Consider the following 121,896-nt stretch of genomic DNA (forward strand, 5'->3'; position numbering starts at 1 on the left):
CTCGCAGTTCCTTGCAGAAGCAATCTCCTCCGTCCTTTCTTCCCGCCTCCTGGCCTCTGGATGACATCACACTCGGCCGGGACTAGAAAGCATCTGTCGGGTGGAGATCACTCCGCCTGACAGGGAAGTGACTGGACTCACCAGTCAAAAAGGCCACTCGCTCCGCACCGATTCCACCCCTGCAGACAGGCATGACACCCGCCAGCCACCGCTACATTATAGTATACTTGCAGAGTTGCAGCAGAGCAGTGATGCTCCGCAAGTATAACACAATGTAGCGGCGGCCGGCGGGTGTCATGCCTGTCTGCAGGGGTGGAATCGGTGCGGAGCGAGTGGCCTTTTTAGGAAGCATCAGAGCGGCCTGGAGGGCAATCGCCTCCCTGCCTCCCGGCCCAGTCCGCCTCTGCTCCTCACTCCCCCCTCCCCCTGTGTACAACCCCCTGCTCCCACTGGCAGCACATCCCACATACAGTATATCACAAAAGTACACCCCTCACAATTATGTAAATTTTTTATTATATCTTTTCATGTGACAACACTGAAGAAATGGCACTTTGCTACAATGTAAAGTAGTGAGTGTACAGCTTGTATAACAGTGTAAATTTGCTGTCCACTCAAAATAACTGAAGACACAGAAATTAACCACTTACAATACAGGGCACTTTCACCCCCTTCCTGCCCAGGCCAATTTTCAGCTTTTAGCGCTGCCACATTTTGAATGATAATTGCGCGGTCATGCAACGCTGTACCCAAACAAAATTTTTATAATTTTTTTCCTACAAATAGAGTTTTCTTTTGGTGGTATTTGATCACCTCTGGGTTTTTTCTTTTTTGCTAAACAAATAAAAAAAGACCGAAAATTTTTTGTTTATGTTAAAATTTTTGTAAACAAGTAAGGTTTCTCATGCACTGACGAGCACTGATGAGGCTGCACTGACGAGCACTGATGAGGCTGCACTCAGAGGCACTGATGAGGCAGCTCTGATGGGCACTGATGATGAGGCACTAATATGCAGTACTGATGGGCACTGATAGGTGGCACCAATATGCAACATTGATGGGCACTGATAGGCGGCACTGATGTGCAAATTATAGGCAGCACTAATAGGCACTGTTGGTGGCACTGATAGGCAGCACTGATGGGCACTTATAGGTGACACTGATGGGCACTGATAGACAGCACTGATGGGCAGTGATAGGCGAAACTGATGAGAGGCACTGATGGGCGGCACTGATAGATGGCACTAATAGGCAGCACTAATGAGGAGGCACTGACAGGCATTACTAATGGGCACTGATTGAAATCCCAATAGGCGCTGATTGGCATCTTCAATTAACACTGATTGACATCCCTGGTGGCCATGGGTTGGCTTTCCTAGTGGCATGGGTTGGCATCCCTGGTGGGCTCTAATGGGCATCCCTGGGGGGATCTAGTGGGTATACCTGATGGGTCTGCACAGATAATTAATGCACTGATTATCAGTGCAGACCCTCCCCTGTCAGGAGAGCCCCCGATCGGCTCTCCTCTACTCGCGCCTTCTCAGCACAAATGGAATAAAGCTGATAAACGGCACTTCCTGGTTACAATGGGACCAGCTGTGATTGGTCACAGCTGATCACATGGTAAAGAGCCTATGTCATAGGCTCTTTACTGGGATTGGAGATGCGGTGTGTCAAAGTGACACACCGCACCACCGATCGGCGCTCTGCCCGCCCTTGCGGGTGCGCACGAGCGGCTTATCCCACTGGACTTCATATGTCACCCAGTCAGGATAACTTAACTATTTTTCGGCCATCATTCTGTTATATGACAGGCGGGAAGTGGTTAATATCTTAACCGCTGGCAACAAAAGTGAGTACACCCCTAAATTAAAATCTCCAAATTGGGCGCAATTAGCCATTTTCCCTCTCCGGTGTCATGTGACTCGTTAAGGTCTCAGGTGTGAAAAAGGAGTAGGTGTGTTAAATTTGGTGTTTTCACTCTCACTCTCTCATACTGGTTACTGGAAATACAACATGGCACCTCATGGCAAAGAACTCTGAGGATCGGAAAAAAAGAATTGTTGCTCTACATAAAGATGGCCTAGGCTATAAGAAGATTGCCAAGACCCTGAAACTGAGCTGCAGCATGGTGGCCAAGACCATACAGAGGTTTAACAGGACAGGTTCCACTCAACAGGCCTCACCATGGTCGACCAAAGAAGTTGAGTGCACGTGCTCAGCGTCATATCCAGAGGTTGTCTTTGGGAAATAGATGTATGAGTGCTGCCAGCATTGCTGCAGAGGTTGAAGGGGTGGGGGGGGGGGGGCTCTGCCTGTCAGTGCTCAGACCATACGCCGAACACTGCATCAAATTGGTCTGCATGGCTGTCGCCCCAGAAGGAACCCTCCTCTAAAGATGATGCACAAGAAAGCCGCAAATAGTTTGCTAAAGACAAGCAGACTAAGGACATGGATTACTGGAACCATGTCCTGTGGTCTGATGAGACTAGGATAAACTTATTTGGTTCAGATGGTGTCATACTTGTGTGGCGGCAACCAGGTGAGGAGTACAAAGACAAGTGTGTCTTGCCTACAGTCAAGCATGGTGGTGGAAGTGTCATGGTCTGGGGCGGCATGAGTGCTGCCGGCACTGGGGAATGCAAACATGTACTGTGCCATGACATACTGAAGCAGAGCATGACCCCCTCCCTTCAGAGACTGGGCTGCAGGGCAGTATTCCAACATCATAATGACCCCAAACACACCTCCAAGATGACCACTGCCTTGCTGAAGAAGTTGGGGGTAAAGGTGATGGACTGGCCAAGCATGTCTCCAGACCTAAACCCTATTGAGCATCTGTGGGCATCCTGAAATGGAAGCTGGAGGAGCACCAGCTTCGTGATGTCTTCATGGAGGAGTGGAAATGGACTCCAGTGGCAACCTGTGAGGCTCTGGTGAACTCCATGTCTAAGAGGGTTAAGGCAGTGCTGGAAAATAATGGTGGCCACACAAAATATTGACACTTTGGGCCCAATTTGAACATTGTCACTTAGGGGTGTACTCACTTTTGTTGCCAGTGGTTTAGACATTAATTGCGTGGAGTTATTTTGAGGGGACAGCAAATTTACACTGTTAAATAAGCTGTACACTCACTACTTTACATTGTAGCAAAGTGTCATTTCTTCAGTGCTGTCACATGAAAAGATATAATAAAATATTTACAAAAATGTGAGATACTGTATATTTAAAAAAAATCATACTATTTTTGTGTGTGTCTTTAGTCATGTGATATCACAAGTCATCTTTCTCCATATCTTTCCCTGGAGGTGGGCAGGTCCTAAATACTGCAAAGGGCAGCACTATGTCTCTACACCATTCTCCTGTGAGCCCAGGGTGGTGTGGGTCCATGACAGTCTGGACTCACAAGAAGTGGGTTGAATGATGCTGGCTGGCAGCATTTGTGGAAAAGAAATACTGTAGAGGACAGATCCAGATTCAAGGTGATTATTGCAGCAAAGGTTTGTTTTAACATGACCTAGCCTCTTCATTTTTTTATAACCAAACTGCAGCTTTAAATTATATGTTCACCTTTTTGAAAAAAATAAATAAAATAAATGCACATATTTTTGTTATTAACCACTTGCCAAGCGCCAGCAGTACATAAACTGTGGCAAGTCGGCTCTGTCCCGCGAAATGACAGAACTGTCTGTCATTTCGCAGGACCGCTAGTGGGGGAGCGCGCACACAAGGGGAGCCAATAAGCTTGTCCGGCGGCTGCGATTGCCACCGGGCAACCGCAATCGCTCCCCATGGAACAAGAATGACGGTCTGCCGTTGTAAAGACGACAGACTGCTGTTTTGTCAGTAATGGACCCAGGGATCCTGTGTTCCTCCTATTTTATAAAAACGCCAGTATCGTTAGCTGTAGAAAGCTGTAGCTGTAGAATGAGTTTTTCAGTGTTTTTTATCAAAACTATGCTCAAAAACACTGATAAATAGCAGCGTTTTCAGGATTTCTTTTTTTGTTTTTCAGTGTTTTTAAGCTTTTATCGCAGTTAGAGCGTTTTTACAGCTGAAAAACGCCTCTTAAAATCCACTAGATCTGGGGGTTTTTTTCCAGCGAAAAACTGCCCTGCCAAAAAACTCTGATAACAGACTTTGTGTGCTTGGACACATAGGATAACATAGAAAAAAAGTTACAGTGTATCACTCTAACAGATAGCGCTCTGATAATGCAAACAAAAATGCAAAAACTTAAAAACAATAAAAAATATTAGTGAATAAAAGTTCATATGATGTAAAACACCTGGTGCTGTTCTTCATGCTGATATAATAATGTGCCAATGCTCTATATACATATAATAGGTGAAATACTCCTTTTTCCAAGTCTCCACTTCCACCCACCACCTCGCATGCATTTGGTGATCCCTCTCCCGTTGGATGAAAAACTTCACCAGCTACAAATGCCTTCCACTCTCATGGTCGGCAAACCAGCTTTTTAGTTGGTATCACCAACTCAAGGGCAGGTGTCACTCACTCCGCACAATGTAACATCTCAGATATCATGTGGAAACAAAAGGGGAAACCTTCAATGGCATAGTAACCCAAACCACCAAAATGTATTAAAAAGATAAAAAGAGCTGCTCACATTGTTTAAAAACAGTTTAGGCATTTACAGTTTGGATCACATGAAATACTGCTACCGTATCCTATCTCACCACCAATGGACGCTAACAATATACATCCCAATGTCTACTCTGGTTGCTGTGTAACCAACCCCTGTGACGAAGTTGGAGGTGACGAAATGCGTCGGGCGTGGGTACATGGCCACAGTGACAGTGCATATTATTTAGCACTGATCACTGCATTAGTGTCACTGGTCCCCAAAAAATGTCAAAAGTGTAAGTTAGTGTCCAAACTGCTGCAATATCGCAGTCCCAATATAAGTCGATGATTGCCACCAATTCTAGTAAAAATAAATAAATAAAAATACCCCATAGTTTGTAGACGCTATAACTTTTGAGAAAACCAATCAATATAAGCCTATTGGGATCTCTTTTTTTACCAAAAATATGTGGCAGACTACAAATTGGCCTAAATGTATGAAGAAATTTGAAATTTTTTTTATCGGATATGTTTTATAGCAGAAAGTAAGAAATATTATTTTGTTTTTTTGTTTTTTTTTAAATTATGATCTCTTTTTGTTTATAAAGCAAGAAAAATTGCAGAGGTGATAAAATACCAGTAAAAGAAAGCTCTATTTGTTAGAAACAAAGGACATATAGTTTATTTGGGTACAGCGTTGCATGACCGCGGAATTGTCAGTTAAAATAACGCAGTGCCGTGTCACAAATAATGGCCTGGTCATAAAGGGGGGTAAATCTTCTGGAGGTCAAGTGGTTAAGAACAAAGATATATCACAACAAATTTTCACTTTTATGAGCTCAGGTCCACTTTAAAGCGGTAGTAAAAAAAAGATGCAAGGTAAAGGCATAATGTGCATTATGAAAGACTTACCTTCAAACTAAGCCCTTCAGCAGCACGCTGTCACCGCTGCAGAGGCTTCCATTTTCGCCCGGTCTTTCTTCTGGGTGAAGATGGAAGCCTTTACTATTTTGTATTTTCTTTTTTTTAGGATTTTCCCCTAAAAAATCTCATAAGTGCATTCGATAATACCATCAGGCACTTGATGAATGTGCTTTGAAAGTACTTTAAAATGTGGTTTGTTTTTACCATCGGTTTTGGAATGATTGGAATTTTCTGAAAAAAAAAAAAACATTCACTGTGAGAATTTTGTTTATTAGAGAAAATGTTCTATCCTGTTCCTTTAATTTTTTTTACTCAATATGGTCAGAAACGATCATTGATTCAACCCCATTACCTAAGCATAGCGTTGCAGTCATTGCATTTTCGCAAAAATATCATTTGATATTTTCAGAGGAGGGGGACCCTGCCAGGTAGGCTGTACGGGGCCCGAGTGATTTCTATCAGCAGCACTGGGAACATGTTAAATGTTATAACCTAAAATCAGGCGGAACATGTAACACGTTCCCAAAGGCAAACTCATCCTTTAACCACTTCAATACCGGGCACTTTCACCCCCTTCCTGCCCAAGCCAATTTTCAGCTTTTAGCGCTGTTGCATTTTGAATGACAATTGCGCGGTCATGTAACACTGTACCTAAACCAAATTTATGTCATTTTCCCCCCACAAATAGAGCTTTCTTTTGGTGCTATTTGATCACCGCAAGGTTTTTTCTTTTTTGCTAAACAAATAAAAAAAAGACCGAAAAGTTTGAAAAAAAAAAAAGTTTTTTTGTTTATGTTATACAATTTTGTAAATAAATATGTTTTTTCCTGCACTGATGAGGCTGCACTGACAGGCACTGATGAGGAGGCACTGATGGGGTGGCACTGATAGGTGGCACTGATAGGCGGCACTGATAAGCACTGATATGTGGCACTGATAGGTAGCACTGATATTCAACATTGGTGGGCACTGATAGGCGGCACTTCTGGGCACTGATAGGCGGCATTGATGGGCACTGATAGTTGGCACTGATGGGCACTCATAGGTGGCACTGATGGGCACTGATAGGCGGCACTGGTGGGCACTGATGGGCACTGATAGGTGGAACTGATTGGCACTGACGGGCGGCACTGATGGGCACTGATAGGCGGCACTGGTGGGCAATAATGGGCACTGGTGGGCGGCACTGATAGATGGCAATGATGGGCACTGGTGGGCAGCACTGATGGGGAGGGCACTGGCGGGCAGCACTGATGGGGAGGGCAATGGGGGGCTCCCTGAGCCCTGAGATTGCCATCCCTGGTGGCCATAGTGGGCATCCCTGGGGTCATGGGTGGGCATTCCTGGGGTCATGGGTGGGCATCCCTGGTGGTTCTAGTGGCACCCCCCCGAGGGTCTGCACTGGTAATCAATGATCTGCGCTCCTTTACTCGTGCCTGTCAGGCACATACTGAGGAAAGCCGATCAAGGGCTCTTCCTGTTTACTATGTGACCAGCCGTGATTGGACATAGCTGGTCACATGGTAAAGAGCCTACGTCAGTAGGCTCTTTACCGAGATCGGAGATGCAGGGAGTCAGTGTGACACCTCGCATCACCAATCGCCGCTCTGCATGCCACCAGGGGGGCGCGCAGAGCGCATTATCCTGCCGCCGTCATATGACGTCCGGTCAGGATAATGCAACCACATTCCCGCCGTCATTCTGCTATAGGGCGGGCGGGATGTGGTTAAAGAGGTTGTAAACCCCCCCCTGTAAGTTGTACCTATAGGTAAGCCTATAATAAGGCTTACCTATAGGTACTATAAATATCTCCTGAACGTGCACTGTTTACTTTTCTTGCAGCCAATGACGTCATCGGCACATGCGCTCTGAAGGAACGGCCACCCGTGCCGTTCCTTCAGAGCCCTGTGCCTTGAACGGCAGCGGGAGTGAAGTCATCACGCCTCCGGCCAATCAGATGGCCGGAGGACGCGAACCAGGAAGTAGGACCCCGAAAATGTCAGCTGTGTCACTGCTGAGTGGGTGGCACTGCGGGGGCTTCTTTCTAAGGTAAGTATTTCATAATGAGCTAGTATGTGATGCATACTAGCTCATTATGCCTTTGTCTTACAGGTTTTTTTTTTTCCGTTTTGTTTTTTTAGTTTACAACCGCTTTAAAGCGGAGTTCCGGCCACAGAATCGTTTTTTTTTTTTTTTTTAAATACTTCCCAAATAGTGATCCACCGCCCTTCATACATCCGCTAATCTGGTTTTACACAGTTTAATGAGTGATTTGCAATCATAAAATCTTACTTTAGAAATCATCTGCTGAGTGCCGCCATCTTTGTTGTGGTCACCCGAAGCCGCAGTATGAAAATGTATGCCCTGCTTCCTGGTTCTTGCTGGATGGGGCAGATGAATGCAGCACAAAATCTCGCGCATGCCCAGTACTATGCGATCGCAATAGTAAGGGTTTCCATAGGGACGCCTATCATCGTGTTATTTCCTGTTTGCAAATAACGCGATGAGAGAAGCGGCCGGCTGCCTATGTCACTGCCCATTGCCTCCTGAGAGTGATGAGTAAGAGCTCCCAGGACGCATTGCAGGACAGGAAGTGACGGCACTGGCCACGCCTGCAGAGGGAGGAAGTGGAAGGAAGGTAAGTATATTTTCTTCTGAAACAAGGTAAGTAAAAAAAAAAAAAAATTGTGAATATCCAATTGTTTTTCAGGTGACACTAAGGAAGTGGATGGCACAAAATCTATTGTGACGATTTTGTGACCGGAACTCCGCTTTAAGAAAGTTATTAATCAAGAACCCCCCCCCCAATCGTAAAAACACTCATCCCTGGCATCCAGAGCTTTACAGGAGATATGAGTGCTTGAAATCCCGAGAAAATGCACTCCTACACTGAGTTTGAATTCGGGCCAAGGTATTTTTTTTTAAATAGGGGAATGATTTTTAATCAATGGCTAAGGGGATATCAAAAAGCAGATCTTCCATTTTTATGGATAATACATGCAAAATTGTCATGACACAGTGCAGGTAAGGCTAAATTTTGATTAGCATCTAAACAGCTGTGTCTCAGAAAAGCGATCTATATTAGGATCTCTTTTCAGAGGCATTTAAAAGGCCATGCCTTCTCATAGCCTGTTTTAACCTCATAATTGCCACACCAACGTGCTTGTGGGCCGTTTGCGGTGCTTCTCCATTCGCATCAAGTAGCCATAGTTTTTGCTGTGCAAGCATCTCAACTGTGACATGTGAACACCCCTGTCTGTTGCCTTTGCAGCTTAAGGGGGGGGGGGGGGGTTAGCGGGTGCTAAAAATGCTGCTCAACCACACAGTTTTTTTTAATGCCCCCCAAATCACAAGTCTAAACAAGCCCTTCGAATAGAATAGTATGATTTTACTGGTTTTCGAAGCATCCTTAAACTGTACATATTTGGCCATCTTGTTGTTAAGACATGTGTTTAAAGCATAATGTTGCCTAATTTAATACACCACTTGGAGCGTATTACTGGAAACTCTAAGGAATAAACAGCTAAATAAACGTATCAGTAAAATCTGCTTGTCAGTGCCAGAGCGAACGTCATTCACATCCAGGCCAAATGAGACGGAAGAAAACACCCAGCGATATTGTTAAGACTTTGCTAAGTTAATGACATCTCATTGTGAAAATACATAAATAACCACATAAGAGGAGCTCAACGTGTATCACATCCTTCTTTTTCTGACCACCTTTTGGCATCTCTCCTGAAACCACAAACACTGACCCTGTGTTACCGCTGTTTACAAATAAAAAATTGGACAGCATTAACATATTTCCTTTCTTTTAAAGGGCAAATTTACTTTTAGCTAAAATACCCCCAACCCTCCCTCCCTAGCCCTCAATACTATTGTAAGCTAACCCCCTTCTCTACGCAGACACTTCCTTCTGATAATTTTCCTGGAAAGTTCTGTTTAGAATCCATTCACACGGCGATGTGTGCGCTGAGCGCACATAAAGGGGCGCACGTTATATAAGGGAATGTCCACTTATTCAGGATTTCTGGAGGGATATTGTAAGGGATATCAATGTGGTGTCAGCCTTGTCTGTGCCATTAGATCCCAGGGTGCTCCTATTGGTCATGGGTGATCTGGTGACACAGGCCACACATGCAAGGTTACTATTATTTTATTTATGTTTTTACGCTAAAAAGGCTCTTCTGCAGAATTGGAGGAAGGCTGCTCCCCCCACAGTTGTGCAATGGCGCATGTTGGTTGACTCGGTTCTTTCCCTTTACAAGCTAACATACATGGGACGACAATGCCCCCAAAAGTTTGGGAAGATCTGGAATGTATGGATTGAGACCAGATCCCTGCATCTTTAGATTATCAGATGTTGAGCGGCTCACCTGATATGCCTCAGTGGTTGTTTTTGCTATTCGAATCAACCCCAGCCCCCCCCCCCGAGGAGTGGAGAAGGAGGGAGCTATATTTTGGTCCCCCCCTTGTTGGCCTTCCGGTGCTCCTCGCCCACTCCTTCCTTAGAGACCCCTGTACCCGGTATTTCGGGGCTCAAGGCAATGTGTTTACTGTTATCTTGTACCTTTGTGTTGGTTACTCCCTTATGCAATTTTGCCTATATGCAGTTGATGTTTGTATGCACGTGACTTTACATTTTTTTTTTTTGTACTGTACCTCATTGGTTGTATTTTCACTCTGTCAATGCTTGATTTGTCAATAAAACTTTTCTGTTAAAAAAAAAAAAAAGGGGCGCATGTTGACATGCAAAAATGTGCTGAAGTACTTTTTATTTTTTTAAACTTCCCCTGTAAAGATACTTCAACTAACCATTTTGGCTTTTACGTTAAACATATTGGGGTGCACTTACATGCGTCACGTGTTGCACTAAAAAAAACTTAAGAATTTTCTACTTTTTTTCAGAGCAAGGCAGCGCACATCAGCACAATGCACTGGTGTGAACTGCTCATCTTAATATGCATTGCTTTTACATTCCATTGATCATCACATGCCAATGCATCTAGTGTAATTGTACCATTAAACCATATCTACCTTTAACACATAGTACTTGAATCTGTGGACAGAGCTAGTCAGGTGGCAGAAATTTAAAGGAAATAAGCGGCACAACTTCTCCTTTCTTAGATGTGTTGAGTAAAAAGCAGTTATACCAATGTGTTATTCTTCCTTTAAAGTTCAACTCAGTACACCAAAGCAATTATATCTACATATCAGTACAAGGCAGTTTTAGAATGCAGGGCTTACATACAGGAGGATGCTGAAGGCAAGCAGAGGTGGCTCCCCTGTCCTAGCCACTGTGGTTCACATGGCTGCACCAGATAAGAAATTTGGAAAGGCTTATAGTGACCTTCTGCCTATGCAGAGCCAACTCTGTGAGCATCTCTATGCTGTCTCTACTCAACAGGAACATGTCCCTAATTCTAGGCCTACCTCTCCCTCACAAGCCGGTCTATGCCCATGCCAGTAACTTCCCACACTGCAGGCTCCTCTCACGCTATATATAACCCTTTATGAGTAGAAGATGGCAACCCAAATCTCACAAGAACTCTGAGTGCCCAGTGAGACACATGCTCTCTGAAGATGGCGCCTGGAGTCCATGGTAGAGGACATATTGGTGCTATGCCAGGATTTAGCGCTCGATAGTAAACATCAGTGGTCAAAAACATTTACATAAGCTGACCTATATTGACCATTGTCTTTAGGATTGAGTAAAAGCTTGAGTAAAAGTAAACGCTTCGATAAAAATAGCAGTAAAGTATGAGGCCTGGAGCTGTATGCGCAGCATAGGTGGAAGGCCTACATGACTGGGTTTGCAAGTCCAGGCTGTGGTAGGGATTCGGGAGAGGGTTAACCTATTCTGTTGTTTCAAAGAAAATTAGCCTTACCTTATTGGTTGAGTATAGGGTGGGTCAGGGTGTGGCTCTAGTGGTCTGGTAGGGGGAGGCTTAGCTTCTAAGTTCAGTTGGAGAGTTGACAGCCCCAGGCCCTCCCTGAGGGCTTTATGTTCTCCTCTCATGCCAAGGTGGTTTTCGGTTAGTAGTGGTGGGGTTTGATTTTGATCGAAAGTTTCTTGTTATTTTTGTTTTTAGGGTAGGTTGGTGATGTCATAGCAGCGGGCAGAGGTCTCAGGGTTTTTGAAGGCAGGAATGTTTAAAACTTTTGAGAACAATGGGTTGGGTCTAAGTATGGGTGTACCCTTCCCTACTCATTGGCACCAGTAATATGTTATTGGACTGTAACTTGGTAAGCAGTTGTCCCCGAGGAGGTGTAATTGTGGCTGGGGTCTTGATATGCAAGCTGGTGGCAGATACAGTCAGTAGTTAGATCACATGCCTTCAAGAACCCAAGACCTATTATTAAGGCAGTTAGTTACAGTATTGTTATTTTGTTTACATCGAATGTAATATTAAAATGTTTTTTTGTTATTTAATAAAAGCATGCTATGGGCATTCCAATCTAAATAAAGAAGGTCTTGTTTGATTTATTTCTGTGGTGGTATGTTGGGTTTAACCGTGGGTCATGACAGCCGCAACTTTGGCAATACCCCAGTCAAGCTTTGTTTAAAGTAGTTTATCGTGCTCTAAGGAGCCTGTAAATGCTCAGTCACTGCTGGATTATTTTTTACCAATAGTAACCAAAGGGGGGATCTACTTTCACAAATCAGGTGGCATATCATGGTAAGCATCAAGAGGTTGTCCCTTCTCCTCCAGTCAACGTATTCTGCTAACATGCTGCTGGAACACTTGGAACTCCTCTTCCATTCCTGAAGTCTACAAGCCCATTGCCCACTGCTGGAGGTAAACTGCTGAATGCCCTCTACATTGTTAGATCAGACACTGAAAGACACAAAGGAAGCAAAACACAAGTTTATTGCAAGGTTTCTCAAACTTTTTACCTCGGAGGAACCCTTAACAAAAAGTTAAGGGTCTATGGATTTCTGGAAACCCCTGAAATAACTTTCACATTTACAGCTCACAGAACATTGGTGGGATCAGCAAGCTGTTAAAATACTGACAATTCTTTTTAGAAATGGCATTAAAAAATGGAATATTAAAATGTACCTATTTAATGTCAAACTGTGCTTGATTGTGCATACAAGTAAATGATACAGCAGGCACATATCAGGAATATGAATTGTTGAGGGTAACAAACGCTTGAATGCCTATATTGGCAAAGACCTGAACATGCTGCCTATGAAATACCAGTAAGGCTGGGTTAACACATATACAATGCAAATTGAAGCTTCCTTTTCACAGATAATTGACAAAGTAATTTTTCAGGATCAGGTCAGGTTTACATGAGGATCAGGTCTGGATTTTATCCAGCTCACAACTGAATGACATGTGCGATTCAGAAGCGTTCCCGTAAAAGTCAATGGGCCTGAATTCGCACCTGAGCCGGACCGCACTGCTCAGAAAACTGACAGGACTCTTTTTCAATTTGCACTGAATCCGCACTCTGGCTGCACCAGACATATGTGAACAGGCACAATAAAAAGCAATGTTCTTTCACATGTCATGCAAATTGGATGCGGACCAAAACCCATCCAATTTGCATATGTGTGAACCGAGCCTAATTAAGGTAGACATGATAGAAAATGTGACATTTTACTTGTTTGGTTTTATTGACAAGCATGAAAACAAACATTTTCACCAGAAAATTAGAGGTCTGTTTTACCTGTAGTTGGGACATACCCTCTGGGCCCTTTCCTTAAAAATTGGGAGATCTTTTCCAGTTTTTCCAGTTTGTCTCTCTGAAGTATTATGGGTTTTGTATGGAATATTGCAGAGGTTAACTGATCATGCTATAAAACATTAATAAATGCCAATGTTTCTGGACAGATATCTTTCCCCCAGGGGAGGACTGGGCCAGGGGGCAGGGGGGCAATTGCCCCCTGGGCCGCTCTGATGTCCTGTAAAAAGGCTGCACCGCTTCTTCCACAGACATGCCCAAAGGATTCCTGGTGAAGAGAAGTAAAAAGTCCTCGTCACTGACCTACTGAGTCCGGGTTGAAGACAAGGACAGTGCAGACCTTTAGATAATTTGCTGTCTGAGCAGAGGCCGGTTCCGTGCCCCACTGGAGACTCTCCTCCCCTGGCCAGCCCCAACTTAACTGTCCCAGCTCCCCCCAACCACCCTCAGCTGGCCAGGTTGGGAACTTGGATTCAGGATTGAGTAAAGAGTACCTGGAGCAGGGCTTCAGCCTGGAATAGGGGGGGGGGGTCAGGAGGAGGGAGGAGGACGTGAAGAGGGAGAGTGGGAGGGGGAGCGAGATGCTGCACCATGGGCCTTTGGTTTGTACTTTCCCCTTGGGCTGAAAGTTGCCAGTCTGCCCCTGCTTTCCCCCATAAAGCTTTGTCATAATGGAGACATCCAACCTCTGTCCATCAAGCCTAAAATATGACTTTTACTCTTTCCATGTTTTTCTGCACTGCCTCCAGCTGGGAGGGAGTACAGACTAGATTCACACCTTACCCACTTTGTGAGAACATCTTTGAGACCACCAGACAATCTTTTAGAATGGCCTTTCCAAGTAATACTAATGTTAAAGCGTTTCCTACATGTCTTCTCTTCTTTTCTTGGAATGCCAACTCCTCTCTGCTGAATCAGGAGAACATGTGAGCAAGGCCTGTTTCTTGTTCAGTAGTTTCCCCCTGCTGTCCACCAGCTGATCCTCAGGTTACTATCATGACAAGTTCAAACTGTCCTCCAAGTGTGCCCCTCATTCCACACTTTAGTCTTGAAAGTTTCACATTAGGATTATTGAGTCAATGGACCATACTTCTTTACTCACTTGAGTTGGGTACATCAACCATTTTCTCTTACAAGGCTAGGTACTCCAGACTGCTGTGTGCATACACACAGCTGAAGAGTTTTCCCCTCCATTAGCTGTAGCTATTTAGAAGCAACCCTCTTGTTCACTGGGCAAATCAAACACCAACTATACTCCCTTAGTCAGTTAAGGCATTTATTCTTAAAAATGTCTCTTAAAATGTTTAGTTCCAATGTCCTCACTGCTTGTGGAGGCAGGGAGTGCAATTTCTCAGATACTTTTTCACTGCTCTCATGAGTTCTGTGATTCCACCTGCTAGCAAAGTATCATTACATACATTACATATTTCAATAGTCATTGTCCATAGCTCAGACTTCATCCAACTTAAATTGTGCCACCTCTGATAGAGTATGGCACATTATATCCACAACTCACTATACAGATGGTAGGGCTACAAGGCAGCTCCACAGCTCCTAGAGCAGCCATTAACAACCAGGGTTCTGTCAAACCTTAGTGTTCTTCTAGAGGTTAAGAGATGTGTATCAGGTGCGCTAAACTATTAAATAATATAGTCAAATATGTAATCATATAGTGACAGATCAACAAAAATGATGAATTAAGTGAAATAGGAGGACAGACCTTTACACAATAAGTGAGTCCAGATAATAAACAAAAAGGATGACAATCAATAAGAGGAATACAATCCAAGGTAATAAACAATCATACAAATATATATCCAAAAGGTGAGTCCATAAATAAATAGTGAATGTCCAAAATCATGTTCATCCAACATGCATGTGAAAAAAATCCAAAGGTGCAAAATTCAATATAGTAGATGTGGGCAGTGAAGACCTCCACCGTGATTGAATAAGCCCCTTACCAGATGAGATAACACAAGGGCGTAAGTATTATCGGATCCAATATTGGTACCCAGGAAAGGTAAGAAAACCCCCAAATCCCTCTCTCCAAGAGGGATGAGCAGGTCAGCCTCTTACCAGATGGTTCTTAATTCTAGGCAAAGGGATGGAATTCCGCCTGTATTGGGTGCCTGTCCTGTTCCCTGGGATGACTGAATCTATTGGCTCTGGTCATTAGGTATGATTCCCCCGGTAGCCAAAAAAAGAAAACCACTGATAGTGTGATATCTTCTATGAATTTGAAGGTTGTGATCATGGAACTCCTTCAAGAAACAGCCAAGTACCACTCTTTGGAAACAGTTCTTCAGAAATCAAAGAACTCTGGTATTTGGAAGGTACATAATTCACAAAGTTCTTGAGAACTGGCTCAACTGACCCTCTACTTTGTCCACCTAAGCAACGCAGAAGAGTTAGCGGCACTTCGTGGTTAAGGCACTACTGATCATACATCTTTACAACTGCGGGAGAAAAGGTTTTTTCCAAGGTTGCAGCTTTTCTATTTTCCAGCGCACTTTTTTTACACATCACATTCTTCTAGAGGTTGCTAGGGGTTCCTTGAGCTGAGCTAATAGACCCTTCAATTGATGGTGCTTGCATAGTTCTGGATCTAAAGCCACTGTGCACAGTCAGCTGCCGGACGCCAATGATCATTTCAGCTGTTTTTAAGGGTGGCATTCTGATCAACACTGTAAGGGGGCTTGCTTTCTACTGGCAAACAATGGCTTGGTTTTAGAAGGGATTCTTAAGATCTGAAAATATTTAAAGAGTTCCTCTTAGTTAAAAAGATTGAAAAGGGCTGTCCTTATGTAAGTAGCACAGCCACCAGATCCTTGTCTGCAAACCCTGTCTCAGGGGATGTACCAAAAACTAAATTTTGGCAGGGTTCCCTTATCTTTTTTTTACTGTTTCATTGGGATATTATTCCAGGGTCATCTTTTTTTTATATCTTCTTCCCAAGGAGGCTCTCCCAGGAGTAATAAATACCTATGAGATTCTATGGCATACAACCCCTCTCTACCAAGACATTGCAGCACTCAATCATCTTAAGTTAAAGTGGTTGTAAATCTACCTCTACTGATTGTACCCATATAATAAGGCTTACCTATAGGTACTGTAAATATCTCCTAAACTTGCACCGTTCAGGAGGTATTTACTGTATACTGCACCGATGACGTCATTGACGCATGCGCTCTGAAAGAACGGCCGCCCGTGCCGTTTCTTAAGAGCCCTTTGCTGCGCCTATGAGCGGAAGTGACGTCACGTGGCTCCAGCCAGTAGCACAGCCGAAGTCCACGGACCCAGAAGGAAGATGGGCGAAGATGGATGCGGGCTCCAGTGGGGACAACGAGGGCTTTGTTGATGCATACTAGCACATTATGCCCATCGCTTTGCAGGTAAAAAAAAAAAAGAAAACAAAATAGCAGACTATACTTTCTGTTAAAGTGATACTTGCAGGTCTTGTCATTCCCCTAGGCTGGGACTGGACAGTGAACATAGAAATAGAAGACTGGTGAGCTCATATCATTTTTTCTCTGCTGTCTCCTCCTATTAGCATGCTCCTTGCATATCTGATTGGCTATTTGTGTTGCGTCTGCTCCACCCAGTTTAAGCTCTGCTGCACAGTGACTCAGGTACTTTTAGTGCTCTCATTAAAAAATACATTTATTGATGTCTTAATAAATACATAGCTGTAGTAATTTGTGTTTTTTTTTTTTTCATAGCTTCCTGGAGTTCATCTTTAATCATGTACCATGTATGGTATCCAGTCTATATAGGAAGGTTCTTCAAAAAGTTTCTTCACTTTTTAAGTAAGATATATATATATATATATATATATATATATGTATATACAGTATATATATATATATATATATATATATATATCGTGCGGAAGCTTTTTGAAGACCCCTCATATATGTATCTTTACATACAGTATGCAGTAATAAAGCACTACTTATTTGCTTAGCATCTGTAGATGACCAGGTTGATTTATTCATGTGACCCTTTTACCTCCCATTTATTAAAAATATCACTTCATTTTACGTTCCCAGCTTATAGCGCATCGACATGTCAATTTTCCATGCTGGCAGCAAACAAGGCAGAATTATATACAAAATCTAGTCTGGATTTATAAGGGAGCTAATGGAGTTTTAGCCCCAGGCCCCTTTGGTGAAATGGGCCCTTGGCTGCCCCTCCAATCAACCATTGTTCAGTAATTTTATCATGTGATAAGCCTCATTAGCTTAAGTGCAAGCCAGGGATATGAGAGGAGGATTTCGTCTCTCATTACAGCCATACTCTTTATCTACCTAGATTTTGTGAGTCTCCGGAGAATATTATCCATTTCTAAGTACTACTGTCCTTGAATTGGACCGTGCTTTAAAGATTTACGGTGCCCAAAAGCATATATATCGCAGCAGATGTTTTACTGCTTTGTGTGGGTACCAGACTGGTGCCTAATAAATAACGTTTAGCATTTTGCATGACTTTTTCAGGATTTTGTTATTATTAAATCTCTAAGAAAAAGCCTAAAGCTTATCCTAACCAAGTTTTTTTAATCATTTTTCTTTGTGTAAGCATCGTGCTGACTTGCTCAAATTTCAAAAGACCCTTGTCCTTGTCAACTGTGCACATGCCATTGTCTTAGGTCCACGGGCCATGACACTGTGACATTGTGTGCGCACACGTCCTGTTTCTCCATCTCTTTCATCAGACAATCAGTGCCAGTTCATTAGTGATTGGGGCAGTGCCAGCTCCTGACTTATGTGCTGTCTGCTCCCATCTTCCCTCTCAGTGTTACATTGGGGAGTCCAGCCACTCCAGACTTCTAATCAGGAAGGAAATGAATGTTATTCTGAGACAGCTGCAGGGATTCTCTGGCAGGAAAAGGAAAAGCTCAGCTGGGAGAATAGTGAGCGCTTATCAGAGACAGTGCAAAGAACAAGGCTTAGACACACAAGGATGATGACTGCTTTGTCACTCTGGGTACAGTGGATAAATCTCTGTTTGTACAGTGCGGCTTCAGACACACGCAGCTTTTTGTTGATTGCCAACAGAGAGCTCCCGCCAAGGCACAATGAAGCTGCACAAACCACCAACAATATTCAATGCATCTGAGTGTGCGCGAGATGAAACACTATTGCATGTGATACCCAGCACAGCCGCGCATATTCATCCCTTTATAATTAGGGCTCAGTCAGTGCTGGGTACCAAGTTATCTTTATTTACGCTGCAGGCTTCATAAACTGCCAAGACTTCTGTTCTTTCACTGAAAGAGTTTTGAGATCAGGAATACGCAGGTTGTTCTCAGAGAATGTTTAAAGTAGTGATCGACCGATATCGTTTTTTTATTGCCGATACCGATATTTTGGTCATCGCATAACGGTATCGGCCGATATTTTTGGACATTTCAAATTTTTTTTTTTTTTACACAGGTACTCTTGTGGAGGGATCTGGGGGCCCCGAAACCCCTCCTCTGCACCTAAAAGCATTAAAAACGCCAAGTTTGGCTGTTTTGAATGCTGTCATTTTTTTTAATTTGGTGCCGAGTACCCAGGAGTGATGTCATGACATCACTTTTGGGTTTTTACATGGAGACCCGATCAGAGCCGAATGCGCCTTTGATCGGGTCTTCTCTTTGGCGGCCGTGCAGGCTGGTTGCTCGGGTCTCCCGGTGGGACGGGCGAGCCGCGGAAGGCGGCAGGAGGGGGGGGGGGATGTACCCTCCCGCTCCTTGTAATGACAGCCGAGCTTCTCAGCCACATCGGTTGTCATTACAAAACAGCCGACCGTCGGCTATGGACGCTGGTACCGGGGTGATGCCTCTAGCTGCAGGCATCACTCCGGTACAAGCACTTTCCCGAAATATCAACAATATCAATAACCTCAGGGGCCGATTCCGATATATCGTGGAAAGTGCATATCGGCCCCCGATATATCGGCTTTGCCGATAATCGTCGATCCCTAATACTTACCTTCTCTGTGCAGTGGTTTTGCACAGAGCAGCCTGCATCCTCCTTTTCTCAGTTCCTCTTTGGCGCTCATGGCCCCTCCCTTCCGTCGAGTGCCCCCACAGCATCCAGCTTGCTATGGGGGCAAATCCAAGCACAAGAAAAGTATTGACCGCACTCCGACATGAAAGACAATCAGTTTCCTTGATTGAATATAATATCCAAGTATAAGTATCCTGTACATAACAGGCAAGCTAAAGAAGCGGTGGGGGGGGGGGGGGGGGTGGCTTCCCACAAAAAGAGCTTTCTTTTGGTAGTATTTGATTGCCTCTGCATTTATAAACAAAAAAAAATAGCGACAATTCTGAAAAAAAAAAAATCCCAATAAACGTATTTTCATTGGTTTGCGCAAAAGTTATCACATCTACAAACTAGGGGAAATATTTATGTAATTTCTATTTATTTATAAAACAAAATGCAGCGCTTCAAACTAGATAAGATGGAACATCAAATAAATAAAAGAAGTCCCAAAGTATTAGTTGTGCCAAAATCTTCCACCATAGTGTATCATTCATATAAAGGTGTAAACACAATCCTCCACCATCACTGATAAATACACTGACTCTTACCACATACCGTGGACCATTATTTCCAAAAACGCTCATCAACATCCAAGTTTGGGCACATAAGAATCAGGAGAAATGAGCGGGAGAGTCTCATAGCGTAGTAGATTGGACTCAAGCTTATTAAAGATAGAATAACACTCGGCAAACAGAGAACAAATATCGCCTGTATGTTGTAATGTAGTGGTGTTGTTTCAAACCAGCAAAATGGCCAACCTCCGTTCGTGACAACGTATGTGCATCTCCTGCTGATTTCTCCTGAGTCTTATGTGCCCAAACTTGGATGTTGATGAGCAGTAAGGATTCATCCAGATTAGAGGCTATGTGATCCTCTTGAATCACTCAATGTGCATTTGACCATTGTGCAAATAATGGTCCACAGTATGCGGTAAGAGTCAGTGTTATTATCGGTGATGGTGGAGTTTCGTGTTTACACCTTTATATGAATGATACACCATGGTGGAAGATTTTGGCACAGCTACTATTTTGGGACTTCTTTCATTTATTTGATGTTCCATCTCATCTAGTTTGATAATGGATTAATCTATTCCTTTAATCTATGTCACCATGTGAATAGCCTTTACCTACACTCCTCCCATACCAAATCAAATGACCCACTTAGCCCTGGGTCAACTTGTGCTCACAATACTAGCCGGGGGTTTCTACCACTCCTTGACTCCGTATCCGCCAGTCTCCTTATTCAGCAATGGATTAATTAAATGTTCTTTTTGTCACCTAGCCCAACCCAAAGAAAATGACACCCACTGTCAGGGCCCCCACACCTTACCCAGCCTTGTGCTGGTGCTTACTCAGCCCCCATTTACCCCCAACTGCCTCTTTTACTGCCCACTCCTGCTGCTTGTAAAGGAGTTGTGCCTGTCACAGTTCATGGGTTGAGTTGTGGGCGGCCAGCAGCATACAGGGACATGCAGGAGGAGTGGTGGTGGTACCATGCTCCCTGCAGGCAGTGACTGCATTCCCTTAGCATTAAATGTTCACTATCATGCATTCAGGCAGGCAAAGTCTCAGCAACATCTTTGCATTGTACTGTATTAGCACTGCCATTTGTTGTGCCACTGATCAATGACTCACTCAAATACTTTACCGGCCAGGCAGGCCAGCTAGGAGAGAGTGACTGCTGTTTAGGAAGGGAGTTGTAATTTGCTGGACCCATCCAGCATGTGGGGGGCCCTTAGGGACTTTGGGGGCCATGGGCTTTTGCCCAGTTTGCCAACGCCAACCTCGGCCCTGCCTGCATGTAAATGTGGTGAAGAATATAAATAAAAGTGTGTGCAATACAAATAGAAATTTGCATTTGGAAAACAAACATTACATGTATTATTCCCATGCAGTTATCAAACTACAATATTAGTTAGCTATAATGGTCCTTTAAGGCCCACTGGAAGACAGCTAAATCTAGAAATATATTGGAATTTTAATCCAGGGATCCAGAGACAGGAACTAGGATGTTTGTCTTATAGTCTTATTTTCATCGTTGTGCAAGGGTTGTGGGTGATGAGATGTCTTCTCAGCATTGTCACGGACAGCAAAAGGTCTTTGTGGGGAACAAGCGCTTTACTCTACATAAAATAAATGTAATCTTGATTTAATACATTTAATCTTGATGAATTGAGGTTTTTTTTAATGCTGTCTACTTTCAGTAATCTTCAATCCATCATATAGAAGTTGTATAATAATGGGTTAAAGGCTGCGTAATTCATTATTTATGTGTATGTAATCCCTAAGGGCCATTCACACCATTGTGTTGGAAAATGCCCATGTATTTCCTTAAAGTGTATAATCCGTTTTTAGTGCTTTTTGTAAAACAACATAAGACACATTCTACATGCTTTTTGCATCTGTATAAAATGCATTTTCTTCCTTTTTGTTTCCTCTCTCCATTTTGTGGGTTGTATCTATTGGAAATATGGGCATGCGACCTAATGCATATTGCAACACATATTGTGTTTCTAGTGCAATTTATATGTGTTGACTTTGACATGCTTTTTTCCAAAATACACAAAAATTACAGCAACAGGGTTTTTTTAAAATGCAGTGCACTGCCCTCTATCGCAACATACTGTGAAGAGCTCACAGAATATAGTGGCAACTATTTTTCAATGTGCTGTGAATCTGTGCTATAAAACTTTTATTTTTTTAATTTTCTCTTAGAAATTATCTTAGACATCCTGGGTCACTGCCTGTTCTTTACCCACTTCAGCTCTGGAAGATTTAACCCCCTTCATGACCAGGCCATTTTTTTTGCGATATATAGCACTGCATTACTTTACCTGACAATTGCACGATCGTGCAATGCTGTATCCAAATAAAACGTATGCCCTTTTTTCCCCACAAATAGAGCCTTCTTTCGGTGGTATTTGATCACCTCTGCAGTTTTTAGTTTTTGCGTCATAAACAAGATCGACAATTAAAAAAAAAAAAAAATATATATATATATATATATATATATATATATATATACAAACCCAATTCCAAAAAAGTTGGGACACTGTACAAATTGTGTGTAAAAAAGGAATGGACTAATTTACAAATCTTATAAACTTATATTTTATTCACAATATAATATAGATAACATATCAAATGTTGAAAGTAAGACATTGTCAAATGTCATTTTGGATTTCATGAGAGCTACACATTCCAAAAAAAGTTGGGACAGGTGGCAATAAGAGGCTGGAAAAGTTAAATGTACATATCAGGAACAGCTGGAGGACCAATTTACAACTTATTAGGTCAATTGGCAACATGATTGGGTATAAAAAGAGCCTCTCAGAGTGGCAGTGTCTCTCAGAAGTCAAGATGGGCAGAGGATCACCAATTCCCCCAATGCTGCGGTGAAAAATAGTGTAGCAATATCAGAAAGGAGTTTCTCAGAGAAAAATTGCAAAGAGTTTGAAGTTATCATCATCATCTACAGTGCATAATATCATCCAAAGATTCAGAGAATCTGGAACAATCTCTGTGCGTAAGGGTCAAGGCCAGAAAACCATACTGGATGCCCGTGATCTTCAGGCCCTTAGACGGCCCTGCATCACATACAGGAATGCTACTGTAATGGAAATCACAACATGGGCATAGGAATACTTCCAGAAAACATTGTCGGTGAACACAATCCACCGTGCCATTCGCCATTGCCGGCTAAAACTCTATAGGCCAAAAAATAAGTCATATCTAAACATGATCCAGAAGCGCAGGCGTTTTCTCTTGGCCAAGGCTCATTCAAAATGGACTGTGGCAAAGTGTAAAACTGTTCTGTGGTCAGACGAATCAAAATTTGAAGTTCTTTATGGAAAACTGGGACGTCATTTCATCCGGACTAAAGAGGACAAGGACAACCCAAGTGTTATCGGCCCTCACTAACCTGCATCTCTGATGGTACTGGGTTGCATGAGTGCGGGTGGCATGGGCAGCTTACACATCTGGAAAGGCACCATCAATGCTGAAAGGTATATCCAAGTTCTAGAACAACATATGCTGTTGATCCCCCGTTTATCTCAGCGGGGGATCGATCCGCTGATCGCCCACTGAGCAGGAGGATGACAGCTGTTCTCTGCTCTGTGTGCGGAGACACAGCTGTCAGTTCCCCATGCATCTCTATGGGGGAATCGGATGGGAATGGACCGTCGATCCCATCCAATCCGCTGGACGGATGGAAAATAGGGTCTCCATCTGTCCAGATTTGACGGATCGGGTTGGGATGTCAGGGGACCGATGTCCCATTGGGATGCATGGGGGGACCATTCAGATCCGCCAAAAAAACTGACAGGCGGGTCCGCGTGTGTGAAAGAGCCCTTACATCGGTTTCCTCCCACACTCCAAAGACATGCTGGTAGGTTAATTGGCTTCTATCCAAATTGGCCCTAGTATGTGTATGGATGTGAAGTAGGCAGCTTAGATTGTATGTTTCTTGAGAGCAGGGACTGATGTGAATGTACAATATATTTAACCACTTGCCGACCTCTGCACGACTAAATACTGCGGCGGTCAGCCCCTCCTGGGCAAAGTGACGTACCGGTACGTCATTCGCCCACGAGCCTCTAGGGGGCGAGCGCTCACTGCCGGAGGCGCGCTCCCGCTTGTTCCCTGAAATCCCCGCGCGAGTGACCGGCTGCTCCGATATCCGCCAGCCACTCGCGATCTCCCGCTGGAGAGGGAGAAAGGCAGACGGCTAATGTAAACAAAGCCGCCTGTCATTCTCCCTGGTGTAACTGCAGAGATCATACGGTCCTGCTATGTAGGATTGTATGTCTTTGTGGTTACATCACAAGCCACGCCCCCCCACAGTTAGAATCACGCCCCTAGGGATACATTTAACCCACTGATCACCAATAAATTTAACCCCTTCCCTGCCAGCGTCATTTTTACAGTAACAGTGCATATGTATAGCACTGATTACTGTAGTAATGTCACTGGTACCCCCAAAAGTGTCACAAATGTCAGTCAAGGGTCCGATCTGTCCGCCGCAATGTCGCAGTCCCACAAAAAAAATCGCAGATTGCCGCCATTACTAGTTAAAAAAAAAACAATAAAAATTACATAAATCTTTCCCGTAGTTAGTAAACGTAATAACTTTTGCGCAAACCAATCCAAAAACGCCTTTTGCGATTTCTTTTACCAAAAATATGTAGCAGAAAACAAATTGGCCTAAAATGTTAAAAAATTTTGATTTTTACATTTTTTTGGGGGGGAATTTCATTTAAAAAAATGTGAAAAATATTGTTATTTTTTCAAAATTGTCGCTCTTTTTTTGTTTATAGCGCAAAAAATAAAAATCGCACAGGTGATCAAATACCACCAAAAATAAGCTCTGTTTGTGGGAAAAAAAGGACGTCAATTTCATTTTGCCTGTTAAAATCACGCAGTGCCGAATCGCAAAATAGGCCCTGGTCTTTGTTTGCACTATATAAAAACCTGTAAAAAATAAACCTATTTGATAAGTGGAAAAAAACCAGTTGATTTTGTTAGAAATTCAGAGCTGTCCTGTGTCCTCTCCACACTTCCTGTTTCTTCCCAAAGAACTCAATAATCAGCCTTTATATTTCAGGAAGATTTTAGAGGCATGCATAGGTGTGCGCACAGGGTGTGCTAGATGTGCCTGGGTACACCCTAATCACACAGTGTGGCGCACATTCCCCCTGTTTAAACCCCTGATATTTCACCAAAGCCCCCTGACAGGGGCTCCTAAAAAAATTGTAAAATTGAATAAATTGAACAAAAAAATAAAATTGTAAGAAATAATAAAAATAAAAATTACTGACACCAAGCCCTGCCCAACTCACGTGTTTGAGCTTTGAGGTGCACGCCCTAATGCAGTAGGCTGTGCACACCTATGAAGGCATGGTTAAGCACCTTAGCAAAATACACTGTACTGGGCTGACAACATACAGTATCTCACAAAAGTGAGTACACCCCTCACATTTTTGTAAATATTTTATTATATCTTTTCATGTGACAACACTGAATAAAAATACACTTTGCTACAATGTAAAATAGTGAGTGTACAGCTTGTATAACAGTGTACATTTGTTGTCCCCTCAAAATAACTCAACACACAGCCAATAATGTCTAAACTGCTGGCAACAAAAGTGAGTACACCCCTAAATGAAAATGTCCAAATTGGGCCCAAAGTGTCAATATTTTGTGTGGCCACCATTATTTTCCAGCACTGCCTTAACCCTCTTGGGCATGGAGTTCACCAGAGCTTCACAGGTTACCACTGGAGTCCTATTCCACTCCTCCATGACGACATCAAGGAGCTGGTGGATGTTAGAGACCTTTCACTCCTCAACCTTCTGTTTTGGGATGCCCCACAGATGCTCTAATGGGGTTCAGGTCTGGAGACATGCTTGGCTAGTCCATTACCTTTACCCTCAGCTTCTTTAGCAGGGCAGTGGTCGTCTTGGAGGTGTGTTTGGGGTCGTTATCATGTTGGAATACTGCCCTGCGGCCCAGTCTCCGAAGGGAGGGATCATGCTCTGCTTCAGTATGTCACAGTACATGTTGGCATTCATAGTTCCCTCAATGAACTGTAGCTCCCTAGTGCCGGCAGCACTCATGCAGCCCCAGACCATGACAATCCCACCACCATGCTTGACTGTAGGCAAGACACACTTGTCTTTGTACTCCTCACATGGTTGCCACCACACTCGCTTGACACCATCTGAACCAAATAGGTTTATCTTGGCCTCATCAGACCACGGGACATAATTCCAGTAATCCATGTCCTTAGTCTGCTTGTCTTCAGCAAACTGTTTGCGGGCTTTCTTGTGCATCATCTTTAGAAGAGGTTTCCTTCTGGGAGAACAGCCATGCAGACCATCTTGATGCAGTGTGCGGCGTATGGTCTGAGCACTGACAGGCTGAGCCGCCACCCCTTCAACCTCTGCAGCAATGCTGGAAGCACTCATAAGTCTATTTCCAAAGGACATCCTCTGGATATGATGCTGAGCACGTGCACTCAACTTCTTTGGTGGACCATGGCGAGGCCTTTTCTGAGTGGAACCTGTCCCGTTAAACCACTGTATGGTCTTGGCCACCGTGCTGCAGCTCAGTTTCAGGGTCTTGGCAATCTTCTTATAGCCTAGGCCATCTTTATGTAGAGCAGCAATTCTTTTTTTCAGATCCTCAGAGAGTTCTTTGACAAGAGGTGCCATGTTGAACGTCCAGTGACCAGTATGAGAGAGTGAGATAACAACAAATTTAACACACTTGCTCCCCCCCCATTCACACCAGAGACCTTGTAACACTAACAAGTCACATAACACCGGGGAGGGGAAATGGCTAATTAGGCCCAATTTGGACATTTTCACTTAGGGGTGTACTCACTTTTGTTGGCAGTGGTTTAGACATTAATGGCTGTGTGTTGAGTTATTTTGAGGGGACAGCAAATTTACAGGGTTATACAAGCTGTAGACTCATTACTTTACGTTGTAGCAAATTGTAATTTCTTCAGTGTTGTCATATGAAAAGACATAATAAAATATTTACAAAATTGTGAGGGGTGTACTCACTTTTGTGAGATACTGTACATGTCATACATGTTTAAATTTATTTTGCTAAAAATTGGGGACATGTGTTGCAGAGATGTATTTTTTTTATTTTTATTTTGCCTTGACATACACTTAGGCTTAGTTCATACTGCTGCGACCCCAAAGTTGTGTGACTTCCTTGCGACTTTTGTGATTTAAAATTGCAGTTTAAGGCACTCAAGTCCAATCAAAGTCGCAGAAAATGAGTGTAGCAGGGTTTCCAGGCCTGTGGCCTGATGTGGGTCTGCCATTAGAACCGGTACTCTCTCCAGCCCATGTGAGCTGTGGCCTTGGTTGTGACAACTGAAGCAGCGACAACTCCGGCATCTTTGTTTGTAGTTTTTATTTGATTTAAAGGGGATGGGAGAAGGGAATGAGTGGGATACTCGTTGCGGCTCAAACGAATTACACGTGGGACTTTGTTACTGAAAAATGCCCGTTGGCGCTTCCTTGACGCCAGCCGGCGCCAGCCAACGCTCACTGACTGAGAACTCTCTGTGTAGCCGAAAAAGTGTTGAATCCCTGACATAGTGCTGTAGATCCAAGACTGAGCTGTAGAACTCCTGACACTGCTGTGCTGTGGAAGTCACTAAACACTGTCCCCCACTAGGTACAGCTTGAGGTAGTATCTTGTAGGACTTTGTGTAACTGTGGCTTCACTGACACTCTCTGTACAATTCAGGGCCCAAACTACCGGTACCCCCTTTATAACTTCAGGGTCCTCTACCCAGTGGTGTATTTAGGTTTTGTGCTGCCCTAGGCCTGACTAAACTTGTGCACCCCCTAATTTAAATATGAGCCACCTCTTCCTGTAAAGGCCAGACCCCTTCCTGTTTATGACCCGCCCTGTCATCTGTAAACCACAGACCACAACCAGTATATCAGTGCCCATCAGTCCAGCCTCATCAGTTCCAATAGGTTCAGCCTCATCAGTGCCCATCAGTGCAGCATATCAGTGCGGCCTCATCAGTACAGCCCAATCAGTGGCCATCAGTGCAGCCTATCAGTGCATCATATCAGTGCCCATCAGTGTAGCCATCAGTGAAGCCTATCAGTGCCCATCAGTACTGGCAGGTAGCAGTGTGACCACTTTATGGGGGTGCCAGACTGATTTGCCCTATAGGACTGGCGTTATACTAAAAGTGTAGTGCAAGCCGGTGGGGACCTTTTTCGTGTGGGAGCCAGAAGAAGGCTGTTTTTTTTCCATGCGGGGTGCAGCTTTTTTGCTGCCCCCCCTGCAAAGTGCTGCCCTAGGCCTGGGCCTTGTTGGCCTAGGCCAAGATGCAGCACTGCCTCTACCTAGGCACCCCCTTTACAGCTAGCTGACACTGGATCCCAGAACCTCTTGCAGAGTTGTTCCCTCTAACACTTCAGGCGTCGAACCCCCAGGGGCAATTCTCAGTACTCACTACCTGTGTAGGCTTTCCTGGTACTGGGCCCCTCTCTCTCCGCAGGCTCTCGGCACACCGGATCCCCTCAACTCAGCACTCTCTGGATACTCAGGCGACACCCCGAGACATCCACTTTCCTGAGACAGGAGGAGAGACAGCCGCACTCTCCTTTCTGGGACTCTGCTCCCGCCAAAGACAACCTGTCACGCACTTCCCCCCAAACTTATACCCCCTCCCAGAATCCTTTGCAGCATAATCTGCCTTCTGGGGTAGTTACAAGCTGGGATGTGTCCCCTGATTGGGCTTCCCACACTGCCCTATGAGAATCCTCTCACAGGAGCCAGTGGGGAGACTTCTCCCCTCAGCAGGCACATCTGGAAGTCCTGACACCCTACCTAACAAAACACAGCCCTGCTGTTAGGCAGACAAGGCCCACTATATATTTTACCTAGCACCTACCTGTAGGGTGCTACATTAGTGAGGGAACTTTTTTTGTTACTGCAACTTGAGTCACATTGATTAGGATGGCATCCATTAAAATTAATGTGTTTGGACTTGTAATGTATCGTAAGTGGCATGATAAGTCACAGCAGTGTGAACTGTGGCTAAGTATGAAGTACAGAAGAGCCTTTGAAAGCAGAAGGTATCTGCACTAGGACTGAGCTACAGATCGAGCCAAAATGAGTTTGGCTCGAACCCAGTGGAAATTGCACATGACAGCAGGCCACTGTCCTAATCAGCTGTTGCCATGGAATTCCCCCACCCTGCAGCCACATGGAACAAATGGACAGAATGTCAGCGACACCATTGACCTAATGTTATCACATGGCAATATTAGTCACATTTTGTCCCCAGCATCCCCGTCCTGCAGCTGCATGTAAGGGAGTGGTGGCTGCAATGGATTGGGATGGTGGCTTGGTGTCATGTGACAGTTTCCCACGGGTTTAAACTTTAGCTTATCTCTAATCTGCATGTTTAATCTGCAGATTAGGACAATGGGAATAACATGAGGAATAAATACTTTATATTAGCTTGGTTATACTTCATAATCTATTATTAACATGGTTTATGAGAGTGGTCTCCAAACTGCGGCCCAGGGGCCAGATGTGGCCCTTGCTTTTGCATATGTCTTGGGACACTATTTCTCCAACTTATGAGGAACTATTCCTCCTACTAAAAACCAACAATTGGAAATAATTACTACCACTGACATCCATGATAAAAGTAATTATTCCTCCCAGTGACACCAATAATGGGGCATAATTTATATCACTGACGCCAGTAAAGGGGCACTATTCTTGCCACTGACAGCAGTGATAGGGCACTATTCCTCCCACTGACACCAATAATAGGGCACTTTTCCTCCCACTGACACCAATAAAAGGGCACTTTTCCTCCCACTGACACCAATGATAGGGCACTTCTGCTCCCACTGACACCAGTGATGGGGCACTATTCCTCCCACTGGCACCAGTGATGGGGCACTATTCCTCCCACTGATACCAATGATGGGGCACTATTGCTCTCATTGACACCAATAATGGGGCATAATTCTTGCTATTGACACCAATTATGGGGTTCTATTCCTCCCACTGACACCAATGATGGGACACTATTCCTCCCGCTGACACCTGTGATGGGGCTTTATTTCTCCCACTGACACCAATGATAGGGCACCATTCCTCTCACTGATAACAATAATGGGGCATAATTCTTGCCACTGACACCAGTGATGGGGTACTATTCATCCCACTGACACCAATGATAGGTCCCTATTCCTCCCACTGACACCAGTGATGGGGCACTATTTCTCCCACTGACACCAATAATGGGACATACTTCTTGCCACTGATACCAGTGATGGGGCACTATTCCTCCCACTGACACCAATAATGGGACATACTTCTTGCCACTGACACCAGTGATGGGGCACTATTTCTCCCACTGACACCAATAATGGGACATACTTCTTGCCACTGATACCAGTGATGGGGCACTATTCCTCCCACTGACACCAATAATGGGACATACTTCTTGCCACTGACACCAGTGATGGGGCCCTATTTCTCCCACTGACACCAATAATGGGGCATACTTCTTGCCACTGATACCAGTGATGGGGCACTATTCCTCCCACTGACACCAATGATGGGGCACTATTCTTTCCACTGATACCAGTGATGGGGCAGTATTCCTCCCACTGACACCAATGATGGGGCATTATTCTTCCCACTGACACCAATGACGAGGTTTTGTTTAATCCCACACTAGGAGATTTTTTACTCCCACTGACCACAGTTCAGCCCCCCTAAAGCCTGAAGGGCAGTAAACTGGCCCTATGTTTAGAAAGTTTGGAGACCTCTGGATTATGATATAGGACAAGGACACTGAAGAAAAGATCAGATTCAGCAAACATGTTGTGCAATGATATTCCCCTGGGAAATAAATCTGAGCTTTGTCCATGGGATTTTGCTCCTGATATTTTCACTATTCTGCTGGAATAATTTCTACAGTTAAAAAATATGTCTAAAACAAACATGTCAGGATAAAAATAGTTTGTAAAGCTCTTTTCCCATAAGAACTGTGAGTAATATTCTCTGCACGGCACAGTTACAACTATGAATGGTATCTCTATGCGTCATAGCTGGGGTGAGTACTGATAGATTATCAAGAAGAATTGCAATTGATAATCACATTTATAGACTATTTATATATGATTGTATAATATAAATGGAAAGAAAATAAGCTTTTTGTATTATTTACAGATAAAAATATCAATGTTTTAAAAGCTTGTGAAAACTGGAGTTGAATAAATGTGGTTTTGTGGGAAAAGGCATTTTTCTATACACTGTCATACTTCATGTGGATTATTAGGAAATACACTGCTCAAAAAAATTAAAGGAACACTTTTTAATCCAAGTATAGCATCAGGTCAATTAAACTTCTGGGATATTGATCTGGTCAGCTGAGTAGCACAAGGGGTTGTTAATCAGTTTCAGCTGCTTTGGTGTTAATGAAATTAACAACATGTGCACTAGATGGGCAACAATGAGATGACCTCCAAAACAGAAATGGTTTTACACGTGAAAGCCTTTTTCCCTACTCATCTTTTCTGACTGTTTTTCACTAGTTTTGCAATTGGCTAGGGTCAGTGTCACTGCCGGTAGCGAGCGATACCTGGACCCTATAGAGGTTGCACAGGCAGTCCAACTCTTCCAGGATGGCACATCAATACGTGCCATTCCCAGAAGGTTTGCTGTGTCTCCCACCACAGTCTCAAGAGCATAGAAGAGATTCCAGGAGACAGGCAGTTACTCTACCAGAGCTGGACAGGGCCTTAGAAGGTCCTTAATCTATCAGCAGGAAGGGTATCTGCTCCTTTGTGCAAGGAGGAACAGAATGAGCACTGCCAGAGCCCTACAAAATGACCTCCAGCAGTCCACTAGTGTGAATGTCTCTGATCAAACAATCAGAAACAGACTTCATGAGGGTGGCCTGAGAGCCCGACATCCTCTAGTGGGCCCTGTGCTCACTGCCCGGCACTGTGGAGCTCGATTGGCGTTTGCCATTGAACACCAGAATCGGCAGGTCCACCACTGGCACCCTGTGCTTTTCACAGTTAAAAGCAGGTTCACTCTGGGTACAGACAGACGTGAAAGGGTCTGGAGAAGCCATGGAGAACTTTCTGCTGCCTTTACCATCGTTCAGCAAGACCGATTTGGTGGTGGGTCAGTGATGGTCTGGCAAGACATATCCATGGAGGGACGCACAGGCCTCTACAGGCTAGACAATGGCACCCTGACTGTTATTAGGTATCTGGATGAAATCCTTGGACCCATTGTCAGTCCCTACGCTGGTGCTGTGGTTCTGGGTTCCTCCTGGTGCATGACAATGCCCGGCCTCATCTGGAGAGAGTATGCCACTAGTTCCTGGAGGATGAAGAAATTTGATACCATTGAATGGCCCCCACGCTCGCCTGACCTAAATACAATAGAACACCTCTGGGACATTATGTTTCGGTCCATCAGACGCTGCCAGGTTGCACCTCAGTCTGTTCAGGAGCTCAGTGATGCCCTGGTCAAGATCTGGGAGGAAAAACCCCCAGGACACCATCCGTCGTCTCATTAGGAGCATGCCCCAATGTTGTCAGGCATGCATACAAGCACATGGGGGCCATACAAACTACTGAGTGCCATTTTGAGTTGCTGCAATGAAATTTCAACAAAATGAATTAGCCTGCTGCATAATTTTTTTTCACTTTGATTATTGGGGGGTCTTTGTATTCCGCCTTCTGTAGGTTGATCATTTTCATTCCCATCAAACAATGTGGCATCCTTTCATTCAAAATACATTACCCAGTCCATATCAGTTTAGATATCCAGCATATTTTTCCCCATTTAGATCTGATGTTTTTTCAAAGTGGTCCTTAAATTTATTTGAGCAGTGTATATCTGCATTAAAGTAGCTGTCCAGCAAATAAATAAAAAATAAAAAAGATGAATTACCTATTAAACGGTAAAATAATAAAAACAGATTTTACTACAATATTTAGCTCCAAACCAGAGATTTCTGTTATAGTACTTTTTTCTGTTATTAGATGTCCTCAGCCTAGTCACTCAACCCCCTTTCTCCAGGTCTGTGACTGGACAGTGGAAGGAGAAGCAGCATAGTGATGAGCTCATTTCTCTGTCACTCTGCTTTCTCTTCTTATCTCCATGCTTCTTGTCAGCACAGGAACGTATTGGCCCTTTGTACTCACAATTAGTGATGGGCTGAATGCCCCTCTGTTCAGTTTTCACCAGAACTCCCGAAAATGTAAAAAGTTCGGACCCAAGCCACAACTCTATTACAGTCTATGGGACCCCAACTTGAAAAATCAAAAAGTTATTGGGCATAAAAAGGATATAGGGGCCCGGGTACTGCCCTGGGGGACATGTATCAATGCAAAAATTATTTTTAAAAAAGATAGTTTTTACAGGAGCAGTGATTTTAATGATGCTTAAAGTGAGACAATAAAAATCCTTTAAATATAGTGCCGGGGGGGTTCCCTTTGTCTGCTTGTCAATTAGCGCTTCTGTACCATGTATAGAACCTGCTGCAGCAAAACATACATTTTTTTTTTTATAACAGAAGATTGTATTGAACAAATCCACATTACAAAACAAATGCATAAAGGCTTGCAACAAATTGCAAGACAATTTATACAACAACAAAAAATTATCCTGATTTGGCGGATTAACACCGCCAACCCCCCCCCCCCCCCCCGGTTACACACCATACAGAGTAAAATTCTTCATCATTAGAAACCCCAAAGGAAAGTGTGTTATACCATCCAGCCTTATTCCCCACACTGTATCCCCTTTAACTATCAGCAGAAGTCTGAGGATAGGAGACAAAGGTTGGGAGGGGAGCAAGGAGGGGGAAAGCATAGGTGACAAGAGGGGGGGGGGGGGGGAGGGGGGTGGAATATAGGGTGAGAAGGTTAGGTACACACGACCCCAGAGGGACCCATCTGGACACTGGGATTCAACCACACGCATCTATCCATCTTGACCAAACTTTATCATATTTCCTTGGACATTGTCTGCTCTCATACGTGATTCTATATAGAGGTAAGACTGAGTTAACTGTTTTCAGCCAGGAAGTGCGAGTAGGGGACTCCCCAGATTTCCATCTCAAAAGGATTTCTCTTCTGGCGTGAAAGTGAGGCAGAGCTTGGTATATCTATCCCCTTCTATGTCGTCCAAGTGACTCAGCAGCAAAACGAGAGGGTTTAAGTATCAGTATCACATAGATCGCTTAACATAGCAGCTCTTGCTTCCCAGTATGAGTGGAGTTTCCAGACCATATGGCAAAAAGGTCCAGTCTCAAGATTACATCTAGTGCATCAAGGATCTAGCTGGGGATAAATGTGGGACAGTCTCTGTGGGGTGAAGTATCGGCTATGGAGAAACTTGAGTTGCATAAACCTGTCTTTTGCCTGTATCATGGAAGGAATAAAAGAGGAGACACAATCTTCCCACTCTTCCTCGCTGAAAGTAGGAATGTCTGCCTTCCACTTGTCAAATGAGCTGGTTGGTTTAATGTCATGGGCTACAGTCAGATACAAGTAAAGGGAGGATAAAGGTTTCTCCATCACACTGGAGGTCAGAAGGTGCTCCACAGAGTCTGATTCAAGAACAACAGGCTCCGGAATGGCATGCCGCAATTGCCAATATCTAAATTCAAAGGATTTAGGCACCGAATATAAGCACCTGATCTAATGAAAAGGCATAACTTTGCCATCTTCCATCACATGTTTAAATGTGGTAAACCCCCTCCTGGCTCAAATCGAGAGTCTGGGACAGTGTATAAGTGAGGGAGCAGAGGGTTTCCCCACAAAGGGGTATGCAGGGAGACATGAGAGGGTTTCTTATATATCGCCCCAGCACACTGCTATACCCGTATCATAGTTTTCATAAGAATTGTCACTGCGGGATGAGCTCTAGCTCCCCGAAACACCAAATCACTCAATGCTGCATAGGAGCCCAGTATAGCCGCCTCCAAGGCCACAGCTGGGTTCTGTCTGGGCTGGGAGAACCACCATCGTACAGAGACAAGGACAGCCGCCCAGTAGTAGAAATGGAAATTTGGGAGCACCAAGCCTCCGCCTGATAGTGGAAGGTACAATATACGTTTCACCACCCTCGGGGGTCTCCCAGCCCAGACAAAGGACACCACCATTCCCTCCAGCCCTCCTGTAGTATGGTAAGCAATGGGTTAAGTTGCTGTCTGCAAAATGTTACAATTATGTATATGTCTGGGAGCTGGGTGTGGCTGAAGTTCAGTTTATGCGTGGTGTTCAGTGAATAAAGAAGCAACCTGTACAGCCTGGTCTGTGTTAATACACTACACCTCCAAAGAAGGCCTTAGGGATACATGATGGGGTATTTAGAAAGAAATATAAAAATTTGGGTAAGTATATAATTTTCAGTAGAATAACCCTACCTACCGGTGTCAATGGAAGGGAGCGCCAGGCCACACAACATTTGTGAGTAAGTTGTGCTAGTAGGGGATTCACATTCTTTTCAAAATAATTGTCGGTATTGCCACTCACCTGGATGCCCAGATAGATGAATTCAGCCACCCACTGGGGAAGTGTGTGCATGTCAAGACGAGGGACAGAGGGATGTAGCAGGAACAAAAACTGATTTGTCCTAATTGATACGAATGCCAGAGTATCTGCTAAACTGATCAAACAAGGCCAATGCAGAACGAAGGGACACAGAAGCATCCTCTAGGTAGAGCAAGGTGTCATCTGCATAAAGGGACAGTTTTTCTTATAGGGGGTCACACCACTATACCTCTCAACACGGGTCCGCCCTCAGAAGGAAATCGAGAGGTTCTAAGGCCAGGGCAAACAAGCCTGGTGAAAGGGGACAACCCTGACGCGTCCTATGTCCCAGGGAAAAGCAGCCCGATAGGCTACTATTAGTTCGGACTCACACTTTCAGGGTGGCATAGAGCATTCATAGGCAGGATAAAAATGGGGGCAAAATCCAAATTTGGATAGGACTGCCCACAAGTAACCCCACTTGACAGAATAGAAGGCCTTCTCCGCATCAAGAGAGGCCACCAATCCCGCACTATCAGAGCTTGCCATGGCTTTGTGGTTATGGAGTCTTCTAATGTTAATGTCTGTCTCAAGCCTCGGCATAGACCCCATCTGATCAGGGGGGGATCAGCGCAGTCATAACTGTGTTTAGTCTGGTGGCAAGGATCTTAGGGAGCAGCCTTGCATCTACGTTCAGGAGTAAGATGGGGCGGTAAGAAGAACATAGAGAGAGGGGCCTTTCCCTGGTTTGGGAATCACCACTATCACCACTTCCCCCATGGAATTCGGTAGTGACCCATCCTCCTTTTGTAAAACTCTACTGGAATGCCATCGGGCCCAGGGGTTTTGCCAGATTGGAGCATCTTTAGGGCCTTCAGTATTTCCTCCACTGAGATAGGTGCGTCTAGTTTGTCACGGTATGTTGAAGTAAGAACAGGAATATCTATGGTCTCAAGGTAGGAAGTCAGCTCATAGGTCCTTTAGGTCACCCGAGAAATATGCAGGGTTTAGTAAAATGGAACAAGGCACTTGTTTATCTCATCAGGGTCAGAAAGAAGAATGCTGTTAGGGCCCCCGGACATGGAGCACGCTAATCCCTACTGTCTGCTCCCTAGCAAGCCAAGCTAGTAGTCACCCTGCTCTCTCCCCTTGTTCAAAGATACATTGAGACTGATAAAGTAACTTGTTTTGTGTGAGGGATTTACAGAGGCAATGTACCTCCCCAGTCAGGGACTGTAATCAGGCATACTGCTGAGGGTCCTGGGTCCTGATGTATAAAGCTTCTTGAATACCTGCCTCGTCCTCAGCCCTGGTTAAGTCAACCCTTCTCTCCCTACTGATCTGAGCAATAAGGGTCTGGTATTGTCCCCGGGTAAATGCCTTAAAAGCGTCCGAGACGGTCGCCACTTCTGCCAAATCAGGGTTTACAGCCCAGTAGCCATTCATCACCTCCCTGAACTGCGACTCTATCACTGTGTCTGAGATCGAAAATCTAGAAAGCCTCCAGAGTTTGTCTGAAGGGGTAGCAGAGTGTGCAAGGTTCAAGAGCAGCGGAGCGTGGTCTGAGATACCCCTCGGTAAAATCCTAATGTCCCTGACTTTAGGCAGAACAGACCTCCCAGCGTAGACCAGATCTATATAGGAGAAGGTCTTATAGGAGGCAGAGTGGCATGTGTAGGCACACATAGACCCACAATAATCCATTTTAGACACTGGATCTGTGAATAATAACATATCTTCCATCTGGGTCCAGGGCCAGGCCCAGGAGCTTAAATGGAAGTGTCTTGAGCACCAGAACACTTACACCCCCCCCCATCCCCCTAAAACTAAGGAGGGTTTCCAACCCCCAAACCAAAATCAGCACACAAGCTGCAAAAGGGGGCTAGTGTGCTACAGGCGAGCCTCACCCCACAAACAGTCCTTAGGGGGTGCAGAACTAGCAGATCAGCTCACTGCATCATAGGCTTCCGCTGAGCTGATAGAGGTGCTGGGAAATCATGAAGTATGGAAATGAGGAAGGATGTCTCCTGAGTTTTTCCACCAGCATACAGGGTGATCCAGAATGTCAAAGGATGTACCAAAATGTCCTCTGTACCACCACTCAGAGAGGAAAAAAGAAGAGCTCTTGAAGAATACTCCGGACTGAGCCTGGGGCATGATCTTGGGTTACAGTAAATAGGCAAATGAGGCACAACGGGTGCAATGCAGTCATCCACTTTACCAGAGGTAGGCACTGCCAATAGGGATTACTCACAAAGTGAGTACTGCGGCTTACGCTCACAAAACAGATAGAAGCTAAAAAGCTTGTAAGCTAAGACCGAGAACTCACGGATCTGCAAGTCAACGGTTAGGTGGTAGGGGTTCAAGCCAGGTCGAAGCTTCTCTCAGAGAGGTGAAGAAGCGGGTCGTCTCCCCATCCTGGACCCTCAAACATGCCAGAAACAAGACGCTGTAGCAGATATTGTGGGCCCGCATTGCCATCTTCACCTGGTTAAATTATTTCCTGAGCTTCTGTGTCTCCACCAAATTATCCGGGAATATTAACAGCTTGTTATTTTGGAAGTGCAGCTCTCCATGAACCCTGAAAGCTCTGAGTATTTAATTCCTATCCTAGAAATTATGCAATCGCAGGATAAAGGTTCGAGGGGGAGCACCAGGGGGTCCAGGTTTAGGCGGGACATGGTGTGCCCTTTAAACAGTGTAGTAGGAAGAGAAATGTGCATCAGGTAGCAGGTTACGCAACATGTCTTCCATGAAACCCGTTGGAGTCGATCCCTCTGAGTCTGTACCCTCTGCTAGGCCTACAATACGGAGGTTATTCCTCCTATTCCTGTTCTCTGCATCTTCAGCCCTGTACTCCAGGGCCCTCACCCTGTTCTGTAGGGAACGAATGGTTGTATTGTGCTCTGCGACTGTGTCCTCTGTCTGACTCACTCTCTCTCTCACTCCAGAGCAGAGTTTGTCTATGCCCACGGCTTGACAGGAGGTTATGGCTGTCATCACATCGGCCAGTCCGGGTTGCTGGGAGTCAGTTGACTCCATAGGGTCAGTCTGGAAGGCCATGTAGACGGGGCGCGAGGCGTGGGTCTCCACGCGAGTACCAGAGACTGGTGGCTATTCCTCCGCAGTCGGAGGGAAGCCTGACTTTTTCCCCTTACCGATAGTCGAGCCCAAGGATCTGGTGTCTGGGAGGCAGGTAGAGAGGAATTACACCCCTAGGATCAGGATAGAAGCCAGTGGCTAAGCGAAGCTCAAGCAGAAGCAGCTGCTCACGTCACCATCTTGGACATGCTCAAAACTTTTATATAACATTTATAAAGAAAAAAAAAATGACGTTTAATTTGCCGGCAATACAAAAATGTAAAATAAAACAGCGTAGGGTCCCCCACAAAATCCCAACTAGACCCTTATTCGAGCATGCAGTCCAGGTCAGGGAAGGGGGAGGACGAGTGAGCACCCCCCCCTCCTGAAACATGTGAAACATACCAGGACCTCTTCCAGACAACCCTGGGCTGTGGTTGTCTACGAGGTGGGGGCTTATCTTAAGCTGGAAGCCCCCTTCAACAAGGGGCCTCCAGATCCCAGCCCCCCCCCCCCCCCCCCGTGAATAAGTATAGGGTACATAGTTCCCTACCCATTCACCAAAAAAGTGTCAAAAAGAAACACACACACACAGTTTTTGACAAATCCTTTATGAAATAAATATATATATTAAAAAAAAAAAAAAACAATGTCACCTGATGTAGATCCATCGTCAATCACAATGCCCGCCGCGACCGGCAGATAGGAAAAAAAAAGCTCCGCCCACGATGAAGGCTAACTGCCGTCTGCTTGCTCCGCCATCAGACAGTTCTTAAATAGGTAAGGGGCAGAGCCACCTAGCAACGTCACTTGGTGGCACAACCCACGTGTGACTCCACCAATCGGTGCATGCTGGATCAGTGATGTCACATGGGGCAGTTCCAACAGGTGACATTGCCAGGTGGCCCCGCTCCTCCCTATTTAAGAAATGTCAGACAGAGGAGTAGGTATTTGGTCGTTAGCCTTCATCGCGTGCAGAGCCTTCTTATTTTTTTTTCGGGTCCTGCGGTGGCGTTTGTTGGTGAATAGGTAGAGGTACTATGTACCCCATGTTCATTCACATGGGGGGGTGTCGTGGGATCTGGGGGCCCCCTTGTTAAACATGGAGCATGGAGACAATGTGCTTTGGGGTGGGGGGCAGAGTCCCCCCACCCCAAAACACCCCCAAATGTTGAGGGCATGTGGCCTGGTATGAATCAGGAGGAGGGGGGGCGTTCGTTTTTTCTTTTTACATTTTTCTATTGCTAGCAATGTTATATTTTTTAATTCAGCTGTCAGTGGGGAAGCCCTTTGACAGCTAATGACTCATTGATTGTTAAGGACTCCGTGATTGGTGGCTTGCTGGCCCACTTCTTAACAACCACCTATTCAATGTGCCCTGATTAGGCAAAGCTTTGAATGCACTGTGCAGCGGGCAGTGCATTGTGGGGCGCTTGGCGGGCAAACATACCCCCCCCCCCCCCCCCCCCCGAGCGCCCTGCAAATTTGGGTGTTTGCGGAACGGGTAATATTTAGGCCGAACTTATGCTCGGCCGAACTGCTCGGCCAACACTACTCACAATTAGGCTCTGCTATACCGGGACTGCCAGAAGCTGAGACCAGGACAAATGTAGGTACTTGCACAGCTTGTATTTAAAATATTTTTTAATAATGTATTATTGAGAAAGAAAATGCATTAAAGTGTAACTCAAGTACGAAAACAGTGGAAATCCTCCGTCCCCCTTTTCCTGCTTCCAGCACAAATTTCTCCTCCTCAATGCATATTCTCTCCCCCCTCTCTCTCTTTTGCTTTCTTCTCCAGAATCGCCCCTTCAATCCTGGAAATAATCCTCTCCAACACAAATACACTTATACCTCCTCCTCAAATCCCCTATTCCAGCACAACCCCGGCATCACAGACCAATTGCTTTTCCCTCCAATCCTCTCTTGCACAAACCTTCTTACACACCCACTCCCATCTAGGCAAAAATCCTCCCTTCCCCCAATTCACTCCAGTACAAACCCTCCCTCCAACACAAATCCTCTCCCCCCCCCTTCCTGTACAAATTCATACCTCTCAACCATCCATTTTGCAGGATCTTCCCAAAATTTGTACAAACTCCCAGAGTCCTGGAGTCCAGTGCCAGAAAAAAATGTCAGCACTTGGCTCAATTAAGTCGATTAACAGGGGTGCGCTAGCGTAGGCACCCAGGGCACTTATCCTGCATTTCTTGCCTGGTGCTTAGAGTCCCAGACACTGCAATGGGCCTATCTGTGGCAGCCAGAATATCTTTATTTTTGAGGGGGCGGGGGAGGGTAAGAGGACATGTGTTGGGAGGCACTTTAGGAGGGAAGAGGACAAATCTAATCCTCCTATCTAGCAGAACTCCTCTCCCCTCTAAAAGCACCCCCCTCGGTGCAAGTGAGGAGTGATGAGTGAAATAACACATCCCTAGCAACGCTTTAGACCAGCATGTTCCCCCCTGATGTCCACTGGATGGTGCAGAGTTTATCTGTGCTCATCAGTTGCTTAATTACTATTCCAGAAGTAGGTTTGAGAATGTAATCAAGCAACTGATAGGCAGACATCTTAGCTGGAGTCTACACTATGCAGTCTCCAGTTCCCTGCCTGGAACATACATATCTAAAGCGTGCCTGGGATCTGTTCTTTCACTTTTCCAATCAGCAAGAGACTGATGTATCAATCTCTCCGGCAGCTGCACCTACACTGATGGACTGAGGATATGCACATATTTTCAAAGTAAGGCCTCATGCACACAGGACGTTTTGCTAACTCTCCTAGACCTTTTTCCTCCTGGAAGCAGCATTTTGGCAAAAAATATGCTTGATGCTTGGGCGTTAATTCATTTAATTAACCAGAATAATAATTTATTCTGGCCATTAAAATGATTTCACGCTCAAACTTTAAATCCACCTAGCTTTAATAGGAGTTCAGATGTGTTTGCACTTGTCAAGCATTTTTCCTGACGCCAACTTGACAGCATACACATGATATAGCTCCGCCCCTATATCCACCCACAGGACCTGTTTAAATCTATAAAAGCATGACTGAGAGCAATCTCCCCATTCTCCTTTTTGTCCTCAAAAGATCAACACCTACAGACCGTCATATTGAAGTGGAATGCTCTTACCTGCTGACTGCGTCGGAGTCCGTTGGGTTCAGCCTCTCCAAGATCGCAGTCCCACATCTTAGGCTGCTAAAGGCTCCGATAAGGGGGGGAATCCCCTTTTGGTGTTTTTTTGGGGTGAGGAGTTCTCTTTGTAGAGTCAGTTTCCCTCTTGTGAGTCCCATGTTGTGAGATCCGTTTACAGCATCAGGGGCAGCATGTGTGTTCTATCTCTTCTCATGGTTTGATTGTTCGCACGTTTCCTAGGTACTGTGGACAGTGTTTTTCTCCCCTTGTATTTTCTCCTGGTGTATTAAAAACATTGCCTGGTGGTCTAATGGCTCCCCTTCCCATCCGGGACCGGTGAGGAGGCTCGGAGATCACGGACGGCTTGAGTTTCTGCTGTGGTGGTGTGGTGTCCCCACGTGATCCGGCGGCTCGTGCATGCGCAGTGGCCTCTGTCTCCGCCGTGGACATGTTTTCGGAGTACAATTGACTCTGGCGCATGCGCAGTGCGCCTAGGAAGCCGGCGGCCGTCTTGGATAAGGGAAAGAAGGCTTTTTCCCTTATCCAAGCATGAATTACAATTAATTTCAGCAGGGCAACAGGGTGAAGCCTAATTGGGGGCCCTATTTAAACACCCTAGGGAGTCTGAAGACCTGTGGCCAACAGAAGGAAAGTAGCTGTAGCCACAAAGCATAGCAGGAGCTACAACTAAGGTAAGTGAATTTTATGTTTAAAAAAAAAAAAAATATTGTAGTGGTATGGGGTTGGGGGTGAGTGCATTAGAGGGTACAGGCATTACCAATTACTATGTATATGTGTGTATGTAGGGGTGTGAAGGACAGGGTATGTATATATATATATATATATACAGTATATATTTATGTGGGCGGGTGTGTACGCATAAGGATGCGCCTATGTGTATAGATGTGTGTGAGCATGGAAGTTTTTGGGTCAAGAGAACCGTTTAGTGGTATGTTTATCTAGGTGTATAGATGTTTATATGCATATGAGTATATATGTGTATATATATATATATATATGTATGTGAATGTCGAATGTGATTTTTTAGTTCTCCTTTCCCCTTCCTTTACTTCCTCTTTATATACATGCAGCCCCTCTTGCACCTTTCGGTATTTCATATCAACATGAGCTTTCCACCACACACACAAGACCACAGGTAAGAGCCACCATCTGGTAAGTAAGAAGATGCAGGGAAAAAGAGTGCCCTATGCCCTGATGAGCATGCCTTCTTATCTATTTCAGCCCCAGCCGCCCCCTATCCTGCTTTAGGAGATATAGACCTTCTCTGGATCATCAAGATCTCCCCAGGGCAGAGAGCGATTCTTCAAGTCCTGGCAGACCTCAACCTAGAGGGCGTAAATGTTCTCTAAAGAGAAAACGCACAGCATCGCCACAAAGGGCGCATCGCCCAAAAGGAAAATGCTGGTCATGTGGAGATGACCCAATGGCAGGGAAACTTGTCTGCAGTCACTGCTTCAGGCAGCTAGCCAGGGACCAAGAGTTTGAAAACCAGCAAGTGTCGACACTACTTAAAAAAGTGGTTCACGACACCCTGTCGGAATTCTCTGGTCGACTGGAACAACAGGCTGTGATTCCCGGACAGTCCCATGACCCAGCCACCCAGACATCCCTTTATGTAGATGCGCCAGGCGTTTCGGGGACAGCACCAGCTCAGCGGTCTTTGCGAGCTGAATCCCCAGGCTCAGCGACACAGCTGAACATGCGGGAAGAAGGAGAAGACATATCCTCCTCTTCAGCGGAAGATCTAGAAAACTCAGGATTCAAGTTTTCTATGGTGCCCCCTTTTATCAAGGCCATTAAAGTGGCACTGGAATGGGTGGAGCCAGAACCCCCACAAAAAAAGAGGAAGACCTACTACCCTAGGTTACATAAACAGGTGACCACCTTCCCTCTTATGACTGAAACAAGAGCCCTGTTTCAGGAGGAATGGGAGAAGGGAGAAAGGAAATCTCTTCTTCAAATAGGCTCCACAAATTATACCCCCTCACAGAGGAGGATGGGGCATCATTGTCCAACCCACCAGTGGTGGACGCTGCCGTGACAAGGTTGGCTAAAAACGTCACTCTGCCAATGGAGGATTCTTCCTCCTTCCGGGATATCCTGGATAGGCGGATAGACACGGACCTAAAGAAAGCCCATCTTGCAGCAGGCAGCGCCTGCAAACTGGCAGTGGCATTGACGTCAGTGGCAAGCGTCCTACGAGTATGGACGCAGAACTTGGAATGCGCCATTAAGGGCCAAGTGCCAAAGGAACAAATCATCAAAGCTTTAGAGGAAATTAAGCTCTCGTCAGATTTTGTCGGTGAGGCAGCCATTGATGTCATCAGGTGGTCCTCCCGAGCAATGCTGAATTCTGTAATGGCAAAAAGAGCATTATGGCTGAAGCCTTGGGCAGCAGATCCGTCATTAAAGCAGAACTGCTTGAAACTCCCCTTTGACGGGAAAGCCCTATTTGGCCAGAAGTTGAAGCATCCATCTCCAGGCTTACGGGCGGAATATCTGGTCTTCTTCCCCAAGACAAGAGAGCCAGGAGGCAAAGGGGACATCCCTCTAGAGCCATACCGGATAGTTTTCGAGATTTCGGGAACAACCGCTATAATAGGGGCCCCAGGAGAAATTGGAGAGATACTCAATCCACCTTCCTCAGAACACAAAGAAAAAAGGTCCCTACGGCTCCCCTGGCCACCCAAAAGCCCTTTTGACGCCACACCAGTCCAAGGGGAAATGGTGGGAGCAAGACTGCTGGGGTTCGCCGAGGTCTGGCAGGACAATTGCAAAGACCGGTGGGTTCAGTCCACGATACAGCTAGGCCACTATTGGTCATTCAAGAGACAACCCCCCCGAGTATTCGTTTGTTCCCACCAAAACATCCCAGTCCTCCCTGAAACTGGCGGGTTTGCAGGAATAAATAGATATCCTGCTACACCAAATGGCAATTATAACAGTTCCTACCTGTCAAAGGTTTACGGGGTTATACTCTCCTCTGTTTCTGGTCCAGAAGAAGACAGGAGGTTTCAGACCAGTAATAGACCTCAGGAGGCTGAACAAATTAATAAAATTAGAGAGGTTCAAGATGGAATCTCTCAAAACCATTATCCAGATCATTCAACCAGGAGATTGGATGATATCAGTGGATTTACAGGAGGCATACCTACACAGGAGGCATCCAGATACACCAGAATTATCAAAAATTCCTCAGGTTCGCGTTAGGTGACAGTCATTTCCAGTTTGTCTGCCTTCCCTTCGGGCTATCACCATCCCCGCAAACCTTTACCAAGGTGCTGATTGCAGTTCTGGCACCCCTCATAGAGAAGGGGCTCAGAGTCCATCACTTTCTGGACGACATTATTCTGGTAGCCAAAAATCTAGATCTCTCGCAGCAACAAAGAGATCTGCTCCTGTCAACCTTAAGGGCATTCGGCTGGATTATAAACCTGCAGAAGAGCCAACTGCAACCTACGTGGAACATGGTCTCCCTGGGGGCCCAATTCAACACCTACGCAGAACATGGTCTACCTGGGGGCCCAATTTAAAACCCAGGATGCCACAGTTTCCTTGCCTAAACAAAAGATCCTAAAATAAGGGAGAAAGTACAGCAGGCGCTAGCAGCATCAGTGATGTCAGCAGCCCAATGCATGAGCCTATTGGGGACCATGTCATTGTGTATTCCGATGTGCCCATGGGCTCATTGGAGACTCAGAGTCTTTCAATTGGGGTTTCTAGCTCAGTGGAGGAAACTGCGACTAGCTCAACCCATCCGAGTCAGCGCCCAGATGAGCCAAAGTCTCTGGTGGTGGACACACGAAGAAACGCTATTGAGACATCGTCCGTTAGGTCCACAAAACTGGATCATTATTACCATGGACGCCAGCGCAGCAGGGTGGCGCGCCACCTGCGGTCTACACAAGATCCAGGGAAGATGGGAATTCCCAATGCAGTGTTTGGTTTCCAACATCTTGGAGCTCTGGGTGGCCCTCATGGCATTGACCACCCTGCTACCCTACATACAAGGACGTCCAGTCCTACTACGTATGGACAATACGGCAGCAGTGTTGTACGTCCAAAGGCAAGGAGGAACACACAGTTATTCCCTCCTAGCAGAGGTAGGCCCCATAATGACTTTGGCACAACAGCACCTGGCGGATCTGAAGGCAGAATATCTGCCAGGCAGGCAGAATACGGAAGAAGATCTTCTCTCCAGGCACTTCAAGCACCCCAACGAATGGGCCCTTCACCCGGAGGTTTTTAAACAGATTGTCCTCTGGTGGGGGCTCCCACAGCTGGATCTGTTTGCTTCCTCGACCAACTACAAAGTAACCCGCTTCCTCTCTCAGTACCCTCACCCAAGGGCGGAGGGGACAGATGCACTGACTCATGTCTGGATGGCACATCTGGCTTCCCTCCGATCTCCCTGATATTGAAGTTTCTGAGGAGGTTATTGGCAGAGACTTTGATAGTAATCGAGGTGCTTCCATACTGGCCGAGCAGACCATGGTTCTCTCTCGCAGTGGACCTGAGCATATGTCCTCCAATCATGCTGTCAGTAACTCCTCTTCTCCTGATGCAGGAAGGCATCCTACATCCAAATCCATCCCGGCTGGCCCTAGCGGCCTGGAGGTTGAAAGGCAAGGGTTACGGAACTTAGGATGTACCCCAGAAGTAAAAAAAAACTTTTCAAAGCTCCAGAAAGGGCTCTACAAATGCCATATACACCAGGATATGGAATAGGTTCGCAAATTTCGTGACCGGTCGTCAAATCAACCCTAGCAGCCCTAGCGTTGCACAGATACTGTCATTCCTACAAATGGGACTAGATCTGGGTCTCGGCCTGAGTTCTTTAAAAGTCCAAGTCTTGGCCATCTCGGCCTTTACACAAACAAAATGGGCAGCAAATCCATTGGTGGAGAGCTTCATGAGAGCAGTAATTAGATTGCGCCCTCCTAGGAAAAATAGATTTCCTCAGTGGGATCTGACGTTGGTGCTAAATTTTCTGGCAAACCCTCCTTGTGCCCCTATGCAGAACTGTTCACTATGGAACATCACCTTGAAGACTGCCTTCTTGATTTCCATAACCTCAGGCGGGAGGGTGTCAGAGCTTCAGGCCTTAGGAGCTACGGACCCCTATACTACGTTCTTTCCAGACAGAGTGGTGTTGAGGCCACTCGATTACTTTGTATCTAAAGTAGCCTCAATGTTTCATCTCACCAATGAATGGGTGCTTCCAGCATTCCCAGAGGAATCAGAGGCCAACTTGCAAGAATTAGACATTCCTAAGATCCTGAAGTCCTATCTTCAAGCCACTGCCTCCTTCAGACAGTCGGAAAAGGCTTTTTGTCCTACCTTCTGGAAGACTAAAGGGAAAAGAAGCCTCAGCCAGAATGATATCCTCATGGATAGTTAAGACTATTCATAATGCATACAGAGCGGCTGGAAAGTCTCCTCCGGAGGTGGTAAGAGCTCCCTCAACCAGAGCAGTATCTTCTTCCTGGGCAGCGCGTGCAGGGGTATCTCTAGAGACTGTGTGCAGGGCAGCAAACTGGTCTTCCCACCACACGTTCCTGAGGCACTACAGGGTGGATCCGGCAGCTCTCACTACCTTAGAATTTGGGAGAAGGACTATTCAGGCGTCCATGTCTAACTGTTAAATAAAGACTGGATTATCTCAAAAAACCCTCCCTCTCAAAGTTCATCATTTATCATGTGTATGCTGCCATGTTGGCGTCAGGAAAATGGAAAATTGTATCAAATACTTACCGTAATTTTCCTTTCCTGACGCCAATACATGGCAGCATACGGACCCTCCCTCTGATCTTTATGCTTAATACAAAGAATGGGGAGATTGCTCTCAGTCATGCTTTTATAGATTTAAACAGGTCCTGTGGCTGGATATAGGGACGGAGCTATATCATGTGTATGCTGCCATGTATTGGCATCAGGAAAGGAAAATTACGGTAGGTAATTGATACAATTTTCCATTTTTCTGCCAAAATGCGCTGCTCCTGGACACGCTGGTAGTATTTTCTTCCTCTAATTGCCTGTGTGTGCATGAATACATAAGCTAACATGCAGGGGTGTTTGGAGGCAAATAAAGATACCCCTAACAGCCATGTTAAAAATGTCCACTGCGCACGAGGCCCAAGATAAAATATTTAAACATTACTAAGGCTCAGTTCACATTGGTGCGATGCGGGAACCCTGCGATTCCACGGCGGGTTCCCGCATCGCACCCGACTCGCAGACAAATTACACCACTGGGAGTGTCAATATAAAGTAAATAACACCTCCAGATCAGTTTCCATATCGCAGTGTGAACTGTTCACTCGGACAGGAATCGGATCGCATGGATGTGAACACCCATGCGATCCGATTCTGGGGGAGAACCAAAAAAAGGGTCCTGCACGAGCTTGGTCCGAATGCAATGCAAATTCAGACATACAATTAGTAAGGCTGAGTTTGCATCGCACAGACATCACATGTGATTTGCACTGCAGTGCGGTGCGAATCACATGCGATGCCTGGCATCAGTACAGGGTGAACCTGCCCCAATACAGAATTTTGAAACTGAATGATGATCTTTATTAATACTTAATGTAATGAATGTGACATAATCACTCCTTTAAAATGTGCTTTTTACATCTGCCTAGATTTTAGCTTTACCAATGCACATATTATTTTAGAATAAAAGTGTACTGCTTTCTTGGCATGATTACAAAACTACTTTCAGACTCCTTCATGTCAATAAATTGTAGGCAAAAGTCGCATGGTCTCTTGCATTTGTAACGTTACAAGAATTGTACATCATTTGAGATTGCAGGAAAATGTATGATTTTCAGTTAAGCCTATAAAACAACCACTGTGCAGCACTAAGCAGAATCACAGCGTGCATATGTAATAAGCACATATCGCTGCCTTGATGTAAGGTATGTAACTACAAACTGTGAAACATTAGCATGCATTAACCACTTGTGGACCACCCACCGCAGATTTACTGCGGCAAGGTGGCTCGGCTGCGCAAATCAACGTACCTGTACGTCACTCGTGCCCACAAGTAGGGGGTGCGTGCACTCACCCACCGACCCGGCGGTGACCAGATTAGTTCCTGAACCGATTACTCGTCAGGTCCAGGCCAATGATTTATGGCCTGGATCTGCTGATCGATTCTGGCAAATCACAGAACGTCCTGTGCCCTGTGTAATGTAAACACAGGTACAGGAAATTATACAATCTCCCCTCCTGGAGCCCTTTTTGGTTCCAGGAGAGAGCATCTACTGTGGGTACACAAGCACTACACTGACACCAGTACACATAGGCACATATTTCCCCCCTTGATCACCCCCCCAGTTAACCCTTTCACTCTCTGTCACAGTATCACTATACAGTATACAGTGTACAGATGTTTTACTGATCACTGTATTAGTGTCGCTGGTGACGCCAGTTAGTATGAGCAGCATTTAGCGTCAGTCTCAGATAAGTTTAGGGTAACCGCCATATATTCCCTAATAAAATTTTTAACCCTCTGATCACCCCCAGTTAACCCCTTCACTGGACTTTCACTGTGTCATTATTACAGTGTACAGACCTTTTTTCTGATCACTGTATTAGTGTCACGGGTGACGTTAATTAGCGTCTAACCAGGATAGCATCAGATTGCCCGACACATATTCAGTAATTAATGTTACCCCTTTGATTGCCAGTGACACACACACTAAACATCTCCATTACTAGTGTAGTGTCGGAACGGATCAATATATATGATAAGATCAGATACTAGTGTCCCAAATAGTTTAGTATAGTGTTCCCAAAATGCAGGGTTAGCAGGATCAGCCATGACACCTGCCAGCACCTGTGTTTATTTCTCCGCCCAGCCCCCAAGAAGTGCAGTATCAGCAGATCATTGTCACTTCCGATATACAGCACACAAAACCACAGCATTAGCAGAATCAGGCCTGATCTCTGCTAGCACTAGCAGTTACATTTCTTGGTAGTGGTCCTTGACAACCAGGTGGTTTTTTTAGCTGTGAGTCACACAAGATACTTATAAATTTAGAGGCCAAAATGTTATACGAAAGGTACAATAGTAAAGAGGCCTACAGTATACTGAGCATGACAGATGAGAGCGATGGGGAAGCCTCACTGTCAGAATCAGGCTCATTATTCGAATCTATAGGGAGCAGCGGCACCCTGACAGATAGCTCTGATAACGGAGTAGTGGTCCCTGCTAAGGTCAGGCATAAGGTTAAGGTTACCCGACCCCGTTCCCAGATTGCTGGGGTGCAACAATTTAATGGTTCTCGTATGCAGCAGAGTGTCAGTACTAGTGCCTCTCAACCTTCTGATGAACTGGCAAGCACCAGCGGCCTAGTACATCCTGTCCATAGACAAACCAGCTCTGCAGTAACACTTGGTGGCGTGGCGAGTCCCATAAATGCAGTTCAAGGTGGTGCAGTGGCTAGCACAAGTAGTGTCCCCCAGTCACCAAGAATTCAAAGACAGGTCCGAAGAGCCCATAGTGTCCTTTATGATGAGCTTGCAAATCCTGATTGGAAGTGTCAGAATATTTATACTGCTCTGAATATAACAGTGTCTATTTATGTCAATAACCAATGATCTGTGAGGTAGGAGAATCTCAACTTATTTCCACAAATCAATATGTAACAAGTTTGTTTTGATTGATTAATTTATTTTTAAAAGCATATACCGATCTTAGTGAGTACAGTCTACAGTATGGAATATATATAAGAATATTTATTCACAAGACATGTATTCACAATAAATGATCAAACTGGAAATGACACAAAAAGATAACTTTACATACAATACAAACTTCAAACAATAAATGCAATGTGATATGTAGCTCAATGATGAAAGTAAAAATGAAGCAAGATTACCTTTTCTCAGGTATAGCATAAACCATAGGTAAGTATTCTATACAAACAGACCACAATTGTCTGCGAATTGCACAGCCGACAGTCATTCCACTGCAGATGGAGCGAGAATAAGCCATGCAAAATGGAAGACTAAAATCGCAAATAATGCGCTAAATCTGATATTAATAAAAATGTATAAAAAAAAATCAGCTTTTAAGAGAAAAATCTACTATGGTTTATATGGCTGGGATTGTAATCTTATTACCCTTAAATATGCAATATAAAACATATAAGGAAAGAAATAAACAATTGTTAATAATGTCAAATAACACAAGGTATATTTACCACACTTACGATGGCTGCTAGCTTCAAATGGTCATTACCAGAGTCCTAAGATGGATGCCTTCTTAAAATGGTGGCTAGTTAGGGAGGAGTTTCGTTTGGCGTCCCTCAAAGTTTCAGATAAATGATGGAGCAAGATGGAGTATGTTTAGATGAGTATATAGATGGAGGTGAGTAGCGTGTGTGTTGCAAGTGTAATGGGTGTTGTCAGTAATGTGTCCTATTACATCTGGGTTCTCCTTTTTATATTGTATTGAACAAAGGACTATTCAAATTACCATAAGTTAAACCCAGAGAGAGGAACATTATCCCCATTGGTTGGGATATTCTATACATTAACTGGTGAGGTCATAGTCACACCTCTTTAATTAACCCAATACTTTGAATAATAAAATTAAATGATAATTTCTTTATATTTAAGAGTAATCATAAAACACAACATAAAACTTTGTCTATACTCTCAGTACATACCTAAATGTCCATCTAATCTCCATCATGTACCCTGGCAATTATTGGATCTGGTAATGCCATTTCAATAATAATTATTTTTAATACAATATATATATATTTATATTGGAAAATACTGAGTTACCCCAAGACTGCATTTAGTAGCATCTCCAAAGGGGGCAGCATTGTATTGCTTATTAAATTCAGTGTATATTAACAATAATGCTATCATTATCTGATGACCTCTTTGACCTCTGGCTAGTGAAGATCCATTAATTATTTGGATGTGTCAAACACTTCAGACATTGTGTCTAGCTTGTAAGATCTATATGGCCATATAAACTTAAACACAAACTTCTCTAAAATGAGGTAATTAGTATTCACTCTTTGTCTAAGTAAGATTACTATGTGCAAGAATATAAAACCAAAATATGATAAACATTCCTAAATATATATGTATACATATACGTATAATTATTACTCATATTTTCTTACATACGATATAATATATCTTTAAAACTTATAGTTTAAATGAACCTAATGAATACACTATTGTCCATTGTTGCAATACTTACAGACAGACTGGCACTACCATTATGTCTTATCTGATGAGATGTCCATGTACCACTTATTTATGACTACATAGATACACAGAATTTTCTGTTGAAACCATAGACCCTCTGTAAGAGACATCTTGTAAAAGAACATATATGAACTTTCATTCACCTCCAAAACAAGATGGAAGCTGTGCTGTTCACAATCTCTATAGTCTACATGGCTTTTAAATATTTCCATTTTCTTTTTTTCTTTATTTAATCCCCCAATAATCCTGACAGAAGCCCACCACTTCTGCAGTGCCCGTAATTCACCCATTCACTGGCCAACCCAGAAACAGTCAATTTTACTCCCCTTGGTTTTTATGAGCTGTTTTTCATGGAAGATCTGTGCAGCTCTATTGTACACCAAAGTGATTTATATGCCGATTAATTTATCGCCGCAAATCCAAATTTGACTCTTGCCAGAGAATTTGCATAGAAACGTAATACAGTTTCTGAATTTAGAACCTTTCTGGGCCTATCCCTCATCATGGGCAAAAAAAGAGAGAGTTGCTGACATATTGGTGCACTGACCCAATTCATCATATGCCCATGTTCTCTGCTGCCATGGCCAGAGCTAAATATGAGCAAATCTTGCGGTGTCCTCCTCGGGGTGACCCTGGATATGACCGGCTCCACAAACTTTGGCCCCTCATAAATCACTTCAACCAAAAACTTGCAGCCTTATATACGCCCCAACAAGCTGTCTGCGTTGATGAGTCTCTGACTACATTTTCTGACTGCCTTGTTTTCAAACAGTTTCTCCCCACCAAGCATGCCAGATATGGGGTCAAGATGTATAAGCTCTGTGACAGAGCAACAGACTATACATGTAGTTTCCAGATTTACGAGGGAAAAGATAGCACTATGGAGCCCCCCGGCTGCCCAGACTACATAGGAAGCAGCGGCAAGATTGTTTGGGGCTTGGTGCCACCCTTTTTCGGAAAAGGTGTTGTTGAGAAGCCCCTCTGTGTCCACGAATACAACCTTAACATGGGAGGGGTGGACTTTAATGACCAGATGATGGCGCCGTACTTATTTGCCCATAAGGCCAGATGCTGGAACAAAAAAATAACCTGTAAACATTTTCCAATTGGCGCTGCTGAAGGCTTATGTGCGTTCAGCTGCTGAACACTTAACGTATACGAAGCATCAAGAAGCAGTGGATCCTTTCTAAAATTCCAGGAAGAAATCATCACAGCCCTTCTGTATCCAGAGGTGTTGTGGGCTAAATTCACAATCTAGATGCAGTGAGCCGGCTGCATGAGAGGCATTTTCCGGGTGTCCTCCCTGGTACCTCTACCAAACGACCACCCCAAAGAAGATGCCATGTCTGTAGATAACGCAGGACACCTGCTTTTTTTGTCCCTCCTGTCCTTTCCAACCTGGTCTCTGCATTGGGGACTGTTTCGGTCGCTACCACACCCTAGTGGAGTATTAGTATAGGGTACAGCACAGCACAGTCTAGGGCACACTTTCACACAGGGTCTCGAAAGATGTCAGATGGTTATCACATTTTGAGAGACCCTGGGCAATATATTGTGTTTTTGTGCATTCAATTGCAAGTGTTTTTTTCCCCAAAAAAATTGCGTTTGGAAAATTACTTATTACTGTGTGACAAAAAAAATTTGCAACACTCACCATTTTAGTCTGTAGGGCCTCTGCTTTAAAAAAATATAAAATGTTTGGGGGTTCAAAGTAATTTTCTAGTAACAAAATAAAAAATGTTTTCATGTAAACAAAAAGTGTCAGAAAAGGCTTGGTCTTCAAGTGGTTAGAAGTAGGGATCGATCGATTATTGGCAAAGCCGATATATCGGGGGCCGATATGCACTTTCCCCGATATATCGGAATCGGCCCCTGAGGTTACAGATATTGCTGATATTTCGGGAAAGTACATGTACCGGAGTGATGCCGACGGTCCGCTGTCTTGTATTGACAACCAATGCGGGTGAGAAGCCGCTCGGCTGTCATTACCAGGAGCGGGAGGACGTCCCCCTCCTCCCGCCGCCTTCTGCGGCTCGCCCGGGTCTCCCGTCCCACTGGGAGACCAGGGCAACTAGCCTGCACAGCCGCCGAAGACCCGATCAAAGCCGCATTGGGCTCTGATTGGGTCTCCATGTAAAACCCGGAAGTGATGTCATGACATCACTTCCGAGTACTCGGCGACAGATTAAAAAAAAATTACAGCATTCAAAACAGCCAAACTTGGCGTTTTGAATGCTTTTAAGTGCAGAGGAGGGGTTTAGGGTCTTTTAGACCCCCAGATCCCTCCACAACAGTACCTGTCAAGTGCTAAAAATAAAAAATATTTTTTTTTTAAAATGTACGAAAATATCGGCCAATATCGGCCAATACTGATATGCATTGGCCAAAATATCGGTATCGGCAACGAAAAACTGATATCGGTCGATCACTAGTTAGAAGTGTGGATGATGTGTGACATAATCTTCTAATATTGGTTGGTATAAGTTTCGGGAAAATTACAATTTTTTTAAATGATATACAATATTGCGCACACATGCCATGAGTATATGTGGAATTACACCCCAAAATACATTCCTATGCTTCTCCTGAGTACAGGGATACCACGTGTGAGATTTTGTTGGCAGTCTAGCTGTGTATAGGACCCCGAAAACCAATCACCGCCTTCAGGCTTTCTAAGGGCGTAAATTGCTCATTTTACTTCCACACTACCTATCACAGTTTTGGAGGCCATGAAATGCCAAGATAACACAAATAACCCCTTTTCAGAAGGTAGACACCCCAAGGTATTTGCTAAGAGGTATTTTGCAGCTCTCAATTGTTTTGGAAAATAAAGAAAGAAAAGGATTTTTTTTTTCAATTTCTAAAACTTTTTGACAAAGAGTCAGATCTACAAAATACTCAACATGCCTCTCAACAAATAGCTTGGGGTGTCTACTTTCCGAAAAGGGTTCATTTGGGGGGGGTTTGCAATCTTGGCATCTCATGGCCTCAGAAACTGTGACAGGTAGTCAGTAGTAAAATCAACAATTTACGCCCTTATAAAGCATAAAAGAGTTGATTGGTTTTTGGGTTCTTGTCAGTGGGGTACCAACAGGAGGTGCGGGGGTGTGGCCCGCGCCGGATTTCACGCACTGGGGGAAGTGTCAGGCGGGGGTGCTGTCCAGCCCCCCTCCTTTCCAGCTCCCCCCCAGTGCTCTTCAGCCTCCCCCCTCTCCAGCCCCCCAGTGCTCTTTAGCCCCCACCAGGGCTCTTCAGCTCCCCACAGTGCTTTTCAGCTCCCCCCATGCTCTCTGGCTCCCTCAGTGCTCTCCACCCCCCTGTGCTCCCTGGCTCCCCCCTCAGTGATCTCCAGTTCCCCCCTAGTGCTCTCCAGTCCACCCCTCCCCCCCCATGCTCTCAGTCCATCCCCCTGTTCTCTTCATCCCCCTGGTTTTCCCTGCCCCCCCCAGGACTCCCTGCCCCCCTCCCCACCAGTGCTCTCCACCCCCTCTCCAATGCTTTCTAAGCCTCCCCTTAATTCTCTCTAGTCCCCCCCTAATGCTCTCCAGTTCACCCCCCCCCCCCACTGTACCCTTCAGCTCCTCCAGTGCTCTCTGCTTCTCCTGTGCTCTCAGGCCCCCCTAGTGCTCTTCTATCTTCTATCATGTCTGCAGTCTCTGACCATCTCTTCTATCGTGTCTGCAGTCTCTGACCATCTCTTCTATCGTGTCTGCAGTCTCTGACCATCTCTTGTATCATGTCCGCAGTCTCTGACCATCTCTTGCATCATGTTCGCCGTCTCTGACCATCTCTTGTATCATGTCCGCAGTTGCTGACCATCTCTTGTATCATGTCCACAGTCTCTGACCATCTCTTGTATCATGTCCGCAGTCTCTGACCATCTTTTGTACCATGTCCTCAGTCTCTGACCATCTCCTCTATCACTTCCGTAGTCTCTGACCATCTCTTGTATCATGTCTGCAGTCTCTGACCATCTCATTTATCATTTTAATGTCAACTTTGTGTAAAGTAAATATTAGAGGGGCTACTGCACACAGAAGGCTTTTTTTCTGCCTTTAGAATAACTTTAGGGAATTTTTTTTTTCATTTAGGGTAGAATAAGGGTAAGTTTTAACCCTGTCGGCTTTTTTTGTCATCTTTGTCCCAATGGGGAGATTCCCCTTCACTGGTCCCATAGCCAAAATAGAAAGGGAGAGGAAATCCCTCCAAAGTAAAAGAAATTCTGATTTTCACCAGAACTGGTGTCCCCATTGGAAGATTTCCCCTCTATTCCTGTTCTAAGGACAACCCAAAATTTGGGATTTTCCTTCACATTCATTCTTAGTGATAACAGTAAACAGGACAAGCAGAGAGAGTAAATCTTACTTACAGGGGCACACACAATGATAAAAAACCTTTTCAAGAAAAAGCCAGCACCAAAAACCCTCAACATTTTAATGAGGTCATATTGCAATAACAATGTGCAAATATGCAAAGTAAATCATACCACACTGATGTTTCAGGGCCACGGTGGACCCCTTTTTTAAGGTGACAGACAACAAGAAGTAAAATAAACCACAAACATATACTATATACACTAGCTTTTATGGAAAATCCATCTCACCTGTGCAGACACAACCTCTAGAGCCACATACCTTAAGGCATGGCATGTCAGACCATGAATAACCATTATACAATCATATACATTCCATAATGAGGAGCATACTTTTCTGGCAAATCCCTGCATGCATTGCAGGAACTGGAACCGGAAGTCATCCTGCGCTCCAAATATCAGAAGTAATCATCAAGCACTGCTCAATTATGTGATCCAGCGAATGAATGAGGGCAAATCTCTGTGAACAGGTCCTATAGGCACAGTTCAGTGTACATTTTAAAGGAGGCTGTAAGCAGGCAGGTAGGTTTATTTTGGAATTTGGGTCAGTACCTAATAAACTGGCAAAACTTCAGTCAGCGAAAGGCCACGTTTGCACCAGCCTGCCCAACATCCTTCAACTGGATAATCAAAGGAGCCAGATAGAAATTTGTCACCTGAACATTGCCTGCAACCATTCAGATGCAAGCACTGTTTGGGTATTCTGACAGCTGGTGGTGCTGGCTGTCAGAATACTATAGCCACAGCTGGAGACTTGTCCATTCGCTCTGTTTAGTAGAGATGAAGGAATCTGTTGCATTGCTACTAGTGTATGGCCATCTTTAGTGTCAAAGTTTTGAGAACGATAGACCGCCAAGGTGAAATAAAAAATCAGAATATTGAAAGAAAATGAAAAACACAATGTCTTTTGCCAAAATCCCAAAATACCACTGTCCAAGAAGGATTTAGGGAGTAAAGTGAAATACCGGGGATGCCTTTGGACATCATTGGCCCTGGGAGATCACCACCAGCCAGCACGTGTCTAGTGGCAGGGATAAATATTTTGACCAAATATTATACTGTATATCTCTAGGCTCCATTCACACTTGTACAACTCCAAAGTTGCACAGAGTTTGGATTGTAACTTTGGTGTAACTCACGCAACCTTGGACGGGTGCAACTTGGATAAGACTTTGGCTTTGACCATTGATAATGGACAACTGTTGCACACAGGTTGCATTGTATAACATTCAGATATGACTTTCATGCAACTTCTGAGAGTTACCATTGAAGTCTATGGCCCTCAAATTGCATGAAAGTCAGACCAAAGTATGAACTGCTTTGCAGTTACTGCAATTTTAAGTTGTGCATATATAAATGGGTATCATTGGAAAGCATGGGGAACAACTTGTCATGCGACTTTGATGTCCAAAGTTGCATGACAAGTCGCACAAGTGTGAATGGAGCCTTAGATAACAAATGTGTTAGGGGTGTCTGTCTTTATTCTATCAATTAATATCTGTTAATAAATATGGACATATGCAACGCTGGAAGGAAAAACTGTTTTGGTGAGTAGATCATTAGCAAATGTTTGCTTTGGTCTAATCAAATCATAATTCAAATTATTTGTTTATCAGACAACCTAAAGAACCACAAATATTCATCCTGATATTTTTGTGATACAATGGAAAGTTTTCTATTCTCCTAAAATATGGACTATCCTTTAAACCCTCAGATCTCTGATTGCTCTGGTATTGAAAATTGAACAGTAAATGGACTGTATTGCATCAATCACTCATTAACCAGTTCTGGACCGGAAGATTTCCCCCCTTAATGACCAGGCAGTTTGTTGTGATTCGGCACTGCTTTACTTTAACTGACAATTGCGTGGTCATGCGACGCTGTACCCAAATAAAATTGATTTCCTTTTTTTCCCACAAATAGAGCTTTCTTTTGGTGGTATTTGATCACTTCTGAGATTTTTATTTTTTGCGCTATAAACAAAAAAAGAGCGACAGTTCTAAAAGAAAAACAAAAACAATATTTTTTACTTTCTGCTATATAACATTCCCAATAAAAAGAATTAAAAAATCAAATTTTTTCATCATTTTAGGCCAATTTGTATTCTGCTACATATTTTTGGTAAAAAAATCCCAATAAGCGTTTTTTGATTGGTTTGCGCAAAAGTTATTGCATCTACAAACCAGGGGAAAGACTTATGTCATTTTCTTTTTTTACTAGTAATGGCGGCGATCAGCAATTTTTAGCGTGACTGCGGCATTACGGCGGACAGATCGGACCCCTAACTGACATTTTTGACACTTTTGGGGGGACCAGTGACATTACTACAGTAATCAGTGCTAAAAATATGCACTGTTACCGTACTAATGACACTGGCAAGGAAGGGGTTAACACCAAGAGCGCTCAAAGGTTAAAATGTGTGCCTAGGGGTATTTTCTAACTGTGGGGGAGATGGGCTTATCGAATGAACACAGGGACCAGTGTTCCTAAATAGGAGGAACACAGAAGCCCTGTGTTGATTGCTGACAGAACAACGGTCTGCTGTGTTTACAATGGCAGACCGGCGTTCTGCCTCCATGGGGAGCAATCGCGGGTGCCTGGCAATCGTTGCCATCGGCCCCGGAGATCAGTTTTCCCGCTGGCGTATGGGTGCACCGTACAGGTACGGCGATTAGCGGGAACTTGTCAACCTGCCGCCGTATATTTGTGGTGGCTGGTCGGCAAGTGGTTAATGTGGAACTTAACTGTATCTGAGCATCACAAACTGTAAACACTATTTAGGTCACTTTTAATATTCAAAGCAATCTCACCCATCCATCCATCACTTTAAACACCCTTTCCCCGTAGATTTTCTAGCCACAGTCATCTGGAGTAAGGGCAGATGATTCATGTAGCATTTACTTCCTGGAATCCATCTGCCTTTAGGAGGGGAGGAGGGTGTTTAGCTGAGAAAGCCCCTCCTTCTCTTTTTCAGGTGAAATTAAAAAAAAAAAAATGACCATGAAGACTCCTCGGATATAGGACATCATTTTTAGAAATCAGGAAGTAACTGAAGAAAGGTAAAAAAATAAAATAAATTGTTAGTAAACCCAGGAGCCTGCATTCATTATATCTGGTCTCCCAATGTACACAGAACATAGAAATGCAATTAATTTAGTAAATATAAACTGCTAAATACCTTTTCTCATCAGCAGTATATAGCAGTCTTGTAACTTCTATCAGTGTCTGGTTAAAGCTTGTAGAAGGAGTTTTCATTCTACTCTGACTGTCCTTTGAGGCTTCAGAACCCCTGACCCTTTGTCTGGACAGCTTCCCCTCAAAGCTCTGCTCTATCAAGATGGATTGGGGACAGTGGAAGAAGGGGGGGGGATCAGAGAAGACAGAATAAAACAGCCTTTTTTTTTACACAATGCAGAGGATTAACCCCTTATGTTCCACAGTGAGTATAAAAAGCATGATTTGCTGCGTATACACACTGATTTTACTGTTGTTGATTTAGTAACACTTTAAAATGAGTAATATCCCTTTGTATCTATTTACTAATTCTACCAGCCTAATGGTTAAAAATAGTCAATGTGGATTGAGAGGGTAAATTTCTGCTTTAGGATCAGAATTACCTCTAATAGGATCACTTGTCTATACAACAAGGGAAGACAAAAACTAAAATCTAACCAGAATGATGGTAACTCTGGAAGATCCCTTTCTAGCTGGATGTGTGCATCCACTGTGTAGTGTGGGGTGTAAACCATGAATCTTGGAGCACTGCAATTATTGGCTCACCATAGGCTGACTATCTTTGTTGGAGTACTGTGAAGAACATTCTTTGATCAGAATTCAGGTTTAATAAGTAATTTTATTATGCCAGATTTTTTTTTTTACAGCTCTCAGGACTGATTTTCTTTTGAAAGGCTGAGAATACATATGTTGGATAATCTGACTTGGTAACTGCATGTAATGGGAGAGCATACCAGAGCTCCATTCATGCAAGATGATGGCCTCGTCATGCTGTGCCCCATTCTGATGTCTCCTAGCTGCAGTAAGAGTTTGGACACATGTTCCTATAAGTAGGAAGGCTCCCAGTGATCCCTGCACTTTCTGTGGGTCATTGGAAACCTCTATAAGCACAGGATTTATGTATGAATGCCTACAGCAGATGGTGGATGGTACCCCCCTTATATGATATAGTACACTATAAATAGTGTAATGGAACGCATGGCCATTTTACACCAGTCTGTTTTGTAATGAAGTTGTATTGTATTAGGAACCTTTGGAGATCATAGTTTAACCACTTAAAGACCAGGCCTATTTCCGACACATGTTTACAAGTTAAAACCAGTATTCTTTTGCTAGAAAATGACTTAGAATCCCCAAACATTTAATATATATATATATATATATATATATATATATATATAGTATCTCACAAAAGTGACTACAGAACTCACATTTTTGTAAATATTTTATTATATCTTTTCATGTGACAACACTGAAGAAATGACACTTTGCTACAATGTAAAGTGGTGAGTGTACAGCTTGTATAACAGTGTCAATTTGCTGTCCCCTCAAAATAACTCAACACAGGTACAGCAGGTTTTTGCTGTAGAAGTTTGGATCAACTTCTTCAGCCTTCTCAAGACAAAGAGGTCCACAAAGATGCCACTGATCTTCTGAAGACGTTAGGAGAAAAAGTCTGATACTGGATGTATCTGCTAAATAGGATGATTCCACTTTATGAACGGAAACCAACTTACAGGAGTCACATTGCCATGGCATAGAGGGGTGCCGTAATGTATTCTGAGCGGTACATGCTCTGTTCTGTGTACATTACCATTTGACAGGCAGGAATAAACTTTTATAGTACAAGAGACCAAAAAAACACAGCCATTAATGTCTAAACCGCTGGCAACAAAAGTGAGTACACCCCTAAGTGAATATGTCCAAATTGGGCCCAACGTGTCAATATTTTGTGTGGCCACCATTATTTTCCTGCACTGCTTTAACCCTCTTGGGCATGGAGTTCACCAGAGCTTCGCAGGTTGCCACTGGAGTCCTCTTCCACTCCTCCATGATGACATCACAGAGCTGGTGGATGTTAGAGACCTTGCGCACCACCTTCCGTTTGAGGATGCCCCACAGATGCTCCATAGGGTTTAGGTCTGGAGACATGCTTGACCAGTCCATCACCTTTACCCTCAGCTTCTTTAGCAAGGCAGTGGTCATCTTGGAGCTGTGTTTGGGGTCGTTATCGTGTTGGAATACTGCACTGCGGCTCAGTCTCCGAAGGGAGGGGGATCATGCTCTGCTTCAGTATGTCACAGGACATGTTGGCATTCATGGTTCCCTCAATGAGCTGTAGCTTCCCAGTGCCGGCAGCACTCATGCAGCCCCAGACCATGACATTCACACCACCATGCTTGACTGTAGGTAAGACACACTTGTCTTTGTACTCCTCACCTATTTGCTGCCGCACACGCTTGACATCTGAACCAAATATGTTTATCTTGGTCTCATCAGACCACAGGACATGGTTACACTAATCCAAAGGCTTCCTTCTGGAATAACACCCATGCAGACCAATTTGATGCAGTGTGCAGGGTATGGTCTGAGCACTGACAGGCTGACTTCCCCTCGTCCCCCCCCCTCCCTTTTAACCTCTGCAGCAATGCTGGCAGCACTCATGCATCTATTTTCCAGAGACATACTCTGTATATGATGCTGGTATCTGCACATTTCTGATACTCACCCATCCAGTGGATCCAGCACTGTCCTGCTGAGATCCCCTCACCCCCAGCCACAGCTCCATCCCACGCCACCATGTTCAGTCTGACGTCATCGAGAGGCCCACCGACTCTTCCAGGTTCAGCAGACGGGCCTCTCAATGACATGCCGATAGGCCCGCCCCGTCCTCCTTTCTTTGAATGGACGGCTAAGATATGTGACAAGTATATCCTGAGAGGCACAGTGGACAGGATGTGCGTCAATCGCCTGAGGCGAATGATGCACATGGGGAGGAGGGGCCGGTCTTTTTTTCGAAAAAAAAAAGGTAAACAAAGAAGAAAAAATGCCCGAGGGTGAAGGTCTTTAAAGTTTTTATTTATTTCTTTTTTTTTTTAAATACCAAACATGTTAAACCTACATGTTCTCTGTAGTGGTTTTGGAGGAGCCTGGATCCTCTTCTGGGATACCTTGCAGGTGCTCTAGGTCCCTCCCTCTTGCCAAGTGCCCCCAGAGCAAGCAGCTTGCAATAAGGGCACCCAAGCAGGCTCACTCCTGAGCCACAGCTCTGCACGTCTATTCACATACAGAGCCATGGCTCAGCCCCACCCTCTCTGTCTCCTGATTGGCTCACTGACTGTGATTGACAGCAGCGCAAGCCAATGAGAAAGGGGAGTCCCCAGAGATCCGAGGCTCTCGTGCACATCGCTGCATCGAGAGGGGGGTCAGGTAAGTATGTCGGGGGGCTGAAGGTTTTTTGCAGAAGGTGCAGAAGGTTTTTTTACCTTCATGCATAGAATGCATAAAGGCAATAGCTTTAAGGTCACACAGGGTGTGAGTATGGCCGTGGAGGACAGTTCCATTAATGTCAGTTAGGGACACAGCGGCTGCTCCCAATTTGAAATAGCTGTGGGTACATGTCCCCAAACTCACGCAATGTGCATTCGGGGACACACACCTGGGTGTCAGATTGGGAGAAACATACTCACACACATAAGAAGATCAAAAGCATATCAAATCACAAGTCCGGCATGGTGGATATCCAAATCACTGTAGTTGGAAAGCTGACGCATTTCGGGAGACGAGTCCCTTTTCTCAGGCCCTAGTGTGCCCCATGTGAAGGAACCCTTCAGTTACTAGTGAGCTTATGCCAGCTCCCAACCAAACCATCAAGCCATCAAATGGCTGGTGTCATAGCTGGTCACATGTACAAACAGAAGCTAACATAACAGCTTCCTTGGCTGTAAGGATAGCAGGGTTTAGTTCTGCTTTAAAACATGTTAGCTGGACTTTGGCTTTAATTTGTTAGTCAAGTGCATCTAAATCTGCTAGCACATCACTACCATTTCCCCAGATTGACAATGATGCTGTCCAAAGGTGTCTACCTTGCTCCTCCATTTAGAGTGGAGACATCCTAAGACAGGAAGTTTGTTACTGGCTGGATCACCAGGTGAAAATAAAATGAAAAAAGGCTAAAAAAAAAAAAAAAAAGAAAATTAATGCAGCCACCACATTTAAGAATTAGTAGGCTGCATTACATTACATTTTTGTTTTTGGGTTTAATACTGCCTTAAAGTTACACCTGATTTTGTGTTTATTAAAAGTCACCAGATACAAAAAGTGTAGCTGCTGACTTTTAATAAACACACACTCACCTGTCCCATGGTCCAGTGATGAGGCCGGCAGGAGCCTCGGTTCTCTCCCTCTTCTCCCTGTGCTGCGGGCATTACTAGTGTGGGCACCTGGCTGTGACAGCTTGCAGCTTCACAGCCGGGCGTGCACTGCGCATGCGTGAGTTGCGCTGCGCCTACTGAGTGGATGGGCAATCTTCTGGGACCTGTGACGTGTCCCAGAAGATTGCAGGGAAGGAGGGGGAGGAAAACTTCTGCTTGAACCGCCTAGGTGACCCGAGTGGAAGTGGGAGCGGGTACCTGTCAAATCTAGGGACCCCCTCCAAAAAAAAAATGACATGCCAAATGTGGCATGCCCGGGGGCCAGGTGCACTTAAAGCGGAAGTTCCATTTTTGGGTGGACCTCTGCTTTAAGTAGTCCTCTGCATTAAACCTAGCTTTTTCATGGCAGTTAGGAAAGCTATCCGTGATACATCCTGGATGTCTGGAAAGTCTAGTAAGGGAGTGAGTCAAAGTGTATTATAGCCAGAATATTTTTGTACACATCAATTACAGCAGATTTCTTTTTAAACATAGCCAAAATATTTCTTTGCGCACAATAAAAAAAATAAGGCTGACCAACCATTTGATCTTTGGCCACTATAAAACCTGTTTGGAAATGCTAAGCATCAATTATTGTGAGTCATGATCAATTATCAGACTTGACTCAATGGGAGTTTAATACAACAGCACATTACAAGGCTTCCCTTTAGTTGTGGTGAATGAGTGCCATCTAGTGTTCACAATAGCTAAAGGCATGTCCTATTCCCAAGCCAGCAATTTTAGGACAGTACTAACCATAAGCCAGATTTTTGTACTACAATTTTAACGTAACTCTCCTCTTATGTTACCCATACACAAAGGCAGTGATCTAAACCAATGCATATTACAATCTGATTGTAAATTTTCCTTTAAATTTATATCAACAGCTACTGTATTTAGTAAGAGTTACTAGATATAAATAAACAGATTGGTTAGGTTTTCCCTTGCACTGCATAGTTGATAAATGTAAAAGAGAATGTACAGAGGATGTTCATATGTGTGTGGGCAGGTTAAGAGTGATCATGTAAAGATGATATATATATAAAGGATATTTTAAAGCCTAGCAATGCCAGAAAAAATCTGTAATGCTGGCATTTTACATACACTCACCACCCACTTTATTAGGTACATCTGTTCAATTGCTTGGTAACACAAATTGCTAATCAGCCAATCACATGGCAGCAATTCATTGCATTTAGGTATCTACGTAGATGTGGTGAAGACGACTTGCTAAAGTTCAAACCAAGCATCAGAATAGGGAAGAAAGGGAATTTAAGTGACTTTGAATGTGGCATGGTTGTTGATGCTGGACAGCCAAAAAATCTGCATATTGCGTGATGCTATCATGTCAATATGGACCAAAATCTCTGAGGAGGTGTACCCCATAAATTGACCAGTCAGTGTAAATAAAATCTTTACCAATAAACATTTATGCACAACACTGACTGTTGCAGGACATTCTGGGCTTTCTAAAAGGAAAGCCCAGCACAAGCTGCTGAGTTTCTATCTCAGTCTAACTGAATATTGAAATGGGGCTCTATGTGTGGAGCAGAGATAGAAGGTTGTGTCCCTTCTTTGACCCTTAAGCTGTATGCGTAATTTGTACTTCTGGTATTAGGGTCAGATAATGACATAAGATTTTGTCACTAGAGAAAATCATGACTGTCTATGGGATGATATTTTATATATAAGATTGTGTTAAAGTTCATCCACAAGCCTGGGGAGCACTGGCTTTTTCTGAATAGTCTTAGACCTGGTTTGCAGGTCTAGGAAATGATGGTTGCAATCTATGCAGTGCTTCGTCTCACCACCAGGGAGCAATATTACTGAAGCCCACTCTGTGCTGTTCAGTGCTCAGTATCTTCTTGGTGAAGGGAATACCGCATGCCCCTTTAAGACTAAAAAACTCACAAGATAGCTAAGACCCTTTACCATATAATGAGTCAGTAATCTCCCCACATCCACCTCACGGCTCCATTGCAATTATATATGGGAAAGGATCACTCACTGTGTTCATCCGCGACTGAAGCATAGTAAACTAAGTTTACTATGGTTCCGTTTGTAAATAAATAGGAAGCTCTGTGCAGAGTTCTTCCTGTTCATTAATTCTGTGCAGCTGAGGCTGCAGTAATAAATAGATATTGAGGGCTGTATCCTCAAACACTTTCTCTGTCTCAAAAGTGAGATATCAGGGGTCTGTTTAGCCAAAGCTCCCCAACAGGGCTGTTAACAAACATTGTGAAAAATAATGAAAAATAAAATTGTAAAGAATAATAAAAAAATAAAATTGTTAAAAATAAAAAACACATAATTAAGGCTCATTCACATGGGTTCTCTGGCCCGTACAATGTGAATAAGCAGTTTGTGTGATTAGAGCCACTCTATATACGAACACAGCCACAGGCCCTAACTTGACAGGTGTGTGGGTGAGTGGCCCCAAATGCACACTATCTGTGTTTGGTGCCATAGACCTGCACCCACTCACTTGTCATATTAGAGCTTGCGGCTGTGTTCATACAGCTGCTTCATTCCCATAGTGTAACATAGGTTTCCTGCACACAGCTTCACCTTCAGAAAAAACCGCTGATTCACTGTACAGGACCAGAGTTGTATAAAGTACTCGAAACCCATACTTGAGTAGAAGTGGAAGTGCTCAATCAAAAAGTGACTTGAGTAGAAGTACTAAATTATTCAACATTTTTTGTTCTTAACCACTTAAGCCCCGGAAGATTTTACCCCCATTCCGACCAGGGGGTATTTTGCGATTCGGCACTGCGTGACTTTAACGGACAATTGCGCGGTCGTGCGACGCTGTACCTAAACGAATTTGGTGTCCTTTTTTTTCCACAAACAGAGCTTTCTTTTGGTGGTATTTGATCACCTGTGCGATTTTTTGATCACGCGCTATAAACAAAAAAAGAGCGACAATTTTACAAAAATAGCAATATTTTTCACATTTTTTTATATCAAATTCCCCCCCCCAAAAAATGTAAAAATCTAAATTTTTTAACATTTTCGGCCAATTTGTTTTATGCTACCTATGTTTGGTAAAAAAAATCGCAAAAAGCGTATTTTGATTGGTTTGCGCAAAAGTTATCGCGTTTACTAACAAAGGGAAAGATTTTTGTTGTTTTTTTTTTTAACGCGTAATGGCGGCGATCTGCGATTTTTTTTGCGGTACTGCGACATTGCGGCGGACAGATCGGACCCTTGACTGACATTTTTGACACTTTTGGGGTTACCAGTGACATTTCTACAGTAATCAGTGCTATATATATGCACTGTTACTGTAAAAATACACTGGTAGTGAAGGGGTTAACTTTATTTGGGAGGGAGGGGCTGTGTGTGTCCCTAGGGGCGTGCTTTCTACTGTGATTGGCTGTGGCTTGAGCTGTAAGGACACTGATCAACGGATCTACATAGTAGATCCATGTGATCAGCGTCTTTACAGCGAGGAGAATGACAGGTGGCTTGTTTACACAAGCTGCCTGACATTCTCCCTCTCCCCCGCCGATCGCCGAGTGGCCGGCGGACATCGGGTCCGCTGGTCACACGCGCGGGGGGGTCCGTGACCACGCGGGAGCGGGAGCGCGCCTCCGGCGGCGCGCGCTCGCTCCCTAGACCCTCACAAGCAAGCAACGTAGCCCTACGTTAGTTTGCCTGTGAGGGGCTGACCGCCGACGTAGATAGTCGTGCGGCGGTCGGCAAGTGGTTAAGTATTGCAAGTAGTTTTTTTTTTAATTTTGCTACTCAAGTACTGAAAGTAAAAGTACCAGTAGTTTTGAAAAAGAATTGCTACTCAAGTGCTGAAAGTAAAAGTACAAGTACTGTGTTATGTAGTTATTAAAGAAAGAAGTCAAACGTTTGAACATCATATTGTTTTTTATTATTTCAAATGCAGCTTTTATTTATACATACAGTAGCTTTTATTTTCGTATGCGCTGATAATACACATGTTTTGAACTTCATGAAACCTGCCATCTACTGTTCTGGCAGTGGTAATTTTTATAATTGTAACGAGTAACTATGCAGCACAAAAAAAAACATATCGGAGTAGAAGTATTGAAATCATCGAAAAAATGCAGTGAAGTAAAAGTGGAAGTAGGAGAAAAAAATTCTACTCTAGGAAAGTACAGATACCGCCTTTCGGTACTTAAGTACAGTAGTGAAGTAGTTCTACTTAGTTACTATACATCTCTGTACAGGACACAGCACCTATGTGCATAAGCCCCAATCATTCACACATGGAGCTTTGTTTATTAACCCAATACAGCTTTATCTTTTAGATTTAGCATGCATTTTGTAAGTTATGGTGTGTTTGTGTCTTCTAATATTCCTTTTTGTGTATTTTTTTGCGAAAATGTCATTTTGATATTTTCGGGAGGGGGTTGGGGGGCCCTGTCAATTAGGCTGTACAGGGCCCTATGATTTCTAATAGTAGCCCTGCTAATCATTATACCTTATAGATAACCTTATATTCCACTTGGATCTGTATCCCCTGCAGCCCCCTCAGGGGGGATCTGTCCGTCCTCATGTGGTAGCGCATCACAATAATATGATCAAATTATTGTAAGTAATAAATACATGTGAATGTAATAATGAACATATATGTGATGTATTTGCTTACTATAATAATGTATTTGTATGATTATGGACACTCCCATATGGTCTGATGCACACTGTGGCTGTGAAACGCATAATAACAACCACTGTGCAGCTAGAACCTTGATTGGAAATTATGTTGTAATTGGTAAAGGATGATTATACGGGAACACTGTATGATGGGCCTTTTCATGAAAATAAATCAAATGAAAGCACAAACAGTTTTTAAATGTTTTTTTAACAATCTGTAATATTTTAAACAAACCACTTATTCACAGTGTATGTGTAAGAGAACCCATGTGAATGAGCCCTTGGTTTTTTTTTTTATTATGTATTACATTTTTTATGATCTTTTTAGATTTTTTTATTATTTGTTGCAATTCTTTATATATTTTTTTTCCATAATGCAGCTTATGGTGTCAGTAGGGCATACACAGGGGGGCCAAGAGAGCAGGGGGAATCTAATGGACAGTCGGGGGTGATTGGTGGGAAGGGGGGGCAGTTACAGGCACTGATCTATCTCTATGGCACTCCATGAAAGCCGCAGGAGGGAGAGGAGGAGAAGCGGCTTTCAGCTGGAGTGATAAAGGGAGATCAGTGCTTGTATTTGCCCCCCTCCCATCACACCGATCACCCCTGACTTTCCGATTCCCCCTGCTGCAGGAGGTACCAGGAGCTTCTCATGTAGTGCAGTGCCCGAATGGTTGGTCTGTCCCTGCTGGGCCTATATTTAGGTAGGGGCCTGGACCTGCAGCACCAAAAGCTCCTTTGTTAATCCAGCCCCGTGTGTTGTAATTTATTGAATGGTGATACTATCAGTGATGCTATCACAAATACGCCATCATAAATATCACCAAACACCTGACAAACACTTTTCATCCAGATTATTTTACTGTTGCTGTTGTCTGCTTTCTAATATCCTTTTCTGTAAGTTTTCTTCTTGTACTGTTTTTTATTTTCTTTCATACATACAATATTTAACCACTTCACCTGTGGAGTATTTTATTAATGTAACAGGTTTTTCAGGCATTGGGCCTGATGTGGGTCTGCCATGGTTACCGGTGACAATGACAATGACCAATCCAGCATCTTTGGTTTGTTTTGTTTATTTGATAATGGGGATGGGAGAAGGGAATGAGTGGGATACTCCTCTGGCGCAACTAGGTACAATTGGGAGACTTTGTAGAAAAATGTTTTTCAGCGCTGTCTTGACGCTGGCTGGATGCCGACCAACGATTGTTGCCGCTTGAAAAGACACTGACTTGGTGAACTGTACTTGAACTTGACTTCTGACACTCTGATCAGCTCAAAAGTCCTGGACTGTATTTTAGGCTTGACTTCTGACGCTCTGGGTAGTTCAAAAGTCCTGCATACAGCTCCCTCCGGTCCTTCCTGACTGAGGTAGCTCCTGTAACTGCTTGTGCTGCTGCAACTCTCAACACTGTACACTGTACACTTCAGGGCCCAACCGCTGGCGCCCCCTTTGCACTTCAGGGTCCTCTCACTAGGCACCCCCTCTACACTTCAGGGTCCTCTCACTAGGCACCCCCTCTACACTTCAGGGTCCTCTCACTAGGCACCCCCTCTACACTTCAGGGCCCTCTCACTAGGCACCCCCTCTACACTTCAGGGCCCACACTCTGGCACCCTCTCTGCACTTCAGGGTCCACACATTGGCACCCTCTCTGCTTCTCTTCAGGGTCAACACTGGCACCCCCTTTTACTTTTATTCCTGCACCGGCTAGCTAGCTCCTGGATACCTTCTCCAGAGTGGTCCCCTCTTTCTCTAGGCAGACCCCCAGGGGGCAGTTTGCAGTACTCACAAACTGGGAATGCTTTCCTGAAACTGGACCCCTCTCAACTCCGCTGGTTCTCAGCACACCGGATCCTCTCTACAGCTCAGCTCAGCCCTCTGTTACCTCAAGCAAGCCGTCTGGGACACCCGATCCTGCTGACAGGAGGAGAGACAGCCGTACTCTCCCTCTTGGGACTCTGCTTGCCGCCAAATATGCTGCGTCATGCATTCCCCTCAAACTTATACCACCCCCAGAATGCTGTGCAGCAGAATCTGCCTTTCTGGGTAGATACAGGCCTGAGTGCACCATTGGCTGGGTTTCCTCCACCATCCAATGAGAACCCTCTCATGGAGCCAGTGGGGAGACTCCCTAGTCTCAACAGCTAAACCTGGGAGACATGACAGCCCAGCTTAAAATCATAGCCCTGCTGTTAGGCAGCCAAGGCCCATTATACTTTACCTAGCACCTACTTTGTACTTTTAACTTTTGCACACATGTAAAAAAATATGCATTTTTGACTATAAAATGACTTAAAGCAGACCTGACAAACCACACTGCACCACGAACCCAAAAACACAATTTAGGTAATTAAAAAAAAAAATTACAACAAACCTCCATGTCTCTATGCTTTATTTTGCAGAAAAAAAAATCACTTTGAAAAACACCCCTAGCATTTCTGGCTCTAGCCATCCTAAGTAAGTCAAATGATTCATGAAGCATTTACTTCCTGGAATCCATCTACCCCTAGCTCAGACATGCAGGCATGAGTGTGTTCTTAGCTGAAAACACCCATCCTCCTTTCCTCTCCTCCTGACGGAAGACTGCTGGGATGTAGGACATCATTTGTCTAGGCCTAAAAATCAGGAAGTAACTAAAGAAATGGACAAAAGAAAGTTTAAAACAAGTAAATATTTTATACTTTCCTATTTATTCACTAATGCTAGCAGCATAAGGATTAAAAATAGCCAATATTGATTGATAGAGTGAAGTTCCACTTTAATGCTAATTAGAATTTTTTATATTTATATTCCCCTGGTCAACCACTAGAACACGTGTGTCAAACACAAGGTCTGCGGGCCGAATTCGGCCCTCTAGGCAATTTCATGCGGCCCTCGCACCTCTCCTGCAGCTGCAGGAGAGCTCCAGCCCTCCTCCAGACCCTGTGCTTTCTGCTTTCCAGCAATGCCTCTAGCTTCTTCCCAGAAGCAGCACAAGGTAAGGGTGGTGCACTGTAATGTAAAGGAGGGTGGAGGACTCAACCGCTGATGGTAGGGAGGCTCCTAATGTCTTATGTAAGGGTATGGGATGCTCTGAACATCTAGTCTTACAGATACAACCGGCCCTTTTGAGGGCAATCGTATTGCTGATTCGGCCCTCGATTAAATTGAGTTTGCCACCCCTGCACTAGAAGGTTTTGTTATGCCAATGGTGGAGGCTGGAAGAGGGTATAAATATCTAGAAGTAACCCTGGCAAATGAGTCTTCCCCTAGGCCAGGGATATGCAAACTGTGGCCCTCCAGCTGTTGCAAAACTACAAGTCCCATCATGCCTCTGCCTCTGGGTGTCATGCTTGTGGCTGTCAGAGTCTTGCTGTGCTTCATGGGACTTGTAGTTCTGCAACATCTGGAGGGCCACAGTTTGCATATCCCTGCCCTAGGCCTTCTGCCTGGAGGAGAGATGTAGATGGCTATTAGATGCTCTGAAGTCTGATGCCTGAGCAGTGTGACCTTACCCTAGGTTTGAGGCCTAATATGGTGAACAAGGGGACTAAAGCATCATGGAGGAATTTTAGCCTAACTGGGGAACCCGTAAAGCTGGGTAAAGCTTGGTCCTTGACTAAAGTAAGGTGGTCTTTCCCCAAGGAGTCGGTATTCTTGCAATAGGGAAGTGATTTTGCAGAATATTAGATTGGTCTAAAGGTCCTCTATCTGTGAAGACTGCCCCTTATCTGTGAAGTATTTTTTGTCTCTCACTTGGAGTCTGCTAGTTCTTGGGTGTCCTGTGCACTAACCCTTTATCCTAGGAGTGTTGAGGGAGAGTCAATAAAGTCTATTTCTTGCATCAAAATGTGACTGGCGCCCATCTGTACTCATTGCTACACTATTGCTTAGAACTAGGCCCTAGGGTGAAATGCAAGCCCACCCTGCCTCTAAGGAACCTCACATGCTTTGGGGGTCAGGGGTGCTACACCCACATAGCACTATTACTTCTATTCAGAATAACTGTCAAGATCACAGAGGGATGAAGCCAACAAGCATACGATTTCAGAAGAAACATTTTAGGGAACCAATTAGTAGTAGTTCTCTGTTTCTTTTCAGTTATCATGACCTCCATCTTGCTAACAAACCAGTAAGACAGAATAGAGATTTTAGTAACATTAAACAGAATGTAGTACATATTGTCACTTGCTGTCCTAATAGGTCTCAATAGACACGGCTGAATTCATCAACACAGCTAGATTTTGTACACATGGCTGCTAGACAACAAACCAAGTTTGAAGAGTTCCCACTAAGCAAGACAGTCCTCTGATGGAAACTTCAAAAGCTTGTATAAGTTTAGGGGAACAAGGTAAGTAATACATGCTTTTTACCAAGATGCTTATTTCATTGCTCGGTACAATATAAAAAAAAAATATCTGTAATATTTTGTATTATCGAGGAATTTAGTAAAGCTGGCTTTAGATAAAGATTGTATGCCTGATCTAACAAAGATTTGACTATGCTGTATATATGAGATGCAGATAATTGGAAGAATTGAAAAAATTCTCATAAAATGTACTGCTGTTAGAAAACGTGAAGGTGTTTCCCCTGAAAATCCATTAGTTTGTAAAAATAGACAAGCTGGGCACACCTGCCCACAAGGTAGGTTGAGTTGTTTCTCAGCTAAATAAAGCATGGAGACATGGATCAATGGGTGAGTTTGCTTTGAATATTAAAAATGAATTAAATAGCATTTTTGGTTTGTGGTGTTTAGATGAAGTGTAGTATGGAATTTTCTTTTTATTGAGAGCAAAGGATTTATTCAAAAATGCTAACAGGAATCATGAAAGAGCAGATATAAAGAACAGAAATATGGGTGCCATTTTATTTATACGGGTTCAACATACACTATGTTACCAAAAGTATTGGGACACCTGCCTTTACACACACATGAATTTTAACAGCATCCCAGTCTTACTCTGTAGGGTTCAATATTGAGTTGGCCCACCCTTTGCAGCTATAACAGCTTCAACTCTTCTGGGAAGGCTGTCCACAAGGTTTAGGAGTGTGTCTATGGTAATGTTTGACCATTCTTCCAGAAGCGTATTTGTGAGGTCAGGCACTGATGTTGGAGAGAAGGCCTGGCTTGCAATTTATCCCAAAGGTGTTCTATCAGGTTGAGGTCAGGACTCTGTGAAGGCCAGTCAAGTTCCCCCATCCCAAACTTGCTCATCCATGTCATTATTGACCTTGCTTTGTGCACTGGTGCACAGTCATGTTGGAACAATAAGGGGACATCCCCAAACTCTTCCCACAAAGTTGGGAGCATGCAATTGTCCAAAATGTCTTGGTATGCTAATGCCTTAAGAGTTTCCTTCACTGGAATTAAGAGGCCAGGCCCAACCCCTGAAAAACATCCCCACACCATTATTTCCCCTCCACCAAATGATTTGGACCAGTGCACAAAGCAAGGTCCATCAAGACATGGATGAATGAGTTTGGGGAGGAGGAACTTGACTGGCCTGCACAGAGTCCTGACCTCAACACCTTTGGGTTGAATTAGAGTGCAGACTGCGAGCCAGGGCTTCTCATCCAACATCCGTGCCTGACCTCACAAATGTGCTTCTGGAAGAATGGTCAAACATTCCCATAGACACACTCCTAAACCTTGTGGACAGCCTTCCCAAAAGAGTTGAAGCTGTTATAGCTGCAAAGGGAGGGCCAGCTCAATATTGAACCCTACGGACTAAGACTGGGATGCCATTAAAGTTCATGTGTGTGTAAAGGCAGGTGTACCAATACTTTTGGTAATATAGTGTATCTACTGTATTTCTTTAGAGCTCATATTGCATCTCTCTCATGGGTATATATAGTGTAGCACTACCCCCGTAGGAGCTGCTAGAGCAGTGGTTCTTAACCTTGTTGGAGGTACTGAACCCCACCAGTTTCATATGCTCATTCACCGAACCCTTATTAATTAGAAAAATAAAATATGATTTTTTCAAATTAAAAACATAGGTATATATTATTTTAGGTATACATTTATACATAGGTGCACAAAAGGAACAAAACCATTAAGAACAAAGAACAAAAACATTAAAACATGATTTTCACACAAAAACATAATAATGAATATTTACTGCAAATTAGTGTGACTTCTGCTGTTGTCTTTCAGAGACCAGTTCAGAAATGCGCGGCTTTATCTTGGCAAGTGCCACTCTCATGTCATTATCATGTCTCATGTCACCTCACCCTGGCCTGCTGTAAGGGGGGATCTATATGGGGGACGGGACCTCACCTCACCTATATCTGTAAGGGGGGATCTATATGGGGGACCAGGGTGAGGTCCCCCATATAGATCCCAGGTCCCCCATATAGATCCCCCCTTACAGCAGGGTGAGGTGAGGTCCCGTCCCCCATATAGATCTCCCCCCTTACAGCAGGACAGGGTGAGGTGAGGTCCGGACCCTGGCCTGCTGTAGGGGGGGATCTATATGGGGGACCCCAGAGTGACCTAACCTCACCCTGGCCTGCTGTAAGGGGGGATCTATATGGGGGACCCCAGAGTGACCTAACCTCACCCTGGCCTGCTGTAGGGGGGGTCTATATGGGGGCCCTCACCTCACCCTGGCCTACTGTAAGGGGGGATCTATATGGGGGATCATGTCCCCCATATAGATCCCACCTTACAGCAGGCCAGGGTGAGGTAAGGTCCCGTCCCCCATTTAGATCTCCCCCCTTACAGCAGGCCAGGTTCCCCATAAAATAGATCCCCTTTACATAGTCTTCTCAGTGTTCTCACACAGTCAGTCAGACCGTCAGTCACTAGACTAGTACAGCCAGTACTACTCCAGTCCTACCTTTTTTTCACCTGTGTCCCGACTCCCGATCACAGGCTAGGTTTTCCTCCTGCAGGCTGAAGCACCACTGTCACCACTGGCTCTCTGGCCTCTCACCTGGTTCTCTCCCGCGCTACGCTGGGCGGCTGCTGCACAGGTTAGTCCCTCCCCAGACAGTCCCTCTCCGCACCGCACGCCTGGCCTGTCTCTCCCCCCCCACCACTCCACAGTGGGCGACGCCAGCTCCGGCTGGATCGGATTCGGCCGGGAGCCGAGCTGCACAGCCAGCAGTGAGAGTGAGCCTGGGGCAGAGAGAGCTGCGAGTGCGAGCAGACTCAGCGGGCGGCGGCGGCCGGCCTATCATGACAGAGTGAGTGACATGACACTGCGGAGCTGATGCGCCCCCCCCCCCAGATGTTGCGCCCAGTGCGGCCGGCCCCCCCTACCAGCACCCCCCACGCTACGCCACTGGATGTTATGTATTTCCATGATGACGGCGTGGAGCGGGAGCAGAAGGACATGCCCGAAACTGGAGAAATAGTCCCTGACAGCGAAGTGGTACTAGCGGAGGGTGTGCCAAACCCTCGAGACTGACCCACCGAACCCCTGGGGTTCGATCGAACCCAGGTTAAGAACCACTGTGCTAGAGTATTGCCCAGGTATTTCCCACTTCTGTACTGACAGCCAGCCGCACACACACATCCGCTCATTGGAGTCAAAGACCAGTCTAGGGGTGTTGTTTTGTAGTTTTATTTTAGGAACTTGGATACGGTAAGGTGTTTGCAGTAGGATCCTCCGAAACAAAACTATTCACACCTTAAAGGATGCTAGCATTTATGAGATGGAGCTTTAGGTGAAGTCCCTTGCTGGGAGCAGATGGCAGATTTGGCAGTGTAGAAGTAAGGAAGATTGAGCAAAGTCCCTTGCAGTAAGTGGCAGGTAAACAGAGCTCTTCAGGTCAATAGCCAGTGATCTCTTTAGCAGGGCCCTTTAGCTGACTAGAGAACAGCAGAGGGGGTTTAAAAACACTAGTCCCTGAGGCCTCTTGGCAGCAGCCTTTCCCCTAGCTGGTGCAATCCACTATGGGAAGGAACCCCAGACTCATGTGTTTACAGAATATAAATGCCAGCACCCAGCATGCTCAGGGGCACCCCCTCCTGTATTCATATTCATGCTGCCAATTTGCCTAGTTTCCTCCTATGGAAAGCGCTAGTAGTTTCCAGAAGGCAGGAGGAGCCCAGGAAATTCTAACAGCACCAAAACACATTGAGCAGGTTTGACACTATGATAGCACTCTGTTAGGCAGAATGCTAGAAGATAAATTTGCCTCTTGCTCTCCCATTAGGCAGAGGTCGTATCAAATTGTACTAACTATATACATCCTAGCACCTTTACTAGGAGGGTGCTAAAATAGTGATCACCCAAAAAATACAACCCTGACACAGCGCTCACTCCAATTTCCCCAACCCCCAAGAAAAAAAAAAAACACCCTTCCTGCAGAGTTTTAAAAAACAAATTGCTATCCTCTTTAGCACTTTACAGATTAAGACTAAGTTGCAAGTCTCCTCTCCCAGCTTCTGTATTGTAACATTTAATTTACAACCCTCCAGTCCAGGGTCGGGAACCTTTTTGGCTGAGAGAGCCATGAACACCACATATTTTCAAATGTAATTCCGTGAGAGCCATACACTATATTTTAGGGGTCGGGAACCTTTATTTAATATTTATATTCATGGGCCTTAGCTATACAGTGAGTAGATAGAGCCGTGTGAAAGTGCCTGGAGTCCGGTCTGGAAGAGAGCAGAGCAGGCAGGTATGCAATGAGGCCGAAGTGGTGAAGCACCTGCAGGCCTGCGAGTGATAGGCCCTGAGAAAATGGCAGCCAGCCGCTGAAGGCCTCAGAAGTGGATGTGAGAGGCAGCTCCCGCGGGTCCCCGGGTGTCAGAGGGGAAGGAAATCGTGTCTGTCGGGGCACAGGGAGCGAATGGCAGGTCTACTTACTGGACGGTGATTGCCAAGGCCTTCAGATGCACAGCACACGAGCTGTCGGCGGTACCGCGAGTAGGCCGCGGGGTCCGTAGCGCGGCAACTTGGTCACCCAGAGACGAACTGAGGGTAGCGGTGGGTAGCCCACAAAGTGTACCGTCAATGGGTGCAGAAATCTCCTTGGCACCGGGCACAGCTACGCGGATGGCACTGGATTGAGTGGTAGACGCGGCAAAGCGTCCACACGTCCAGCGCGGCTCACGTCTGGACACGCCTCCCTTTATTAAAGATTTGTCTGCGAGCCAGATGCAGCCATCAAAAGAGCCCCGTTGGGCTCGCGAGCCATAGGTTCCCTACCCCTGCTCTAGTCCAATCTGAAAAGGATGCTTAGTCTTTGCAGGTAAAACCTCAAAGTCTCATGCTGCAATTCAAAGCAAAAATCCCCCTAGGGCTGTTTTTTTCCCACTATCCCCCCCCCCCCTGTTTTTTTACATTCACCTGTCAGTTGGGAACTCCGAGCTGACAACTGAAGGTGTGGGTTGGGATAAGTCAGTGGTTGTTAGAACACTGGCTAGTGGAACCTCCTTAACAACCAGGAGGGAAACTATCATACTTAGCAGTGGTAATATTACCACTACTAAATATTTTGCTTCACACTGCAGCTGTGTTTTATTTTGTGTCTTTTTTATGGTTCTTTGTGTTAGAAGCAAGAAATCTTAGATCTCTGTAGTGTATTAATTTTACAAAAAAAATGCTGTACATACCAACTATTACAATTATAGAAAACAATATAAGATTGGCAGATATACATACAACAGGCAAATTGCTACTAATTTCCTAGCAAATAAGCAGGAACTATGGTCTGTATACAATAGAAATATGCTGAAAAGTTACTTGGCTCTGAGTATACTGGCTTCATGATCTCCGTAGGCAATGAGGATCCCAGGCTTACTCTACAAGCAATTGCAGGTAATCGGGCGAAAATATCATCAGTTGAAGCTTCTTCTGGCACAGACTATCCTTGGTGTTACGTCATTATAGAGTGCTTTTGTGGAGCCTGTGCAGGGTGCATGGTGGGGCCCACTCTACTGGGGAATGGTTGTGGAAAATGCTGGACAGGTGGATGTGGACAAAGCTCAGCGTGTCCCTCCTCAGTGCAAAATACAGAGAAGGTATACATTGTCACAGGGACCCGAGAGTTAACTAGAGAATAGTTGCAGTGCAAGTGTAAATGGTGTATGTTCATCTCTAAGAGTAGAATTCTGGCTTAAGGTCGAGTATTTTCCCACGGCAACCTCAGCCTTGTCCCGGGGCATTGATGAAAAGGGCACAAAGCAAAGTTACCCCAAAAATTAACCCTGTAAAAGGTGCCAAGCATAGCCCAGAAGAAACTACTCTGGCGTAGGCCTCTCATGTAACCCTTGCTTGGCGCCCCAACGAGTAGGCAAACATGGAGGAGGTGATCAACAACTACCACCCTACTATACTCCACCTTGCATGCTTTTTTCCAGTGGTCAAAACCCTCTAATTTATCGAATTCCAGTTAACTGGGATTGTCTTATATAGGCAAACATTGAGAATATCCAGAATGTTTATTCATTGCCTGCATGGCCTTTCAAGTTTTGTTAATCAGTGAAAGGGTAGGGTACTGCTGTTTAGACCGAAAATGCCCACCTCGCAGCAGAGAAACCATGGGGTTCTGTGGAATTTGTGAAGAAAAGTACCAACTGAATTGGATTTCGTTTATGTAAAGATTCCCACACAGCCATCAATCGGATTTGGGAGGCCAGAAAATAATATTTAAGGTTGGTAACCGCCAGATCACCACTATCTTTTGGCAATTCTAGAGCTTCTAGCCTGATTCTAGGTCTTCTTCCTTTCCAAATAAGGTCCCTGAATAAGGATTCAATTTTTCTATATACAGGCTGTCCCAGGCTTACAACATCCGACTTACAAACGACTCCTACAACAGAAGGGGGGGGGGGATCTCCCCCTAGGAAGGGAAATTCACTCCTGTGAGAGTTATCATGGGAAAAAGGTATCCCCACTAAAGCTTTATCACCAATTCTTGTTTCCACAACAACCCAAAATGTTTAAAATCCAATTGTCATAGGGACAGAAAGTGAGGTAAAATCTTCTGAATGGGGGCTCAGATAGCAAAACAAATGTTACAGGGGTGTTAACCCTTCCCTATGCTATCCAAAAAACTTAAAAATTAATTATTTGGCTGGAGCTACACTTAAAAAATGTACCTGTTCCAACTTACAAACAAATTCAACCTAAGAACAAACCTACAGTCTCTATCTTGTTTTTAACCTGGGGACCGTCTGTACAGTACTCTGCAAAAGATTTAGGCCGGTGTGAAAAGTGCTGTAGATTTAGAATGCTTTCGGTAATAGAAGTGTTAATAGTTTATTTTTATCCATTAACAAAATGGAAATTAAATGAACAGAAGAGAAATCTAAATCAAATCAATATTTGGTGTGACCACCCTTTGCCTTTAAAACAGCATCAATTCTTCTAGGTACACTTACACACAGTTTTTAAAGGAACTCGGCAGGTAGCTTCTGCCAAACAGCTTGGAGAACTAACCACGGATCTTCTGTGGATGTAGGCTGCCATATATCTTTCTGTCTCTTCATGTAATCCCAGACAGACTTCATGATGTTGAGATCAGGGCCCCGTGGGGGCCAAACCATCACTTACAAGGTTCCTTGTTCTTTACACTGAAGATAGTTCTTAATGACATTGGCTGTATGTTTGGGGTTGTTGTTCTGCTGTAATATACATTTGGAGCCAAACACATGCCTCCCTTCTGGTACGGCATAGTGGATAAGTATCTACTGGATCAGTATCTACTGCTAAATCTCTTCGTTCATGGACCAACCTCATATGCCTTGTTAAACACAGCAAAAAGTCCCAGGAGAAGGATATCATCCCCTATAGGTTTTATATATTTATCCTGGTAACCCATCAGCCCCTGAGGCTTTTTTATGAGGTATACTGGGCAATGCCTTTAGTATCTCTAACAGAGTAATGAGAGAGTCTAAAGCTAGGTACACACTAGAATATTTTTTTGTTCAGAGGGCTGAACAAAAAAAAAAAAAAAGAAGAGTTGCTGTACTAACTAAGCAATTTTAGTGTGGGGATCTCCCCTGTTGTGCTATTGTGAGGACTGCCCCCCCCCCCCCCCGCCAGAACATACTGATCAGTGTTCGCAGCCTTTGGCTGTGAGTACTGATCGGATGCCCATTCAACAGAAGCTAGTCACTGGACGGACAGGCCACTGTGCACACTGGCTAAATGTCAGCCAGTTTCTGTTGAACCAGCCAAGAGCAGCTAATATTCGGCCCGGGTAAATACCTGAGTTTATGAAAGATAATAAGTATATATAATATGTATGCATATATAATATTAAATCGTATATGTTACAAAATATATATATATATATATATATATATATATATATATATATATATATATTTTAGACTTTGTACAAACCAACTTGAGGCCTATTGCTTTTATCAAGTTCAAAACAATTAAATCAGAATTCCATTTAAAAAACATGAACCTATTAAAAGATAAAAAGGCAGCTTTTGTTGGAATATATACCTAATAAATACTGTAAATCTGGAGCTGTCCATGTAGGATTTCTTTTTAGCCACTAGATGTCCTCATTCTATCTCACCAGATGGCAGCCAGTATAGGGCTTGTTCACACCGGCGGCTGCTGAGTGGTGCGATGTGTTCACTTCTGTTTTGTCACACACCGACATTTCATTCCATTCTTTTGCCCGTTGTGTGGTGCAAGGTGGTGGATTGCCTAGCACACCACCCACGCACCACAGCGTGGTGGTGTGAATCAGTTACATAGGCCGCCAGGCATTTTGCCTTGTCTTATAGTGGAACTGTGCTAGAATAGCCCCCTAAAGCAGTCCCTATGCACCTGGTATGAACAAGCCCTCAAGCCACTTCCCCTGAGCCCAGGCTGTTATGGACCTGCCCCAATCCTGTGGCTGAACAGTGAAATGTGATGTATCACAGCAATTAGCTCATCTCTCTATCACTCTGCTCTCTCCTACTATCAGGATGTTCCTTGTCAGCACATGAACTGATTGGTTACTTGTGTTGCTTCTTCCTCTCTCACTCTGTGCTCTGCTTTACAGACATTATAAGTAGGTGAAGTCAAATCAAATGCTGGTATTTACATTGCCTGCATCCCAAAAAATGATTGATGTAATGATGAATATAGAACTGCATTAATGTGTGCCTTTTATGTCAGCCTATAATCACGGACCCCCCCCCGCGCGAGTGCCCGGCGGACCCGATGTCCGCCGGGCACTCGCGATAGTCCATGACAGCGGGAGAAAGGCAGGCGGCTGATGTAAACAAGCCGGCTGTCATTCTCCCCTGTGTAAGAATAGTGATCATAGAAACATAGAATGTGTCGGCAGATAAGAACCATTTGGCCCATCTAGTCTGCCCAATATATCTGAATCCTATGAATAGTCCCTGGCCCTATCTTATATGAAGGATAGCCTTATGCCTATCCCATGCATGCTTAAACTCCTTCACTGTATTTGCAGCTACCACTTCTGCAGGAAGGTTATTCCATGCATCCACTACTCTCTCAGTAAAGTAATACTTCCTCATATTACTTTTAAACCTTTGCCCCTCTAATTTAAAACTGCGTCCTCTTGTGGTAGTTTTTCTTCTTTTAAATATGCTCTCCTCCTTTACCGAGTTGATTCCCTTTATGTATTTAAAAGTTTCTATCATATCCCCTCTGTCTCTTCTTTCTTCCAAGCTATACATGTTAAGGTCCTTTAACCTTTCCATACTTGCCAACTGTCCCTTTTTTCCAGGGACAGTCCCTGCATATAGGAGCCTGTCCCAGGTAATTTATATTGTCCCTGGAAGCGCCTGTTAATCGGGCTGCCCATAAATGTTACGCAGAAGTAGTGCAGCTGAATGGGAGACTTATTCCAACTCTGCTACTGTGGCCTTAAGTTTGAAATTCCCTTTTTTAATCTCCTGTAATTCTTTCTATATTGAGTAGACTCTATAATCTGATACGTAGGCGAGATTAATTATGCAGAGTGGGCGGAGCTTCAGGGAAGTTGGTGTGGTATATGATAGCTGTGCTGCAAAGTGTCCCTGGAAATTTTTTTAAATGTTGGCAACTATGCCTTTCCTGGTAAGTTTTTTCCTGCAATCCATGTACTAGTTTAGTAGCTCTTCTCTGAACTCTCTCTAGAGTATCTATATCCTTCTGGAGATATGGCCTCCAGTACTGCGCACAATACTCCAAGTGAGGTCTCACCAGTGTTCTGTACAGCGGCATAAGCACTTCTCTCTTTCTACTGCTTATACCTCTCCCTATACATCCAAGCATTCTGCTGGCATTTCGTGCTGCTCTATTACATTGTCTTCCCACCTTTAAGTCTTCTGAAATAATTACTCCTAAATCCCTTTCCTCAGATACTGAGGTCAGGACTGTGATCATACGGTTCTACTATGTAGGATCGTTGATCACTGTTCCTACACCTCAAGCCACAGCCAATCACAGTTAGAATCACGCCCCTAGGGACACACACAGCCCCTCCCTATCAAATAAAGTTAACCCCTTCACTACCAGTGTATTTTTACAGTAACAGTGCATATATATAGCACTGATTACTGTAGTAATGTCACTGGCAACCCCAAAAGTGTCAAAAATGTCAGTCAAGGGTCCGATCTGTCCACCGCAATGTCGCAGTCCCGCAAAAAAAAACGCAGATCGCCACCATTACTCGTTAAAAACAACAAAAAGGATAAAAAATCTTTCCCTTTGTTAGTAAACGCGATAACATTTGCGCAAACCAATCAAAATACGCTTTTTGCGATTTTTTTTACCAAACATATGTAGCGTAAAACAAATTGGCCGAAAATGTTAAAAAATTTTGATTTTTACATTTTTTTTGGGGAATTTCATATAAATAAATGTGAAAAATATTGTTATTTTTGCAAAATTGACGCTCTTTTTTTGTTTATAGCGCATGATCAAAAAATCGCACAGGTGATCAAATACCACCAAAAGAAAGCTCTGTTTGTGGGAAAAAAGGACATCAAATTCGTTTAGGGAAAACATTGCACGACCGCACAATTGTCCGTTAAAGTTACGCAGTGCCGAATCGCAAAATAGGCCCTGGTCAGGAAGGGGGTAAAATCTTCCGGGGCTTAAGTGGCTAACATATAATAACAATATTGAATTGAGCTCATGTAATCAGCCAAACAGATACAAATCTATCTATCTATCTATCTATCTATCTATCTATCTATCTATCTATCTATCTATCTATCTATCTATCTATCTATCTATCCTCACCGGCCACTTTATTAAGTACACCTATTTAATTCCTTAGTAACACAAATTGCTAATTAGCCAATCACATGGCAGCTGCTCCATGCATTTAGGCATCTAGAAGTGGTTAAGATGACTTGCTTGGGTTCAAACTGAGCATCAGAATGGGAAAGAAAGGTGGTTTAGGTGACTTTGAACATGGCATGGTTGTTGGTCCCAGACGGGCTGGTCAGAGTATTACAAAAACTGCTGATCTACTGGGATTTTCATGCACAAACATCTCTAGGGTTTATAGAGAAGGGTCCGAAAAAAGAGAAAATATCCAGTGAGCGGCGGTTGTGTGGAGTAGATCTTTGTTGATGCCAGAGGTCAGAGGAGAATGGGCAGACTGGTATGAGATGATATAAATACAACAGTAACTCAAATAACCACTCGTTACAACAAAGGTATGAAGAATACCATCTCTGAACACACAACACATCAAACCTTGAAGCAGATGTGCTACACCAGCGGAAGACCACACCGGGTGCCACTCCTGTCAGCTAAGAACAGATAACTGTAGCTACAATTCGCACAGGCTCACCAAAATTGGACAACAGAAGGTTGGAAAAACGTTGCCTGGTCTGATGAGTCTTGATTTCAACTGCGACATTCAGATGGTAGGGTCAGAATTTGGCATAAACAACATGAAAGCATGGATCCATCCTGCCTTGTATCAACGGTTCAGGCTGGTGGTGTAATGATGTGGGGGATATTTTCTTGGCACACTTTTGGCCCCTTAGTACCAATTGAGCATCGCTTTAACTCCACGGCCTACCTGAGTATTGTCACTGACCATGTCCATCCCTTTATGGCTACAGTGTACCCATCTTCTGATGGCTCCTTCCAGCAGGATAATGCACCATGTCACAAAGCTCAAATCATCTCACCACTGGTTTCTTGAATATGACAATGAATTCACTGTACTCCAATGGCCTCCACAGTCACTACATCTCATTCCAATAGAGCACCGTTGGGATGTGGTGGAACAGGAGATTTGCATCATGGATGTGCAGCCGACAAATCTGCAGCAACTGTGTGATGCTATCATGTCAATATGGACCAAAATCTCTGAGGAATGTCACCAACACCTTGTTTTGAATCTATGCCACGAAGAATTAAGGCAGTTCTGAAGGCAAAAGGGGGTCCAACCCAGTACTAGCAATGTGTATCTAATAAAGTAGCCAGTGAGTGTGTGTGTGTATATATATATATATATATATACAGTGCCTTGCGAAAGTATTCAGCCCCCTTGAACTTTGTGACCTTTTGCCACATTTCAGGCTTCAAACATAAAGATATAAAACTGTAATATTTTGTGAAGAATCAACAACAAGTGGGATACAATCATGAAGTGGAACGGAATTTATTGGATATTTAAAACTTTGTTAACAAATAAAAAAACTTAAAAATTTGGGTGTGCAAAATTATTCAGCCCCTTTACTTTCAGTGCAGCAAACTCTCTCCATGTCATGGTCTTACCTTCTTGCTGTTCTCCTTCGTTTGACATGTGCTGGCGGCCATCTTGGTTTCTGGGTTTCTTGTAGCCTCCCACCCTGCGGCTCCTCCTTCCCACTGGGAGGAGCTGGATGCCTAGCTCATATATATAGGAGGTCTGTGGCTTCAGTTCCCTGCTTGGTCCCCCTGTGTTCACATGCTACTAAGACTGCTGCTACTTCTGGTTCCTGTTCCTGGCTTCGTCTGACTACCCTGTTGGTTCCTGATCCTGGCTTCGTCTGACTACCCTGTTGGTTCCTGATCCTGGCTTCGTCTGACTACCCTGCTGGTTCCTGACCCCTGGCTTCGCAAAGACTCTGCATCGGTTTCGCCATCCGTTTGGACTTTTGCTTTATAGCTTGTTTTTCAATAAAGCTGTCTTATTTTCACTTATCTGTTGTTGTACGTCTGGTTCATGGTTCCGTGACATTAGGACCAAGCCATGAATTCTGACGGTACAGGGCCATCCTCACTACCCACGCTGGTTGCCAGACTTGATCAGCAGGATCACCTGTTGGGTCAGTTCGCCGTGGCGTTGCAAACCCTGCTTGAACGCACGGTTCATTTCGCTCCCGTTGCCGATGGGTCGGTTGTCGCTCCTGGGTCCGCTCCTACTGCCGCTCCGGTTGTTGCGCCAGAGTCTACCCCGACACCTGTTGTTGCGCCCGCGGTGTTTCGGGGTATGTCCGGTTCTGCCCCCCCTTCCACAGCGCTTTGGGGGAGAGCCAACTCAGTGCCGAGGTTTCCTTAACCAGGTGGGCATTTATTTCGAGTTGCTGCCACATGCCTTTCCTACTGAGAGATCAAAGGTGGGCTTCTTAATCTCGCTGCTCTCGGACAAGGCCTTGGCCTGGGCCAGCCCTTTATGGGAGAACAACAATCCGGTGGTTGCCGAGTTTTCCGGTTTTGTTGCTTCTCTTCGGAAGGTATTCGATGTGCCGGCTCGTGCTGCCTCTGCTGCGAAGCTCCTTATGTCCATCAGACAGGGTTCACGATCCGTAGCTGAATACGCCATTGAGTTTCGTACCCTGGCAGCAGAGGTGGGCTGGAATAATGAGGCTCTGGTCGCTGCTTTCTCTCATGGTCTCTCGGATGCCTTGAAGGATGAGGTTGCAGCTAAGGACCTACCAGTGGAGCTCGAGTCCCTTATTTCTTTCCTGATTTTGATTGACACCAGACTCAGGGAGAGACCTTCCTTTAAGGAGAGTCTGCGGAGGCCTCCTAACAGATTGGCGCCTACCTTTGTTGTCCCACCCGTGCCTCCCTCTCCTCCCACGCCTCCTGGGGATGACTTGTCTGGGGGTGAACCCATGCAGCTGGGGTTTGCTCGCCTGTCCGAGGGGGAGAGGGTACTCCGGAGACGCGAGGGCCGATGCATGTACTGTGGTCTCGGTGGGCATTTTCGGTTGGCATGTCCAAACCGTCCAGGGAAACGCTCGCACCTGAGATCCTGTCGGGGGCAGATCTTGGGTGGAGTCTCCTCGTCCCCGGTTTCCCGTGTTGACAAACCACTGATCACTGTTGTCCTTTCCTGGGTCGGGGGGCTCGGTGACGACCCAGGCGTTGGTGGACTCTGGTGCTGGTGGTTTGTTCATTGATAGTGTGTTCGCTGCCGCCAATTCCATTCCTCTGCAGGCTCGAGGTTCTCCTCTGGCTCTTGAGGCGATAGACGGCAGACCCCTTCTGCCGCCACACGTGACTCATGAGACCCTTCCAGTGGGGTTAGCCATTGGTGCCGTCCACAGAGAGTCGGTCTGCTTCCAGGTTATTTCGTCTCCACACTACTCGGTGGTCTTGGGGTACCCCTGGCTCCAGAAGCATAATCCGATTTTCGATTGGAGATCGGCCGAGATCCTCTCGTGGTCACCGCAGTGTGGGACTAGTTGCATCCATGGGCCTGTCAAGTTGCTGTGTACTTCCTCGGACTCTCTGTTGCCCCCTGAATACGAGGAGTACGGGGATGTATTCGATAAGGTGCGCGCGGTTGCCCTACCTCCGCACCGCCCATACGATTGTGCCATCGAGTTACAATCTGGTGCCGTTCCTCCTCGTGGCAAAGTCTATCCACTGTCGGTAGCGGAGAATGAGGCCATGGAGGAGTATGTGAGGGAGGCGCTTTCACGTGGACACATTCGCAAATCCTCGTCCCCGGCAGGGGCTGGATTTTTCTTTGTGAAAAAGAAGGGCGGTGAGTTGAGGCCTTGCATCGATTACAGGGGTCTCAATCGCATCACGATCAAGAACGCTTACCCGATACCCTTGATTTCCGAGCTGTTCGATCGCCTTAAAGGGGCCACGGTCTTTACCAAACTCGACCTGAGGGCGGCATATAACCTCGTAAGGATCAAGGCGGGCGATGAGTGGAAGACCGCGTTTAACACCAGGACCGGTCATTATGAATCCTTGGTTATGCCCTTTGGGCTGTGCAATGCGCCCGCAGTCTTTCAGGAATTCATCAACGATGTTTTCCGTGACCTGTTGCAGCAGTGTGTGGTGGTCTACCTGGATGACATCTTGGTATATTCTGAGTCCATGGAGACCCACATTCTGGATGTCAAACGAGTGTTGCAACGTTTACGAGAGAACAAGCTGTTCGGTAAGCTTGAGAAATGCGAATTTCACAGATCCCAGGTAACCTTCTTAGGTTACATCATTTCCGCTGAGGGGTTCTCCATGGATCCTGAGAAGGTTTCGGCTGTCTTACAGTGGCCCCAGCCCAGTGGTCTTCGCTCCCTGCAGCGCTTTTTGGGCTTCGCCAATTATTATCGGAAGTTCATCAGGGACTTTTCCATGCTAGCCAAGCCTCTCACGGATCTGACCAGGAAGGGCAGTAATTCCCAGGTCTGGCCGCCCGAGGCCATCCGAGCTTTCGAGGCTCTAAAGTCCGCCTTTGTGTCGGCTCCGATTCTGTCGCATCCCAACCCTGGGTTGCCCTTTGTCCTCGAGGTGGACGCGTCTGAGACGGGAGTAGGCGCCCTTCTGTCTCAGCGTAGAACACCAGAGGGTCCTCTGCTTCCTTGTGGGTTTTACTCCCGGAAACTGTCTTCCGCGGAGTGCAACTACCAGATTGGTGACAGGGAGTTATTGGCCATCGTGCAGGCTCTTAAAGAATGGAGGCACTTGCTCGAGGGTTCGGTGGTTCCGGTCCTCATCCTGACGGACCACAAGAATCTGACCTACCTCTCTGAGGCCAAGAGATTGACTCCACGTCAGGCCAGATGGGCTCTGTTCTTGTCACGTTTTAATTACGTGGTCTCCTACCTACCCGGTTCCAAGAACATCAGGGCTGATGCCTTATCACGGCAGTACTCCGACCTGTCCAGGGAGGAGTCGATTCCGACTTCGGTCATACCTCCGAATCAGATCCTGGCTGCCATTCGCACCAGCCTGACCTCTCCCCTGGGTGAGCAGATTTTGGCGGCTCAATCTGGTGCTCCCTCTGGGAGACCCAACGGCAGATGTTTTGTGCCTGAGGAGTTGCGCACTCGGTTGTTGCGAACCTACCATAACTCCAAGACCGCGGGGCATCCTGGAAAGAATCAGCTGTCCTGGGCTGTTTCACGTCTGTTCTGGTGGCCTTCCCTACGTTCCGACATCGCCGCATATGTAGCGGCATGCTCCGTTTGTGCCCAGAGTAAGTCCCCTCGGCACCTTCCGTTGGGCCTTCTGCAACCCTTAGCCACCGGGGAGCGCCCATGGTCACACCTGGGGATGGATTTCATTGTGGACCTCCCTGCATCCCGAGGCTATACGGTCATTCTCATGATTGTGGATCGGTTTTCCAAAATGTGTCACTGTGTTCCTCTCAAGAAGTTACCCTCTGCACAGGAGTTGGCCACGATTTTTGCCAGGGAGGTCTTCCGGTTGCACGGTTTGCCCAAGGAGATTGTGTCGGATCGGGGGAGTCAGTTTGTGTCCAGGTTCTGGCGCGCCTTTTGCTCCCAGTTGGGGATTCATCTCTCCTTCTCCTCGGCCTACCACCCTCAGTCCAATGGGGCCGCAGAACGATCCAATCAGGCCTTGGAGCAATTCCTTCGTTGCTATGTCTCCGATCACCAAGACAATTGGGTTGACCTCCTGCCTTGGGCTGAGTTTGCCAGGAACACGGCGGTGAACTTTTCCTCTGGGACGTCTCCCTTCATGGCCAACTATGGGTTCCAACCTGCCGTGTTACCGGAGGTATTCTCTCCCCAGGATATTCCGGCTGTGGAGGATCACCTTTCCGTCCTACGTGCTTCTTGGGTACAGATCCAGAAGTCCCTTGAGGTCTCTGCGCAGCGCCAGAGACTCCAGGCTGATCGCAGACGAGCGCCTGCTCCTTCCTACCAGGCCGGAGACCGTGTATGGTTGTCCACCCGCAACCTCAACCTTCGAGTGCCCACTCCCAAGCTGGCGCCTCGCTTTGTTGGTCCCTTCCGAGTGCTTCGCAGGGTAAACCCGGTAGCCTATGCCCTTGCGCTTCCTCCTGGCATGCGGATCTCCAACGTGTTTCATGTCTCCCTGTTGAAGCCTCTGGTGTGTAATCGTTTCACTTCCTCGGTTCCTCGGCCTCGTCCGGTCCGAGTGGGCAATCGTGAGGAGTATGAGGTGAGCAATATCCTGGACTCACGCCTGGCCCGCGGTCGGGTGCAGTTTTTGGTTCATTGGCGTGGTTATGGTCCAGAGGAGCGTTCCTGGGTTCCCTCCGCAGATGTCCATGCTCCTGCCTTGCTCCGAGCCTTCCACGCACGCTTCCCTCAGAAACCGTTCTTTACTCCGCGGCGGAGGGGCCCTTGAGGGGGAGGTACTGTCATGGTCTTACCTTCTTGCTGTTCTCCTTCGTTTGACATGTGCTGGCGGCCATCTTGGTTTCTGGGTTTCTTGTAGCCTCCCACCCTGCGGCTCCTCCTTCCCACTGGGAGGAGCTGGATGCCTAGCTCATATATATAGGAGGTCTGTGGCTTCAGTTCCCTGCTTGGTCCCCCTGTGTTCACATGCTACTAAGACTGCTGCTACTTCTGGTTCCTGTTCCTGGCTTCGTCTGACTACCCTGTTGGTTCCTGATCCTGGCTTCGTCTGACTACCCTGTTGGTTCCTGATCCTGGCTTCGTCTGACTACCCTGCTGGTTCCTGACCCCTGGCTTCGCAAAGACTCTGCATCGGTTTCGCCATCCGTTTGGACTTTTGCTTTATAGCTTGTTTTTCAATAAAGCTGTCTTATTTTCACTTATCTGTTGTTGTACGTCTGGTTCATGGTTCCGTGACACTCCAGAAGTTCAGTGAGGATCTCTGAATGATCCAATGTTGACCTAAATGACTAATGATGATAAATAGAATCCACCTGTGTGTAATCAAGTCTCTGAATAAATGCACCTGCACTGTGATAGTCTCAGAGGTCCGTTTAAAGCGCAGAGAGCATCATGAAAAACAAGGAACACACCAGGCAGGTCCGAGATACTGTTGTGGAGAAGTTTAAAGCCGGATTTGGATACAAAAAGATTTCCCAAGCTTTAAACATCCCAAGGAGCACTGTGCAAGCGATAATATTGAAATGGAAGGAGTATCAGACCACTGCAAATCTACGAAGACCTGGCTGTCCCTCTAAACTTTCAGCTCATACAAGGAGAAGACTGATCAGAGATGCAGCCAAGAGGCCCATGATCACTCTGGATGAACTGCAGAGATCTACAGCTGAGGTGGGACTCTGTCCATAGGACAACAATCAGTCGTATACTGCACAAATCTGGCCTTTATGGAAGAGTGGCAAGAAGAAAGCCATTTCTTAAAGATATCCATAAAAAGTGTTGTTTAAAGTTTGCCACAAGCCACCTGGGAGACACACCAAACATGTGGAAGAAGGTGCTCTGGTCAGATGAAACCAAAATCGAACTTTTGGCAACAATGCAAAACGTTATGTTTGGCGTAAAGGCAACACAGCTCATCACCCTGAACACACCATCCCCACTGTCAAACATGGTGGTGGCAGCATCATGGTTTGGGCCTGCTTTTCTTCAGCAGGGACGGGGAAAATGGTTAAAATTGATGGGAAGATGGATGGAGCCAAATACAGGACCATTCTGGAAGAGAACCTGATGGAGTCTGAAAAAGACCTGAGACTGGGACGGACATTTGTCTTCCAACAAGACAATGATCCAAAACATAAAGCAAAATCTACAATGGAATGGTTCGCAAATAAACACATCCAGGTGTTAGAATGGCCAAGTCAAAGTCCAGACCTGAATCCAATCGAGAATCTGTGGAAAGAACTGAAAACTGCTGTTCACAAACACTCTCCATCCAACCTCACTGAGCTCCAGCTGTTTTGCAAGGAGGAATGGGCAAAAATTTCAGTCTCTTAATGTGCAAAACTGATAGAGACATACCCCAAGCGACTTACAGCTGTAATCGCAGCAAAAGGTGGCGCTACAAAGTATTAACTTAAGGCCCGTACACACGTACCGATCGTCAGCATACAAACGTCGGCGGACGAAAGATCTGCCGATTGTACGCTTGTTAGTATGGTGTCTTGCAAGCATTGAAATTTTTGTATGCCGACACCAGAACGGCAGATTGTTCGCCAGTCAGTACAGAAATCAGCCGACACACAGCTACAAATCCCAACACGCATGATCAAACCAAATGAGGTCCCGGAAGAATTTTCTCTAGTAAACTCAACATTTTATCCAGAAAGAACTTTCGGCTCGCGGCAGTCCAAGAAATAGGTGAAATGCGGAGCACATGCTCATCTTGATAAATGTGAGAAGAAGGAAGATGCTGCTCATAATGCCATACTTTTCTAATAAAAAGGCATGTGTTCTGTTATGATGAAGATAATGTTTGTCTATTCTATCTGTTCTATCAAATTTTATAATTAAATAATTTGAACTCTTCACCATTTTTTTTTTTTTTTTTAACAGCAAAGATCTAACTATTGATATGACCCTTTATTCTTTTATGAATTAATGTATAAAACATATTTTTCAGGTTATGCACAATATTAAACATGTTAACAAATTCAGATAGGCCATTTTTTAGTTACAATTTTCTTTATTTTTAGAAAAAAAAAACATAAAAAAGGTCCATTTGGACTAAATTAAATTAGAAACTGCCAAACAGGGGTAAAATAAATAATAGGGGGTTACAAAAATTAAAGTTGGTGATAGCTATAATCAGGCTGCCATGAGGGCAGGTTTGGATCCTGCTGGCCATATTGCCACTGGCCATGTGGCATTTGGCGAGGTGGTGGGTGTTGTGGAGGTGGAGGTGGAGGTGGAGGGCATGGGTGCTCCTGGCATGCATGGCTGTGCTCATTAAGGATGCCGTTTTCAGCGTTTTGCAGCACATCCAGAATAATTTTTCTGGCATACTGACACTGCCTGAGGTCCACCTTATCTAAAATTTTGCCCGTCATGTTGCCGAAGGACTCATTGGCCTCCGGTTTGCGACGTAGGGCTATGGTGGCCTCCTGTATAAATTCATCGGTGATGTCGTCGATGTGTTTCCTCTTTTGCCTCCGTTTGGCAGGAGGAGGTGGTGGTGGAAAGAGTTCCACAGGCTCCTCAGGCTCCGCAGGATCCCCAGGCTCCTGGCTGCAACCTGCCTCCTCCTCAGTGACACTTCCCTGTTGATGAAATGAACAATTGTTTAAAATGTTATAGTGTATATAAAAATGCATGTTTGTTATATTATTGTGAACAAATAGCAGACTTTACATACAGTGGCGTATCTAGGGTCTCCAGTGCCCTTGTTGAGGAGCTGTATTTGGCAACAACCCCCCCCCCCCCCCCAAGATCAATGTAAAAATGTAACCCCCCCCCCCCCCAAAAATATAAAAGGGCATTAAATGTTTTTCATTTGTCCCTTGCTTGCCCAGTGTAGAGCTCTCTAGTGGGCAATCATTGTCTCAGGTGTGAAAAACAAGAAAGAGAGGGGTGAGAGATAGAGAGAGGGAGAGAAAGAGGGGGTGTGAGAGAGAGAGGAGGGGGGTTGCAGAGAGAGAGGGGCCTGAACTTGCAGAGGGCTTGATGTAGGGCATTAAGGGTGAAGCGTTGCAGGAAAACATGAATAAGGGAGCCACCTGCCTTGCTGACCCACAGTGAGAGACCAGAGACATGGAAGCAAGGATGGATGTATCATTTGCAGGAGCTGTTAGTTTGTTAGTTTTGTTTTAAAAAAGGTTGAGCCAGAGGAATGCTGAGGCTACAGCAGTGTTTGTTAGGACCAGAGGTGTGCCGGGGATGCAGCAGTGTTTGTAAGACCGGAGGTGTGCTGGGGATGCAGTGAGAGGCAGTCTCAGTCTCCTGGTCTTTTGGCTCAGCTGCTCTCAATGTTTTACACCTGCATGAAGCAGCTCTCAATGTTTTACACCTGCATGAATCCGCCTGCAAACTGGGGGTTCTGGGGTGTGCAGGCTGAGTGGATTGTTCAAAAAATCATTAAAACAATGCCAATGTTTTTGCGACCCACCCCCCTTGGCCTGCGCCCCTGGCGGTTGCCTGTCATGCCAACCCCTTGCTATGCCAGTTTACATAAAGGGTCAATTATGCTTTAGCTTATAATTTTGTTACATGATTAAATTTTAGCAGACAATATATAGTGACATGCCATACCTGAGTAAAACTCTCCTCCAGGATATCTTCATCCTGGCTTGGATCAACTGACACTGAGCCCTCTGCCGAAGTCGAAGGCAGTGTTGAGATGGATGGCCTCGATTCCAAGGTGTCTGCCAGGAATCGCAGGTTATCAAAGTACCACAGCCGTGGTACATGTACATTCTGTGCACCTGCTCCAGACTTGGTGGTATCCTCAATTTTCTTAACCTCCCGCCTGTAGGCACTGCGAATGCTGTTAATTTTTCGCCGTACATACTCCACATTTGCCCCAGGACAGACGGGCTTGTAGAAGGCCACTAGGTGTTCAATGGCCTGTTGTTTTAGTTTCTTATTTTTATATTCTGCCGACTTCACTTTCCACAAACAGGGCAGTTGCCTGAACTCATCAATGAAACTGATGAGAAAGTTGTGTGTGGTGTAATTGTCCACCATTTTGCAGGACAGTATATGCCTGCAAGACACAACACAACACAAAACATATTAAAATAGCATGTATTTTGGGACATAATAAAGATATTCATAGTAAAAGCTGTATAGGGCCCAAAACACACACTTTCTATTAAAATAGTCGTACCTTTGTTTGTGGGGAAAAGTCGTGATTCGCCGCTTGATCGTGCTCCAACCCTCGATATGTCCGCTAGCGAATCGTCGGCCGAAAGATCTGGCGTCCTTTAAATACAGCGCATGCGTCAACTCCTCCTCCAGTGGCGGGCTTGTGCAGGGGTGTGTACGTGCTGAAGATCAGGCCTACATGCGACACACACACCTGAAGCAGTGGAACAATCTTTTAATCAAGAAGAATGTCTGAAAGATCTCGAGTTCTCGAGATCTTGAGTTCATCAAGTGGGGGCCGAAGTGATTGGGCCACCAGAAAATCAAGGGCTACACCCATGACAAAGCCAGAAATGGTGGAGATGGTCTCCATTTTAGAAAAAATGGACTATGATGGCAAGTTGGCAAATTACGACTGGCCCAATGCCAGGAAAGATGGCATCATAGATAAGGTGGTGGCCTGTTTGCTAAAAAAATTCGGTGTGGAGCGATCGAAAGATCAAATTAGGAAACGGTGGTCCGACCTGAAACACCGTGAGCAGGATCAGCTGGGCCAAATCCATCGGATTTTGAAAAAAAGTAAGTTTTATTTTTTATTTATTTTTTTAAACATGCATGCATTTTTATAATTTTTTGTACAGTGGGTACGGAAAGTATTCAGACCCCCTTAAATTTTTCACGCTTTGGTATATTGCAGCCATTTGCTAAAATCATTTAGGCTCATTCTTCTTCCTCATGAATGTACACATAGCACCCCATACTGACAGAAAAACACAGAATTGTTGACATTGTTGCAGATTTATTAAAAAAGAAAAACTGAAATATCACATGGTCCTAAGTATTCAGACCCTTTGCTGTGACACTCATATATTTAACTCAGGTGCTTTCCATTTCTTCTGATCATCCTTGAGATGGTTCTACACCTTCATTTGAGTCCAGCTGTGTTTGGTTATACTGATTGGACTTGATTAGGAAAGCCACACACCTGTCTATATAAGACCTTCCAGATCACAATGCATGTCAGAGCAAATGAGAATCATGAGGTCAAAGGAACTGCCTGAAGAGCTCAGAGACAGAATTGTGGCAAGGCACAGATCTGGCCAAGGTTACAAAAAGATTTCTGCTGCACTTAAGGTTCCTAAGAGCACAGTGGCCTCCATAATCCTCAAATGGAAGACGTTTGGGACGACCAGAACCCTTCCTAGAGCTGGCCGTCCGGCCAAACTGAGCTATCGGGGAGAAGAGCCTTGGTGAGAGAGGTAAAGAAGAACCCAAAGATCACTGTGGCTGAGCTCCAGGGATGCAGGTAGGAGATGGGAGAAAGTTGTAGAAAGTCAACCATCACTGCAGCCCTCCACCAGTCGGGGCTTTATGGCAGAGTGGCCCGATGGAAGCCTCTCCTCAGTGTAAGACACATGAAAGCCCGCATGGAGTTTGCTAAAAAACACCTGAAGGACTCCAAGATGGTGAGAAATAAGATTCTCTGGTCTGATGAGACCAACATAGAACTTTTTGGCCTTAATTCTAAGCGGTATGTGTGGAGAAAACCAGGCACTGCTCATCACCTGTCCAATACAGTCCCAACAGTGAAGCATGGTGGTGGCAGCATCATGCTGTGGGGGTGTTTTTCAGCTGCAGGGACAGGACGACTGGTTGCAATCGAGGGAAAGATGAATGTGGTCAAGTACAGGGATATCCTGGACAAAAACCTTCTCCAGAGTGCTCTGGACCTCAGACTGGGCCGAAGGTTTACCTTCCAACAAGACAATGACCCTAAGCACACAGCTAAAATAACGAAGGAGTGGCTTCACAACAACTCTGTGACTGTTCTTGAATGGCCCAGCCAGAGCCCTGACTTAAACCCAATTGAACATCTCTGGAGAGACCTAAAAATGGCTGTCCACCAACGTTTACCATCCAACCTGACAGAACTGGAGAGGATCTGCAAGGAGGAATGGCAGAGGATCCCCAAATCCAGGTGTGAAAGACTCGTTGCATCTTTCCCAAAAAGACTCCTGGCTGTATTAGATCAAAAGGGGGCTTCTACTAAATACTGAGCAAAGTGTCTGAATACTTAGGACCATGTGATATTTCAGTTTTTCTTTTTTAATAAATCTGCAAAAATGTCAACAATTCTGTGTTTTTCTGTCAGTATGGGGTGCTATGTGTACATTCATGAGGAAGAAGAATGAACCTAAATGATTTTAGCAAATGGCTGCAATATAACAAAGCGTGAAAAATTTAAGGGGGTCTGAATACTTTCCGTACCCACTGTATGTTGTATTAACATGTCTAGATTATAATGTCTATGTAAAAAGTTAGATTACTCATTTTAGTTGTCATGTCGTGATTAGATCGATCTATTGTTGATGTTTTTAGTATATGACATTAAAAGTCAGGAAGCCATAGTTAAAAATATATGTATTGTGTTGCAACGAACGTTCTTTCCTGCACGAATCTTCTCTGCAAACATTCCTATTAATCACAGATTATTAATCAAACCTTTAAATAGGAGAAAAACAAAAACTACGTGCCAAACTATGGGAAAGGAGGAGGAGAGGTTTGGCAGCTCCATCGGCAGTTGTGGAAGAAGATGAGGACATGGGCCCAGATGGTGGCACAGATTCCACTAAAGGTAATTGGTTCCTATGCACAGTCAAACATTAATGTACCATATTTTTCGTAGATAACCATGTACATGTCTTCATATTTGTTACTAAAAGAGCTATCAAGCAGGGCACCATGTCCTAACAAATGTACCTCTTGTGACTTTTATGATATGGCAACTTTTTTGTATTATGTAGATGAAGACATTATTCCGGAAATAATCCTGGTGGAGCCAACAAGTGACCAGACACCAGAGCAACAAGAAGGTTGGTAGGCACAAATTTTTGTGTAGTGGGATCATAGAAATATGTGTATTTGCAATGATTGTTTAACCTTATATTCTTGTATTCCCTTACAAATTTACATTGCAGATGTTGCGTCATGCCAGGATGTGGCATCCCCAGCCATGTCAGAACCCCGATCTCCTGGCAACTTGGCAAGCAGCGTGGAAGCCACTTCCGAAACTGTGGAGGATCCAGGACCAAGTGTCAGAGAGCCAGTTGTGTGCCCACGTAGGTTTTTTTATAATGATTTTTATCAGTGTTATTTGTAGCCTCCAATTGTCAACACTAGTTCCCTATGGGAGCCTCTTTATTTGAATGGAAGTGGCACCGTAAGTCGGATCAGGATGCTCTGACTTGCGGGGCCACTTGTGCTGTGAAGCTTTTTGAGGGGGAACTACACAGACAAATTGAATAACCCACCGTGGGTGTCCCCCCCAAGTTCACAACCAGGCCTTTGGTGTGTGGTATTGAGTTTGAGGGTATGCCCACAACAAAAAGACAGCGTGGGTTACCCCCAAAACCCCTACCAGACCCTTATCCAAGCATGCAGCTTGTCAGGCCAGGAAAGAGAACGAGCAAGCGGACCAAACACCCCCTGGACCACAGCAGGACACATGCCCTCAACATGGGGGGGTTTTATTGCTTTGGGCCAGGGGGCCTCTGCACCGCACACCCAAAAGCACCTTGCTCCCATGTAGAGGAGGACAAGGGCCTCATCCCCACAACCCTGTCTGGTGGTTTTGGGGGGTCATGCGGCCAGGGGGTTCCTAGGACTTTGGAAGCAACCTTTAACAAAGGGTGGCCCCCAGATCCCAGACCCCAATCACTATGTGAATGGGTATGGGGTACATAGTACCCCTACACATTAACCACATAAATGGAAGTGTATGTAAATAACGACAGGAGACGTTTATGAAATGTTCTTAAAGATCTTCATCCGGTCTTCTCCACTCTGCTCTTTGGATCTTCTCCTCTCCAGTCTTCTGCTGTCCAATCTTCTGCTCTTATGTTGTCTGCTCTTTTGCCCTAGGCTCTTCTTCTTCCTCCTGTCCTCCTCCGATGCTGTTGCCGTGCATTCTGCCCGTCTCTGGTCTCTGCATCTTAATATATATACATTACGACCATGCCCTCACAATGACGTCATCATGCGTTCACACCCCTAATGAATATATAGTAAGCTCAGGAGACCGTCAGAATCATCAGCAACAGCACTGGAGGAGGACAGGAGGAAGAAGAAGAGCCTAGGGCAAAAGAGCATAAGAACAGGATAGGTATTAACTCGAGAGGATTTTAAGATTACCTGCACACCAAATGTTTCTCTATTATGACCTCATGTAGGTGATTCACATTGACTCCGTTGTATTTTATTTTCCAGATCATGTATTACATAGTTGCACTTTGGCCAAATTGACCCGTGAGGCTCTTCAATGCTGCTCAGACCTAGAGCAAATAAAGGAGACTGCAACGGCATAGCAAACCAAAATGCGTGATTTTGTGGACATGCTTGGCAAATTCTAAAAAAAATTTTTTAAAAGTTTTTAATGTTTGTATTGGGATGTTCCTGATGTTCAAAATTTTATATAATCTTTTATGCCAGTTTTATGACACTCAGATGTTAAAGAGTGGGAAAAGCACTTTACAACACCCTAACCCTAACCCTAACCCTGTGAATGTTTGATACTAAAACATTTTTACATTCAACAATGTGTGGTCAATTCTTTATTAGACTTTCGTTGGGGGGTCGAGGTCTAAAGCTGTGTAAAGAAGCACTAAATGTATGATGGCTGTCCTATTCCCATATTTACATGTTAATGAAAGCATTTTGGACACTGCCATATGCGAGTTGCTGGAGGTGTCAATGAAATGTTAAAGATACCCCCAGTTTTAACGCATATCACAGTGCAATCTGACATTTCACACAGGATCGGATCACACAAGTTTGAACGACTGTGCGATCCTATCCTGATGCGGCTGAATAAATGCATCATGTGCGACTTTTGTGCGAGTGCAGTGCGAATTGAGCCATACAAACTGTATAGATGATTTTCGCATGAACATCTGATCGCATGTAATAAAGGAGCAGTGCGCTACGATATTACATGCCATCAGATGTGCAGTGTGAATTGAGACATATACACTTTGTATGGCTACATTCGCAATGAACACGCATACAAGTCGCACATGACCCTTTATTTCGGATGTATCTGTATTGGATCGCACAGTGCTTAACACTTGTGGAATAAAATCCTGTGCAGAAAGTAAGTGGCGGGTCACCCTTATGCAATGCTGGAAGGCTGCAAAGTCGCAGACTTCCCACATCGCATAAGTGTGACTCAACACTCAAGGTACTAGCAGTCCTAGGATTCAATATGGCATTGATATTGCCAGTAGCAATCAGTGTAGGGAGATCAGTGTAATCTATAGTGTATTGCTTGTTCGTTGCTCTAGTTCACTTTCCATTACCTATATATATATAACACTTTGAGATGAACAATGATCAAGTTTCACATAACACTGAAATATCCTAACATTGGTGGGCAGTGAGAAGGATGTCATAAATGAACACAACATAACAGGTGTAGGTACGTTGTTAATACCCTAATGTATTATATGAAATATATAGTATGGGCACCTTCTGGACAATGACCACCAATGTAAGATGACATTAGATGAACCTTGGGTGTGACCTAGTTCTCTATGTGAGAGGGTTTGTGGAAATTTTATGGGGTGCAGAAGGCCCTTGTATTTACACCACTGGCTAAAAAATAACACATGGCCATCATCACTTTGGATCAGCTGGTGAGAGACTACAGCAAAGAAACCCAATGATGAATGTATTAACCCTTCCAAAGTCACACATATATAACACATGATTTACACCAAAAATTACATTGGCCATATGTGCCCAAATGATTAGAATCCACAATACAGAATCATAGCAATTTTTGTTTAATGTGTTCTAAAATAATAGATCGCTGACATTTATCTTGTGTGTCAAATCTTTAACAACATTAATGTGTGTGTGACATTGATTGCTGCCATGACACAGCTCCTCTCCCCAAGAAATAGTCCAGATATTCCTGGTGGATCTGACGGGCCCTGTGTGATGCCAATCCTGACCGTCCAACTTGCATTGACGTCATGGACTCCACTTGGTCTGGAGGTTGGGCCTCTCCACTTGTACCTGGCATAGCAGGGTCTGTATCCAGTTGCTGCAAAACATAATTGTGTACATTCCTGCGTAGGAAGTTGTGCAAAATGCAGCAACACAAGACCACATTATCCACTTTGTACAGTGCCAGGTGTATGGACGTCAGGAATATCCGGAACCGGTTGGCCATTATCCCGAAGGCATTCTCCACAACTCTGCGAGCTATGGACAACCGGTAGTTGTAAATCCTTTGGTCGGGGGTGAGGTTCCTCTGAGGGTAGGGCTTCATGAGATGCTCCCCAAGCGCAAAAGCATCATCTGCGATAAACACAAAGCTCATACCCTCAACAGTTTGCTCCCTGGATGGCAGGTTCAGAGTGCCGTTCTTTAGACGACGAGCGAACTCCGTCTGCTCAATAACTCCCCCATCCGAATTGCGGCCATTTTTGCCAATATCCAAATAAATAAACTCATAGTTTGCATTAACTATGGCTAGCATGACTATACTAAAAAAACCTTTATAATTATAATAAAATGTGCCGGAATTCGGAGGGGGGACAATGCGGACGTGCTTCCCATCAATAGCACCCCCACAATTGGGAAAATTCCACTTCTCCAGAAATTGAGCAGAAATCTCCAGCCATTGCTCTGCGTTTGAAGGAAACTGTGGGGAAACAAAAAAAAAAAAAATGAGTGCTTGAGCACATCACATTATTAATTACACACACAGTTGTCTGTTAAATGCTTATGCAACTTGTTAAAAATATAAACAACAGGAAGGCAAACGTTTGGATTAGGGGATGTAACATATACATACATTTATTTTCAACCTCCTATTGTTCTTATATTGTAAAGGGCCATACACACTATAAGATTCTCTGAAGACTTTTTCCTGCAGATTTACCTTTTCTATGTAGTGCAAGGGCCTACCAGATTGCATAGGATTTGAAAGTGTTTGTTGGACCTCATATTATTTGGTTTAGGTAAATCGGAAGGATAAATTGTTCTGACAATCTTATAGTGTGTATGGCCCATTATACTCACCAGCTAGAGCAGAGATTTACAAACTATGGCCCTCCAGCTGTTGCAGAACTACACATCCCATGAGGCCTTGTAATTCTATGACATTCACAGACATGACTAGGCATGATGGAAATTGTAGTTCCTGAACAACTGGAGGGCCGTAGTTTGAAGACCTCAGAGCTTGAGCTTTGGTATATGCTGACTTTGAGATTTAGCATGTGGGTGGGGGATGGGTAAGTAAAACTGGGCATTTATACATCAATAAGGGCTTGTGGTCAGTGAAGGTTTTAACATCATTACATAAACATACACAATCATAGGTGGGAATGGATGGACTGATGTATTTTAGATAAATCATAAACTAGGTAATAAAACATTGGCCAAGGAATAATTGTTTGAGAAAAAGTAATAAAATGACCCAAATTAAAAATACTGTTAACAGGCAATGCGTTTAGGGACACATAGGAGAAAATGCTGGGGTGGTTAGTGGGTAATTTTACAAATGGTTAAGACAATCTACATCTTTACTACTATGTGCATGCGGACAAAGGGTAGTTACAAAATAATGGCCTGTGTCAATTGCTGTACATCCAAAAACCTAATAATTCTGGTGAAACAACTAATACATGTAATGTAAAAAATCAAACATACCTTGATATAGTCCTTCTGCAAGACCTTGATGATGGCAGAGCAGGTCTCAGGGATGATGACTCCAAGTGCTTGGGGGGAGATGCCTGTGGTGAACTTCAGATCCTGCAGGCTTCTCCCTGTTGCAAGATACCTCAACGTCGCAATTAACCTTTGCTCAGGAGTAATTGCAAGCCGCATACAAGTATCCTGCTTCAGAATATAGGGGGACACCAGGGCAAGAAGACGGTAAAAGATGGGATCCGTCATCCTCAAATAATTCCTGAAGTCATCAGGATTATTTTCCTGGAGCTCCCTCAGCAAGGACATATGAGAAAATTGATCACGGTTAAGCAACCAATTTTTCGTCCAGGAGGTCCGCTTCTTCTTCCTATTGCTCGTACGTCGTCTCAGAGCCAAAACTCCAACACTAACGACAGCAACGGACGAATTCACGGTCGCCATAATAAATTCTCGAACGATGTCTCGGAAAATAGCGAAATGTCGTCAACCAAACAAATGCTACCGAAATCAGCGCGAGATGCCCAGAAGGGTCACGGCCAAACACTCACTTCCTCTTTTGTAGCGGCGAACGTGCGTGGAACGTAGTGACGTCATTTTCTGTCGGCAGACAAATGTCCTGGGCAAGTTTTGAGCACTTTTCAACAGACAAACAACAAACACGCCAGCCGCGAACATTTGTAGGACGTTCTGTCGGCTGACGATCGGTACGTGTGTACGGGCCTTTAAGGGGGCTGAATAATTTTGCACGCCCAATTTTTCAGTTTTTTATTTGTTAAAAAAGTTTGAAATATCCAATAAATTTCGTTCCACTTCATGATTGTGTCCCACTTGTTGTTGATTCTTCACAAAAAAATTACAGTTTTATATCTTTATGTTTGAAGCCTGAAATGTGGCAAAAGGTCGAAAAGTTCAAGGGGGCCGAATACTTTCGCAAGGCACTGTATATATATATATATATATATATATATATATATATATATACAGTATTTCACAAAAGTAAGTACACCCCTTAGTACACCCCTTACATTTTTGTAAATATTTTATTACATCTTTTCATCTGACAACACTGAAGAAATGACACTTTGCTACAATGTGAAGTAGTGAGTGTACAGCTTGTTAAACAGTTTGCTGTCCCCTCAAAATAACTCAACACACAGCCGTTAATGTCTAAACTGCTGGCAACAAAAGTGAGTACACCCCTAAGTGAAAATGTCCAAATTGGGCCCAAAGTGTCAATATTTTGTGTGGCCACCATTGTTTTCCAGCACTGCCTTAACCCTCTTGGGCATGGAGTTCACCAGAGCTTCACAGGTTGCCACTGGAGTCCTCTTCCACTCCTATATGACGACATCACGGAGCTGGGGGATGTTAGAGACCTTGCGCTCCTCCACCCTTCGTTTGAGGATGCCCCACAGATGCTCAATAGGATTTAGGTCTGGAGACATGCTTGGCAAGGTCCATCACCTTTACCCTCAGCCAGTAGTGTATCTAGGTTTTGTGCTGCCCTAGGCCTGACTAAACTTGGGCACCCCCTAATTTAAATATGACCCACCCTTCCTGTAAAGGTCACACCCTTTCCTGTTTATGACCCGCCCTGTCATCTGTAAACCACAGACCACAACCACATTGCCCATCAGTGCAGCCTCATCAGTGCTCATCAGTGCAGCCTCATTACTGCCCATCAGTGCAGCATATCACTGCGGCCTCATCAGTGGCCTCCAGTACAGCCCCATCAGTGGCCACCAGTGCAGCCTATCAGTGCATCAGATCAGTGCCCATCAGTGCAGCTTATCAGTCCTGCCTCATCAGTGGCCATCAGTGCAGTCTATTAGTGCCCATCAGTGCAACATATCAGTGCCCATCAGGGCAGCATATCAGTGCAGCCCCATCAGTGAAGCTTATTGGTGCAGCCTCATCAGTGCCCATCAGTGCACCATATCAGTGCAGCCTCATTAGTGCCCATCAGAGCAGTTTATCAGTATCCACCTTTGCCGCATCATCAGTGGCCATCAGAGCATATTAGTGCCCATCAGTGCAGCCTATAAGCGTCCATCAGTGCATCATATCAGTGCAGATTATAAGTCCTGCCTCATCAGTGGCCATCAGTGCAGCCTTATCAGTGCCCATTAGTACAGCCTTATGTCACTGGATTAGTACGGTTACTCCTTTCTTTTAGGATATTTGGACTTGTGTTTGCTGCCACTGACTGTAATTATAGTATTATTTCACTTATTTGTATAATGACTAGGAAGCCCATAGTCTTTATACTAATAAATGAAATGATCAGTGGCAGCAAACACAAGTCCAAATATCTTATAAGATTGGACTAATCTTACTAATCCAGTGACATATTGCGATAGCACATATGAGGTGAGCAGGTCCAAGATATTATTGCCATCATATACAATTAAAAGTCTTAATTGTATATGATGCAATTCAGTATGCTTGCTCAAGGACAAGGATATTTAAAGAAAATAAATTATATTATTGACATTTAATGTCTGCCATACCTGGGGGCAGAGGAGGGTAGGCAGAGCATTAGGGTGCAGTGCCACACTTATTAGCATTGGCGTCTGTCAGGCCATTTGTATTAAGTGTGGTCGGCGGCCTGTGGTCTGTCTGAATGTCCTCACTGGCCGGTATTATCATACCGGCAGGTAGCAGTATGACCGCTTTTTGGGGGTTCCAGACTGACTCGCCTCCTGGACCCTGCCCAATTCGCCCCATAAGACTGGCACTATACTAAAAGTGTAGCGCAATCCAGCGGGGACCCTTCTCGTGCGGAAGCCGGGAGAAGGCTGTTTTTTTTTGTGCGGGGTGCAGCTTTTTTGCTGCCCCCCTGCAAAGTGCTGCCCTGGGCCTTGTTGGCCTAGGCCAAGATACAGCACTGCCCTCAGCTACTATAGCAAAGCAGTGGTCGTCTTGGAGGTATGTTTGGGGTCGTTGTCATGTTGGAATACTGCCCTGCGGCCCAGTCTCCAAAGAGACGGGATCATGCTCTTCTTCAATATGTCACAGCACATGTTGGCATTCATGGTTCCCTCGATGAATTGTAGCTCCCCAGTTCCGGCAGCACTCATGCAGCCCCCCAGACCATGACACTCCCACCACCATGCTTGACAAGACACGCTTGTCTTTGTACTCCTCATCTTGTTGCTACCACACACGTTTGACCTCATCTCAACCAAGTAAGTCAGCTTCTTTAGCAAGGCAGTGATCGTCTTGGAGGTGTGTTTGGAGTCGTTATCATGTTGGAATACTGCCCTGCAGCCAAGTCTCCAAACGGAGGGGTTTACACTCTGCTTCAGTATGTCACAGTACATGTTGGCATTCATGGTTCCCTCAATGGACTGTAGCTCCCCAGTGACCTCAGCACTCATACAACCACAGACCATGACACTCCCACCACCATGCTTGACTGTAGGCAAGACACACTTGTCTTTGTACTCCTCACCTGGTTGCCGCCACACACGCTTGACACCATCTGAACCAAATATGTTTATCTTTGTCTCATCAGACCACAGGACATGGTTTCAGTAATCCATGTCCTTAGTCTGCTTGTCTTCATCAAACTGTTTGCAGACTTTCTTGTGCATAATCTTTAGAAGAGGCTTTCTTCTGGGATGACAGCCATGCAGACCAATTTGATGCAGTGTGCGGCATATGGTCTAAGCACTGACAGGCTGACCCCCCACCTCTGCAGCAATGCTGGCAGCATTTATACATCTATTTCCCAAAGACAACCTCTGGATATGCGATGAGCACGTGCACTCAACTTCTTTGGTTGACCATGGTGAAGCCTGTTCTGAGTGGAACCTGTCCTGTTAAACCACTATATGGTCTTGGCCACCATGCTGCAGCTCGATTTTAGGGTCTTGACAATCTTTTTATAGCCTAGGCCATCTTTATGTAGAGCAACAATTCTTTTTTTCAGATCCTTTGAGAGTTCTTTGTCATGAGATGCCACGTTGAACTTCCAGTGACCAGTATGAAAGAGTGTGGGCGATAAAACCAAATTTAACAAACCTGCTCCCCATTCACACCTGAGACTTGTAACACTAATGAGTCACATGAAACCGGGGAGGGAAAATGGCTAATTGGGCCCAATTTGGACATTTTTTACTTAGGGGTGTACTCACTTTTGTTGCCAGCGGCTCAGACGTTAATGGCTGTGTGTTGAGGTATTTTTAGACTGTTATACAAGCTGTACGCTCACCACTTTACATTGTAGCAAAGTGTCATTTCTTCAGTGTTGTCACATGAAAAGTAATAATAAAATATTTACAAAAAATGTGAGGGGTGTACTCACTTTTGTGTCATACTGTGTGTATATATATATACAGTGGGGATCGAAGGTTTGGGCACCCCAGGTAAAACTTTGTATTAATGTGCATAAAGAAGACAAGGAAAGATGGAAAAATCTCCAAAAGGCATAAAATTACAGATTAGACATTCTTATAATATGTCAACAAAAGGTAATTTTATTTCCATCATTTACACTTTCAAAATAACAGAAAACAAAAAAAAATGGCATTTGCAAAAGTTTGGGCACCCTGCAGAATTTATAGCATGCACTGCCCCCTTTGCAAGGCTGAGACCTGCCAGTATCATGGATTGTTCTCAATCATCGTCTGGGAAGACCAGGTGATGTCAATCTCAAAGGTTTTAAATGCCCAGACTCATCTGACCTTGCCCCAACAATCAGCACCATGGGATCTTGTAAGCAGTTGTCTAGAAAACTGAAACTGAAAATAGTTGACGCTCACAAAGCTGGAGAAGGCTATAAGAAGATAGCAAAGCGTTATATATCTTGTACTGCCCCCTTTGGCAAGTATCACAGCTTGTAAACGCTTTTTGTAGCCAACCAAGAGTCTTTCAATTCTTGTTTGAGGTATCTTTGCCCATTCTTCCTTACAAAAGTCTTCCAGTTCCTTGAGATTTCTGGGCTGTCTGTCACGCACTGCTCTATTAAGGTCTATCCATAGATTTTCAATTATGTTGAGGTCAGGAGATTGTGAAGGCCATGGCAAAACCTTCAGTTCACGCCCCTTGATGTAATCCCCCTTGGATTTTGAGGTGTGTTTAGGATCATTATCCATTTGTAGAAGCCATCCTCTCTTTAACCACTTGCCTACAGTGCACTTTCACCCCCTTCCTGCCCAGACCGATTTTCAGCTTTCAGCGCTCTCACACTTTGAATGACAATTACTCAGTCATGCAACACTGTACCCATAAAAAAATTGTGTCCTTTTTTCACACAAATATAGCTTTCTTTTGATGGTATTTAATCACTACTTTTTTTTTATTTTTTGTGCTATAAATAAAAAAAGACTGAAAATAATGCGAAAAAACGCATTTTTCTTTGTTTCTGTCATAAAATTTTGCAAATTAGTCATTTTTCTTCACAAATTTTGGCCAAAATTTATACTACTACTTATCTTTGGTAAAAATAACCCAAATAAGTTTATATTATTTGGTCTTTGTGAAAGTTATAGAGTCCACAATTTATGGTGCTAATCATTGAACATTTATCACACTTGATCACACCTGATGTACTGAAGGCCTATCTCATTTCTTGAGACACTAAAAAGTCAGGAAAGTACAAATACCCCCCAAATGACCCATTTTTGGAAAGTAGATATTCCAAGGTATTTAATAAGGGGCATGGTGAGTTTTTGAAGTTGTAATTTTTTCCCACAACTCTTTGCAAAATGAAGATTTTTTTTTTTTTTTTTACAAATTGACGTATTAACAGGTTATTTCTCTCACACAGCATATGTATACTTGCAACTACACCCCAAAACACATTTTACTACTCCTCCTGAGTATGGCAATACCACATGTGTGAGACTTTTTCACAGCCTAGACACATACAGAGGCCTAACATCCAAGTAGCACCGACCGGCATTCTAGGAGCATAAATTACACATATAATTTCCTGACAACCTATCGCAATTTTGAAGGCCCTGGAGCACCAGGACAATGGAAACCCCCATAAAATGACCCCATTTTGGAAAGCAAACAGCCCAACGTATAATTTTTGAGGCATAATGAGTCTTTTGAATATGTCATTTTTTTTCCACAAGTTTTTGGAAAATGTGGAAAGAAAATGAAAACGCATTTTTTTTTACACAAAGCTGTCCATTTATGCAATATTTCTAACACATAGCATGTACATAGCAAAAATTGCACCCCAAAATACATTCTGCTATTCCTCCTGAGTATGGCGATACCACATGTGTAACACTTTTACACAGCCTAGCCACATACAGAGGCCTAACATCCAAGTAGCACTTTACACAAAGTTGTCCATTTATCCACTTTAAGACTGGTAATAATGATAAATTTATTTATTTCACTAATTATTTACACTTTGGAATCTTATGAGATTTTTTTAGGATACTTATGTGGCACTATTCACTACAGTCATTTATATATATTTTTTTCTAATTATATATTTTTTCACTTGGATATCCATACCCACATCTTATTGTGTAATCTTTCTGAAGTATAAACCTCTATTGAGTGGTATATATCACTCAGCACAGACCTTTTTCACCTGTACACTTGAATATTAAGAACATCACTTGGATATCCTTTTACTTTTTACATTTAACACTGGCACTGCCACCTAGTGGCTATATTATTTATTGCACGAGTCACTTTAATTGATTTTTTATCTCTGCAATATTCACTTGTTATTATATTAATTGTTTGTACTGTTTACAGTTTTTCTAAGCTATATATTAGTTATATTTATTTATTTAACACTAATTTTTACCAGTGGCAATTGTTCACCAATAATTATCTGTGACATATCTGTGGCTTATTGTTGGAAACATTCAGTGTTTATAAGGACCAATATTTCTCTTATGTATTTATACCATTGATTGGCCTAATATACGTTACAAGCATTCACATTTTCTCTATATTACCAGTTATATCTTTCTCCCACACACTCAGTATAAGGAACGGCAGCGCCAACATACCCCACCTATCCCTACACTTTAAGACTGGGCCCAAGCTAAAATCATTTTTTTTTGCTAGAAAACTACTTAGAACCCCCAAACATTATATATTTTTTTTAGCAGAGACCCTAGAGAATAAAATGGAGATCGTTGCAATATTTTTTATCACACCATATTTGCGCAGCAGTCTTCCAAATGCAATTTTTTTGAAAAAAATTCACTTTTTTTAATTAAAAAATAAGAAAACAGTAAATTTAGTCCAATTTTTTTCCATAATGTGAAAGATAATGTTACGCCGAGTAATTAGATACCCAACATGTCATGCTTCAAAATTGCGCACGCTCACAGAATGGCGCCAAACATTGGTACTTAAAAATCCCCATAGGCAACATTTTAAAAATTTCTGCAGGTTACCAGCTTAGAGTTACAGAGGAGGTCTAGGGCTCAAATTATTTCTCTCGCTCTAACGATCGCGGCGATACCTCACATGTATGGTTTGAACACCGTTTACATATGTGGGGGGGACTTGCGTATGCATTCGCTTCTGCGTGCGAGCTAACGGGGACAGGGCGCTTTAATTTTTTTTTTTCCTATTTATTTTATTTATTATTTTTTTATTTTTACATAGTTTTAAAAAAAAATGTTTTGATCATTTTTATACCTATTACAAGGAATGTAAACATCCCTTGTAATAGAAATAGGCATGACAGGTCCTCTTTATTGTGAGATCTGGGGTCAAAAAGACCTCACACCTCACAACTACACTAAAAAAGAAAAAAAAAAAAAATTGTTGAAAAAGGAAAAAAAAAAAGCGGCCCTTTAAACGGTTGCTAGGCAACGACTTTTGACGTAGCTCTGGTCCTCCAAGACCATAGAGTCGAGTGAGGGCCATCTTGCCCTCACTCGACTTCCTGTCTCTGAGGATCCGGGGCCGGATAGTTTTCCCCGCTGCCGGCGGGTCCGGTAAGCTGGGAAAACCTCTGGGACGCGGCGGGAGGGGGGGGGCACCTCTTCCCCTGCACCGTACGGGTAATTCCGCTGCGAATCCGCCACTGGGACCACCCTTATCTGAAAGCTGACCGCCCGCCGTTTAAAAAAATACCGGGGTTATGGCAGCTATCTGCTGCCATAACCCCAGTATTTAGCTTTTAATGGCCGACGTATATAGTCGTTAGGCGGTCGGTAAATGGTTGCATGTATATAGCAAAAATTGCACCCCAAAATACATTCTATAAAGGAAAGTGTACAGGAATAGTCCGAGTCCATCTCCGATCCGCTACTATTAGCGATGTCAAATTTCCGAATCGGATTCGGATATGGATTCGGATACTGATGAGAGCTCCCCGGTGCTCTCATCAGTCATGGAGAGGACCCGAAGGGCCTCCTCGCTGCTGTACATCCTTTTTGACATGTTGGCTGTGATGGGCTGTGCGACGGGTGACGGTTGACTGCGGATGATCACTGATGGGTGGCAGGTGACGGTCACTGATGGGTTGACAGATGACGATGACTGATGGGGTGACAGATGACGATCACTGATGGGGTGACAGGTGATTGATGGGGTGACAGATGGCAATGATTGATGGGGTGACAAGTGACGATGATTGATGGGGTGACAGATGACAATCACTGATGGGGTGACAAGTGACGATGATTAATGGGGTGACAAGTGACGATCACTGATGGGGTGACAAGTGACGATGATTGATGGGGTGACAGATGACGATGACTGATGGGGTGACAGGTGACGGGCGATGGTCACCGATGGGTGACAGGTGACGGGCGATGGTGCACGGCGGTACTGATGGCAGTCTCTGGTAACCGGTGAACTTTAGGCTATGTTCACATGTCAGCGTAGCGATCGCGGGCAGAATCACCACGATTCTACCCGCGATCCGGAAATCATTGCAAATCGCGGGGCGCCTGTGCGTTGCCCATGATTTGCAATAGCACCCCAAACGCTGTGCGATGTTGCCGCGATTTCCGCCTGCCGAATCGCGGTAATATCGCGCAAACAACGCATGACGCCCAAAAGAAGTTCTTGTACCATTTTTGGGCGTCATGCGTTGTTTGCGCGATCTGCCGCGATCGCTGCGCTCACATGTGAACTTAGCCTTATGGGTGGCAATTTCTGGGCACTGATGATGAGGAGACTGTTGGGTGACAGGTGCAATTCAGGGGGGCAGAGGACTGTGTGGGGACCTTTATTGCTGTGATTTTACTTTTATAGGTACACAGAGCAGTAACTCACTGTTTCTGGCTCTGCTCTCCTCACACAGTTTCCAGAAGAAGAGCTAGTAACAGTGAGTTACTGCTCTGTGTTTACATTTTGTGATCGGCTGTGAATGGATTCACAGCCGATCACATAGTAAACAGCCACTGTCAGTGACTGTTTACTACTGCCGGTGACTAGCTGTGTTCCTAGGGAACACAGAGCCACCGACATGACCCCGCTGCGCGCTCCCGATCGCACATGCGCGGTCTTCTTCCGGGCTTTGCTATTGTGATCAGCTGTGTCATTGGAACACAGCCGATCACGTGGGAAACAGCCATGCCCATTGGCTGTTTCCCCCCTGCCAGTGACTGGCTGTGTCCCAGGGACACGCCGACACCGGCAGTGCAGGGCGGCGTGCACACGATCGCGCGCCTGCCCTGCTTGAATGGGCGGACGTCATATGACGTCCGCCCAGAACAATGGTCGCACCGCTCCGCCGTCATTTGACGGCGGGCGGCAAGTGGTTAACTTCAGCTTTTTCACAGATGGCATCAAGTTACCATCCAAAATTTGCTGAAATTTTATTGAATCCATTTTTCCTTCTACTCGTGAGATGTTCCCTGTGCCACTGGCTGCAATACAACCCCAAAGCATGATTGATCCACCCCCTTGCTTAACAGTTGGCCAGAGGTTATTTTCATTAAATTCTGTTTCCCTTCTTCTCCAAACGTACCTTTGCTCATTCCGGCCAAAAAGTTCAATTTTAACCTCATCGGTCCACAGAACTTGTTTCTAAAATGCATCAGGCTTGTCTATATGTTAATTTGCAAAGTTCAAACGATGATTTTTGTGGTGAGGACGTCGAAGAGGTTTTCTTCTGATGACTCTTCCATGAAGACCATATTTGTACAAGTATCTCTTTATAGTGGAATAGTGTACAACAACTCCAGTGTCTGCCAGATCTTTCTGGAGGGATCGTGCAGTCAAACGTGGGTTTTGAATTGTTTTTCTCACACTCCTGCGAGCTGTTCTGTCTGATATTTTTCTTGGTCTTCCAGATCTTGCTTTAACTTCCACCATTCCTGATGACTGTCATTTCTTAACCACTTTACCACTAGAGCATTTTGCTGTCTTACGTCTGGGCCACTTTTTGCGATTTGGCGCTGTGCGACTTTAACTGACAATTGCGCGGTCGTGCGACGCCATACCCAAACGAAATTTATGTCCTTTTTTTCCCACAAACAGAGCTTTCTTTTGGTGGTATTTGATCACCTGTGCGATTTTTACTTTTTGCGCTATAAACAAAAAAAAAGCGTAAATTTTGAAAAAACAACAATATTTTTCACATTTTTTTATATGAAATTCCCCCCAAAAAAATGTAAAAATCAAATTTTTTTTAAATTTTTTTGTAAAAAAATTCACAATAAGCATATTTTGATTGGTTTGCGCAAAAGTTATTGCGTTTACTAACAAAGGGAAAGATTTCTGTCATTTTTGGTGTTTTTTTTTAACGCGTAATGGCGGCGATCTGCGATTTTTTTGCGGGACTGCGACATTGCGGCGGACAGATCGGACTCTACTGACATTTTTGACACTTTTGGGGGTACCAGTGACATTACTGCAGTAATCAGTGCTATATATATGCACTGTTACTGTAAAAATTACACTGGCAGGGAAGGGGTTAATTTTATTGGAGAGGGAGGGGTTAATGTATGCCTGGTGCTTACTGACATGTGTGGGGGGAGGTGACTGAGTGACACAAGGACAGATCCAGGGTTCAGCTATGCTGAACCCTGCAATCTGACCCTGCCTGTCACTTGGGAGATCCGCCCGCTTGTGTTTACACAAGCGGGCGGATCTCCACACTAGATCCCCGACGATCGGGGAAGAGCGGCAACGATCGCCGCTGCTCCTCCCCTGGCCCGACTCCCGCTGTGACTGAAAACAGCGGGAGCGAGCCTCCGGCAGCGCGCGCGCGCTGCCGAGCAGGGGGAGTGTCTGATGACGTAGTACTACGTCGTCAGACGATAACGAGCCACTTTGCCGCAGTAGTACTACGGTACTCAGACGGCAAGTGGTTAATTACATTCCGAACAGAGGATATTGACATCTGAAAATGCTTTGCTATCTTCTTATAGCCTTCTCCAGCTTTGTGAGCGTCAAATATTTTCAGTTTCAGTTTTCTAGACAACTGCTTAGAAGATCCCATGGTGCTGATTGTTGGGGCAAGGTCAGATGAGTCTGGGCATTTAAAACCTTTGAGATTGACATCACCTGGTCTTCCCAGACGATGATTGAGAACAATCCATGATACTGGCAGGTCTCAGCCTTGCAAAGGGGGCAGTGCATGCTATAAATTCTGCAGGGTGCCCAAACTTTTGCAGATGCCATTTTTTTGTTTTCTGTAATTTTGAAAGTGTCAATGATGGAAATAAAATCTAACTTTTGATGACATATTTAAGAATGTCCACTCTGTAATTTGATGCATTTTGGAGATGTTTCCATCTTTCCTTGGCTTCTTTATGCACATTAATACAAATGTTTACCTGGGGTGCGCCCAAACTTTCGATCCCCACTGTGTATATATATATATATATATATATATATATATATATATATATATATATATATATATATAAAATATATATATAATATATATATATATATATATATATACATACACACAGTATCTCACAAAAGTGAGAACACCCTTAACATTTTTGTAAATATTTTAATTTTATCTTTTCATGTGACAACACTGAAGAAATGACACTTTGCCATAATGTAAAGTAGTGAGCGTACAGCTTGTATAACAGTGTAAATTTGCTGTCCCCTCAAAATAACTCAACGCACAGCCATTAATGTCTAAACCACTGGCAACAAAAGTCAGTACACCCCTAAGTGAAAATGACCAAATTAGGCCCAAAGTGGCAATATTTTGTGTGGACACTATTATTTGCCTGCACTGCCTTAACCCTTTTAGGCATGGAGTTCACTAGAGCTTCACAGGTTGCCACTGGAGTCCTCTTCCACTACTCCATGATGACATCACAGAGCTAGTGGATGTTATAGACATTGCGCTCCTCCACCTTCTGTTTGAGGGTGCCCCACAGATGTTCAATAGGGTTTAGGTCTGGAGACATGCTTGGTCAGTCCATCACCTTTACCCTCAGCTTCTTTAGCAAGGCAGTGGTCGTCTTGGAGGTGTGTTTGGGGTTGTTATGTTGGAATACTGCCCTGCGGCCCAGTCTCTGAAGGGAGGGGATCATCCTCTGCTTCAGTAGGTCACAGTACATGTTGGCATTCATGGTTCCCTCAATGAACTGTAGCTACCCAGTGCCAGCAACACTCATGCAGCCCCAGACCATGACACTCCCACCACCATGCTTGACTGTAGGCAAGACACACTTGTTTTTGCACTCCTCACCTGGTTGCCGCCACACACGCTTGACACCATGAAAACCAAATACGTTTATCTTGGTCTCATCAGACCACAGGACATGGTTCCAGTAATCCATGTCCTTAGTCTGCTTGTCTTTAGAAAACTGTGGGCTTTCTTGTGCATCATCTTTAGAAGAGGCTTCCTTCTGGGCTGACAGCCATGCAGATTAATGCAGTGTGCGGCGTTAGGTCTGAGCACTGACAGGCTGACCCCCCCCACCCCTTCAACCTCTGCAGTAATGCTGGCAGCACTCATACGTCTATTTCCCAAAGGCAACCTCTGGATATGATGCTGAGCATGTGCACTCAGCTTCTTTGGTCGACCATGGCGAGGCCTTTTCTGAGTGGAACCTGTCCAGTTAAACCGCTGTATGGTCTTGGCCACCATGCTATAGCTCAGTTTCAGGGTCTTGGCAATCTTCTTATAGTCTAGGCCAGGGATTCTCAAACTACGGCCCTCCAGCTGTTGCAGAACTTCAAATCCCATGAGGCATTGTAAAACTCTGGCATCACAGACCTGACTAGGCATGATGGGAATTATAGTTCCCAAACAACTGGAGGGCCATAGTTTGAAGACCCCTGGTCTATGCCATCTTTATGTGGAGCAACAATTCTTTTTTCAGATTCTCAGAGAGTTCTTTGCCATGAGGTGCCATGTTGAAAATCCAGTGACCAGTATTAGAGAGTGAAAGCGATAACACCAAATTTAACACACCTGCTCCCCATTCACACCTGTGACCTTGTATCACTAACGAGTCACATGACACCGGGGAGGGAAAATGGCTAATTAGGCCCAATTTGTACATTTTCACTAAGGGGTGTACTTACTTTTGTTGCCAGCGGTTTAGACATTAATGGCTGTGTGTTGAGTTATTTTGAGGGGTCAGAAAATTTACACTGTTATACAAACTGTACACTCACTACTTTACATTGTAGCATAGTGTCATTTCTTCAGTGTTTTCACATGAAAAGATATAATAAAATATTCACAAAAATGGGAGGGGTGTACTCACTTTTGTGAGATACTGTGTGTGTGTGTGTGTATATATATATATATATATATATATATATATATATATATATTTGTGGTCAGGGAAAAGAGCCAAGATGGAGAACATGACATAATTAACATAACCTACGTTGTAGCGTGCCGAAACCGTCGTTCGGGCAGGCCTGTAAAATAAAGAGGGCAAAAAGAGAGAGCGTGCAAGTAACCTTGAATACAAGTGCATCGTATACAAGTGCGTCGTATCCCAAGGGAAAGGAGATGCAATGGAAAGTCATTGGCTAAACTCTGAACGTCTGTCTGAGCTCGCTGTCTGCTTGGGGTATGTAACAGCTGTAAGCGGAGAATTTCCACCGTCCCAGCCTCTTGATGACGTGCACTAGAATGCTATGGCTGAAGGTCATCAATGCTGCCCCTAAGCGGAAAAAGAATGACGGTGAAGGCGAGATTGCACCCCCAGCGGGGTTCTCAAGTACTTGATGAACCTGGGCATGGTGAGAGGCCTGCAGTGAAGGCTCAGCAGGGGAGGGACCCTGACCTACCCTGCCAAAACCTAGATAAGGATGGCCCAGCAACTGGACCGAGCACCATTCGGGATAAATGACTGTCTTGATGGTAACGTTTGTCCCTGCCTCGGACAGTTTAGTGACCGCCACGTTGGATAAGGCCCGGAACCTGCTGCCGTCGATAGGTTGACGAAACGTGGGCCTTCCAACCGAAGGATGCCTTGCAAAAGTTCTTGATGGGACTTGGCGCCATGAATGTACCGTGACTGGAGGTACGTGTTGATGATATGAAACTGTACTCTAGAGAGGTAGAGTTTAATAATACTGTGCGCCAGATTTAAATGGCAAAAGAAGAAAATGCCACGATGATGTTTAAAAGACGATGGATCCAAAAAAAAAGTAATGACCTCCGTGATGAACCTGACGAAGATGGTCAGACTCACACAAAAGAGTGTCCGGCGTTGGCGAAAGAGCCAACTGGGCTAGCCTGTGCTGGTGGGACATGAGAACAGCTAAACCAGGATGAGTTCCTGGAACGGTGGTAGATCGTCCTGGACTTCCTCTGCCGTGGGATGTGCCTGGAAGAAGACCTATAAATTGGAACGAGAACGGCCAGAAGCTGCTGTGTTAAGAATGCCTGGCACGTGTTCACAGCCAAGTGGAAGTGCAAAGTGGAGGCCAGCCAAGAGAACCTCCTGACACGACTCATGAAGGTGAGGGAGGAGAACCACCCCTCTTTAAAGGTGACCCCTGTGGTCATATTGTCGGTGAAGCACTTACGGTTTGGCCCGACCAAAGGCGCCCCCCCCCCTTTTCCTGGCAGCTGCCACAATGGGGGAAATCTCAAAAGGGGGGCCCGAGGTGGAGTTGAAAGATGGCAGATTTGAGGTTACTGGCGGTCAACTACCCCTGAGCCACCTGTGGCCCCAGAAACCGCAAACCCGGCATGGCCCGCCGCGTCAGTCCATGAATACTGGAGAGTGGTCTGTGAATGGCGGAATGAACAAGTATATGCCACTCCAGTGGGGTGGAAAAAGGGGAGCACAGTTAGCGCAGGCCGGTGGAGCGAGCCCGGCAAAGTAGCGGGAGAACAACCCCAGTCTGCCCAGGCGTTGAACTGGGCTAAGGTGGCGGCCGCCTTGGCCGAAAAACTATGGTAATCGTGGAAAGCCAGGCCCCTGTACTAGTGCCTCAAATTAACCACCTTGTACAAGTACGAATGCAAATTCCTCCCTAAGGCTTGGGAAAAGAAATTCAATCGCGTCCCTGTATGGTCCAAGAGCCAACACAAACTCAGGGATGGACCATTCCTTGTCCAACCTGGGGTCAATGGCCTTGATTACCACGGAGAGGTCGCCGCAGTTACAGGTCTAACTTCCTACGACGTCCTGGGATGCAAGCAACAGGGTCATGTGATTAATGTCCCTGCCCTCCAGTCTTTCTTGATGCTGAGAGGGACCATGTGAGTTGGTGTGATAATGAGCCATGGAAGCCAGGGAGGCAAGAGTGCCTGCGACGACACCCTGGGAGACAGCAAGGGCGACAACCTGGGAGGGAGGGAAACCCAGGGATGCCAAGGGGGCAGGAGCCAGAGTTTCTAATTACTCTATCCTTGATTGAACAATTGATGATGGAAGACAAGATAGATGCCGAGGTGGATGTCATGCCATGTGTTGTGCACGATACCATGTCCGGGGCAAAGGCATCGCGCACATTGCCCCGCGAGCCGGACCAAAACTGCGGAACTGGACTGGACGTCAATATCCTTAAAGGTACAGCCTTCCCGGCGATGGCCGGAAACGGACTTCCTCTCCATCTAAATTCGGCAGCGATCTTTGGGATAAACCGTGACCTTGACGGGCTAGGGGTCGTCAAGACTTGGGGAGGAACTATCCCCTATGTCTGAGTACGTGAGATATCCTGGAAAACATGAAGGAAAAAAGGTCATGGGACATAAGCAGACGAAAACGTTTGACTGGCGGGCGTGACCCCCCCAATGTTTTTTTTTTTTGTTTCCCGGAGGAGACCGGTACTGGAGAGTGGGACATGAGGCCCTGACTAACCCACCACAGGTAGAGGCGCTGTCTATGAGTTGGCCCTGAGCTGTGCCAAGTAATGAAATGGTGGGGTGTAGGCCTCTGGAAGGTGACACCCTCTCTACACTAGCGGGGTAACCGAGACGCTAGCTATGATTTTGGGCCGATGGGCGTAGTTCCTCCGCGTGAGGATGGGTGTTGGTCTTGGGCTAGCTGTGAAAGTGACCTACCTAACTACCCCCCCCCCCCCAAGCCAGGTAATTATGGAAGGAGTATGACCAAGTGAGACAGCATGCCTGTGATAACATGTGAGGGCACTGAAAGGCTTGGCTGAACATCCAATGATGTTCGTGCGTGCCACCTGTATGGGTTAACGAGTGGTTGGCACCTTGAAGTGAGATGACATAAGCGCCTGACTCAACCGCTGACATGCCCTGCGGACGCCAACTCTAAGCGTGTCGAGCGGGGCTGTACATGAGAGCCCACCAGAAACTCCGACTGAGGGAAGGACAGGGAGATGGACAAGAACGCCCCCCCCCCCCGAAAGTACGTATTTCTCCAGGACATGAACCAGGTATGTGGTTGGAGGGTGTCCTGCGTGCGTCGAGGCCCCGGGCGACGTCTGGAGGCCGGATGAGAGGGTGAGAGCGTGGTCCCCCGCTGAGGTGAGTGATAGGCTTCTGTGGCCAATCCGCCCCTGGGAGGGGGGGGCACATAGCCGAATTTACCCTATTGATGACCTCTGTGTACAGGGAATGTCTTGCTTTTGGTGCTGCAAATCTTCAAAGATGTATTGCCATTTTATGAACCCATAAATCCATCCATCCCTAAAAAAAAACAACAAAAAACTAAAAAAAAAAAAAACCCACAACAAAACGAGAACAGGCATAAAACAGTAACTAATAATTGTCCAATACAGTCCTCCAACTCAGGAGATTTACATGGCTTATTCCGCGTCTCCCGATGTGAGAACAACTTCCAGGGACGCTACGGGGAGAACATGGCAGCAGATCACTTTCGGCGGGCCTGTCGAAAGTCTCATAACCGGTCTTGCATTTGAAACCGGTCAGGAGGACGACAGTGTCGTTGAGGACGGGCACCCAGCGACTCGGGGCCGGAGGAAGCAGGGCTGGCCAGAATGGACACCGGCGGGGCCAAGAGGGGATCCCCTAGCTCAGAGGGTGAACAGACCTCTGGACCAGGGCTGTAGGGCTCTGTTGGAGCTGAGTTCAAAAGTTCAGAGTCCCCCCAAGCATCAGTCTCAATGCCTCCTGATCCAGTAGGAGCAGATCCTTGAGACACTGGCGGTGCAGCCGATGTCAGGGATTCAGGCAGCTGAGAACGAGGACGCAATTGGTCCGCATGCCGTCTGCAAATGGAACCATCTTCCAGGCAGACCCTATACATTTTGGGTCCCAAAGTCTCTGCGACGATAGCAGGAAGCCAACGAGTGTTGGAAGCGCCATAAGATCGGGCCCATACCTTTTGCTGGGCTGTAAACTGGGGAATCTCGTCGTGTTCGAACCTGTATAACAAGTGACACGGCCAGGATGCTGGCCGTGCAGTGAAATCTGGTGCCACAACTAAATAGTGCTGTGTCTGATAGCATGGAAGGGCAGCTGGTTGGGTGAACAGGGAAGCAATGCGAACTGCTTAAGGCATTAAAAGGAATACATGCTGGGGAGGATGTGAACACGGAGAGCTAGGCTGCAATGGACAGTCCCTGCAGGGTTGTGAAGGTTCGACTGAAATGCATGTATGGGCATGGCTTAGGGAAGCTTGATGGTCATTGATCTGACCTAAGCTAAGGGGGGGGGGGGGGGGGGGTTGTATGGTGTGTTACCTTGGAAAAGCATGCAAATTACATGAAACGTTTGTAAAAGTAGTTGACAGTGCTGTTTGTGCCTTCATGGCACCTGGAAGACGGATGGTCGAGCGGTGTGTGTGCAGGAGGCCGGGACCTGGTACCTGGGGATGACATCCTCTCTCTCCGCCCCCCCCCATGAGGGAGGCCGTGGACCGCCCCTAGCAGGCGCCTGGAGAGCTGGCACCTCGGGACAGGAGGATGATGGAGAGAGGCAGCGACCAGCCAGAGCGAGCCCAAGCGTGGGTAGAACCGCGGTCCGCCTCGCATGAGTGAGGGAGCCCGAGGAAGTGATGGCCGGTGGTGGGGAACGGTGGCTGCCGGGTGCCTGCTGGACGACCCGGAAGCTACCGATGCTGCTGGTGAGTGGGACTGAAATGACAGATGGCCGAGTGGTATGCGTGCGGGGACCCGGGGATGACGTGATCCCCCTGGCGCCATCCTGCCCCACGAGGGAGGTCACGGACAGTCTCTTGGCAGGTGCAATAAGTATGGTCACTGACGGGAGGAGAAATGGGAGAATGGGACGGGGGAGGATGGTGGAAGAAGGGGGGAGACCAAGCCACAGCCTCCCCCCGTGTACCTGGATGCCAGGTGCCTGCTGGCCGACCCGGAAGCGTCCTCCTGGTGCTCTTTGCTGAGGGAGAGCGGGAAATTGGAGGTCCTGCCAGTGGGCGTGACAGAAATGAATGACGAAACCCTGCAGCAGCCCAGAAGAGAGGGGGGGGGCCTGACCTTAAATAGGCGGCTCCTCCCCCCCTCCCACAACTCCAGGCTCCGCCTGGCCATATATATATATATATATATATATATATATATATATATATATACACACACACACAGTCTATACACACACCCATACTGAGAGAAAGGACCACAAAGAGGGAAGTGGTATTGCTGGGAGAAGGGGAGCAGGCGCCCTCTGGTGGTGGGAGGGGACCTATGCACTAGACACACACATGGATCCAGATTCCCCTACACACGCAGCGCACGACAGGGTCGCCACTGCAGACCAGACAAGAGGTGAAGCCCAGGCAGCTACGCATGTGGCCACCAATGCAGATCAAACCTCGCTCGCATGCTAGCAAAATAGGCTGGGAAGGGAAAAATCTTTTCCGCTCTGGATGGCATGTGAGTGCCAAAGCAACCTGCGCCCCAGGCACAGCCGCGTCCTCCAAATTCCAGGGTGTAACGCACGGAAACAAACAGTGCATCCACCAGCGCCTTATCTTGTGCGGCTGGGGAGGTATAAATGTCATCCTCATTATCCAAGGAGGCAGTGCACAAGGTAACTGACCTTAGATGAGGCAGGAGTAGGTGGAGGTAGTTTCTTTGCACCCCGCCCTCTCAAGGCCACCTCTGCCCGGGACACAAATGCTTCCAGAACCGCCAAAATTGCATTGGTGGACAGTTGAGATCCGGAAGGCCCTGCGGCCTCCGTGAGGGGGTCAGGGGGGGACACATGTCCTGCAGGGTCCATACTGCACCAGAAGAACCCGCCAGCAAAATTAAAAAAAATGACAGAAAAACTGTCCCACTGCGCTACAGCGCCCCCCGAAGGTTAGGCACGCGCTGAAGACCCCCAACAGAGAGACCCCCAGAACTCACTGTCCCAGAATGTCTGCCCGTGTCAGCAGCAGCTCTCCAAAAGGAAGTGAGCTTGAAACTGCCCAGGGTGAAGGGAGAGGCTCCACCCACCGAAAAATGCCTCCAGGCACTCCCACCTAGATTCCAAGCAAAGAATCCACCGCAAAATGGCCAATGTACCAAGATGGCCGCCGATCACTGTAGTACATGAAGCTACAAGAAAATGGCAGCCCCGCACAGCGAGCAGAGCGACCAAGGCCTTCAGGGGGACCCCCCAGACTCCACCATGCAATCAATAAGCAGGTAGGCCCTGGAAGTACAGACTGAGCCCCCCCGCACGATCGCTCGTCCCTCTCCCTGGGACGGTCGGATCCTCACAATCCCGGGTTCCCCTCTATCCTGTTTTGCACCCCCTCTTCTACCTCCCCCCATGCGGGGGACTGTTTGGGCCTACTCCCAGGGGCTAGGACCACGTTCTCTGTGCACCCCCCATGCGGCCTGAGAACGTGGTCCCAGCCCCCCGGGAGTAGGTC

General features: G+C 45.1%; 1 protein-coding gene across 1 annotated transcript; it reads right to left on the reverse strand.

The window, feature by feature from the left end:
* Positions 1–59,724: 59,724 nt before the first annotated feature.
* Positions 59,725–121,256, reverse strand: LOC309544352 (uncharacterized protein; the record flags this gene model as incomplete). The annotated part of the gene is made up of 3 exons (XM_082243251.1): positions 59,725–59,790; positions 100,149–100,730; positions 121,074–121,256. 3 exons carry the CDS (start codon positions 121,254–121,256, stop codon positions 59,725–59,727), a joined length of 831 nt encoding a protein of 276 aa, XP_082099377.1.
* Between the last annotated feature and the right edge of the window lie 640 nt (positions 121,257–121,896).

This window comes from Pelophylax lessonae (genome assembly GCF_965119305.1).
Source record: "Pelophylax lessonae genome assembly, chromosome: 1".
Lineage (NCBI taxonomy): Eukaryota > Metazoa > Chordata > Amphibia > Anura > Ranidae > Pelophylax > Pelophylax lessonae.